The sequence below is a fragment of the Macaca fascicularis genome, chromosome 1 (genome assembly GCF_037993035.2).
Source record: "Macaca fascicularis isolate 582-1 chromosome 1, T2T-MFA8v1.1".
In the NCBI taxonomy this organism is placed as follows: Eukaryota; Metazoa; Chordata; class Mammalia; order Primates; family Cercopithecidae; genus Macaca; species Macaca fascicularis.
The window spans coordinates 232,780,783-232,894,056 of record NC_088375.1 but is presented as its reverse complement, the minus strand read 5'-3'; the positions used below and the strand labels follow the sequence as shown (position 1 = coordinate 232,894,056).

The following is a 113,274-nucleotide window of genomic DNA, read 5'->3' as shown; positions in this document are numbered from 1 at the left end:
AGTGAAAGATGCAACCATGAATGGAAACAGCATCGTCCCCTGCCTGTAGACCCAGAAGCTGTGCACAGACGGGTATGTGTGCATGTGCACATACATTCACAATCTGAGTATATATGCATGTGTGCACACATGGGAGCTGGGTATATGCACATGTGCATGCACACCCAAGCTCGGTATATGTGCATGTGAACAAACACACATGAGCTTTGTATATACATGTGCACACACAAGCTGGATATGCACACATGTACATACACGAGCTGGGTGTATACACACAAACAAGCTAGGTATACATGCATGTGGACAAACACGAGCTGGGTATACATGCATGTACATGTACACCCAGCATGGGTATATACACATGTGCATGCACCTATGAGCTGGGTATATGTGCGTGTACATGCTCATCAGCTGGTGTACATGCACGTGCACACACAAGAGCTGGGTATACCCCCATGTACATGCACACATGAATTGAGCATGTGCAAACACCCAAACTGGGTATACATGCATGTGTGCAAAAGCACTGGAGCTGGTAAATGTGCATGCACACACACGAGTTGGATATACACACATGTACATGCACACCCAAACGGTATACTCACATGTACATGCACACCAGATGGTATATGTGCATGTGTACAGACACACTCGAGTTGAGTATACATGCATGTATGCACACACACGAGCTGGGTATGCATGTACAACCAAGCTGGGTATACACACGTGGACACACTCAAAGTAGGTATACATACATATGTGCAAACACACATGAGCTGGGTATACACACGTTTGCATGCACACCAGCTAGTATACATGCATGTGCACACACATGAGCTTGGTATACACACATATGCACACACATGCGAGCTGGGTCAGTCAGGAGTCACTGTAGCAAGCGGTAGAAGCTGAAGCCGGCTTTCATGAAAAGAAACAATTGACTAGCTCAGTGAATACGAGTCATGAGTAGACAGCTGAGCCTCAGGCCTAGCTGGATCCAGGTGAGGCTGTTGGGCTCTCCCCCTGCCCACCCACCCATGGCTCTGTGTCCCCATATGGCATCTCCTCCTTTCTCTGCTGGGTAGGGCCCCACTGCCCCGTCATCCCCACCTCAGCAGTTGGGCTGCTCAGAAGACTTGGCTCTCTGGATGTTGACCCCAGGAAGACTGACAGGCTTCACTCGGATTTCCTGTGGCTCCAACGGTAGTTAGTGGCTCTCAACACAAAGGCAGGGTTGTCACCAGGGGGAGCGGAGGTTGCTGGACGTGGGGAAAATGCATAGGTGTCCCCACCTACCTCGTGGCTAAAAACCAGCAGCTGAGCAACAGCTGGGCTACTTATACCCAAAGCTTCTGTTGGTTGGTGACGTCAAGGACATTTAGATGGTTGCTTTCACCCGTGGTGAAGTCAAGGACGGTGGACAGCTGGTTTGACCCATGGTAAGGTCAAGGACATGGGACAGTTGGTTGGACCCATGCTGTAGCTCTGGCTGTAGTTTCAGGGAGCCCTGGGCCTGACCCTAGTGAGAGTGAGGGTGTGACCCGGGCAGGGTCAGCCTGGGCAGCTCTGAGACAGTGGCTCCTCAAAGTGCCCAGTCTGCCCTGGGAAGGGACAGGTGACAGAAACTCAAGCCCAGGGGCCTGGCCACCCCTCACTGAGGTCAGGCGGCCCCACCCTTGGCCTGACCCAGCCTGAACCCGAGGCTGCGGGCAGAGCCCACGGGGGTGGAGCAGGCTCAGGCCTCCACTCTCCCTCTGGCCCCACGGCGTGCTCCAGGGCATCTTCTGGGGTGGGGGTCATCGTGGGAGCACAACGCCACCATCTGCAACTCCTCTGTGACTCGGAGGGACAGTCAGGGCTCCCAACCACCCAGCCCCCAGCCCCATTTCCTGCCGGGGCTGGGCGGCCCCCTTGGCAGGAAGGCTGCAGCTGTTCTCTGGGGTCTCCTTGGCCTCCCACAGGCCACCAGCATCCTCAGGCTGAGAGTGTGGCGGGCACAATGCCCTGCACACATCCTGGTGAGATGAAGGGAGAAGGTGGCGCAGTGACCCAGAGAGACAGACAGTCAGAGCGGCTCACACCCACCCCCCAACACCTACACACAGACAAGAGAGCAAGGTGGCCTACGTAGGCATCTGAGACATGAGCAGACAGAAACGGGGACGCAAGACCCTCAGTGCCCAGAAAGTGGGGGTCTGAGAGAGGGAACCCAGTGGGCAGGGCCTGGAGGGTGAGGAGGGCCATCTTGGAGGCAGCCACCCCAGCTGGGCCTTGGGGCTCTGAACCCTCAAGACCTCTTCTGGGGGGACGGTGGCTCACGCCTGTAATCCCAGTACCTTGGGAGGCAGAGGCAGGCAGATTGCTTGAGCCCAGGAGTTTGAAACCAGCCTGGGCAATATAGTGAAACTCCATCTCTACAAAAAATGAAACCAATTTTTTTTTTTTTTTTTTTTTTTTGAGACGGAGTCTTGCTTTGTCACCCAGGCTAGAGTGCAGTGGCCGGATCTCAGCTCACTGCAAGCTCCGCCTCCCAGGTTCACGCCATTCTCCTGGCTCAGCCTCCCGCGTAGCTGGGACTACAGGCGCCCGCCACCTCACCCGGCTAGTTTTTTGTATGTTTTAGTAGAGACGGCGTTTCACCATGTTAGCCAGGATGGTCTCGATCTCCTGACCTCGTGATCCGCCCGTCTCGGCCTCCCAAAGTGCTGGGATTACAGGCTTGAGCCACCGCGCCCGGCCTTTTTTTTTTTTTTTTTTTTTTTTTTTTTTTTTGAGACTGAGTTTCATTCTTGTTGCCCAGGCTGGAATGCAGTGGTGCAATCTCAGCTCATTGCAACCTTCACCTCCCAGGTTCAAGCAATTCTCCTGCCTCAGCCTCCTGAGTAGCTGAGATTACAGGCATGTGCCACTACACCTGGCTAATTTTTGTATTTTTAGTAGAGACAGGGTTTCACCACGTTGGTCAGGCTGGTCTCGAACTCCTGACCTCAAGTAATCCACCCACCTTGGCCTCCCAAACTGCTGGGATTACAGGTGTGAGCCAGCATGCCCTGCAAACAATACAAAAATTAGCTGGGCATGGTGGCATGTGCCTGTAGTCCTAGCTACTCAGGAGGCTGAGGTGGGAGGATGGCTTGAGCCTGGGAAGTTGAGGAGTCTGCAGTGAGCTGTGGTTGAGCCACTGCACTCCAGCCTGGGTGACAGAGCCAGATCCTGTCTCAAAAAAAAAAAAAAAGGAAGACTCTTTCTTGGTCCCTCAACGTCCTCCCTGGCCTGGCCAAGCCTCCTGACCTGAGGTGTCACCCACCTGCCTAGACGTGCTTGGGGTGGGGTCCCTGGGTCTGGGGAGTGGGTGACAGCACAGGTGAGCCACACTGGCCAGTGCAGGATGATGGATGACGGAGGCTTCTACCCCATTCCAGTGCCCAGAGTGGGAGCAGAGGTGAGTGGGTGGGAACCTAGGGATCCAGGGAATTCGGGGGTTGCTGGACCAGCCCTGGCCTCCAGCTCCCTTCGCCTCCCCTGCCAGGGCCCTGCTTGAGGGAGAAGCTTAGGCTGCTCAGGGGATTCATCTTCCTAGGGCGGCACCCAGGACTGGGCTCCTCCTACACCGGCCGCAGTTCGCACCTGTGGCCTCAGCCGGTGGGTGGCTGGTCCAGCCACCAAGGTTTTCCTGAGAGCAAGGCCCCGAGAGGTGCCCGGTTAAGGGGCTGCAGGGGGGCTGCAGAGGGCAGAGCCTTCCCGAGCCCCTTGCCCACTGCCCTCTTTGGCCCTGCCAGGTAAGGGGCAGCCCAGAGATGGACCCAGAGTCCAACCTGTGTGCCCTGGAGCTGCCCTTCTGTCCCAAGGATGCAACCGGAGGTCACTGACAGGCAGACACCGGTAGGGCCCTATCCAGCAGTAGGTGGCCATGAGTAGCCTTCCCTGGAAGCAGGGGACCTGGTCAAGGCTCTCTCAGGATACAGAGGCACACAGAGGGGAAGGGCCAGGAGTCCTCCCAGGCTGGAGCTGCCCTCCCACGGTGCAGCTGCTGGCAGGGTGGAGCTCTTCCCACGCCACACCGGGCTGCACCGGGTCACCACAGTGCCTCGGGGGCCGTCCTCTCCAACAGAAGACCCCACCACACTGACCCGCCCTGTGAAGAGGTCAGGGGCTCGGTCTTTCTTTCTGGGTGCCAGGGTCCCATCTGCTGTCCCCACCCCCACCCAGCTCAGGGCCCAGAGGTCTCCACAAGGGACTTCCTCCACAAGCCTCATGCCCTTGGCAGGGACCTGGACCTGCTGACTGGCCCATTCACCAGAAGGCAGGGGCCCCAGCGGGGACTCCCGATGACCCCGGCAAGGACTCCTCCCCACGACTTGCTGGCTCCCCTACATTGGGTTCTGCCTCATGAGCTACTTTAAAAAAAAAAAAAAAAAGTGGTAAAGGCCAGGCGCGGCGGCTCACGCCTGTAATCCCAGCACTTTGGGAGGCCGAGGTGGGCGGATCACCTGAGGTCAGGAGTTTGAGACCAGCCTGGCCAACGTGGCGAAACCCCACCTGTCCTAAAAATACAAAAATGGGGGCCAGGCACAGTGACTCACCCCTGTAATCCAGAACTTTGGGAAGTCAAGGCGGGCAGATCACCTGAGGTCAGGAATTCAAGGCCAGCCTGGCCAACATGGCAAAACCCCAACTCTACTGAAAATGTAAAAATTAGCCGGGCATGATGGCACACACCTGTAGTCCCAGCTACTCAGGAGGCTGAGGCAGGAGAATCACTTGAACCTGGGAGACAGAGGTTACAGTGAGCCAAGACCGCGCCATTGCACTCCAGCCTGGGCAACAAGAACGAAACTCCGTCTAAAAATAAATAAATAAATAAATAGGCCGGGCGCGGTGGCTCAAGCCTGTAATCCCAGCACTTTGGGAGGCCAAGACGGGCGGATCACAAGGTCAGGAGATCGAGACCATCCTGGCTAACACAGTGAAACCCCGTCTCTACTAAAAAAAATACAAAAAGCTAGCCGGGCGAGGTGACGGGCGCCTGTAGTCCCAGCTACTCGGGAGGCTGAGGCAGGAGAATGGCGTGAACCCGGGAGGCGGAGCTTGCAGTGAGCTGAGATCCGGCCACTGTACTCCAGCCCAGGCGACAGAGCGAGACTCCGTCTCAAAAAAAAAAAAAAAAAAAAAGGAAAAAAAAAAAATAATAAATAATATAAAATAAATAAACAGAGACAGGGTCTCACACTGTGGTCGGATTGGAGTGCAGTGATGCAATCATGGCTTGCTGCAGCCTCAACCTCCTTGGCTCAAGTGATCCTCCTACCTCCGCCTCCCCAGTAGCTGGGAATAGAGGTGCCTGCCACCATGCCTGGCTAATTAAAACAAATTTTTTTTTTGGTAGAGATGGGGTCCCATCCTATTGCCCAGGCTGGTCTTTTAGCTATTATAAACAATGCTGTTATACACATTCTTTTTTTTTTCCGAGACAGAGTCTCACTCTATTGCCCAGGCTGGAGTGCAGTGGTGTGATCTCGGCTCACTGCAAACTCTGCCTTCTGGATTTAAGCTATTCAGCCTCCTGAATAGCCTCAGCCTCCTGAGTAGTTGGGATTACAGGCACCCGCCACCATGCCCAGCTAATTTTTGTATTTTTAGTAGAGACGGGGTTTCACCATGTTGGCCAGAGTGGTCTTGAACTCCTGACCTCAGGTGATCCGCCCACCTTGGCCTCCCAAAGTGCTTGGATTGCAGGTGTGAGAATTACAGGCGTGAGACACCACACTTGGCCATACACATTCTTTTGTTTGAACATCTGTTTTAAATTATTTGGGGTATATACCTAGGAGCAGAGTTGATGGGTAACATGGTAACTTTTTTGATTTTTTTGAGATGGAGTCTTGCTCTCTTGCCCAGGGGCTCACTGCAACCTCCACCTCCTGGGTTCAAGCGATTCTCCTGTCTCAGCCTCCCAAGTAGTTGGGATTACAGGTGTGCACCACCACATGCAGAGAATTTTTATTTTTCATTGAGATGGGGTTTTGCCATGTTGGCCAGGCTGGTCTTGAACTCCTGACCTCAGGTGATCTGCGCACCTCGACCTCCCAAAGCGCTGAGATTACAGGCGTGAGCCCCTGCCCCTGGCCTTGTAGTTTTATGGTTAAGTTACTGATGACTGTGTCCCACAGCAGCTTTGACATTTTACATTCCCCCCTGCAGTGCATGAGGTTTCCAATTTCCCCACATGCTGATCAATATTTATTTTCCTTTTTAAAAAGAAATCTATTCTTGGCCGGGCACAGTGGCTCACGCCTGTAATCCTAGTACTTTGGGAGGCTGAGGTAGGCGGATTGCCTGAGCTCAGGAGTTCGAGACCAGCCTGGGCAACATGGTAAAACCCCAACTCTACTAAAATATAAAAAATTAGCCGGGCGTGGCAGCGTGTGCCTGTAGTCCCAGCTACTCGGGAGGCTGAGGCAGGAGAATCGCTTGAACCTGGGAGGAGGTGGCAGTTGCAGTGAGCCAAGATCGCGCCACTGCACTCCAGCCTGGGCGACAGAGTGAGCCTCTGTCTCTAAAAATAAATAAAATCTCTTCCAAGTGAGTGTGAAGTGCTATCTCCTTGTGGTTTTCATCACACTTCCCTAATGCTTAACGACCTTGAGGATCTTTTCATGTGCTTATTTGCCATCGCACATCACCTTCAGAGAAATGCCTATTTGAGGATTTGCCCATTTTTTGAATAGGGTTGATCGTTGTTGTTTTAAAAAGCTATCTGGACTGGGCGCGGTGGCTCACGCCTATAATCCCAGCACTTTGGGAGGCCAAGACGGGCGGATCACGAGGTCAGGAGATTGAGACCATCCTGGCTAACATGGTGAAACTCCGTCTCTACTAAAAAATACAAAAAACTAGCCTGGCGTGGTGGCGGGTGCCTGTAGTCCCAGCTACTTGGGAAGTTGAGGCAGGAGAATGGCGTAAACCCGGGAGGCGGAGCTTGCAGCGAGCCAAGATCACCCACTGCACTCCAGCCTGGGCGACAGAGTGAGACTCCGTCTCAAAAAAATAAATAAAAATTTTAAAAGGACACTATTGGCCGGGCATGGTGGCTCACGCTTGTAATCCCAGCACTTAGGGAGGCCGAGGCGGGCGGATCACAAGGTCAGGTGATCGAGACCATCCTGGCTAACACGGTGAAATCCCGTCTCTACTAAAAATACAAAAAAAAAAAAAAATTAGCTGGGCGCGGTAGCGGCGCCTGTAGTCCCAGCTACTCGAGAGCCTGAGGCAGGAGATTGGCATGATCCCAGGAGGCGGAGCTTGCAAAAAAAAAAAAAAAAAAAAAAAAGGACACTATCAAGAGAGTGAAAAGACAGCTTATGGGAATCTTTGCAAATCATGTATCTGGTAAGAGCCTAATATCCTGAATATACAGATAGCTTCTTCTTCTTCTTTTTTTTTTTTGAGACAGAGTCTCGCTCTGTTGCCCAGGCTGGAGTGCAATGGCGTGATCTCAGGTCGCTGCAACCTCCACGTCTTGGGTGCAAGCGATTCTCCTGCCTCAGCCTCCCAAGTAGCTGGGATTACAGGTGCTTGCCACCACGCCCAGCTAATTTTTTTTTTTTTTTTAGTAGAGACAGGTTTTCACTGTGTTGGCCAGACTGGTCTCAGATTGCTGACCTCAGGTGATCCACCCGCTTCGTGACACAAACAGCTTTTTTTTTTTTTTTTTTAATGAGACGGAGTCTCACTCTGTCGCCCAGGCTGGAGTGCAGTGGCGCGATCTCCGCTCGCTGCAAGCTCTGCCTCCCGGGTTCACGCCATTCTCCTGCCTCAGCCTCCCGAGTAGCTGCGACTACAGGGGCCCGCCACGACGTCCGGCTAATTTTTTGTATTTTTAGTAGAGACAGGGTTTCAGCATGTTAGCCAGGATGGTCTCAATCTCCTGACCTTGTGATCCACTCCCCTCGGCCTCCCAAAGTGCTGGGATTACTGGCGTGAGCCACTGTGCCCTGCCATACCCGGCTAATTTTTTTTAACGTTTTGTTTGTAGACACAGCGTATCCCTATGGTGCCCAGGCTGGTCTCGAACTCCTGGGCTCAAGAGATCCTCCCACTTCGACCTCTCACCGTGATGGGATGACAAGAGTGAGCCACTGTGCCTGGCCTTGTTCTTTGTTTACAAGATTGTTCTGATTATTCAGTACCCTTGCAATTCCACATGAATGTGAGGATCAGCTTTTCCATTCCTGCCAAAAAGGCCATTAGCATTCATCACCTGCTTTTTGAAAAGAGATAAATTCCTAGGGGAGGCCACACTGTGGTGCTTGGATGTCAGGGTGGTGCCTTAGTCCTTCCGGCCTAACACGCTGACCAGTGGGGTCAGCTCACCAAGGGCAGGCAACAGCGTGATGGGAAGCAGCAGGGCTCTGAGCAGGGACATGACCCCCTCTGGTGGCTGAGAGGAGACCATCCCACAGGGCCAGGGTGACCAGAGAAGAGTGCAGATGGGCTGTGAAGGGTGGGCAGGGTCAGGTATTCCTGAGTAACAGATTTGCTGGTGGTACAGGGACAAGGACAGTGGGGGAGTCGAGGCTGACACCTGGGTGTTTATCTAAGCAACTGGGCATCAGAGCTGGGGTTGGCTGTTATGGTCAGAGGAGGGAGAGAATGTGCTGGTGTTTGGACCTTTTTAGCCTGAGATGCTTCTAAATGTTTGGGTGGAGAGGCAGGCATGGAGAGGGTGTCTCAGGGGCCTGCAGAGCCACAGGCCAGCAGGGCACACAGTGGGGACATGTGTAGCTGAGGACCGTCCTGGGGCTGCCAATATCCCCGCAGGAGGGGCTCCTGGGAGTGCTGTCCTGGGTGTGGGGAAGATGGGCAATGTCCACCCAGGCCAGCTTGGCCAGCCCTTGGGAGTGGCTAAAGCTTTCTGGGGGTGGGCGTGAGAGGCAGGGCTGCTGGTCTCAGACTGGGTGTTGCCCCCAGGCCTGGGCTCCACTAGTCCCCATCTCCAAGGCCTGGAGATAACAGGCCTTGGCCTCGGGGAATCCAGAATGTACAATGTCAGCCCAGCCCACCAGGGTAGTGGAGTCTCCCTGGGACTCATGCCTGGGACTCAAGTGCAGCCTTGACACCTTCTGAAGTGGAGGCCGGCACCACAGCATGTGCCCTGGGGCAGGAGGGGGCAGCTGTGGCCCTTGGGCAGGGCCATCCACCCAAACATTTAGAAGCATCTCAGGCCCAGGGCTCCATGCAGAACCCCCAGGGTCTCAGCCCCTTGACTCCTAGGCAGGACTCACCCCAAAGGCAAGGCCTTCTCCTGGGACTGCCCCTGGGGCCTGAGGTTGTTGTCTAGAATGTTGTCCTGAGGCTCCAGCGTGTGTCCCCTGGGAGCTGATGCAAGGTTTGCTTGAAGGAGGCAATAAGGGGTGGGGTGTGGTGTGGGGACCAGTGAGGTCCTGGAGGGGGCACAGACCAAGGCGGTGGTCTGGGAGGTCTGAGGGCATGGGCGCTGCCCACGGGTGGAAGAGGACTCCAAGCAGCAGGGATTTGGGTGGAACCAGGAGTCCTCTAGCAGGGGTGCTGCCCCTCCTGGGGCGACTGGGCCTGCAGGTGCTGGGTGTTTTGGAAATCAGCAGGTGTGGCCAGGCACGTGGCCCCTGGAGCCTGTGGCTGACGCACGTCTGAGACAGGCTGGGTGCTGCTGCATGCCTCCTGGAGCTCTGCCCAGGCCTGTAGACCTGCCCTGCAGTCCCCTGGGGGTGGGCCCAGCCTGCCCATCAGACTTTCTTTCTTTCTTTCTTTTTTTTGATGGAGTCTCCCTGTGTTGCTCGGGCTAGAGTGCAGTGGCTGGTGCGACATGGGCTCACTGCAACCTCGCCTCGCAATCATCCCAAGCAATTCTCCTTCCTCAGCCTCCCAAGTTACTGGGATTACAGGCACGTGCCACCACACCTGGCTAATTTTTGTATTTTTTTTGTAGAGTTGGGGGTGGGGAGTTCGCCATGTTGGCCAGGCTGGTCTTCAACTCCTGACCTCAAGTGATCCGCCTGCCTCTGCCTCCCAAAGTATTGGGATTACAGGAGTGAGCTACCGGGCCCGGCCCCCGTCAGACTTCGAAGGGTCTGTCTGTCCTGCCCTGCGGCCTCTCCAGCAGCCACTGGGGACCAGGTGTCAGGCCTTGGTCCAGCACTGAGCTGGGACCTCTGGGAGTGACCATGGGGAGGAAGCGCCCATCCCTGCAGAGGGTGGAGGGAGTGAGCGGCTGAGTCAACCTGACTCCTGGGGCTCTGCTAAGGCCAGATCCCTGCCCACCCGCGCCCAGGGCCTGCCCGCCTCAGCCTGGGTGTTGCCCCCAGGCCCGCACGTCCTCATTTGCGGTTCCCTCTGGGAGCTGGAAGGAGGCGGGACAGCGCGGCTGCGGGGGTGCAGGGGCTCCTGGGCCACCGGGCGCGCTGGGGCCCGGGCTGCCTGGAGGATCTGGGGCTCCTGGTACGTTTGGACAACATGACCCAGCTGCCGTCACATTCGAACGAGGCTGAAGAGGACGCGGACGGAGGAGCCCCGGAACCTGGCTGCCACTGCGCCCCGAGGTGGAGCAGGGAGCCGGGCCGGGCCCTCCGCGGCGAGGGCGGCTGCTGGCGAGGGGCCTCTCGGGAGCCGCGGTCGGGGCGCCCCGCGGGGCCGCAGCCGGCGCCTCCGTTCGTCCCCGGCGACTGTGGGAGCCCGGAAGGGAAACGCACAGGGCCGGGTGTCAACGAGGACGGATGGCGGCGCCGGGTTCGCAGCACTCGAAATCCCCACGACCGGCCTCGGACGGCGACCCCGGCCGGCCCAGCTCCCACTCCAAGCCGGGTGACCCGAGACGCCCAGGCCCCGGGACCGCCCAGACTCCGCGCGGCCTGCGAGCGCCGTCTGGTGGGAGAGCGCGGAGCTAACGACCGGGGGCGGAGCTTCCAGGTGGGGCGGGGCGGAGACAGGGCGGGGCGGGCGACAAGGCGGGCCGTGGGGTGGGGGCAACTGACGGGGCGGGGCCGGGTGACCGAGGCTCCGCCCACTTTCGCCGCCGCCTTCAGGACGCAAGGCGCTGACGAGCACAGGCTCCCACGGGCTGTGCCACGTAAACGTCAAGCAAGACGCAAGAAACGGCTGCGCGCGGTGGCTAATGCCTGTAATCCCAGCACTTTGGGAGGCCGAGGCGGGCGGATCACCAGAGGTCAGGAGTTCGAGACCAGCCTGGCCAACATGGTGAAACCCCGTCTCTACCGAAAATACAAAAATTAGCCGGGCGTGGTGGTGGGCGCCTGTAATCCCAGCTACTCGGGAGGCTGAGACAGGAGAATCGTTTGAACCCGAGAGGCAGAGCTTGCGGTGAGCTGAGATCACGCCACTGCACTCCAGCCTGGGCGACAGGCCAAGACTCTGTCTCAAAAAAAAAAAAAAAAAAAAAACCCACCGGGAAGCCTCTAGTGCAGCGCTAGGCCCCACCTCAGGGCGCGCTGGGCTTCGCTCCTCCTCCCCCACTTCGCATTGGGAAGTTGAGGCACTGCCCGGCTTTATGGAACCCGGCTGAGTACCGCGGATGGAGGGAGAAGCCCTGGCGCCGCCGCCCTCGCTGCCGGTCCAGGGCAGCTCTGTGCGCTGGTCCCGGAAGATCCCGGGCGGCAGAGGGGCGCTCCTTTGTTTCAAGACAAGCGTTCATTTTCCAAAATAATCCATGGTTTTCAGGGCTGCTAACCCGCAGCCCGTCCGCCGGCCTGCCCTCTCCCATAAACAACCACTTTCAACTCTTTGAGCTCTTTCCTCTGTTTGTTTGTTTTGTTGTTTTTGAGACAGGGTCTGGCTTTGTCACCCAGGTCGGAGTCCAGTGGCACAGTCATAGTTCACTGCAGCCTCCACCTTCCTGGCTCAAGCGATCCTCTCACCTCAGCCTCTTGAGTAGCTGGGACCACTGACCACGCCCGGCTGATTTTTTTTTTTTTTTCTTTTGAGACATAGTGTCTCTGTGTCACCCAGGCTGGAGTGCAGTGGCACGATCTGAGCTCACTGCAAGCTCCGCCTTGCGGGTTCAAGCAATTCTTCCTCAGCCTCCCAGATAGCTGGAACTACAGGCGCCGCCACCATGCCCGGCTATTTTTTTTTTTTTTTTTTTTGTATTTTTAGTAGAGAGACAGGGTTTCACCGTGTTAGCCAGGATGGTCTCGATCTCCTGACCTTGTGATCTGCTGCCTCAGCCTCCCAAAGTGCTGGGATTACAGGCGTGCGCCACTGTGCCCGGCTGTGTTTTTGTAGAGACAGGGTTTCGCTATGTTGCCCAGGCTGGTCTCCTGGGCTCAAGCCATCTTCCCACCTCAGCCTCTGGCAATGCTGGGATTGTAGGTGTGAGCCACCACACCTGGCCCTGAATGTACTTTTATAATGTGACTTTCTACTTTCTATTTATGCTTCTTTCTCCCCTCCTGTGTTCTGTTAGATTTGTTACATTTTCATCATTATTTTTCTTCTGCAGGTGTGGAGGTTATACAGTTTCAGTCGTTTTAATGGTTACCGTAGAGGTTTCACATTGCATTTTAAGCCCAGGCCATTGTCTCTAGCCATCTCCTGTGCAGTGCTGGGAGTGCAGGGCTCTGCTGTTCACATCCCCTCCTCCTTGTGTGGTCTGGGGGTCCAGAGTTTGGGCTTCACTTTGTTTTTTCACCCTTGCCCAGGCCAGGCTCCCATAAGCAGATCCTGAGACAGGGACTCAAAGGGACAGATTTTTGGGGGAATTCCAGGAAGCCACCGTGGGGGAGCTGGAGGTGATGAGGGTGGGAAGGGGCCAGCCCAGGGCTGAGCAGGTGACTGTGCAGGGGGCCACGTCTCGGGTGTTCGGTCCAATGCTTTGGCCAATGCTGTGGCCGGCCCAGTGCTCTGCCGAGGAGGCCTCAGGCAGAAGCTGCAGAGGGAAGGGAACAGCAGGAGAAGGCAGGAGCTGTGGAGTCCTCTTCCTACGGATCCCGCGCTCCAGGCCCAAGGGAGCCCTGTGGGTCCGCACCCCCCAGGTGCCATGGCAGCACCAGGCCCACTCGACTGCAGCTTGGTTCTGCTGCAGCTCTGCCCTCAGTGCCAACCTCATGCTACCAGGGCAGGTGGGGCTCGGGGAAACTAGTGTTGCCTCTGGTTTGGGTCCTTCCAGCATTGGGGGTGGGAGTGTCAGCTCTTCCTATGGAGCGGTGAGCAAACCTGCAGACGCAGAAGCTTCAGAGCAACCTTGGGATCAAACTTCAGGGGACACCCGCCTGGATGTCCCCACCAAGGCCCTGCCCGCTCTGACTTAAGTCCTGGGCTTGGGCCTCCGATTCAGTGCCTTCCCACTGCAGAGTGGAGAGCAGAGACGCTGCCTGAACCACAGAGGGCCCCCGACACTCACACTTGGGCTCACCCCTGGCTTTCAAGTGCCCCTTTCTCTCCTTCTGCCATTTGTAGTCTCGATTGGCGGCAGTTACCTGGTCCACCCCCTGCCCTTCCAACTCACCACCAGTGAGTGTAACAGGTGACTATGTGGGAGCGTGTGTCTTCGTCCCGCACTGGTGCCTGGTTGCAGCTTGGCGGCAGGGTGTCCACCGCCAACATCCCATCATGTCACAGCTTGGGTTCCCCAGAAGCTGACCCTGAGATGGAGTTTGGGCTAGGAGCTCCCTCTTAGGGGTCAGCCCCTGCGACAGGAAGGGGGGAAGCAGAACCAGATAGAAGGGGCCCCAGACCACCTGCAGGGACCATCAGAGTCCTGCCTGTGGACACAATGACCACCTTGTGTCTGTGTGGCTCAGGTGAGGTGGGTTTGCAGCCGAGGCTGCTGCCCCAGAGTGGGGCAGGGTCTCTCGGTGTCTTCCCACTGGGGACCCCCAGTGGCAGTGGTGATGTCTGCGGTGGCCCTCTGTGGCAGAAGCAGGGGGGTGTGTATATGTGTGTGTGTCTGTATGTACACATCTCTCATATACACACACAAGAGAGATGTTGAGGAGTTGGCCCGTGTGATTGCACTGTGGGCAGCCTCCAGGGTAGAGCTGACGTTGCAGCCGTCTGGAGACAGAATTCCTTCTTCCTTGGAGGACCTCAGTCTTTTCTCTTAAGGCCCTCAACGAACTGGATGAGGCCCCCCTACATTATGGAGGGTCATGTGCTTTACCCAAAGTATACTGATTTAAATCCTTTTTTTTATTTTTTGAGATGGGAGTCTCACTCTGTCGCCCAGGCTGGAGGGCAGTGGCACGATCTCGGCTCACTGCAAGCTCCGCCTCCTGGGTTTATGCCATTCTCCTGCCTCAGCCTCCTGAGTAGCTGGGACTACAGGCGCCCACCACCATGCCTGGCTAAGCTTTTTTGGTATTTTTAGTAGAGACAGGGTTTCACTGTGTTAGCCAGGATCGTCTCCATCTCCTGACCTCGTGATCTGCCCACCTCGGCCTCCTAAAGTGCGGAGATTACAGGCGTGAGCAACCATGCCTGGCCTACTGATTTAAATACTAATCACATCTATGAAACACCTTCATGCCCACCCGTGTTCATTGCAGTAGCAGTTCCAACATCCAAGAGGTAGGAGCACCTAAGTGTTCATCAGCAGATGAAACCGAGTGTGGTCCATCCCGAGAAAAACATTTCACTCAGCCTTAAAAAAGATGCCTGTTCCAGGCTGAGCACAGTGGCTCACACCTGTAATCCCAGCATTTTGGGAGGCCCAGGTGGGAGGATCATGAGGTCAGGAGATAGAGACCATCCTGGCTAACACAGTGAAACACTGTCTCTACTAAAAGTATAAAAAATTAGGCCGGGCGCGGTGGCTCACGCCTGTAATCCCAGCACTTTGGGAGGCCGAGGCGGGCGGATCACAAGGTCAGGAGATCGAGACCACGGTGAAACCACGTCTCTACTAAAAATACAAAAAATTAGCCGGGCGCGGTGGCGGGCGCCTGTAGTCCCAGCTACTCAGGAGGCTGAGGCAGGAGAATGGCGTAAACCCAGGAGGCGGAGCTTGCAGTGAGCCGAGATCGCGCCACTGCACTCCAGCCTGGGCGACAGAGCGAGACTCCGTCTCGAAAAACAAAACAAAACAAAACAAAACAAAACAAAAAAAAAAAATTAGCCAGGTGTGGTGGCACCCACCTGTAGTCCCAGCTACTCGGGAGGCTGAGGCAGGAGAATTGTGTGAACCCGGGAGGCGGAGGTTGCAGTAAGCTGAGATCATGCCATTGCACTCCAGCCTGGAGACAAAGCGAGATTCCACCTAAAAAAAAAAAAAAAAAAAAAAAAAAAAAGTAGAAGCAGCAGCCTATTCTGTCATATGCTACACCACAAATGAAGCTGGAGGACATTAATTCGGCCACAGAAACACAAACACTGGATGATTCCACTCCTAGGAGGTCTACAGAGTCAAAATCTTTTTTTTGTGTGTGTGTACGGAGTCTCACTCTGTTGCCCAGGCTGGAGTGCAGTGGTGCAATCTCGGCTCACTGCATCCTGCACCTCCTGGGTTCAAACAATTCTCTGCCTCAGCCTCCCGAGTAGCTGGGATTACAGGCACCTGCCACCACACCCAGCTAATTTTTGTATTTTTTTTTTTTAGAAGAGACAGGGTTTCACCATCTTGGCCAGGCTGGTCTTGAACTCCTGACCTCATGATCCACCTGCCTCGGCCTCCCAAAGTGCTGAGATTACAGGGGTGAGCCACCATGCCTGGCCCCTGGAGTTGAATTCTTTTTTTTTTTCTTTTTTTTTTTGGAGACAGAGTCTTGCTCTGTCGCCCAGGCTGGAGTGCAGTGGCCGGATCTCAGCTCACTGCAAGCTCCGCCTCTCGGGTTTACGCCATTCTCCTGCCTCAGCCTCCCGAGTGGCTGGGACTACAGGCGCCCGCCGCCTCGCCCGGCTAGTTTTTTGTATTTTTTAGTAGAGACGGGATTTCACCGTGTTAGCCAGGATGGTCTCGATCTCCTGACCTCGTGATCCGCCCGTCTCGGCCTCCCAAAATGCTGGATTACAGGCTTGAGCCACCGCACCCGGCCAGAGTTGAATTCTTAAAAACAGAAAGTAGAAAGCCGGGCGCGGTGGCTCAAGCCTGTAATCCAGCACTTTGGGAGGCCGAGACGGGTGGATCATGAGGTCAGGAGATCGACACCATCCTGGCTGACCCGGTGAAACCCCGTCTCTACTAAAAATATATAGAAAGAACTAGCCGGGCGAGGTGGCAGGCGCCTGTAGTCCCAGGTACTCGGGAGGCTGAGGCAGGAGAATGGCGTAAACCCGGGAGGCGGAGCTTGCAGTGAGCTGAGATCCAGCTACTGCACTCCAGCCTGGGTGACAGAGCGAGACTCCGTCTCAAAAAAAAAAAAAAAAAAAAAACAGAAAGTAGAGTAGTGATTGCCATAGGCTGGGGGAGGTGGAAGAGGGGAGCTGCTGTTTTTTTTTTTTTTTTTTTTTTGAGACGGAGTCTCGCTGTGTCTCCCAGGCTGGAGTGCAGTGGCGTGATCTCGGCTCACTGCAAGCTCCGCCTCCCGGGTTCACGCTATTCTCCCGCCTCAGCCTCCCAAGTAGCTGAGACTACAGGCGCCCGCCACCACGCCCGGCTAGTTTTTTGTATTTTTAGTAGAGACGGGGTTTCACCATGTTAGCCAGGATAGTCTCGATCTCCTGACCTCGTGATCCACCCGCCTCGGCCTCCCAAAGTGCTGGGATTACAGGCTTGAGCCACCGCGCCCGGCCGGGAGCTGCTGTTTAATGGGTGCAGAGGGTCCGTTTTGCAAGATGAAAGGTTCTAGAGATCTGCTACATAACCGGGTACAGCCATTAACACAACTGCACTTGTACCTGAACGTGGCTGAGGCAGTTTTCTAGTTGTTACAGGGTTTTTCTCTTTTTCTGTTTTCTTTTTTTTTCTTTTTGAGATGGAGTCTCACTCTGTCACCCAGGATGGAGTGCAGTGGCATGATCTCAGCACACTGCAAGCTCCGCCTCCCGGGTTCTCGCCATTCTCCTGCCTCAGCCTCCTGAGAAGCTGGGACTACAGGCGTCCGCCACCATGCCTGGCTAATTGTTTTGTATTTTTTTTTTAGTACAGTTGGGGTTTCACCGTGTTAGCCAGAATGGTCTCGATCTCCTGACCTCAGTGATCTGCCTGCCTCAGCCTCCCAAAGTGCTGGGATTACAGGCGTGAGCCACCAAGTCCAGCCTCTTTTTCTGTTTTTTTATTTTTTTGTATTATTTTTATTTTTGTTATGGAGAATACCCCTTCGGTGATCAGAAGAGACACAAGATGGAAAATAAAGATTGGATGACTCTCAGGTCTTAGGGGTACAGGTACAGGGCATGTCCAAAGGCCACACAGAGGCTGGTCAGCACGAGGAGAGTGGGACAGAGGGCAAGGACCTGGACTGCTGCTTGTACTGGGCCTGGGTATGGGTAGAAGCCTATATGGAGAGGAGAGGGGTTGACGGTGGTTGTGACCATGTTGCTCCTCCCCACCTTTGTCAGGGCCAGGGCGGGGCTGGGGGTGGGCGTGCCCTCTGCTTTAAGTCGGGCTCCAACAGCTTTGAGTTTCACTCGTAAGCCCACCAGGATGTCTGGAACCTTCAGGACTGTGGCCCAGGAATGTCAGACGCTAGAGGCCTGGGAATGGAGGAGGCAGAGCCTGCTGTCCACTGGCTGTGAGAGTTGTCGGGGTGGGGGCTTGTCCAGGGCCACGAGGCCAGTGCAGTTCTCTGTGTCTCTGTACCCAGCTGGCCAGCACCTCGGGACCCCGGACCAGAACCCAGGATGGGCCCTGGCCTGGGTGCTGTGGCTCCTGCATTCTGTGCCCCTGGGGGAAGGTGCTCAGTGCATGAATTGTCCCCTCCCCAGCCCAGGGGAAAGCTGAGGCCAGGGAGCAGCCAGGATGAAGGTCAGGTCAGGGCCTCCCTTGGCCCCACCAGACCCAGGGCTGCTTCCCTCCAGCCCCAGCCCTGTTTGGCTGGAGGTGTCCCAGGCCGTTGGCCTGCCCTCCTCAGCATCAATCTTGCAGTCTCAGCAGCTGGCCTGGGTCTCAGTGGGAGGCATCCTGTAGCTTCAGGTTTTTTGGCAGGCAGAGGGCTGGGCTGGCGGGGGACACTGAGTGCCCCACCTGCTCAGAGTCTTCATGCCGCCAAGGGGCCAGTTGGAGGGCAGATGTGAGTGTGACCCTGAGGACCCTGCCCTGCCACTGCAAACCTCACACCCCTGCCTGGGTGGGGCAGGGAGGAGCTGGACCCTGGCTTTGGGAGTCTGGTGGGTAATTAGACCCAGACAGGGAGGGGTCAGTGCGGGTCTGAGGAGGGAACACACGTGTGCAGGCGTGTGCTCCACTGTGGCGTGTTGATACTGACCAGCCTGGGCACCAGGCCCCCTCGGGAGCCAGCTTTGCTGTTCTGAGTGGAAGAGAGGTCAGGTTTCCTTGAGAAACCCCAAAATAGCCCCCAACTGTGCCCGACTTCCAGTGGGCAGCCCAGCCCCCAGGCCCTGTCTGTCTTGCCCCCTTTCCCCCTTCACCCCCAGCCCATGTCTTGCTGTCTTCTCCCTGAATGGTGGACCCTCAGCCCCTCCTGTACAAGGTGGTCAAGAGGTGCCTAATGCATTTGTTTATTCAACCTGTCCGGAGAGTTTGTGACATACTGGCACAGGGCCCATGTTGAGTCCACCAGGATGGGAGGGTGGCCAGTCTCTGAGCCACTGGGCACCAGCTGGCCAGGATGGGCCTTCAACAAGAAATCTCACTGGTAAGTGATGACAGCATGGGACCAGGGTCCCGTGAAGACCTGCTGGAGGGCCGCACCTCTGGAAAGGTAGACTCAGAGCTTGGTCCGGTGAAGAGGGAACAGCAAGGGGAACAGTGTGTGTGAGGGTCCCGCCACATCTCAGCCCTTTCCTGAGGGTCCCGCCACGTCTCAGCCCTTTCCTGAGGGCCCCGCCACGTCTCAGCCCTTTCCTGAGGGCCCCGCCACGTCTCAGCCCTTTCCTGAGGGCCCCGCCACGTCTCAGCCCTTTCCTGAGGGCCCCGCCACGTCTCAGCCCTTTCCTGGCCCCTGCACTCGGCCTTCGGTGCCCATCTTCAGGGTCGGGGGAAGCCCAGGCCAAAGCGGGCCGGGAAGGGGCCCTGTGGATAAGGCTGAGAGCCTGTCCCAAAATAGGGCCAGCAGGATTTCCCACCCATAAAAGGCTCTTGGAATCTGGACCCTGGGGACCCCAGGCAGCCAGGCCCAGCTAAAACTCAGCTGCCACCACTGCCCCAGCGTTCTGCCCACAGCAGCCCTGGTGCCACCACCCTGCAGAATCCTGTCAGATAACCACCGACATGGTAAGGCTGCTCCCTGTGCCCGATGGAGTCTCTAGCGGGCTGGTTGGGTAGGTTGAGCTGGAATCTGGAGGTGTGAGGACCTACCAGGGAGCCTGGGCAGGAAGAGGCTGAGGTGGAAGAAGTGACCAAGCCCTGCTGCCACCAACACAGCCCTTGTTCCGGGGCCAGGGTGGAGCAGCCCTTTCTGGAAGCTGGCTCCCAGATGGGCAGCAGCAGTGGTGGCAGGCAGGTGTGGCCCGGTGCTGGACTCTCCCTCCAGAATGCCACACAGGCTGGAGCCTAGGACTCCGCTTCCTGGGCTGTATCCCAATCCTGGGCTGGAAGCCCAGGCCAGGGCTGGGAACCTCCCCACCCTGCTCTCAGCTTCCTTTACCTGTCTCACCTAGTGTCCATTGCCAGACTCCAGGACTGCAGCCTGGCCCGCCTGGCCCTGCAGCTCCCGCTCTTCCCTCGAATGCTGGCCCCTGCCTGTCTGGCCTTTGCCCCTGTGAGCTGCCTGGCAGAGCCCTGCTGGCCCTGCAAACCCCTGGTGTGTGACCCCTTGTCCGGGAAGACTGCTCTGCGCTGGGGGCCTCCTCTCTTTTTTTTTTTTTTTTTTTGAGACAGAGTCTTGCTCTGCCGCTGGGGCTGGAGTGCAGTGGCCGGATCTCAGCTCACTGCAAGCTCTGCCTCCCGGGTTTACGCCATTCTCCTGCCTCAGCCTCCTGAGTAGCTGGGACTACAGGCGCCCGCCACCTCGCCCGGCTAGTTTTTTGTATTTTTAGTAGAGACGGGGTTTCACTGTGTTAGCCAGGATGGTCTTGATCTCCTGACCTCGTGATCCGCCCGTCTCAGCCTCCCAAAGTGCTGGGATTACAGGCTTGAGCCACCGCGCCCGGCGGGGCCTCCTCTCTTACCACTCACCTTGAAAGGCTGCCAACGGAGGGATGGGTGCAGGGGTATCTCCGACCCTTCCCTGGACACAGGGGCAGAAGGGACTCCTGGTCAGGCCGGTGTGGGTGTCCCTGCAGACAGAGCGCCTGTCGGCTGAGCAGATCAAGGAGTACAAGGGAGTCTTTGAGATGTTTGATGAAGAGGGCAACGGGGAGGTGAAGACGGGGGAGCTGGAGCGGCTCATGAGCCTGCTGGGTATCAACCCCACCAAGAGTGAGCTGACCTCGATGGCCAAGGACGTGGACAGAGACAGTGAGCTTGTGGCTGGAGTGGGGTGGGTAGCCTCGGGGAGCGGCCCTGGGTCAGGTCTCGGTGCCTATGGGGGAAGAGGCAGAGCCCATGGGGAGTGCTGTGCCCCCTGTCCCTTGCGCCCCAGCTGTGCTCCTTGCAGACAAAGGGTTCTTCAACTGCGATGGTTTCCTGGCACTAATGGGAGTTTACCATGAGAAGGCCCAGAACCAGGAGAGCGAGCTGAGGGCGGCATTCCGCGTCTTCGACAAAGAGGGCAAGGGCTACATTGATTGGAACACACTCAAGTAGGGCCCGGGCGGGGGGCAGGCGGTGGGCGGGCACGGGCAGGGCTGATGGAGTGGCTCAGCGCCAGGCCCCACAGGTACGTGCTCATGAATGCAGGGGAGCCCCTCAACGAGGTGGAGGCGGAGCAGATGATGAAGGAGGCTGACAAGGACGGGGACGGGACCATCGACTATGAGGGTGAGTGGGCTGGAGCCCTGGGAGCCAGTGGCTGGGCCAGGGCAAGTTGCTGACCTGCCCCTCTGTCCCCAGAGTTTGTGGCCATGATGACCGGGGAGTCCTTCAAGCTGATCCAGTAGGGCGCAGCTGCTACAGTCATGGGAGGCCTGCCCGGGAAGGCCACTGCCACTGCCCCCTGCCACCTACTCCCCCAGCTCTGTGCAAAATAAATGTTCTAGCCTGACTTGCGTGTGCCTCACTGTCCCAGCCAGGGTTGGGGGGCAACGGGCAAAGGCATGGGGCTGGAGAAGGAAAAGAGTTTTCCTGGCCCAGCCACAGAAACACAACCCCAGTCATTTCTGCCAGGACACCTGACACCACCCATTGCCCAGCTCAGGGCTAGGAATGCCAGCCTGAAGCCTGGACGGGGTACAGGCCAGGGACCATGCGCTCGCCCTGCCTGCTTGCACTGGGGGTTGGCTGCCCGAGGGTTCCTCCCATAGCCCTGGAGTCCCAGAGTCCTTCCCACATAGGCAGAGATCACTTAAATACAAACTTTATTCTCTCTCCAATAAGATGCAGACGTCACAGCTGGCCCTGAGCTCCCACCTGAGGCTCAGGCCCAAGGGGCCTCTTCCAGGCTGAGGGCCTGCTGGGACTGGGCCAGGGGCTGAGGCTGAAAGCAGCAGCCTGCCTAGGGGGTGACGCCATGGGGCTGGTGTAAAATGACACCAAGGCTGGGGCCACAGCAATGTGTGGGATGGTGGGGTGGGCTGGGGGCCCTTGGCTCCAAGTGCTAGTTCTCGAAGCTCTGGTCCATTGTCCTACCTCCTTCAAGGGGCACCAGGGCTACAAGGTGGTAGTTGGGTATTGGGCCCCGACTCCTGGGGCATTGGAGTGGTCTCTAGGCCTGAGGCCCTAAGGAGAGGACTGGGTTTCTGGGAGAGTGCTGGCCCTTCCTCTTTGGGCTTGGCCATCTTGACAGCTTCATCATAGGAGGGTGGAGGCTCCGGGGCGTACAGACTGTAGGCAGGAGGAGCCATGGAGTCCAGGTCCAGCTCCCCAAAGGGTACGGGTAACTGCATGCCCAGTGGGTACTGCACGGAGCTGTAGGCTGCAGCAAACCAGAGTGGGTTCGTGGAGGCGGGCTTGGCATTTACCCCCGCCATCTCCACCCCCAACTCGAGGGCCCCTAGGCACTCACAGGTCACAGTGCTGTGTACAGGGCTGTCGCTGTCCATAGGGATGACCGCCAGGTCGCAGGGCTGCCGTGCTGGTGGCAGATGTGGCTGGGCCTGCGCCTGCTTCCGGAGGCAGCAGAACCGGACACAGCCGGCTGTGACCCCGCACAGCAGCAACAGGAGGACCGCCAGCAGGATGAGCCTAGAAGAGCAAGGCCTTCCCACTGGACTTGACCCTCGGCCACCGGGCACCTGCACCCTGGGGAATGTCGTGGCACAACCACCGAAGACAGGTTAACAGGATAAAAAGCAGACAATGCCTCTGCACGTTGGAGACTGCCGTGGCCAAAGCCTGGCCTCCAGCTGCTGGGCCTGCCCTGGCTGTCTCTCCTGGGCTGGCCAGGGGTGGCCTTGGGCTCACTCCCAGGACTCGCTGTCCTCAGCGACTGCCCCGCTGCTGAGCGGGATCGTAGGGGCTTCCCGCGGAGGCCAGGTGGGAGGGGTGGGAGGGAAGGTCCTGCTTGCTCGAGGTCACTTCCCGCCAGCGACCGGGACTGGGTGACAGCGGAGGCGGCCCGGTGAGGTTAGGGCCGGGCAGGTCTGGCCCCGGTGACCCCCGCCCCAGAACCGTCGGACGCACGGCTCCGCCGCGGGCTCCACTTACCCCACGTGCCACAGGCTGCTCCAGCGGGCCTGGGGCAGACACCTGCGGGGACGGCGGCACCTGGAGCAGGCGGGGCATGGGCCGGCCGACCTCACCGCCCGCACCTCCCCACAGGGCGGGGCCAGGCCCCGGCTCCCTCCCCCCTGACTTACTGGTCCGAGGGGTCGCAGCTGCCGTCCGCGAAGCCCAACGCCACCTGTGGGGACAGGGGTGAGCCCGGGAGGGGCGTGGTCCGAGCACGGACCCGCCCCGCGGTGGCCAAACCGAGAACGCGGCCCGACCCACCTGCGGCAGCGGCAAGAGCGGCAGCAGCAGCCGGAGCCCGCGGGCGGCCAGCGACCCCCGGCCCATGCTCTGCGGAGGTTGGAGCAGAGCCTGGCGGCGCGGCTTTATGGAGCCCCGCCCACCACAGGACACACCCACCACATGACACGCCCACAGAACGCCCGCTCAGCGTAAACCCCGCCCACCAGGCCTCGCTCGCCGCAGGCCCCTCCCACAGGCGCACACGCCTACTGGACGCCCCACACAGGGTAAACCCCGCCCGCCGGGCACCGCCCAGTGCAAGCCCCGTTCCTCGCAGGCCCCGCCCACAGGGGCACACGCCCACAGGACGCTCCACGCAGCGTAAACCCCACCCGCAGGTCCCCGCCCGGAGCAAGCCTCTTTCGCCGCAGGCCCCGCCCACAGGAGGCCTCGCCCACGAGACGCCCCCACTCGCTGGACCTCTGCTCAATGCAAACCCCACCCACTGGCTCCACGCCCGCCATAAGCCGCGCCCACCAGACACCGCTCAACGCAATCCCCTCCCACTGGGCCAAGCCCTACGTATTCAGAGGGTTTGTCCGCACCAAGCCCTGCTTCGCAGCTCCACCTGGCCCAGAGTCGCGAGGCGATGGTGGGTCTCGCCCTCAGCCCGGGCATGGAGCCTTCACCCCGGCCGGCCGAGTGTGGCCTGCTCTGGCGCTGATCTGGGCGTGGCCCGGGAACCCTCGGGAGCTGGCCTGGAAAGTCGTGGCTGCCTTGGGTGTGGTCCCTCGGGTCCAGTCTTGCAGGCAGGCTCCGGGTGAACTGGAGGGTCACGCCACCAAGATGCTGGGCGTCCCGAACGTGGTGTTTGCACACTGATTGTGGACCTGAGCTGCAGGCGCTGCCTGGGGGCTGGCCCAGGGGGCTGGAGCCTGGCCCTGGCTCTGGGCCCTTGAGGCTCTGGGTGCAGACCACTTTTCCAAAGCACTTGGCCTTGGGGGCCATGCCCCACCTGGGGAATGCGGCCTCCATTCCTGAGGGCCACAGGGAGCCCAGCACCCTTTCCTCAGCCTGCAATGTCCGCTGCTCCCCGTGCAGGGGCAGGCGGGGGCCATTTCTTCCAGGGGGACCCCTGACCCTTATCCCTCTGGCACCAGGCCAGGGGCCCTGTTAGGCTCTTGCGGCTCTCTGCTCCCCGTGCGACCAGCAGCACACCGTCCGCCGGGCGGTCAGGCTAAGGGAGGTGGTCACACAGCAAAGGGCAGGGTCCATCTTACTGCAGGAGGAGCACACACCCCTTGCTCAGAACTGTTCCACATGTGGGCGCTGCTCAGTGTGCCCCACCCCTACAAGTGCAGTGACCCTGGAGGGCAGGGCCTCCTCTGCGTGGCTCTTCTGCCCATACCTGCCCCTTCACTGCATCACTCCTTCCATTTTCGGGCTCTGCCTGAAGTTGCCTTTCACCTCCCAGGGCCTGTGCCATGGTCCTCAAGGGCCCTTCCTGCCTGCCCAGCTCTCCGGGCCTCTGGCCATTCTTCCCGCCACGTTGACCGCGCTGGTTGTGGAGGCCCAGCACGGGAGTGGGAATGGGAGTGCATGTGCACCGCATGGCCTGAGACCACAGCCCCAAGTTCCGGAAGGTGAGGGTGCGGCCCCCACACAGGACCTGGGCAGGCCTCACCACTCAGTACCAGGGGCCTGCCAGCAGGAGAGTCGGGTCCGAGTTTAGAAGACAGGGGCCTCCTCAGGAAACAGTGCCCTCCAGGAGCACCTCCTCCTGCGGCTGGGGCCGGCTTGAACCTGGTGGAACCTGCCTTCCCCTCCCATCTGGTGTGGCGCAACCTTGAGCCATGGCGGGTCAGCCCCAGGAAGGGCAGCAAGGGACGCATTGGACAGAAATCCTGCAAAATGCCACTGCAGGGTCAATGTCACTGGCTTGAAGTTTGGGGCAATGGCAAGTTCCTAGGCACTGTGGGCCCTGGGGGGCTGGGGGTGAGGGCAGGCAGCTCAAGACCAGCGTCCCTGAGGCCTATGCCCAGGAAAGCTCCCCGAAGCACCACCTGCTCCCCCCTGCCAGGCCAGGGAAGGCTGCATACGCTCTCCTGGTGGCTGCTGGTTGGTGTGGCACAGTGGCTGTGCTGCACTGTGACAGGAGGGCCAGGCTGGGTGGGCTCTGTGGGGACAGTGTCCAACAAGCCAGACTCCAGAGGGCAGGGTTGGGGTGGAGGCACCACTCTGAGCTCCAGGAGCATCTCACGGGCTGTGAGGGGTCTTCTCTGTTGAAGGGTGGGTCAGAGCCCAGAAAGCCGAGCCCAGACTTCTCTCAGATTAAAAGTAGAGACTTAAGTGCAGGAGCTGGGCCTCACCTGGCCCCTGCTGGGCGGAGGGGAGGGCATAAGTAGGCCAGGTTCCCGCCATCTGCTCACCTTTGCTTGGGGTCATCTGGGGTCCTGGGAGTTGGGAAAAGTCTGGAGGTTCCCGGGGCCTGCCCTGGGCTTTGGAGCCCTGCCCTCCCCACCGCCCATGGCCTCTCGGCTCTGGGTCAGCCTCAGCTCCGGCTGCACCCCGGCCCTCTGGACTGCCTGCCTGCTGCTCAGGGCACCAGGCTTGGGGGCCCTCCTCGAATTTGCGTCAGGGTGGCCTCCCCACAGGTGTCCTGCAGGATGGCCCCGCTCCAGGAGGCCCTTGCCAGGCAAAGCGGGTTTCATGGCTGTGAGGGGAGGGGCTGCATCCCCAGGGCTCTATCCCCACTTCTCATTCAGTGCTCTGTCACCCACACTGCAGGCTGCAAGTGTTGGCCTACAAAAAGTTTATTGACAGGCTGTGGGGGGCTCTCCTGGGGGCTCTGAGGGGCTCTGGCTAGGACGGCTGTGGGCTGGCCTGGCCTTCTCGCTGGTTCTGAGTCTGGGATCTCAAGAGTGGGCGCTCTTGGATGTACCTGGGCTTGCTGGGTCCAGGGCAGCAGGAAGTGGCCGTGGCACCATGTGGAGGGTGGCCTATTGAAATCTGCCTGGCAGAAGATGGCCAGGTCCCAGGCCCTAGGGTAGTATGGCCTGGCCCTCAGCCTGGGGAGGGCTTTGAGGGTGGGCAGGAGGGCCTGAGGGTGCTCTGTGCAGAGGCTTAGGGGCCGGTCACCACCTGGGCTACAAAGATGACCTTGTAGGTCTCCTTCACATCCCCCCTTAGCTGCAGCAGGGCCGACACCATGAGTGGGTGGTCTGGCTGGAACAGGAGGGGAGGGGAGAAGAGGCCTTCAGCCAGTGGGCACCCGGGGGAGGTGTGCTGTCTTCCCGCTGCCCTGCCTACCTGACTCCCCTGGGTCCTCCGCGGCCACCTCCTCCCCTGGGATTGGGCAGGGGTACAGCCCACCCAGCCTTTGGCGTTCCCAGGGCTCGCTGGCCTGGAACCCGAAGGCACCTACATCAAAGTCCGCAGGCGGCACCCAGGAGATAGTGATGGTCTTCGTCTGGCCGCGCTCCACGGAGCCCCGGGAGGGCTCAATGGAGAAACCCTTGTGCTGCAGGGATGTGACACTGTCCAGGCTGAACTCAACGGTCTGTGGGGTATGGGGCTCCTGTAGGCTGGCGACCAGGCACCGCTCCCAGCAGCAGTGGGACTAGAGCTGAGGGTGCCCAGCTCCACTCACCCTCCCAGCTCTGACCAGCAGGCTGCCCACCCCACACCTGCCACAGGAAGTCCCAGACAAGCCCGGCTGTGGGGACAATCCCAGTGAGGGGCAAGGCCAGGAGGGGGGCTGCCCAGGGCAGGGGAGGCAGAGGGGGCTGCCTAATGTCCCCAGGGGCAATGCTGTGGGCACCTTCTTTGGAGATGGTTGGGTGGTCCGGATACAGCCCACCTGCAGCTCTCGGGTGGCAGGTGGGGCTGGCATGTCTGTGTCGAACTGGATGTAGTCCAGGGCCACCAGGATGGGCCTCAGCTCCTCGGCCTCTGGAGAGGGAGGGCCTGGCCGGGAGCTGGCTGGAGGGGTGTGGCCAGGGGAGCTGCTCAGGGTCAGGCTGAGGCATGGGGTGGGGCTGCAGCGGGACTCCTGAACTCTGGTTAGCAGTGGCTCTCCTGCCAGGCTCAGGGGTAGAAGACTGGGAATCCCTGCCCCACTCTGCTGGGTCTCAGGGCCCCCGTCCACAGGGTAGGGGCACCAGGAGGCCCCGTGTCTGTTCCCTCCCCGGGGAGGGGCTCACCCTCTCTGTGCTTGGGGTCAAATACGGGGATCACCGTCAGAGACTCCACAGGCACGTCCAGGGGGTCCCCGCCCTCCACGAACATCATGTGCTCACGGGCGGCCCCTTTCAGCAGGATCTGGTGGGAGATTTTCTGGGGACAAGAAGTGGAGTGGCCTTGTCCCCAAAGCTCCGCAGCAGGGGCCCTGCTGGTGAGAGCTGGGCTGGCTCAGGGAAGGAGGCAGGGACGGCCTGGGGGCCCCGTGGGGCCCTGGACTCTGGTCTCTCGACCCATGACCCTCAGTGTGGTGCTGAGTCCCCCAGCCATGGTACCCTCCGGGTCTCCAAAGTGGGGCAGTGCAGCGAAAGGCAAGGCTCTGGTTGGGGCCAGGGCCGGGCCCAGCTGAACTTGCAGAGCCAGAGCCGCACCTTTTCAAAGAGCACCACCTGGAGCCGGTCGGAGAAGTAGAGGCTCTCGTGGTCGGGGCTGAAGGTGACAGTGAAGTCCTGCGTCTTCCCGGGATCCATGACGCCCTTGACAGGGGCCACGCTGAACACGCTCTGGCCGTTGAGATTCTGCGTCCCTGCGGGTAGCGTGGGGTGCAGTTTGGCCTTCCCCACCTGCAATCACTGTTTGCCCTCCAAGCCCTGCTCCATAGAGCTTTGCACCCTGCCCACCCCCCACAGAGCCCCTGTCCTGCTGGGTGCCCCCCATGGCCTTGCACCCCCCGAACCCCCATGGATCCAAGTGCCCCCCATCTCACCACCCACCCCCCCAGCTCACCGCCCACCCCCAGCTCACCAACCACCCCCCATCTCACCACCCACCCCCCCATCTCACCGCCCACCCCCATCTCACCAACCACCCCCCAGCTCACCGCCCACCCCCCCAGCTCACCGCCCACCCCCCATCTCACCGCCCGCCCCCCCAGCTCACCGCCCGCCCCCCCAGCTCACCGCCCACCCCCCCAGCTCACCACCTACCCCCCCAGTTCTCCGACCACCCCCCATCTCACCGACCACCCCCCCATCTCACCGACCACCCCCCATCTCACCAACCGCCCACCCTCCAGCTCACCACCCACCCCCCAGTTCTCCGACCACCCCCCATCTCACCAACCACCCCCCCATCTCACCAACCACCCCCCCAGCTCACCGCCCACCCCCTCCACTCGCTGCCACTCCCCCGCTCCACCCACCCTTCACCCCGCTCACCAACCACCTCCGTCCTCTGGGAGGGAGAGCTGAGGAACTGCGGCAGCTGCTGCTGGCCCCGGCCCCGGGCGCTGGAGAGACTGTCCAGGAGCATGGAGAACTTGATGGGGAGCAGGGAGTTGTTCTGCAGCTGCAGAGAGCAGGCCGCTGTCACCGCCCGCCAGCCCCAGCCTGGCTGCCTCCTTCCTATGGTCAGTGCCCAGGACTTGGCTGCTGCTATGAGGCCACACCCAGGTGGGGACCCCGGTGGCCTGACGACGCTGGCACACGTGGCGGTTTACTGAGCTGTGTGCCAACGTCCCTTCTTCCAGCCTCTCATCAGCCTTTGCCAGGCCGGGGCTTGGCTTCCCTGCCTGGGGCGCGTGGACAGCTCTGGGGTGCCACCTGTCCTCCAGGGCACCTGAGTCTCGCTCATGGGCACATGCTGGTGCAAAGGCATGAGGGCACACGGGGCAGTGCGGCTCGCCCAGAGGGCCGCAAACCCTCGCCCCCGGGTGGCTGAGTTGAGCTCCAAAGGAGTGAGTTCAAGCAGCAGGGCAGGGGGTGGTTGGGGGAGCTCTGTGCAGGGGCTGAGGAGGAGGGACAAGGAGGACAGGGAGGTGGGGTGACCAGGGGACATCTGTAGCCTCCCCAGAAAGAGGCCCGGGTCCTGCAGGAGAGGGCGGCAGAGGTGGCAGCTGTGTAGAGGGGGCTACCTGTGTCCCCACAGGCTCCCCGACCCACGGGTCACTTTCACAGCTGGCCTGAGTCCTGCCTGGTGGAAACCCTCCTGGGAGGCTGGAGCCAGCATGTGTGCTTCACCTTGAAGCCTGAGGACACAGACTCTCCGGCGATCACATAGCCCATGTTGAGGATGCTGCCTTCAATGGAGCACGTGATCATGGACGCCACGCCAGTGCCCACGAGGGTGAGGGTGAGCGTGCCTCTCTTGGTAATGATGTCCAGTGTTTCTTGAGCCTAAAGAGACCACATCCCTCTGTCAGGAACAGATGTCTGCTGGAGCCACGAGGGGAGCTCTGCCTCAGGGGCAGTGGGTTCTCAGTGCCAGAGCTGAGACAGCGCTGGGGCTCCATCAGCTCCGCTCACTTGCCGGCTGGCGTGAGGGCCTGGGCCAGGCTGCCCACAGACCCAGGCGTGGTCAGCTCCGGGCCTGAGCACAGGCGATGCCCGCCCCGGCCAGCACCTTTGTCCTGCGGTGTGGGGAGCCTTGGGCCGCAGTGTGGCCGGGGTGGGCCTGGGACTCACCAGGATGCTCTCGTGGGGAGAGAAGGACAGCACCAGGACCTGGGTCTCACCCGCGCGTAGCAGGCTGGAGTGGTTCAGCAGGACGAAGGGGCCGTTGGGGTTCAGCAGGGAGAAGTCCAGCTGAGGGTCCATGTCAAGGAGGGGACACGGGTGTCTGCAGGCTCCACCACACCCTCCCCGTCCCCCACTCCCACCCCGCAGGCCGCCTGGGCTGGGTGGACAAGGACACAGCCAGATCCTCGGGACAGACGTTCTGGATGGAGACCTTCTTGATACTGCGGTGCCCTGAAATGGGGCAGGGAGCGTCAGGCCACAGCCCCAGCCCCAGGCCCCAGGGAGCACCCCTGTCAGGCGTGGGCCGTGGGGCTGGGGGAGGCGTGGGTGTGCCTGGGCACCAGGTGGAGGTGTGCGTGGGGCTGAGCGTCTCACCCACGGCGACGTCGCCGAAGTTAAAGATGGTCTTGCCTTTGTGGGACGTCACCACAACAGACGGCGCCACCGTCGGGCACCACAGCTCCAGGTACAGGGTGTTGTGGGGGCTGGGACGGGAAGGGCATGCTGAGGGCAGGGTGGGTGGCCCCCTGCCCGCCCAGGCCCCAGGGTTGGGCAGTAGCAGAGGACGGCGCGTTTGCGGCTGACCACGCCCCATTCTGGCCACGGCGCCTCGCACCTGAAGCTTGGCGGTTCTGGCCCTTTCCTGTCTTTGATGTCACCGCTGGCAACGACACAGGGAACTACAAATGTGTCGAACTTCGCCTGGAACGCTCTGACCAGGGTGGCTCGGGCGGCCTGGTACTCGTCGGAACTGAAAGGAAGTCGGAGGTGTGCACTCCCGCCTCCCCCCACCCACCATCGGCCTAGGCCGGACCCCTGTGGCTCTGCCTCAGGGTCCCGGGGTTCCAGGCTGTGGCTGTCGCAGTTGTGTCTGACAAGCTGGCTCCTGTGGGGGCCTTGTCACTCACTTCAGGTCCTCGTCAGCTGGTGGCTGGGGGCTGGGGTTTGGGGCAGGTGCCTTTGGGCCCTGGATAGACAGCCATGTTCCTTTCTGGGGCCACAGGCGCCCATCAGAGCTTTCCCAGGGCTCATTCTGCACCCAAGGGGGCTGAGTGGGGGGCGGTGGCTTCGCTTCCCACCCGTGGAGTGAGGCTATGGGCAGGGGTGTCAGGCCTGGGGGAATGGGGTGGGCAGGTCCCAGGAAGGCAGCACCTGGATCCAGCTGTGTCTGAAGCCGTCAGTCCTTCCAGCCACATGGGTCATTCTGGGCAGTCTGTGGGGGGAGGGGACTCTCCACAGAGGCCACAGTGGGTCCCACCAGAGGGGCCTGGAGGGAAGCAGGTGGGGCAGCCCCTCCTGGACCCACCTGGGGTTCAGCTCCCGCTTCCGCAGTTCCAGGACGTGGGGGACAGAGACTTTGAACAGCTTGTCGCGGTTCTGCATTCGAAGAGCGGAGAATGACAGTCTGTGTATGTCCTTCTTCTGGGAGGCCATATCCTTTCGGAACTGTGGGGGAAGAGACTGGCTGTGGGGCTGTGCAGGGCCCCAGAGGCACCCAGCTGCACCCTGTGGCTCCTCTGCGGCCAGTGCAGGAACCGTGGGATCCCCAGTTGGATTGAATGGGGACCAGAAAACCGAACGGCTCCCTAGGAAGACTGTAGCCCGTGCAGAGGGGCACACGGACCCCCACAGAGCTGCCTACAGACTGCAGCGTCTGCTTCACCAGAGGATAAACCGAGGCACAAAGGAGTGAGGAGGCAGCCAGAACTGGGGTCCCCCCCCGTCTTCACTGCCAAAGGCTGAAGGCAAGCGCTTCCCCTCACGTGCACGCCCAGGAGGAACCCGGGCCGGGCCAGGGAGGGCGCATCTGGAGTGTGGCGGGCAGGAGCTCTCGAGGCCGCCTCCAGGGCCGGCGCTCGCCGGGCAGATTCTGCAGGACCCTCCATGTTTCAGGTGCGCCTCTGGGGGCCTCCAAGTTGTGGGAGGGGCCCGGCATCGCATCCACCGCACCCCTGGGTCGCAGCCCCTACTGCCCCCACCTCCAGAGCCCACCCTTCCCTGCTCCCGCCTGGCAGTGCCCTCCAGAGAGGAGGGAGGGTCTCGGTGAGCAAGCGTTTTAACCTCTCAGATGCAGCAGTGCTTGGGAAAGGTCTACCCTGCGCTCCTGGCACACGGCAGGGGGCCCCCAGGGACTCGAGGGCGGTGGAGTTTGTTCCTGCGACAGGCCCTTCCCCTACCCACGCCCCTCCTTCCCAGGCCCCACGCACGGATTTGGTCTCCATTTCTTTGTTCAGGAGTGGGAGGGCTTCCTGGCGGATCAGCTTCTCAGGCAGCACGGGCCGGAAGGCCACCTGGACCAGGCACCTCTGAGGAGAGACAGGCGTGGGCACAGGGGCTGCCACTTCTCTCCGCCCCCCAGGAGCCCCTGCTGGCACTCTACCTTCCTCCGCCTGTTGACTCTTCTCAAGGTCACCTCCCCCTTGAGATTTCAGCCTGTGTGCCCCTTCGGGATGGCCCTCCCTGGCCTCTGTCCCCCAGGAAGCGGGGGCGGGCTGCAGGCGTGAGCACCAAGCCCTCTGGCCATGAAGGGTGGGGGTCCTGTGATTGGAGGTGTTGAGAGTAGAGTCCTGGGCAGGCCGGGACCCGGTCCCCTGTCCATGGGGCAGCAGTGACAGCGGAGCCTGCCCTTTCCGTCCTTGAGTTTTATGGGTGAGTCCTACATTTTTTTTTTTTTTTTTTTTTTTTTTTTTTTTTGAGACGGAGTCTCGCTCTGTCACCCAGGCTGGAGTGCAGTGGCCAGATCTCAGCTCACTGCAAGCTCCGCCTCCCGGGTTCCCGCCATTCTCCTGCCTCAGCCTCCCGAGTAGCTGGGACCACAGGCGCCGCCACCTCGCCCGGCTAATTTTTTGTGTTTTTAGTAGAGATGGGGTTTCGCCGTGTTAGCCAGGATGGTCTCGATCTCCTGACCTAGTGATCTGCCCGTCTCGGCCTCCCAAAGTGCTGGGATTACAGGCTTGAGCCACCGCGCCCGGCCGAGTCCTACATTTTGTTTTTTTTTTTTTTTTTTTTTTTTTTTTTTTTTTTTTGAGACGGAGTCTCACGCTGTTGCCCAGGCTGGAGTGCAGTGGCGCGATCTCGGCTCACTGCAAGCTCCGCCTCCCGGGTTCCCGCCATTCTCCTGCCTCAGCCTCCTGAGTAGCTGGGACTACAGGCGCCCGCCACCGCGCCCGGCTAATTTTTTTTTTTGTATTTTTAGTAGAGACGGGGTTTCACTGTGGTCTCGATCTCCTGACCTTGTGATCCGCCTGCCTCGGCCTCCCAAAGTGCTGGGATTACAGGCTTGAGCCACCGCGCCCGGCCGAGTCCTACATTTTGAATCACTGCATTCACTGCAATCCCATGTGAGCCAGCTGTCCCCCACGTGCCCTTCCTCACTTAGGCCTTCAGCAGCCCTCAGGGTCACCCGAAGGCCCTGCCAGGCCCAGAGCTTTCTGCTCTGCAGGACAGGTGGAGTGCTGGGTGGGAGTGGCCGACGCCCTCTGTCCCCCCCTGCCCTTCTGCCTGCGAGGTCTGCTGGTGCAAGGGACTACACAGCCTTCCCCAGTCTCAACCTGGGAGCCCTGGATGGGTGCCGGCCAGGCCAGCAGCCTAGGGAGCTCCTGCCTCTCGGGGTCAGGCTGGACCGAGGGTACTGTGACCGCCCGCCCGGCGTGGGGGGCCCTGGGCCCCATGCACATTGGCCATGGATCGGGGTCAGGCTGGACCGAGGGTACTGTGACCGCCCCCCCGGCGTGGGGGGCCCTGGGCCCCATGCACATTGGCCATGGAGCCTTCCTCGGTCCTGCTTGGGTCTGATGAGGGCCAGGTTGACTTGTGCCCCTGTTCTCCGGGTTGAAACCCTGTGGTTAAAGGTGGGCAAAGGCAGACACCCTGGGGACAAATGCAGGTGGCGTGGAGCCCCTGCCTCCCAGCCGGCGTGTGAGGCCCACACCCACCTTTCCTGGCCACACGGTCCCCACCGAGGGCGAGATGGTGATAGGCGAGTCTGGGGGCAGCAGGAACTCGAAAGACGTGGGCCCCACGGGAGAGGTGTCCTCTGAGCCAGTGCGGGGCTTGGAGTGGGTCCGTGAGCTCATGCTCAGGTGAGAGTTGATGACATACACTGTGGCCACGGAGGTGTCATACAGGGCTGTGGCCGCAAACTTGATCTGGTAGTGGGACAGCTCCAGGGGTGGGTGGACGCCCACAGCCCGGCAAGACAGCTTGAAGCACCTGCAAGCAGCAGCATGGGAGGCCCTCAGCCGTGCAGGGTGTCTGTGTCCCTCTGTGTCAGGTGCGGGGGCTGCTGGGTGGAGGACAAGCCCTGGGTGAGGCTCACAGGGGCATGCACGTCCCCACTGCCCGTGGGGTCACTGTGCCACTAACAGATTTCTAAAATACAGTGTATCTTTGTGCACATTTTAGGTGGGTAACTAAACATTTTGAAACATATGGGCCGGGCGCGGTGGCTCAAGCCTGTAATCCCAGCACTTTGGGAGGCCGAGACGGGCGGATCACGAGGTCAGGAGATCGAGACCATCCTGGCTAACACGGTGAAACCCCGTCTCTACTAAAAAAAATACAAAAAACTAGCCGGGCGAGGTGGCGGGCGCCTGTAGTCCCAGCTACTCGGGAGGCTGAGGCAGGAGAATGGCGTGAACCCAGGAGGCGGAGCTTGCAGTGAGCTGAGATCCGGCCACTGCACTCCAGCCTGGGCGACAGAGCGAGACTCCGTCTCAAAAACAAAAAAACAAAAAAACAAACAAAAAAAAGAAACATATGTATTCATTTATAAATAGAGATGGAGTCTCGCTCTGTTGCCCTAGGCTGGACTGCAGTGGTGGCATGACAGCTCGCTGTAGCCTCGAACTCCTGGGTTCAAGGGCTCCTCCTGCCTCAGCCTCCTGAGTAGCTGGGACTACAGATGTGTGCCACTGTGTCATGGGTAGCTAAAAATTTAATCACAAGTTTAGACAGTTGCAAAGGAAGTTGCAAAGGAAATTTCTAGCTTATTTTGTTAAATATTGATTGACATTTTAAAAACGTTTTAAAAACGGATCTCTTTCTCTAAATGTAAGCACAGGTGTCTATGAGGCCTGTTATGAACAAGTTGATTCCTGCCACCATCCATTAAAAAGAGGCCAGGACCTGGTTATTTTAACCTTTGGAAATTTCACATTTCATGTTTTCCTTGAATGTCTATTTCCGCTGTACTTTCCCCTTTGGTTTTTGTCCTAATCATATGTATTTTATGCTGTAAAGGACAATACTGCTATCACATCTGTCTGTAACAGAAAGCCTTCATTCATATGTAGTAATATTCAAATGCATATTTTTATGTCCTGTGACCACAGGCTCTAAATGTTTCAAAAAAGTCTTTAAAGGCCAGGTGTAGTGACTCACGCCTGTAATCCCAGCACTTCGGGAGGCTGAGACGGGCAGATCACGAGGTCAGGAGATTGAGACCATCCTGGCTAACATGGTGAAACCCCGTCTCTACTAAAAATACAAAAAACGCCGGGCGCGGTGGCTCATGCCTGTAATCCCAGCACTTTGGGAGGCCGAGACAGGCGGATCACGAGGTCAGGAGATCAAGACCATCCTGGCTAAAACGGTGAAACCCCGTCTCTACTAAAAATACAAAAAAATTAGCCGGGTGTAGTGGCGGGCGCCTGTAGTCCCAGCTACTTGGGAGGCTGAGGCAGGAGAATGGCGTCAACCTGGGAGGCGGAGCTTGCAGTGAGCTGAGATTGCGCCACTGCACTCCAGTCTGGGTGACAGAGCGAGACTCTATCTCCAAAAAAAAAAAAAAAAAAAAAATTAGCTGGGCGTAGTGGCGGGCGCCTATAGTCCCAGCTACTTGGGAGGCTGAGGAAGGAGAATGGTGTGAACCCGGAAGGTGGAGCTTGCAGTGAGCCGAGATCACGCCACTGCACTCCAGCCTGGGTAACAGAGCAAAGACTGTCTCTGTCTCAAAAAAAAAATTTTTTTTTCTTAAAAAAATTGGCTGGGCGCACTGGCTCATGCCTATAATCCCTATAAACCCAGCACTTTGGGAGGCCAAGGCGGGTGGATCACCTGCAGTCAGGAGTTCGAAGACCAGCAGCCTGGCCAACGTGGTGAAAGCCCATCTCTACTGAAAAAAATGCAAAAATGAGCTGGGCGTGGTGGCCAGTGCCTATAATCCCAGCTATTTGGGAGGCTGAGGCAGGAGAATCGCTTGAAACTGGGAGGCGGTAGAGGTTGCGGTGAGCCGACATTGTGCCACTGCACTCCGGTCTGGGCGACACAGTGAGACTCTGTCTCAAAAAAAAAAAAAAAAAAAAAGGAAATAAATAAAAAATTTTAAAAAATCTTTAAAAAATTAAGAAAAATTTAGGCTGAGTGTGGTGGCTCACGCCTGTAATCCCAGCAGTTTGGGAGGCCAAGGCAGGCGGATCATGAGGTCAGGAGATCAAGACCATCCTGGCTAACACGGTGAAACCCTGTCTCTACTAAAAATACAAAAAAATTAGCCAGGCGTGGTGGCGGGCGCCTATAGTCCCAGCTACTTGGGAGGCTGGGGAAGGAGAATGGCGTGAACCCGGAAGGCGGAGCTTGCAGTAAGCCGAGATCACGCCACTGCACTCCAGCCTGGGCAACAGAGCGAGACTCCGTCTCAAAAAAAAAAAAAAGAAAGGAAATAAAAATGTAGTGATGAGATGTTGCTGGTCTCAAATTCCTGCACTCAAGCGATACTTCTGTTTCAGCCTCCCAAAGTGCTGGGATTACGGCCGTGGCGCCCAGTGCTCAATAAAATTATTTTTTAGTGGATATATCATTGATTATTAATAGTAGTCGATTTTTCTCTCTTTTTTTTTTGAGAAGGAATCTCGCTCTGTTGCCCAGGCTGGAGTGCAGTGGTGCGATCTCAGCTCACTGCAACCTCCGCCTCTCAGGTTTAAGTGATTCTCCTGCCTCAGCCTCCCAAGTAACTGGGATTACAGGCACCTGCCACCATGCCTGGCTAATTTTTGTATTTTTAGTAGAGATGGGGTTTTGCCATGTTGGCCAGACTGGTCTTGAACTCTTGATCTCAAGTGATCCACCCACCTTGGCCTCCCAAAGTGCTGGGATTACAGGCGTGAGCCACCGCGCCTGGCCCGACTATTCAGATATTTCTATATTTTTTTGTGTCAGTTGTGTATTTTGAGAAATTTGTCCATTTCCTCGAAATTGTCATGTTCCCTGGTGCAAAGCTGTTCATCATGTTCTCTTCGTATCGTTTTGATATCTGTTAGGTCTGCAGTGATGTTCCCTTTCACTCCTGATACTGATGGTTTGTGTTTTCTCTTTTTATCCTGATTGGTCTTGCTAGGGGTAATGAATTTTATTAAATTGTACAAGAAAGACTTTTAGTTTGTTATTTTTCTCTGTCGACCATTTCATTTCCATTGCATTGACTTCCACTCTTAGCTTTATTAGGTCTTTTCTTCTACTCTCTTTGGGTTTAATTTCCTGTGTTCTTTTCCTAATGCTTGAAAAGGAAGCTTAGATGGTTGATTTTCAAACCCTCTTTTCTGATATCTGCATTACAACGAGAAGCTTCCCAGGAGGTGCTGCTCTGACAGCCCACAGGCCTCCAACCTAACGGGTCCCAAAGGGAACCCCTGGTGGTGTCCATGAGGCTCAGTCACAAAAATACCCAGGCTGAGGGGAAACAAGCAAAATCCAGACCAGCAGCGGGGGCCTGAGGCGCCGACCTGGGGTCCCGGTCTGTTTGGGGTTCTCCTAGCTTCAGCACTCAAAGTCCTGTGGCCTGAGAAACCCCTCAGTGCCAGGCACACCAGCGTGGTGGTCACCCTACATCTGTGCAAGGGGAGAAGCGTTTACGCTTGCAAACACGTGTGTGTGTGTGTGCATGTGTGTGTTAGGTTATAGGTACACAGGTATGGAATGAAAATGCGGCCCCTGGCATTCCCGACAGTGATGGGCTCTGGGGAGGGAGGGAGAACGAAGCCACCTCCGACTTGAGGAAGAATGTTTGTTTCTGTAACAACGAAGAGAAATCGGAGGCAAGTAGGATAAAAGTCTAAGGTCTGTATTTTGGGTGGAGGGTACACGATGCTGACTTTCTGAGTTGACTTTCTGAGTTTGTGGATTATCTGAAAATGGAAGGGAGGAAGAGAGCAGAGGACGCAGGGCTAAGAAAGTTGGGGCCTTCTATTTTTTTCAGCACGTCACACACACACGAACTGCAGGGGGTGCTCTGGAGCCATGGAGGTAGAAAAGCCTCTCTTTGCCGGGCGCGGTGGCTCACGCCTGTAATCCCAGCACTTTGGGAGGCCGAGGCGGGCGGATCACAAGGTCAGGAGATCGAGACCACGGTGAAACTCCGTCTCTACTAAAAATACAAAAAATTAGCTGGGCGCGGTTGTGGGCGCCTGTAGTCCCAGCTACTCGGGAGGCTGAGGCAGGAGAATGGCGTGAACCCGGGAGGCGGAGCTTGCAGTGAGCCGAGATTGCGCCACTGCACTCCAGCCTGGGCAACAGAGCGAGACTCCGTCTCAAAAAAAAAAAAAAAAAAAAAAAAAAAAACAAAAAAAAAAGAAAAGCCTCTCTTAGGCAGGGCGCGGTGGCTCACGCCTGTAATCCCAGCACTTTGGGAGGCTGAGGCGGGTGGATCACGACGTCAAGAGACTGAGACCATCCTGGCTAGCACAGTGAAATCCTGTCTCTACTAAAAATACAAAAATTAGCTGGGCGTGGTGGTGCACACCTATAGCCCCAGCTGCTCAGGAGGCTGAGGCAGGAGAATCACCTGAACCCGGGAGGCAAAGTTTGCAGTGAGCCGAGATCATGACACTGCACTCCAGCCTGGTGACAGAGCGAGACTCTGTCTCAAAAAAAAAAAGAAAAAAAAAAAAGCTCTCTGAACTGGGCTCCTTTTATTTTATTTTATTTTTTTATTTTTTATTTTTTTTTGAGATGGAGTCTCGCTCTGTTGCCCAGGCTGGAGTGCTGTGGCGCCATCTCGGCTCACTGCAAGCCCCACCTCCCGGGTTCACGCCATTCTCCTGCCTCAGCCTCCCAAGTAACTGGGACTACAGGTGCCAAAAGTGCTGGGATTACAGGCATGAACCACTGCACCTGGCCTGAACTGGGCTCCTTTCTGAGAGTGAGGAGGAGAGCCGGGCACAGTGGCTTACCCCTGTCATCTCAGCACATTTGGAGGCTGAAGTGGGAGGATCACTTGAGGCTATAAATTCAAGACCAGCTTGGGCAACACAGTGAGACCCCGTCTCAAATATACAAAAAATATAAAAATTAGCCAGGCATGGTGGTGTGTTCCTGTAGTCCTAGCCACACTCAGGAGGCTGAGGTGGGAGGATTGCTTGAACCGGGGAGGTGGAGGCTGCAGTGAGCCGTGATTGCACCACTGCACTCAAGCCTGGGTGACAGAGCAAGACCCTGTCTCAAAAAAAAAAAAAAAAAAAAATCAATCAATAAATAAAATGTAAACGTTCAGAAAGAAATAATTGCACTTGAAAATGAGCAGTAGAAAAAGGTCGAATCACAGGTGACATTGTTGTGAGATGAGAGAGAATGAGGAGTGGAATTTATGTAAACGGTGAAGCACGCTGTGAAGCGGCGTTGTGAAGGAATCAAACGCTGCAGCCTAATGACTCCACGTGCGCCTCAAAGAGTTCAGAAAGTGACACAGGGCTGGAAACTGCGACATCGATAGGTCAGAGTCACAGGGCCGTGATTACGGATGGAAGGTGCAAAGCACTGAACACCAAAGGCAGCTGAGGGAGAGACGACTGGGCATTAACGCACCCCGGAGAAGGAGCCAATGTGGCTTTTGAAGTGGTCTGGCTGCCTGACTAGCCCGGAGGTCCTGCTGCCAGTGAACTCGCAACACAAAACAGAGGAACACGTGAACTGACACCACGGGACAGCATCCTACCTGTGGCAACTCCACAGAACAAACCTGCCTGGCTTCTTCGATAAATACATTTCAAGGACCCACAGAGATGGAGGGAGGCCCCAACGGCCCAAGTCAGTAGGACCCAAATGTGGGTGATTGTTTGACAAAGGCACAGAGGAATTCTGGGCAGAATGGAATCTTTTTGACAACGAGGCTGGAATAATTGGAAGCCTCTGTGCAAAAAAATGAACCTCAACTCGGCTCACATCTGAAACAAAGCGATCAAATGGACTGCAGACCCAGCTGTGACTGCCCCCCAGTGTCTTGGCCTCTACCCCAGAACACATCCCTGGAGACTGATGGTCCCAGCAGCAACGAGAACCCACGCAGGACCACGGCCACTGCTTCGGGTCCAGTTTCACCTCTCCCTCTACCACCTCCTTATCCCACTCTCAGGCTCAGGGAGGTGCAGAGACTGGCTGATCGCACAAGACGTCAGAGCATGCAGGTCTTTACACCAGGTCCACCTCTGGACACAGGTCCACCCACATAGAAACACATTCACTCACATGCATGCTCACACATACACGCACTAACCTCACACACCCACATACATATGCTCACACACATACATGCTCACTCACACACACATGCTCACTCACATGTGCTCACACTCATGCAAGTTCACACACCCATGTACATGTACTCACACACTCACCCCCCATACGCTTACATACCTGCACTCACACATTCATGCAATCACATATGCTCACACACATACAATCCCACATGCTCACACACAGTCTCACACTGACAAACATGCACTCTTGCACACACCCATATGCACTCACACCTACTACAGTGATACGCCTGTATGTGCACACATGTTCATACACTCACACAGGCACACTCGCCTGTCCTCACACACACGCTCACATACATGCACACCCACGACACACACACACGCACACACGGCTGAGCGGGCCCAGAACTCAAGGCTGCCCAGGTCCCAGGCCTGTCTGCACCCAGGTTTGAGGTTCCTGCCGGACGGCAGTGCTGCCCAGCGCAGCCCTGTGGTCAGCCAGGCAGGTGGGGCCAGAGGCAGGGATGTGGTGCTGCTGGGAAGGTGGCCCCTCCCGAGCAGGTGCTCCAGGCCCACTGCGTCCCCTCTCCCTGGCAGGCTCACCGGTTGATCTCAGACTTGCAGGTCAGCTTGAAGCTGTGTTCCTCGGCCTTGGTGGGCTGGAAGATCACCTCAAACTGCAGCGTTTCCAGGGGCAGGATCGTCCCAAACCCATCGTTGGGCTGCACATCCACAAACTAGAAATGGAAGAGTGCTCTGAGGGAATGTCATGGGGAGACCACGTGGACACACGTGCAGCAGGGCTGTGAGTGTGAGAGTGAGTGTGAGAGATTAGTGTGATCGTGTGTGTAAGAGATTAGTGTGATTGTGAGCGAGTGTCAGTCTGAGTGTGACAGATTAGTGTGATTGTGTGTGAGAGTGAGATTAGTGTGATCGTGTGTGAGCGAGTGTGAGTGTAAGAGATTAATGACTGTGTGAGAGCAGATGTGAGTGTAAGAGATTAGTGTGTGTGTGAGCAAGTGTGTGTGAGTGAAACAGTGTGTGTGTGAGCAAGTGTGTGTGAGTGTAAGAGATTAGCGTGATTGTGTGTGTGAGTGTGAGTGTAAGAGATTAGTGTGATTGTGTGTGAGCGAGTGTAAGAGATTAGTGTGATTGTGTGTGAGCGAGTGTAAGAGATTAGTGTGATTGTGTGTGAGCAAGTGTGAGTGTAAGAGATTAGTGTGATCGTGTGTGAGCAAGTGTGTGTGTGAGTGAGAGATTAGTGTGATCGTGAGTGTGGCAGTGTGAATGAGTGTCGGCAAGTATGTGAGTGCGAGCACATGTGTATGAGTGCGTGAGCGATTGTGAGCATGTGCATGTGTGTGCGTGTGTGTGTGTGTGAGAGACGGGGGGAGAGTGAGGACGGTGGTGTTGGTAGCAGGGCAGCCCAGGGAAAGGTGAGGGGTGCCCAGGCTTGGGCCTCGTCCTAGCTACCTTGTGTGGCCCCAGCAGGGGAAAGTTCCAGAAGGAAGAGCAGAGAGCGGGATCTGGAGGGCAGGACGTGGATGGGACCAAGGGTAGGGGTGCAGCTGACAGGCAGAAGTTGGGCTGCACGCCCAGGGCTGGTGTGCAGGGTGGGGAGGTCTAGGCGTAGGGGTGCAGCTGAGAGACGGAAGTTGGGCCACACGCCCACGCGTGGGCACCCTGGAGCAGTGGCCACTGCATCCCATCCCCAGGGCTTCCCAGCCTCGCCCCTCTTGCCCCAGGCCTGGCCGCAGGAGGTACCTTGGGAAGCTTGACGAACCCAAACTCCTGGGGCAGGAGCGAGTGGTTGTGGAGGCGGATTTCTGTCCTGATGGCCTCGTAGATGGTGCAGTAGCCAAAATCCACCTCCGAGGGACTGAGCTCCAGGTCCGAGGTGGTGACAATGGCATGCACGGTGAATTCCACTGGCTTGTTCTGAGGCACAAAGGGCGCAGTCGCTCTCGCAGCTGCTTGGAGACTTACCAAGTGCTCCCCAAACTCTGAGGCGCGACCACTGCTGCTGCCTTGTGGCCACGGTCCACGGTTTCCAGGACACGATGAGGCCATCTTTTAATAACACTCACTTCCCGGTGACCACTCCCTGACATGGGGGGGGTGGCAGCTGAGAGCCAGCTGCAGGTGGAGTGGGGTGCATGTGTCCCTGTGTGTGGCACACATGGACGCGTAGACGTGTGCAGCTGTGTGGGCAGCCCTCATGTGTGCACATGCAGGTGAGGGTGCCTGGGACACAGCCCTACTGGCCTGGGCAGGCCTCGGAGGCCTCTCTCTGGCCCATGAGCACCCTCCCAGCAGGCAAGCCCCTCTGGCCGCTAGATGCCTCACTGGAAGGCAAGTGAGGATGGGCCCTTTTGGGGGCCCTCGCCTGGCCTCCCAGGAAAGCCACTGTTCCCCAGGAGTGCCCAGCATCCCTGGAAAGTGCCCCAACACAGACCTGGTCAGCCACCCACATGGTCATCGGGGCCACAGACCTGGTCAGCCACCCATATGGTCATCAGGGCCACAGACCTGGTCAGCCACCCACATGGTCATCGGGGCCACAGACCTGGTCAGCCACCCATATGGTCATCGGGGCTTCCAGGACTCGCGTCTCCTTGTCAAAATACCTCCCCGCATCCTCCGGGAGGGAGTGTCTGAAAGAGGCAGACGAGGCGAACGTGCTTTCCTCTTTCCATTTTGTGAAATGACGGTAAGACCCGCTGTCAGTGGTGCTTCTACATCTCTGAGAGGTACGGCACCTCTGAAACATTGGTGCTGGGATACGCCTCGTGCCGACCTCCCGCTCGCGCACAGAACCCGCAAGCGCGTGGCCCCTGTGGGCCCGCGAGGGCTCTGGCATGTCTGAGTCTAAGTAGCCAGCACTCCCAGGAGCAACACAACTGACTGTGGCTCAAAAGCTGTGTTTAAATAAACAGAAAAAAATTCAATAGCCAAGGTTCAAATTAATATGGAGTTTGCATCATAAAGGAATCTTAAAAAGCCCTTTGAAAATGCATTTTCACTTTAATCAGAGTTTGATCTCTGATTACATAAGTTAGTGTTGTTATAGAAATATCAGGAAAAGTACAAATAAGAAAGAAAAACATCAGCTTCCCTGTGACAGGTGGCCGGCAGGGGCAAGTCCAGGAAACAGTCGATTTAAAGCTCAGCTCCAACCTGTTCCCCTCCAAGTCCCGCCAGGTCGTGCCTGCTGCACCCACCTCCCTCACCAAGCTCCACTGAGCATCCTTTGTCTGGACCTCGGTCCTGGCCCGGATGCTGAGGGCAGCTCTGGGGGGCTGGGATCAGACATAGGACGTCCAGCCTCCAAAGCACAACAAACGCTGAAGTGCAGTAACCAAAGCCCACCTGGCAAAAGCAGAGACCAGGGGATGCACCCAGGAGGCCTGGAAAGAGCCTTGGATTGGAGAGGACAAGGGACGACTGGGTGACAGGCACACCCTCAAGACACAGGTGAAGGAGCAAATGTCAGGCGTGCACTGATCTCAAAACAGAACCCCAGGGAGTTATGGGAAGGGATGAAGACAGGGAAGGCAGCGTGGGAGCGCACAGACAGCAGGGCGCCCGCAACGAGCCAGAGCCGTATCCTGGGCCACCTTATCCCGGCAGGCAGCAGACCCTCAGTGGCAGTGAGAGCCGCAGGCCGTGCTTGGGGGACGCACAGCCTCCCGATCTTTTCAACGAGGCTGGAATAACTGGAAACCTCTGTACAAAAAAATGAACTTCAACTTGGCTCACATCTTAAACAAAAGCAACCAAAACGGACCACCGACCCAGCTGTGACTGGCCCCCAGTGTCATGGCCTCGGCCCCAGAACACATCCCTGCAGGGTGATGATCCTAGCAGCAGTGAGATCAGAGGAGTGGCCAGTGGAGAGGGACGCCTCGGAGCCCACGTCCTCCCACGTCCTCCTGCCCCGGCCCTGGCGTCCTGGCACCTACCGAGGCAGGAACTTGAGCTGCACGGAGTAGGATGACTGTGCCTGGATGTAGCCTGTCTCAGGCAGGAGCTCCAGGTGGGCCCTCAGCTCCTTGCACACCTCGAACTTCAGGCGCAGGGCAGCTTTCGACCTGTGGGCGCGTCGCAGGGCACCGGGTCAGGCACCACAGCCGTGACTGTGTGCGTGCTCAATGCCTGGAGTCATTAAAACATTTCTAACGCACAAGCCCCCGACAGGTGCTCAGAGCCCACCCACTCCAAGCATGCACGTGCACCTCGACAATCAGAGTCTTCAAAGCCCTGCTTTGTAAGGGCTGTTTTATCTGAAATGAAATCTGATGAGGGATTCTTAAAAATAACCACATCGAAACGGAAGCATGGTCCTAATGGGCTCTCGGGAACCGGACGCTTTCCGGGAAGAGCACCTGCCAGGCAGCCCCCGGGTGCGGGGCCCTGGAGGGGACATGAGGGGTGGAACCCCTCCCTCCAGGCCTCTGCCCGCCTCCTGCCCAGGGCATCCCCACATCCTGCAGCTCAAGCACAGGGCACGTGGGGGGCCTGGGACAGCCACAGGCCTCGGTGATGACTGCAGCCTCCAACCCAAGATGCGCCTGAGAGAGCCAATGTACCCACCAGTCACCTGGGAGGCTGCGTCTGGTCTCCATCTCCAGCTCCCTCAAGCCAACAGCCTCCTCAGGACCACCGGGAGCCGCCCTGTTCCCACAGTGAAGCAAGCCCCCCTCCCCTCCCCGTCTTTGGGCCTCTGCTGAACACGGTGGTGTGGCCGCCTCACCACCGCTGCCCTGGGCAATCCACGACGGGGGACCCGGAGGGTGTAGCAGTGAGAAATCTCTCCTTCCTCCTGTGCTTCCACGCGAGTCACCCGTGCTGTGTCAGCCCCGTCTCCGTCCAGCACAGACCTGCCTCTGACCTCTAACCACTACCCAGAGACCACCCGCAGTGCGTCTGGGCACACCGGCCTCTGCACCCCTACTGCTGGGGCCCCGTGCGAGGTGGCTGCCCGGGTGCTCAGAGACCGCGCCCTCCCTGTCCGGCAGATGCTGCTCTGTCTTCTGGTTCCCTTGTGGGGCCAGAGTCCATACAAACGAGTACACGGCTACACTGAGGTACGCACAACCACAGCCGGAGACCATCCACGGAGCTGAGCCCCGCCCAGCCCACAGTGCCTGACAGACACGCCCGGGCCCTTTCTGTCACGTTTCCAAGGCCATAGAGAAGCTGTGGTAGGATGGATGCCGGAGGTGAGCAGACTCCACCGTGGCCACGCTAACTCACGCAGCTCCTGGGTCACCGCAGACTTCACCGCAGCCACGCTAACTCACGCAGCTCCTGGGTCACCGCAGACTTCACCGCAGCCACGCTAACTCACGCAGCTGGATCCCGGGTCACGGCAGACTCCACCGTGAGCAGGGTGTGCGGATGCCGAGGCCCCAGGCACTGGCCCCAGGCACACGCACCTCCCGCCCGGTGACCTGGGTAGGAACGGCTCTCGCAGCGCCTGCCCTCCTGCGGTCCGACTCCTGTGGGCCCGGCACGGGCTGGGAATGTGCAGTGCGGTGTCTTCAGATTGGCCTGACTCTGACCCTCCTGCCTCCCCGTGACGCCTCCTGTGATGACACTGGCGCCTCCCAGATGACCCTGGATCACCCCCATCAAGGTCCCTCTCCCCAACCACGGTGCTAAGCACCCCCCTTGCCACACAGGGTGACGTTCAGGGCCTGGACAGCAGCTGTGGCAGCCCCAGCTGCCGTGTCCCCGCTGGCCACCGGGGGGCTCACTGCCTGTGCACAGGCGGGCAGGCGCTCACCGTGTGTGCAAGTCACCCTGTGTGCATGGACGGGGGGGCTTGCCATGTGTGCAAGAGTCACCCTGTGTGCGTGGACGGGCGGGGGCTCACCGTGTGTGCAAGAGTCACCCCGTGTGCGTGGACGGGGGGGGGCTCGCCGTGTGTGCAAGAGTCACCCCGTGTGCGTGGACGGGGGGGGCTCGCCGTGTGTGCAAGAGTCACCCCGTGTGCGTGGACGGGGGGGGGGGCTCACCGTGTGTGCAAGAGTCACCCCGTGTGCGTGGACGGGACAGGGCTCGCCGTGTGTGCAAGAGTCACCCCGTGTGCGTGGACGGGCGGGGGCTCACCGTGTGTGCAAGAGTCACCCCGTGTGCTTGGACGGGCGGGGGCTCGCCGTGTGTGCAAGAGTCACCCCATGTGCGTGGACGGGGGGGCTCACCGTGTGTGCACAAGCACGGAGTCCTGGTAGAGCCGGTCGTACATACAGATCTTCAGGTCCACGCTGGGCTTTGGCACCCAGACCGGCACATCGATGGCCACGCCCATGACCCTGAAATGCAGCTGGATATGGACACGTGAGCTCAGCAACAGGAGTTCTTTGGGCAAAGCAGGCGATGTTGGTGAACACTGACACAGCTCCCAGGAGGAACGTTTCATGGGCTTGAGTTTTCTAACTCTTTGGGATGGCTGTGGCACTTTTCATATCATGTCATTTAAAATGTTCTTTTCTTTGAGATGGAGTCTCACCCTGTCACCCAGGCTGGAGTGCAGTGGTGTGATCTCTGCTCACTGCAACCTCCGCCTCCCGTGTTCAAGCAATTCTCCTGCCTCAGCCTCCCGAGTAGCTGGGATTACAGGCACCCGCCACCATGCCAGGCTAATGTTTGTATTTTTAGTAAAGACGGGGTTTCGCCACATTGGCCAGGCTGGTCTAGAACTCCTGACCTCAGAGATCCACCCACCTCAGTCTCCCAAAGTGCAGGGATTAAAGGCATCAGCCACTGCATCCAGCCAAATATTCTTTTTAAATGTTCATCTATTACCAGAACAGAATACTGGATCGCCAAGTACCTACCACTCAGCTTCATACTCATTAACATTTAGGTGTTTAAAAAAACCTTTCTATGGCCAAGCACGGTGGCTCACACTTGTAATTCCAGCACTTTGGAGGCCAGGCTTGGAGGATTGCTTGAGCCCACAAGTTTGAGACCAGCCTGGGCAGCATGGTGAGACCCCCATCTCTACAAAAAATACAAAAATTAGCCAGGCGTGGTGATGTGTGCCTGTGGTCCCAACTATGTGGGAGGCTGAGGCGGGAGAATCGCTTGAACCCCAGAGGCAGAGGCTGCAGTGAGCCGAGATAGTGCTTCTCCCCATGCACTGACTCCTGGGGCCTCAGGAGGTTGGAGGGAATGAGTCAGGTTTTGGGAGGGCCTGCAAGCCCCGGGCTGGGGAAGTGCAGCAGCCCAGCACAAAGCCACCTAGGCAGTGGTACTGTCCTGGTGCTGTGGGGTGAGCCGAGGACTCTGAACACTTTGGAGGATGCGAGGAGCCACAGCCTGGGACAGGCAACCGCTCCAGCCCATGGGGGTGCAGAGGGGGTGCAGAGGAATTTTTAAGCACAGAAAGTTGTCGCCTGGGGCTGGGCGCGGTGGTTCACTCCTATAATCCCAGCACTTTGGGAGGCCGAGGTGGGTGGATCACTTGAGGTCAGGAGATCGAGACCAGCCTGGCCAACATGGCGAAACCCCATCTGTATGAAAAATACAGAAGTTAGCCAGGTGTGGTGGTGTGCAGCTGTAATCCCAGCTACTCGAGAGGCTGAGGCAAGAGGATCACTTGAGCCCAGGGATAAGAGGCTGAAGTGAGCTGTGATCCTGCCACTGCATTCCAGCCTGGGTGACAGAATGAGATCCTGACTCAAAAAAAAAAAAAGAAAAAAGAACAATGGCTCTGTGTGTGCGCGTGTGCACGGGGGCCCTGTGTGTGCGAGTGTGTACATGTATCTGCGGGGGGCTCTGCATGTGTGCGTGTGTATACATGCATGTTTTTGCATGGGCATGCGTGTGTGTCTCATAGAAGCATGTCTGCCTGTGTATGCCAGTGTGCATGTGTGTGTGTTGTAAACTGTGGTGTCACCATCTGTGCCACTAACTGGCCATCCCTGCATGGGCAAATGGCGACCTTGTGGCCAAGGGCAGCTGCTGCACAAGGCTGTGGAGGCAGGGGCCAGGGCGTGCGTGTGGCATGGCAGCAGGAATACTCACCATTGGGCACTGGGGGTTCTTAAACATGACCTTGAACCTGGCTTGGACGTTTCCTGGGACGACCGGGGTGAAGATGATGGGCACCTTGATGGAGCTGAAGGGGCCAATTTCCCCCTCTGTTATCTGCACAGGAAGAGATGCCATGGGGTCTGCCAGGCTTCATGGCTTTCAGGATCCCTTCCCAACCCTCACAATGGTGCGCTGCTGCAAGGATGGAAGGTAGCGGGACCCATGTCCCTGGGTGGCCACTTGGCCACAGATGTCCTGGGCCTAGCCCAGCCCTTGGAGGACTTACTGTTGTGGGCTCCCAGCCAGGGGAGTTGGAGGCAGCCTGAACTCCTCCACATTCTCCCCTGCTCATGAGCTCAGGGCCGTGCCCCGGCCAGGGAGGCCACGGCCAGCGTCCACCCCACGTCTCACCAGTACCCCATATCCAGGAAACAACCTGTGGGTCCTGCACAGCCCCGGCTTGTGGAGGCGGTGGCCCCACGCCAGCTGAGATTACAAGAGGCCTGGAGGCTGCAAGTGCCCGGTGGACACCGTCCGGCCCATCTCTGGTCAAAGGCAAGGGCCACCTGGCGGTGAGGGCCAGTGGGTTGGGGTGTGGCTGGGGCTGGGGGAAGGTGGGCGCTGTCTCGGATCGTGGCAGCTGTTTTAGGGCCTGAGCTGGCTGACCTCCCCCAGTGTGATCTCCGTCTGCTCTTCGCTGGAAGGTATCGCTGTGGTTAATCTCTCCGGTTCTGGAAGAAAAGGGGGATCCAGAGGTGAGGGTTGGCAGGGTGAAGGCGTGTGGCCCAGGGCCCCTCGGGACGTGGTCACCACCTCCAAACCCATATCCTGGGCTCTGTCCTTTCTGGCTGTAGTGGCCCCTTGGGGGACCCAGGCCCAGAGAGGGTGTGCAGCCAGTCCCCATGGTGCCTGGAGGGCTTTGGAAGCCCTCTCCCAAGGACCTCCATTTTCTCACAGCCCGCCAGCCCCAGGGCGAGGGTATTAGAGGCTGGAGTGGGAAGGACAGCTAAGTCCAGAAAATTCTAAAACAGTGTCATCTTTTGGGGATGGTTCTTCTCTTACCATCATATCTGGTAACCTAACTTCCCACAGATGTAGCGTTCATGTTCCCTACGGGTACCTGCTACTGGCGTGTTGGAGTTATCATGTCCCCGTGGTGAGCTCCCGGTTTCCATCTGCCGCTGGGTTCTGGGGGCACCTGCCGGCAGTTGGTCAGCAAGGCCCCAGGTAGCAGAGCTGTTTCCTTGCAAGTCCGAGCAGGACTTTTTGTTGACTTTGCACCTGAATCGATGCAATTCGAGAGGCCACGCGCAGGTTGGCGTTCTCCTTTGGCCTCTGTCGCGCTGCCGGGTGGGGTCAGAGCAGCCGCCGGCCAGGCCAGGTCACCATGGGGAGCCCCCGTGGGCTTGCCAGAGCCTGCCCTGGGCTCGGCGTCTGGACGGCAGGGCTCTTCGGGAGCCGGGTGACGACTTCAAAACACTGTGCACATTATTTCTGGGGTCTGGAGCTGTAAAGGCCGCAGGGACCCCTGTTCTTTTTTTTTTTTTTTTTTTTTGAGATGGAGTCTCGGTCTGTCATCCAGGCTGGAGTACAATGGTATGATCTTGACTCACTGCAACCTCTGCCTCCCGGGTTCACGCCATTCTCCTGCCTCAGCCTCCCGAGTAGCTGGGACTACAGGCACCTGCTACATGCCTGGCTCATTTTTGTATTTTTAGTAGAGATGGGGTTTCAGCGTACTGGCCAGGTTGGTCTCGAACTCCTGACCTTGTGATCCGCCCACCTCGGCCTCCCAAAGTGATGGGATTGCAGGCGTGAGCCACCGCGCCCGGCCAGGGGCCCCCGGTTCTGAACGTGGAAGGGGTGCAGCTGGGTCAGCTGCCCTCCACTCTGGCTGCCTCAGGATCACCACGGCAACAAGAGCTAGACCTGAGCCCAGGTGGTCAGATTCTGGGTCCAGCAGCTTTTTGGTTTTTAGAGACGAGGTCTCACTCTTTGCCCAGGGCTGGAGTGCAGTGGTGCAATCACTGCTCCCTGCAGCCTCGGCCTCCTGGTTTCAAGTGACCACAGGGGCATGCCGCCATGCTTGGCTAATTTTTATATACATATATGTGTGTGTATATATATATATTTTGGTAGAGACAGGGTCTTGTTATGTTGCCCAGGCTGATCTCAAACATCTGGGCTTAAGCGATCCTCCTGTGTTGGCCTCCCAAAGTATTGGGATTACAGGCATGAGCTACCATGGCCTGGTCTCCTTATTCTAGTCTTTTCTTTTCTTTCTTCTTTTTTTTTTTTTTTTTTTGGCAGGGTCTTACTCTGTCACCCAGGCTGCAATGCAGTGGCGTGATCACGGCTCATTGTAGCTTCACCTTCCCAGGCTCCAGCAATCCTCCCGGCTCAGCATCCTGAGTAGCTGGGACTACAGATGCATGTCACCATGCCTGGCTATTTTTCTTCTTTGTAGAGATGGAGTCTCATCATGTAGTACTTTTCAATGTATTAAGCATCCTTATTTGATCTTTGATGTCGAATAATACCCATGTCTGAACCGTGCAAGACTGCTACAATTCCTTCCTTCCTTCCTCCCTTCCTTCCTCCCTCTCTTCCTTCCTCCCTTCCTCCCTCCCTCCCTTCCTTTCTTCCTTCCTTCCTCCCTTCTTCCCTCCCACCCTCCCTCCTTTCTTTCCCTCCTTCCCTCCCTCCTTCCTTTCTTTCCCTCCCTCCCTTCTTCCCTTCTTTCTTTCTTCTCCTTTCTTTCTTTGACAGAGTCTTGCTCCTTCGCCCAGACTGGAGTGCAATGGTGCGATCTCAGCTCACCACAACCTCAGCCTCCCGGGTTCAAGCGATTCAAGTGCCTCAGCCTCTCAAGTAGCTGGGATTACAGGTGTGTGCCACCATGCCTGGCAATTTTTTTTGTATTCTTAGTAGAGATGGGGTTTTGCCATGTTGCCCAGGCTGGTCTCAAACTCCTGACCTCAAGTGATTCGCTTGGCCTCCCAAAGTGCTGGGATTACAGGTGTAAGCCACCGTGCCCAGTCAATGGCAGTACTTTCTGTTGTTTCTGTGTGATTTTTTTCTATTTTTTTTTTTTAAGGAATAAGTTGCATATAGTAAAATGGACTCTTCTTAGTGGAACTTTCTGCAAGTGCTGACAGATGCATGTGGTTGTACACTCATCACAGCAGTCAAGACACTGAACAGCCCCATCATGCCCGTGTCACCCGTGCCCCTTTCTAGTCAACCCCTTCCCCAGCAACCGGTATCTATTTTGTCTCTACAGTTTTGCCATTTTTAGCCAAAATATTCTTTTTCTAGAATGTCACAAAAATGGACTCACAGAGCTTACAGTCTTTTGTGTCTGAGTTCTTCCCCTTAGCACGATGCATTTGAGACTGGTCCACGGCACGGCCTCTGTCAAAGGTTTTGTCTGTTTGCTGCCCAGCGGCGCTGCGTGGCAGGGACCCCCACGGTTTCTCTATCCGCTCCCCAGGTGTGGGACATTAGGGTCGTAGGTTTTTGCCAATTGCAAATAAGCTCTCTACAAACATTCACACACAGGTTTTTGCGTGAATTTAAGTTTTCGCTTCTCTTGGCGGATACCTAGGAGTGGCATTGGTGGGTGTCCGGCTTTGCTGCTGAGCGTTTCGCTGGTGGCCGTGCCATTCTGCATCCCCAGGGGCAGCACTGGAGTTCCAGCTGCTCCTCACCGGCGCTTGCTATTGTCAAACTTTTTGTTTTTTGTTTATAATTCAGCTGTTCATATAGGTGTATAGTGGTGTCCCATTGTGGTTTTAATGGACATTTTCTTCATCTCATGTTTAATGATGCTGAGCATCTTTTCATGTGCTAATTTCTCATCCACATATCTTCTCTGGTGAAGCATTTGTTTAGGTCTTTTGCCCTTTTTTTTTTTTTTTTTTTTTTGAGATGGAGTTTCACTCTCGTTGCCCAGGCTGGAGTGCAATGGCGCAGTCTCGGCTCACTGCAAACTCCGCCTCCCAGGTTCAAGCGATTCTCCTGCCTCAGCCTCCCGAGTAGCTGGGACTACAGGCGCCTGCCTCCACGTCCAGCTAGTTTTTGTATTTTTAGTAGAGACGGGGTTTCGCCACGTTGGCCAGGCTGGTCTCAAACTCCTGACCTCAGGTGATCCGCCCACCCCGGCCTCCCAAAGTGCTGGGATTACAGGTGTGAGCCACCGCGCCTAGCCTTTTGCCCATTTTTTGACTGGGTTATTTTCCAGTTAAATTTTGAAAGTTACATAGTTTGAATACAAATTCTTTATCAGATTTGTGATTTGCTAATGCTTTCTGCCAGTCTGTGGCTTATCTCCGCAGTCTCTTAATAGTGTCTTTCAAACAGCAGATGTTCTTGGTTTTGGTGAAGTCCAGTTTACAATTTTTAAACCATGGGCCATAGTTTCAATGTTATGTCTACGAAGAACCTTTGCCTCACCTAGGGCCACACGTTCTCTCCTGTGTTTTTTTCGGGGGGGGAAGTTTTATATTTTTAGGCTTAACTTTTAGGTACATGATCTATTTTGAAAATTTTTTGTTTATAGTATGAGGAACGAGTTAAATTTAAATTGGAGGGGGGCGTATTAGTCTGTTTCATACTGCTATAAAGAACTGCCCGAGACTGCGTAATTTAGAAAGGAAAGAGGTTTAATTGACTCACAGTTCCACCTGGCTGACGAGGCCTCAGGAAACTTACAGTCATGGGGGCTGGAAGGGGAAGCAGGCACGTCTCACATGGTGGCAGGAGAGAGAGGGGTGAGAATGCGTTTATAACAGCATCAGATCTCGTGAGAATTCACTCACTATTATGAGAACAGCATGGGGCAATCACTCCCATAATTCAGTCACTTTCCTCTCTCCACACGTCAGGATTACAATTTGAGATGAAACCTGGGTGGGGACACAGAGCCAGACTATATGAGGGGGCTTGTGTTTATCCAATTGTTATGGCCTCACTTGTTGAAAAGACTGTTCTTTCTCCAAGCAATTACCTTTGCACCTCTGTTCAAAACCAGTCGACTATAATTGTGTGTCTATTTTTGGATTATCTTGTTCCATTGGGTCTCTGTCTGTGTCCAACACCACACTGTCTTGTTACTGTACTTTATATTAATCTTGAAATCACGTGGTGTAAGTCCTTGAAATTTGTTTTTTCAAAATTGTTTTGGTCACTTCAGGTCCTTTGGATTTCCATATGAACGTTACAATCAGCTTGTCAATTTCCATTAAAAAATCTTCCTGGAATTTTGGTTGGAACTGCATTCATCCATAGATAGTTCTGGGATAATTCACATTTTAATGAAGTGTTCCAATGGTTCGTTCCCACAGTATAGAAAATACTATACTATGCTTGATGGCCAGGCGTGGTGGCTTACGCCTGTAATCTTAGCACTTTGGGAGGCTGAGATGGGTGGGTCACTTGAGGTCAGGAGTTTGAGACCAGCCTGTGTGATGCAAACTGTCTCACGCAGACTGCAGAGAATACCGTCCAGGCTGAAAGAGTGTGGGTGAGTGGCCAATGCGCAGGCAGCCTCCCTCAGAAGAGCACAGCTTTGGCTCAGCATGCAGGGAATTCCACGAGAAACATGGCTCACTGCAACCTCCGCCTCCCGGCTTCAAGAGATTCTCCTGCCTCAGCCTCCAGAGTAGTTGAGACTACAGGCGCCTGCCACCCTTCCTGGCTCATATTTTTTTTTTTTTTTGAGACGGAGTCTTGCTCTGTCACCCAGGTTGGAGTGCAGTGGCCGGATCTCGGCTCACTGCAAGCTCTGCCTCCTGGGTTCACGCCATTCTCCTGCCTCAGCCTCCCGAGTAGCTGGGACTACAGGCACCCGCCACCTCGCCTGGCTAGTTTTTTGTAATTTTTAGTAGAGACGGGGTTTCACGGTGTTAGCCAGGATGGTCTCGATCTCCTGACCTCGGGATCCGCCCGTCTCGGCCTCCCAAAGTGCTGGGATTACAGGCTTGAGCCACCGCGCCCGGCCCCTGGCTCATATTTTGTATTTTTAGTAGAGATGGGGTTTCACCATGTTGCCCTGGGTGGTCTCGAACTCCTGAGCTGAGGCGATCCACCCGTCTTGGCCTCCCCAAGTGCTGGGATTACAGGCGTGAGCCACTGGGCCCGATCAAGGTGTTGGCAGTTCTGAGGCCAATTCAAAGGCCAGGGGTCATTGTAATGAGTAGAGAAGAAAATAAAGAGAGAGGATAAAAGGCCAGAATATAAAATAAAAAAAAAAAAAAAAGAAAAGAAAAGAAACAAAAAAGTAAGACCAATGTAAAGCACAAAATAAGATGGTAGAAATGGATCCACATGTATCAATCATCACAACACATTTAAATAGATTAAATGTTCTAAAGAAAGTCAAAGACTGTCACTGGATAAACAGACCAAAACTGTATAACATATTGATGAAAGAAAGAAAAAGAAAGAAAAGGAAGAGAGAGAGAGAGAGAGAGAGAGAGAGAGAAGAAAAAAAGAAAAGAAAAGAAAAGAAAGACCTAGTTAAATGGGGAGATAATGGTTATGAATTAAAAGACTCTTTTTTTTTTTTTTTTTTTTTTTTTGACAGGGTCTCTCTGTTGCCCAGGCTGCAGTGCAGTAGTGCAATCACAGCTCACTGCAGCCTCGACCTCCTGGGCTCAAGCCATCTTCCTGCCTTAGTCCCCCAAGTAGCTGGGACTACAGAGGCACATCACCACACCTGGCTAATTAAAAAAAAATTTATTAGAGATGGGGTCTCCCTATGTTTCCCAGGCTGGTCTCAAACTCCTGAGCTCAAGTGATCCTCCTGCCTTGGCCTCCCGAAGTGCTGGGATTACAGGTGTGAACTGCCGCGCCCAGCCTCAATACTGTTAAGATGTCAATTCTCCCCAAATTGATCTATAGATTCAATGCTATGCCAATTAGATTCATGCTATACTTTTTGGTAGAAATAAAAAAGCCGATTTTACAATTTATGTGGAAATGTAAAGGACCTAAACTATCCTGAGGCCCTAACGCAAATATTGTGAAGAAAATAACGAAGTTGGGTGACTTACACCACCTGGCTTCAAGGCTTTGTCTGAGTCCATGATAACCAAGACAATGGCTCTGGCATAAGAACAATTAAATGGATCAATTAATCAGAAAAAAGAGGGAAGAACTATATAAGCTCATGCTTGTATGGTCAATTGACTTTCTTTTTTTTTTTTTTTGAGACAGCATTTCACTCTCATAGACGAGGCTGGAGTGCAATGGCGCAATCTCGGCTCACTGCAACCTCCGCCTCCCAGGTTCAAGCAATTCTCTTGCCTCAGCCACTCAAGTAGCTGGGATTACAGGCGCCCGCCACCACGCCTGGCTAATTTTTTGTATTTTTAGTAGATGCTGGCCAGGCTGGTCTCAAACTCTTGACCTCAAGTGATCTGCCTGCCTCGGCCTCCCAAAGTACTGGGATTACAGGTGTGAGCCACTGTGCCTGGCTAGTCAATTGATTTTTGGCACGGACAATGAATGGATCGAATGGATAGCAGAGTCCACTTGTGCCGTGGAATACACGAACACACGCCGGGGAAATGAACCTCAGCCCCGACGTCCACCACAAGCAGGAGTGAATTTGAGGTGGATCGTACACCTCAACACAAAAGCGATGTCCTATGTCTTTATGACCCTGGAGGAGAAAAAATCGCCTAAAAAGCATAAAAAACAAATTCCAATAGAAACGATTGGTAAATATGCAAAGACTGGACTGAAGAACTTTGATTTGAGAAAAGACATCATAAAGGGAGAGGAAGGCCCAGCCACAGACTCGAGGCAGCACCTGCAACATTCCTCAGGGACGAGGGCTGGAATCCGGGTGCATGAAGAGCTCCTATGAATGAATGAGAAGAAGACAAACAACCCCACAGAAGAACGAGGGAAAGCCTTAAACAGAGATGCCACACCAAAGAAAATACAACTTGTAAATGGGCCCATGGAAAGACACGTAATCTCATTGGTGATCTGCGAAATCACAAAGCAACATCTCAACGGCAGACTGGTGCAGACCCTCCAGACAGGCAGCCCCGGGCTGTCTGACCTCGCCCTCCTGAGGACGTGACACAAGGCCCTCAAGTCCAGTGTGGCCCTGTAGGGCCCTCTGTGACCAGGCAGAGCTGGGCTTCCGGGCTGTCCAGTAGGGCAGCTGCTGCCCACAGGTCACTGTGGAGCATGTGAAATGTGGCCCTTGTGGAGGAGGACCTGAATTTTCACTATTATTTAATTTGGATCAATTTAAGTTTAAACAGCCAGATATGGCAGTGACAGCCACACTGAACAGCACAGTCTTGTACACTGTTGGTGGGAGTGTAAACTTACACGACCACTTTGAAAAAGAACTCGGTGGGCTGGGTGAGGTGACTCATGCCTGTAATCCAGCACTTTGGGAGGCTGAAGTGGGCAGATAGCATGAGTTCAGGAGTTCAAGATTAGCGTGGGAAACATGGTGAAACCCTGTCTCTACAAAAAATACAAAAACTAGCCAGGTGTGGTGGTGTGTGCCTGTACTCCCAGCTACTCAGGAGCTGAGGCAGGAGGACTGCTTGAGCCCAGGAAGTCGAGGCTGCGGTGAGCTGTGACTGCACCACTGCACTCCAGCCTGGGCGACAGAGTGAGACCCTGTCTCCATAGAAAAAGAACTCACTTTGATATTAGCTGATGCCAGTGAGGCTGGCTATGCCCTGTGATGCCGGCACGAACCCCAGCCCCGTGCCCTATGGGAACTCACACACAGGCCTGAGGGGAAGTGCAGAGTGGCCGCGTTTGCAACAGTGTGTACCACAAACGCTCCCAAGCGCGCGCTGGCAGGACGACGGATCTAGATCCCGAGGCTCTCTCAGGAAAGGAAACGCCACGCAGTGGTGAGGACAGGAAGTGCGGCTCACACCGGAAGTGCGGCTCACGCCGGAAGTGCGGCTCACGCCGGAAGTGCGGCTCACGCCGGAAGTGCGGCTCACGCCGGAAGTGCGGCTCACACCGGCTGTGGAGAACTGGCCTAGCTCCACCCTGCGCTGCAGGGCACGCGGAACTCGCACCACGCGAAGACAGACAGGAGGAGCCCAGAGGCTTGTGGATCTCGATGTGTATGTGGGAAAACGATCAAGAGAAGCAAGGAGGAGACGCAAGTGATTCCCGACGGCGGCGGGGTGGAGGGCCGGAGGCGTGGGGAGGGTAGGACCCGCCTGTTTTCTCGGCGCCTCTTCCCACTGGTGCAAATCTAACAACAGCCACAGCTGTGGAGCTAGACAGAAGCCCCCGCAGCCCGGCCACTCCAGGGGGCACCGCAGAGCCTCTTCCCCACCCCGTGTGGCTCGTGCTGGGCCTGCTGGGCCGATGCTGGAGGGGCCTGCAAGTCTTCTGTTAGTGTCAACGTGAGCACACCCTTCAGCGCGCTCCAAAAACAACACTCAGTGGCACATACGAGTATTTTCTTGCTTAACTGTCACTGAACATCGAAGGCCTGGGGAAATTCTCTCCTTTCCAATCCTCCCCTGGGCCCCTCAGCCCCTGGAATGCTGCCCTGGGGCCCTCGCTGCCCGCCCACCCTGCCTTGGCCTGGCAACCCGGCTCACCTGTGGGCTGCTCCTCCTCCTGCTCCTTGTCCAGCTTCTCCAGCTCCTTCCGGCTCTGCATGTCCGCCTGGGAGGACTCTGTGCCCTCTAGCTGCTGCTCAGATATGCTGGTGGCAGCTTTGTCATACAAGCTTTTATCTTCGTAGGTCAGGATGCTGCTCTGGAGAGGAGAATCAACGTCCTGGCTTGGGAGGTTTCCCACCTCCTTCCCCCAGTCAGCTGCCCAGACTCCCACGAGGACAGGCCGTGTCAGGGGCTGGGCCCCTCAGCTGCCTCCTCGGCTGCCTGCTCTCGTCTCACCCGTCCTGGTTGTGGGATCACAGCAGCAGCTCACCCAGAGGCTCAGGGTCACCCCTCAGCCTCCCTCGCTCTAGGCCGGGTGGGCATGGCTGTGCTGCCCCAGCCTGGGAGTGTGAGCTGCATCTTCCTCTTGGTCCAATCCTCCTTCCTCCTCGGCTGGCTAGAGGCTGAGCCTTCTCTCCACCTGAGCCCTGAGACACCCATACCCGGGACAGGACAAGACGTGCTCACACTTGGAACGGGTGCAGCTGCAGCCATGGAATGCGACTGTCCAGCCTTCCCACCCCCACGCCTGGGGCTTCAGAGACGTGTTGGGGGAGGCTGGGTCTCCTGGGGCGCTCAGGCCTGGAGCTGCTGGCCAGCGCCCCTGCTGCTATGTGCCTGAGAAAGGGAGTGTCCTGCTGCCGCTGCCCCTGAGACCAGGTGACCAGGTGTCCTGTGGAAGCTGGTCTCTTCTGCTTAGGCTGATTTGAGGAGGCCCCCACACTGCCCTCCTCCCAGGCCCACTGTTGACATCCTCATATGGTCACCCCTGTTCACCCACATGGGACTGGATTTGGGGAGCAGGGCCCCACACCCCCCCACGGCTGAACGGCACACTCACTAATTTCAGGATGGATTGGGAGTCGTCCGTCTCGCAGGGCTCTGAAGCTGGCAGGAACTTGAAACTCGTGCCCAAGCCCCCAGTGTTGGTCAGTGTGATGGTCCGAGACGCGGTCTCTCCCACCACGTAGCTGCCGAAGTCAATGAGCTCCTTGTCGAGGGACAGCTGCCAGAGGACACAGAGTGAACCCAGGGCCACCGTGCCAGGCCCACAGGGTGCCCAGCGCGAGGGCTGCACGTGGCTCCAGGCAGGGCTGCCGTGGGCATTTGTGCGTGTTGTGCACTGCACAAGCAGGTACACAATTCAACCCGGAAGTCAGGCGTGTATTGCTCATGACAAGGTGCGGCAGGCGAGTGTGGTTTTAGGAACATCAAGGCAGGAACCCCCTTGCCAAGGAGTAACAAGGGTTCGGTGAGAGGACGCAGGGCCTAGACAAGGAGCTGGACATGGGACTCTGGTGAGAGGACGCAGGGCCTAGACAAGGAGCCGGACATGGGACTCTGGAGCTCCTGAGTGTGGATGGCGTCATTCCTGGGCGCGGTCAGCCGGACTCTGGATGCAGGGACCCAGGGAGTGTCCTTCCAGAACGGGAGCACGCCCTCCGTGGCGGTGCCTCACCATGCCCGTCGTGGGCCACAGGCCACAGAAGCTCTGGCGCTGGCTAAGGATGCAGGCCTGGGCCACACCTCGGCTCTGCCCAGGGGCCCGTCCTCGGGAGGCTTTTCTGGGCTCTGAGTTTGGAGGCCCAGGGGCTCCCCACTCTGTGCTCCTGCTCCAGGGGCAGGACCAGGGGCTCCCCACTCTGTGCTCCTGCTCCAGGGGCAGGACCAGGGGCCGCCAACGCAAATGGACGTGGTTCACAGAGGGCGGCCGGGGTCCAGCCAGAGGAGGCCGCCTCCTTCCCCCTGCGCCGCCTGGGCCCTGCTCTCCCCTCGTTCAGACAGGGCTTTACTGGTTTTACAGTCCCCAGCCTGGACGCTCCCCTGGAAGAAGCAAGCCCCTGCTCAGGGGAGCCGAGGGCCTCGGTGCTCCTGTCACAGAGGAGCACTTGACACTGCGGAGACCAAACGCGGGAGAGGCCGGGGCAGCTCTGGCCAGGACACCCAGGGCCACGCTGGGCACGTGCTCCGTGACGCTGATCCGGAGTGGAGCCGGCCAGCACCAGACTCCTGCCGCGCTCCCAGGCTGAGCAGGAGAGAGCCAGAGCCCGGCCGTCGCTGGGGCGGGGACTTCCTGCTGCCCCAGCCCTGGTGCTCCACGTCCTGGGCCTGAGTCTTGGTTCACCAAGAACCCGCACAGCGGAGTTGCCGCCTGGACCGTGACTGCTCTGAGGAGAAGGCGGCAGCCACAGGGCAAGGAGCTGCTCAGGCGCCCTAGGACGGTGGCGGTTCCTGCATGAACCCCAGCGGGGCCACGGCTGCCAAGGCCACGGCAAGGCCACTTGAGTGCCGAGAGGAAGGGAGATTAAAGTGACTGGAACACACTAAATATGCAAACGTTGGCGAATCTACGAAGAAACTGAGAGGAAAAAACTTCTCTCCACCACCATCAGTGACTCTGATCGCAGCAGCCCCTCCCCACGGCGACACGCGGCGAAGGCGGAAGCACACGACAGAGAAAGTTACATGGTGCTCATCAAAGGTGGCTGGGGGCAGCGTGGCCTGGACCACGGGCGACCATGAGGGCGTCTGCTGATCTCGCTGGGGGTGGGGGGACGCAGCGCGGCCTCTGCCCTTCACCTGCCCCAGCTTGTTCCTCCTCTAATGCAAGGATGGGCCTCTCCCTGTCCCGCCGACGCAGGCCTGGGCCGTGGGACTTGCCTTGGCCCGTGAATTCTTAGGAGATATGATGTCCCCACCGTCCTCTGGGAGATGCTCGTGCTGCCGTAGCTGCCGCGCTGGAGTCCGGCCGGGACAGGGCCGGCCGCAGGGGGCCTCACACTCGCAGCTGAGCCAGGAGCCGCTTGCTGTGTGGCAGGTGCGGTGCGAGCTGATTACTCGGCAGGCGTGGGCGAGGGGGGGTGAACAATGGTGTGTGGGTTTCTGGTTTATTGGAGATGCATGCTGACGTTTCTGAGGGTGGAGCGTTGACATTTTACCAATGTACTTTGAAATGGATCAGCAACAGATACAGCAGTTGCTGGACCAGGCAAAGGTGTCCGAGGCCGACAATGTGGGGTCTGGGACGATGCGGGGTCCAGGATGATGCGGGGTCTGGGTTGTAGGCACGTGGAGCCTCGTTCTGCTGTTCTGTTTTCCACTATGCTTGAAATTTTTCTTAATTAAAAAGAATCAAGGGTGACCCCCCTCCAAGAGCTGTAGGAAGGACTGGAGCCTTCTCAGATGGATGTTAAGGTTTCCTCTGAGGCACGGGCCCTGCAGTCTGGGATCCACACGGAGCAGGGTTTGTCTCATTTTTCCAGTGCTGGTCCGAGTGCCCCACGTTCGAGACCCCCACCCAAGGTCCGGCTCAGGCCCACCTAAGCTGCTGTTGGAAGAAGGGGCTCGGCCCCTGGTGGAGATTGGAGCCTCCCCCTGGTCCCCGCCCTACCTGCACCCCCTCCCAGGAGATGCCGTCCCACTGGAGTTCTCAGCCAGGATGCCCCGAGAAATGCTGGCTCGGACACCTTTGAACTCACCGAACATTTCTTTGTTGAACATTTCAATGGAACTGAAAACTCGCCCGTCTGAGCCAAAAATGAGATATTTCCTTCTAGATCTTTGTTTATCTAAGAAATAAAATGACCCCAACCACCATAAACTTCTGTAACTTTTGTGTGTTTTCTTTCTTTTTTTGGACAGGGTCTGGCTCTGCTGGCCAGGCTGGGGTGCAGTGGCACCTTCTCGGTTCACCGCAACCCCCCTCCACCCACTCGCACCTGGGGTCCAAGCGATCCTCCCACCTCAGCCTCTCGACTAGCTGGGATTACAGACATGCGCCACCACACCTGGCTAACTGTATTTTTTGTAGAGATGGGGTCTCGCCATGTTGCCCAGGCTGGTCTTGAGCTTCTGGGCTCAAGCGACCCTCCCACCTCAGCCCCCCGAAGCGCTGGGATTACAGGCATCAGCCACCACTCCCGGCCCTTCTGTAACTTAAGCCCGTTACACGTGCTGTGGCTGCCTGGGCCGGGGCCACCTGCCACCCGCCCAGCTCGGGTGACCCCAGGGGAAGGAGCCCGCAGAGGGTATTTCAGGAGGGCCGCACACTGGCAGGGCTTCCTAGAACATCCCAGCCCTCCCGACTTAGACCCGAGAGTGCATGCCCTCGGCCACTAACGCAGAGGAGCTGCGCTGCGGTTCTGCCCGACATTTCAGGAATACGTCGAGTGTATTTTTGGGACTAAAACAGCAAAACGGGCCTGCGTGATCCTCACTGAGAGGCCAAGTGCATCCTTCCTCCATCACGGTCTGCACCACCATGCCCGATCACGGGCTCCACCCACTGCCACCTCTCCTTTGAGAGAGAACGACCCCTTTGACTCACCATGGGCTTGAAGGTGACAAGCACTTCGCAGGACATCCCGGCGGACAGGGGGCCCGGGGGGTCAAAGCTGCAGGACATGACCCATAGCACACTGGGGTTAGAGCTGCAGAGGGTGAACGCTCGCCTCGCCACCCGGAGCGCAGTCAGGCTGGGTCTCCCGGCCTCCTCCCCGCCCTGGCCCTGCACCTCGGCCTCCTCCCCGCCCCGGCCCTGCACCTCTGCCACCTTCACTCGGGGGAGAGCTGGGTCTGCTGTGTTCCCTGCTGACCCTGGTACCTGGCAGGCAGGGGACGCTCCAGTATGTGCGAATATTTGTGGAGTGAGGGAGTTAATCAATGAAGGCGTGAGGCAAGTCCCCAGGCCAACTGCCAGGAAGTGGGACCCCGCAGCTCGGTGAGGGCCACAGTTCCCCTGGGCACAGGTGCCAGGCCTGGGACCAGGGCTCCAGGGCTTTGATACCAATATGGGGCCAGGGGCCTGTGGGCAGGAGCCAGGAAGAGAGCTGGAACTGGGAGCCCTGAGACAGCTGGGACCCTCGACTCTCTCAGCCTCTTTCAGGGAAAGAACCAGAAAAACAGCCTCCACTGCACAGGCCCTTCGAGGGAGCTGGTCTGTCTTGGCCCAGATCAGGGTGAGGGAGCATCTCCCCAAGGAATTCCTGACGCCAGGCTGATTTCACAAAGTTGGATTTTACCTAATGTGCTTGGTTTGGAAATGCGCAAGCTACAGTTTTAGTGTAAAAGTGTGCCCCTGGCTGGCAACGTTCCTGCGGCACCAGGAGAAGCAAAACCCGAAGCTCCTCCGATTGGGAGGGAAACGCTTCGGTGCCAACAGCACAGAGCCCGGGACGGAGCCGCCGGGGAGAGCAGCGGATCCGAGGGTGGATGTGCGCGCCTCACACACACCAGCACAGCAGAGTGCGGGGCCGAGCTCCAGACGCTTCAGACGACACGAGTGTGGAGTGGAGAAGTTAGAGGACGTGTGGATAAAACGGTTAGAGACAGAAATAGAGAATTCCAGACGTGAGAAAAGAACAAGACACTGTCAAGAAATGCAGACTCATCCAAAACAGAGCTTGGCATTTTTAGAAATGAGAGACAGGGCAGCTGAGTAAGAAGCTCACTAAGCAATCTCAACCGTTGATTAGCAGCACTAAGGGGACAAGGGGTGAACCGAGCGGCACCTAGAGCACCACCCAATGTGAAAAAGAGACAAGAAATTTCCCACCCGATGGGGAGGTTTCAAAAGGAGGAGCAGGAGGGCAGAGCCAGAGAATGAATAGGGGAGGGGCAATGCCGCAGGGGCTGGGGCTGAGAAGTTCCCAAAATTGTTCATAGATCTGAATCTTCAGATTCAAGAGTACAATGAGGTCTAAGAAAAATCAGCCCACACCGACGCACAGCGGAGCTGCAGGACGTTAAGGATGAGAGAATCTCGGAGCAAGCAGGAGGAAAGCCAGGCATCCTCCAAAAACCCAGCACCTGGACCGAGGCCACCTCTCACTCCAGCAACAAGAGACAGAGGGCAGGAGACTGGTGGCCTCAGCCTGTCCATAAGAAGTTCTCATCCCAGCACGGGGAGGAGTGCCTCGGTGGCTGAGAGCACAGCAACCACCTAAACCCGCCTCTGCACGCGGCCCCCAGAAGCCACATGGATCAATAAGAGAAACAGGTGGGCCGCAGAAATCCCAGGCCTTCAGCGTGACTAGAGGACACAGAACCCCCAGACTTAAAAGTAACCATAAGGTGAAAAGCAAACACCGACCCCCAGCATGCACTCTCCACGCCCGCCCTCACAGAGCGCTACACGGATGTGAAAAACTGCAGGGAAGCGAGGAAGGAGGTGGGAACAAAGATGCTAAGGCTGACCTAAAATCAGCTCCCCAAAGAGAACGTCACAGCCTCCACGGGAAGACACCAAGTCCTAGCGAGCCAGTGCTGTTGTCAGGGAGGGGCCATCAGAGCCCATGCACCCCTCGCCCCTGGGGCAGCCTCAGGAAGACGCCTGGTGGGAGAAGAGGAGGCCCCTCCGGAACCTGGACAGCAAGGGGGGAATTAGGATCCTGCCCTTGCTGACCCTCATTTGAGAAGCTGCACTTCACAATGCTCCCAGGAGTGGAAACTCCTGAACTGGGAATCTGAAAGCCATCCTGGACCTACAAACCTGTCCACAAAGAGAAAACTGGCAGGAAACAGGAAGTAGAAGAGAAAGAACTTTCTTAAAAATAAAGTAAGTTAGGCCGGGTGCTGTGGTTCACGCCTGTAATCCCAGCACTTTGGGAGGCTGAGGTGGCTGGATCACCTGAGGTCAGGAGTTCATGACCAGCCTGGCCAACACGGTGAAACCCCGTCTCTATTAAAAACACAAAAAATTAGCCAGGCGTGGTGGTGGGCACCTGTTATCCGAGCTACTCAGGAGGCTGAGGCAGGAGAATCGCTTGAACCCGGGAGGCGGAGGTTGCAGTGAGCCAAGATCGCACCACTGCACTCCAGCCTGGGCAACAAGAGTAAAACTCCATCTCAAAAAAAAAAAAAAAAAAAAAAAAAGTAAGTTGTTAAGGAGCAGAAGGAAAGAGAAACATTGCAGAAAACACAGAAAAGGCCGTCGGAGGGAAAAATGAAGAAAAATAAAATAGAAAAGAAGAAAGCAGGCCCCACAGGTGCACACCTGTAGTCCCAGCACTTGGGGAGGCTGAGGCAGGTGGACCACTTGAGTGCAGGAGTTTGAGACCAGCCTGGGAAACACGGTGAAACCCTGTCTCTACAAAAAATAGAAAAATTAGCCAGGCATAGTGGCACACAACTGTGGTCCCAGTTACTCAGGAGGCTGATGGACGTGGGAGGATTGCTGGAGCCCGGGAAATTGAGGCTGCAGTGAACTGAGATCGTGCCACTGCACTCCAGTCTGGTTGACAGAGCAAGACCCTGTCAAAAACAAAACAAAACAAAACAAACAAACAAAACCAGAAAAGAAAAAAAAAAAAAAAAAGGAAAGAAAGAAAAGGAAAGCAGAAAGCATTAAAGGCAACCAGAAGGAAAACAGTAGACCGGAAAGACCAGCAAGGAGGATCCAACACACACCTACGAGAGGTCTGCAAGAAAGCAAATGGAAACATTATTTGAGTGAAAGCACAACCATAGTTCAAGGAAGCAGTGCTGAAATGAAGACAGCTTTCACCTTGACACTGAAAACACTGGCTGTCAGGGAAAACTTATCAGAATGGTCAACATCAAAACCTAACAATACAAAAGGAAACTCTGGCCGAGCATGGTGGCTCATGCCTGTAATCCCAGTACTTTGGGAGGCTGAGGCAGATGGATCACCTGAGGTCAGGAGTTCAAAAACAGCCTGGGCAACATGGTAAAACCCCGTCCCTACTAAAAATATAAAAATTAGTTGGGCGTAGTGGCAGGTGCCTGTAATCCCAGCTACTGGGGACGCTGAGGCAGGAGAATCTCTTGAATCCAGGAGGTAGAGGTTGCAGTGAGCCGAGACCACGCCATTGCACTCCAGCCTGGGCGATAGAACAAGACTCCATCTCGAAAAAAAAAAAAAAAAGGCAACAAAACAAAACAAAGAAAAACAAAAGGAAACTTGGGCAGCCAGGCAAAAGCTCCAGCCATTCGTGAAGGGAAATGGGCTTGGTCTCAGGTGACTTTGACACAAGAAGACAGAGGAGCCCCCTCTACAAAATCTTTGTGAAAATCGGATCTGAGGGCTTATGCCCAGACAGAGCCTGTTCCAGCCGTTCTGAACACGAAGGGAGCTATGAACCTCCTGCTGTCCCTGCATCGCGTCCCTCCCCACCTGAGCCGTCCTCTTACTCAACGTGGATGAAGTCCCGGAGGTGCTCCTCCACGCCCACCAGCTTGCAGTAGTTGATCGTGTAGGTGGTGTTTACCAACGTGATCTTTTTCTTGTACACTTTGCCAATATCAAAGTCCTGGGAAAGGTCAAGGCAGTAGCTTCAGAGCGGGTCAGAGGGGGCTGTGCTGTGAGCACCGAGGCAGCTTTGTCTCAGGGTAACCACTGGTGAGCGTTTGCCAACTAGGGAGAGGTTCCCAGGGAACAATGTCCGAGGTTTCTCCCAGAATCGAGAAGGCCCCGGGGGTGCACGAAGGACAGGGTGTGGGGCGGAACCTGTCTCATAAGAGCCTTCGCGACTTGAGGCAGGATGGGACCTTGCTGGGGCCCAGCGGGTGGGAGTGAGAGAGAACGCTCAGACACTGTGGGTTCCAAGGTGGGTCCCTGACTCCATGGATGGACCTGAACTGGGGTAAAATACCGGAGCCCACGGGCCGCTGTGTCTCGCAGAGTTTGGCGGAGGCATCCAGGCACCACCCTCAGCCTCGCATGTTCCCACCTTGTCCCTGTTACATCCCTGTCCCGAGGCTCAGGGGCCCCCTCTGCCCCAAGTGGCACAGGGCTTTTGGGGCCATGGCACTCCCATTGCTCAGGATTTGCCCTTCAGACTGGCGTCCAGCCCTCCATGGAGATGAGGCCCTCTCTCCCTCCACCTCCTTGGAGAGAAGGTCCACACCTGGGCCTGTGTCTCCTGAGGAAGCCCCAGGGTTTTCCAGCGTTAAAAAGCAAAAGGCAGGCCGGGCGCAGTGGCTCACGCCTGTAATCCCAGCACTTTGGGAGGCCGAGGCGGGTGGATCACGAGGTCAGGAGATCGAGACCATCCTGGCTAACACGGGGAAACCCCGTCTCTACTAAAAATACAAAAAATTAGCCAGGCATGGTGGCGGTGCCTGTAGTCCCAGCTACTCGGAAGCTGAGGCAGGAGAATGGCGTGAACCCGGGAGGCGGAGCTTGCAGTGAGCCGAGATTGCGCCACTGCACTCCAGCCTGGGTGACAAAGCGAGACTCTGTCTCAAAAAAATAAAAAAATAATAAAATAAAATAAAAAGCAAAAGGCAGGCCAGGTGTGGTGGCTCACGCCTGTAATCCCAGCACTTTGGGAGGCCAAGGCGGGTGGATCACGAGGTCAGGAGTTCGAGACCAGCCTGGCCAACATGGTGAAACCCCATCTCTACTAAAAATACAAAAATTAGCTGGGCGTGGTGGCAGGCACCTATAATCCCAGCTACTTGGGAGGCTGAGGCAGGAGGATCGCTTGAACCTGGGAGGCGGATGGAGGTTGCAGTGACCTGAGATTGTGCCATTACACTCCAGCCTGGGCAACAGAGTGAGAGTCTATCTCAACAAACAAACAAACAACAACAACAAAAAAGCAAAAGGCGCCAGGGGTCGGGCTGTGGCGGGGCTCCCCTGCTGTCCCGCGCTGCTGCCTGTCCCCCGCCGTCCCGCGCTGCCGCCTGTCCCCCGCCGTCCCGCGCTGCTGCCTGTCCCCTGCTCCTTCTGCCCCAGCTCGGGCTCACCTTGAAGTGCAGGAGCTCTGGTTTGCTGTTGAAGGGGCGACCTTGGAACTCACGCCCCAGCACCACCTGCTTGTGGACCACCCTGCTCCGCAGTCTCTCCACCGTTCGCGCCAGGATGTCCTTGTCCATCTTCGTCCCGCCCACGGGCTTTCGGTCCACGTCCTCCTTGGGCACCTGGGGGTCACAGAGACGGAGGCTGGGGCTGTCAGCGGCTCCACCCGGGCGGCGCTGGTGGTAGCTCAGAGGCGAGGGTAGCGGTTAGAGGAGCACGGACAGCCCAGCCCCACCAGCCTCCACCAGCCCCGGGAAGAGCCCCACGGCCCGGGAGTTGCTCTGAGTTGCTCAGAAAGACCCCGATGGACCGACTGACTTTCTGCTCCATTGACAAGGCGGGGAGCCCTCACTTCCGAAAAAGGGAAACCAGGAAACAAAGAAAAGCAGACAGCTCCGGATTCAGGTGGATTTCTGGGAAAGATGTGGAGGGAACTTTCCAGATTCGCTAAACCAGGACAAGAGGAGGGTTTCGAAAGGTTCTGCAGGAAGCAGTTTCTCGAGCGGGCAGTGTCAGCACACACTGGGCTTTCTCAAGATGAAAAGCCGCTTCCCTGGCCAACACCAGCAACTGGGAAGATCAGAACTGAAGAGCCCTGAACTGTCCCTTTGGAAGCTGCGTGGACTCTGCCTGGGTCCTGGCTCTGGGCTGCCCCTGCTGGTGCCAGTGCCCGTGCCCGGCAGCCGGGCAGCCTCCTCCCTGGCTTCCTGGGGGGTGCCACCTGGGACCCTCCTCTTGTCCAGAGGCAGCCTTCTCCCTTGGGGTTCCCCAGTGTGCGGGTGGTGGCTCCGCCTGGCCTGTCTTGTTCACCACCCTGGTCAGCCCGGCATCCTCAGAAACAGCAGAACCAAGTGGCCTTTGCCCTGACAGTAGAGGTGGCCAACGCTTACAGAAACCGGGCGGCGGGCGTTGCCCTCCCATGTGGGACAGGACCACAGCCTGAGCCACGCTGCTGCGGAGACCGTGTCTTGCTGCACCTGCTCTTTCAGAGGCGGAGGAACCCCGGCGCCAGATGGGGCGCGTTTCTTACAAAAGGCCGTCAATGAAAGTTTGCACACTTCTTCCAGAAAGACGCTTCTCCAACAGTACGTGGAGTAGCTCAGAGTCATTCCCTCAGCCTTTCAGCCTCAGAGCCCTGCCGTCCCACCCCGTTACACCACGGTGACGGAGCTGTCTGTCGTCGAGCACGTGTGGTGCCCTCCAGGCTCCGCGAAGAGGGAAAGGCATGAGTGTGGAGAGGGAGGCGGGGGGCGTCGACGAGCAGGAGGGGGTGACAGGAGATGGCGGGCACAGCCAGGAGAAGCCTCAGAGCAGCCGGTGTGGGCGGGGCAGGTGTGGGAGGTGGGGAGCCGGCGACAGAGGGCCGGGATCCATCTGCAGGCGTCTAAAGGAGCAGGAGCTGGTACCTGGTATGGCTTGTAGTCTTCGTTCCAAAGCCCAGAGATCTCGGGCTCAGCTAACGTCTCCTCCTCTGAGCTGGCCCCGGCGTCCCCCTGGATGAGCTCACTGGAGATGACGTCCACCAACCGAGAGGGCCCGGGGCCTGCAGCAGCCTCATAGTCCTGCAGTCGGGGAGAGGAACGTCATGAAGACACGCTCATGGCAGAGAACAGGGGAGAGAAACTCGGCCCAGCTCCCGCTGGTACGGCCCGCTGCCTGCCCCTGTTCTTCTGCCTCGTGTACTCTGCATAGAGACAGCGGTGCACACGGTTTTGTAACTTTTTCTACTTGAAATATAAGTATTTTGGCCGGGCGCGGTGGCTCAAGCCTGTAATCCCAGCACTTTGGGAGGCCGAGACGGGCGGATCATGAGGTCAGGAGATCGAAACCATCCTGGCTAACACAGTGAAACCCCGTCTCTATTAAGAAATACAAAAAACTAGCCGGGCGTGGTGGCGGGCGCCTGTAGTCCCAGCTACTCGGGAGGCTGAGGCAGGAGAATGGCGTAAACCCGGGAGGCGGAGCTTGCAGTGAGCTGAGGTCCGGCCACTGCACTCCAGCCTGGGCGACAGAGCGAGACTCCGTCTCAAAAAAAAAAAAAAAAAAAAAAAAAAAGAAATATAAGTATTTTAATACATTATTAAATATTTTTCTACAATGCTCGGAAGAGTCTGCAAAAAACGTCCTTTGATAGGAAAATGTTCTAATTCACGGACTGGAATCCCTGGCGCTGGTCCTCAGGCACTCATCTGTTCTCATTTTTTTTTTTTTTGAGATGCAGTCTTGCACTGTCACCTGGGCTGGAGTGCAGTGGCGTGATCTCAGTTCACTGCAACTTCCATCTCCCGGGTTCACATGATTCTCCCACCTCAGCCTCTCAAGTAGCTGGGATTGCAGGCGCCCGCCACCATACCTGGCTAATTTTTTGTATTTTTAGTAGAGACAGGGTTTCACTATGTCGGCCAGGCTGGTCTCGAACTCTTGATCTCATGATCCACTCACCCTAGCCTCCCAAAGTGCTGGGATTACAGGCGTGAGCCACCGCACCTGGCCCAGTTCTCCTTTCTGGGGATATAAGCCGTGCCCGGGAAAAGCCCCAGGCTGACCCCGGGGGGATGGCCGTGGTGGTTTCCTCAGAATGAGTCTGGGGACTGGGCCTTGCCCATCTGCTCTGGTGCTGTCCCAGGCCTGCCGGAGAAGGGAGCCCTCAGCTGGGTGGACAGGGTTCCTCTTCCTGGGGACCGTCTTATGGAGCGACAGACAGGGAGTCTGGACGGGGCAGCGCACTGCTGTCTGCTGTGACCCGCACAGTGATACAGGTGGTGCCGCAGAAAATCACGGGAGCAGCTCACGGGGGGGCTGGGGGCAGGGGAGGCTTCTCTGGAGCAAGGAGGGCGGCAGGGCGCTCCCGGCAGAGGCATCGGCAGGTGCCAAGGCCCCGGCGTGAGACGGGCAGTGAGGGGTGGATGGGGCAGAGGCTCGGCCCGAGCACTGGGAGCCTGGGGAGCAGGAAAGGACCTTCTCTGGTGCCCTGAGGGGCACCACAGAGACCCTGCAGAGGCCAAAGCTGAGGCGGCCCAAGGCTTGCTCTTTCCCAGCAGGGCACCTGTTGGAGCAATGACCTTGACCTTCAGGTTTTGGGGTACACAAGGGCAGAGACTGCAGCACTGTGCCAGACTCAGGAGAGGACCATCGTCCCTACCCCACACCTTTAGGGAAAGGTAAACTAGAAATACATTCCCCCAACTGAAGCCAGTTGCCTGCAGCAGCAGTGGACACCAAGCAGGCCCTGGATGTGAGTGAGTGAGTGAGTGAATGAGTGAATGTGTGAGTGAATGAATGAGCGAATGAGAGAGTGAATGAATGAATGAGTGAATGAGTGAATCAGTGAGTGAATGAGTGAATGAATGAGCGAGTGAATGAATGAGTAAAGGATAAGTGAATGAGTGAGTGAATGAATGACTGAATAAGTGAATGAATGAAGAATGAATGAATAAAGGATGAGTGAATGAATGACTGAGTGAATGAATGAGTGACAGGAAAGCTGTCCCCTGGGTGCTATCAGGATGGCTTTGTAGCAGGGTGATCCCAGGCATGTGGTCTGAACGGCTGTGCACATCTCCCTGGCAAGGCGGCTGACCCAGCTCTCTACAGGGCCAGGCAAGGTGGTCCCAGCCTGGTGGGCAGCAACACTGCTGGGGGTGAGGCCAGGAGGACACTGGACCCTTGCTGGGGATGCTGTGGCCATGGGCCTCTCTCATGTGGTGGGTCTGTGGTGGGTCTTGTCCCCTTGCCCCTGAGCTGAGTGGCGGCCACTCAGCGGGCTCAGCAACCCCCTGCAGGTGGCCGTGGTGCTGAGGTCCTCAGAGGATGTCTCACCACACCTGAGCCCTGAGGCCCCACCTGCCCTCCACAGGTGTGTGGCGTTTGCTCACCAGTGTGTACGTGTTGGCTGGGGCTGTGGTCTTCTCCTCGCAATAGTCGGAGATGTAGTTCCAGGTCTTGCCCCTCAGGGTCGGCCGGTGAGTGGCCTTGGTCGGGGGACGCTGTTTCTTTCTTTTTTCCTCCTCAGCCTCCTCTTTTAGAATCCGACTGACGATCTCCTGCTTTCTGAGCTTCTGCTCCTCCTCAAAGGCCCTGCGTGGAGTCACTTCTCAGACAAGTGTGAGAGGTCCCTTGCCTCCACCTTGCCCCAGGTGAGACGGCGCCCGGCAGCCCCTCCCTAGCGCCATCCTAGGGGCTCCATCCTGCCCAGCAGGGCTCTTGGGGTGGGAACTTCCTGGTCCTGGGGCTAAATACAAGCTCCAGTGGGGAGCAGATGGGCAGAGGCCAAGCCGGAGGTTCTAGGCTTAAACCCCAGCCCTGTCCAGCCCTGCCCAGCCCTGCCCAGCCCATCCCTGCCAAGCCCAGTCCTGCCCAGTCCTGCCCAGCCCTGCCCAGCCCAGCACTGCCCAGCCCTGCCTTGCAGAGCCCTGCCCTGCCCAGCTCAGCCCAGCCCTGCACAGCCCAGCCCGGCCCACCCTAGCCCATCCCTGCCAAGCTTAGTCCTGCCCAGCCCTGCCCAGCCCAGCCTTGCCCAGCTTAGCCCTGCCCTGCCCAGCCCAGCCCATCCCTTCCAAGCCCAGTCCTGTCTAGCCCTGCCAATCCCAGCCCTGCAAGCCCAGCCCTGCCTAGCCCTGCCCAGCCTGGCCCTGCCCACTTAGCAGCCCAGTCCCCCAGCAGCCTTGGCCGCCCCGAGGCTTCTTCCCAGCCCTTGTTTCTAGGCTGGCGTGGGGCTGCCACTGAGGGTAGCCCCAGGGCTGAAGATGTTCATCCACTCACTGCAGCTGCACCTCCCCGGTGCCTCCTACATGCCAGGCCTGCGCCAGGCTAAGGGATGTGTAGGCGTCGCTGCCAGGACCCCCCCACAAGGTGGGCAGGCTGATGGGTGGTGGAGAACTCTGATTGTGACTCAGGGGTGGGGAGGACGCACTCAGGGCTCTGTGGCACCCAGAGGAGGATGCCTTGCCCAGCGAGAGGGCCAGGAGCCCCCGCCCAGGCACATCCTCAGCAGTGATTGGCCAGGGCCGTGGACGGGGGGACTGGGATGGGGAGAAAGAGCCAGGCTCCCGGGATGAGGCAGCTTCGGGCAAAACCCAGGACAGGCTCCCTGGAGACTTCTGGGTGGGCCAGGAAAGAGCCCGCCAGTCCCTCCTCCTGAGAAGTCAGAACAGGAGCCGGAGGCTCTCGAGAGGGGCTGGGGTTTCAGGGTCTCAGAGGGGAGAAGGGGCCGAGGGTTGGGCATGGACTGGAGTAGGGGCAGGGCTGGGCAGGCTGAGTCAGGCCCAGGCAGGGCAAGGGTGGTGGCCTGGAGCCCCTGTTCCCGTGCCCCACAGCCGCCTGAGTGGGGGCCCTGGGAGAGAGAGCAGCTTTGCTTAATGTAAAGCTGAGCCCCCTTGGCTCTCCCTGCACCCACTGACTGGGCAGGTGGCTCCCAGTGGCACCTCTGCCACCACCCTCACCTCTTCTGGGCCTCCAGCTCCTGGCGCCGGCGCTGGTGGACAAGGTGCCTGAACGCATCCCCGCCCTGGGCCAGAATCGCCTTCTTCTCAGCCTGGACCCTCTGCTCCGCCAGCTCTGCCTTGGCATGGCCCCATGCTTGGAACTTCCGCAGTGTGTCCTTGGAAATAGAGAGCATTGAGGTGACAGCGTCAGCACACGCGGGAACACACACATGCCCACACCTGCACACATGCGCACACACCTATGCTCATACATGCAAACCTGCACACACGTGCTCACACAGGCACACTTGGACACATGTGCACACATGCTCACACGCACACACGGTCACACATGCACACACACGGTCACACATGCACACATGTGCATACACATAAGCTCATACATGCAAACCTACACACATGTGCACACACATGCTCACACACACCTGGACACGTGCACACACACGCTCACACCTGCACACACGTGCACACACACATGCTCACACACTGGGCCTTAAACTAACATTGACGTCTGCAGACCCCGCGGGAGACAGCTGGCAAATTGTCTGCACAACCCAAGCGTGGGGCTGGGGCTGTCCCTGCACGTCACCTGCCCGCCTCTGCCCCTCACCTCTGAGCCTTTGCAGATTCTGTTCCCACCCTTCCCACCATTTTCCCAGCCTGAACCCCCAACCTTGGGCCCAGGGCATGGCCTCGAGGCGCCCAGGCCCTCCATGTGTCTCTTCCAACAAGACCAGGCCCCATGGGAGCAGGGCTGGGCTGCCTGCTCCTGCCTGACTCCAGTGCCTGGCCCTGACCCACATAGAACCCGTGGGCAAATCTGTGGCACAGGCTTGGGAAGCCTCCAGGGGCCACCAAGTGTGTGGGTCAACCCTGGACACCCGAGGACACAGGCCTGGCACCCAAGGAGCAGGGGCCCAGGGACGGACCCTGGCAGGGGCTGAGGGAGAGGCTGGGTGGGGCTGTGGGGGCTTACCCGGTTCGCGGAGATGCTGCCCTTCAGCGCCACCACTGCGTCCATGCGTCGCCTCATGTGCTCCTGGCACTTCATCTCCTCCTTCTTCTCTTGCTCTCGGATTCTGAGGAAGGACATTTAAACATTTTTGAGGCTCTGTCATCCAGGCTGGCGAGCAGTGGTGCAATCACAGCTCCCAGGCCCAAGTGATCCTCCTGCCTCAGCCTCAGCCTCCCAAAGCGCTGGAATCACAGGCGTGGGCCACCACAAACGGCCACACTTTTAACCGAGGAAGTGACACAGCGATGCCGTGTGGGGTGTAATTAAAGGAACCTCGGTGCTGTCATTTCCACCAGGAACATGATTAACGGGGACAACACAAGAGGTGGGATGGGCAAATGGTGCTGGCGTAGAAGCCAGGCCACGAGGACACGGCAGGAACATGCCCCGGAGGGCCAGGCCACGAGGACACAGCGGGAACACGCCCTGGAGGGCCAGGCCACGAGGACATGGCGGGAACATGCCCTGGAGGGCCAGGTCACGAGGACACGGCGGGAACGTGCCCCGGAGGGCCAGGCCATGACGACATGGCAGGAGCACGCCCCGGAGGGCCAGGCCACGAGAACACGGCAGGAACACGCCCTGGGGGGCCAGGCCACGAGAACACAGCAGGAATGTGCCCAGCGCGTCTCACGGGCCTCTTCTGAAAAGAAACAGCACCTCACACTAAAAATACATGTTTATTGGTTTTTGATGATAAGGTGGTGATTCAATAATAAAACCAGGAGGCTGGGTGCGGTGGCTCACGCCTGTAATCCCAGCACTTTGGGAGGCTGAGGCGGGCAGATCACCTGAGGTCGGGAGTTCGAGACCAGCCTGGTCAACATGGTAAAACCCTGTCTCTACTAAAAATACAAAAATTAGCTGGGCATGGTGGCGGGCGCCTGTAGTCCCAGCTACTCAGGAGGCTAAGGCAGGAGAATCACTTGAACCTGGGAGGCAGAGCAGTGAGCCAAGATCATGCCACTGCACTCCAGCAAGCTTCCATCTTAAAAGTAAATAAATAATAAAATCAGGGAATGTCAAGACAAAAGCAAGTGACGTGTATTCTTGGGTTTCTCCCTAAGGACATCGAAGGGAGGCCCTACCTTCCCAGGGAGGCCTTCAGGAACCGCACGGCGACCTTGTGGTTCTTCCGGGCATCCTCCAGCAGCTTCTGGTGCCTGAGCCCGAGCTCCTTCTGGGTGTGCAGGGACTTCCTGTGGGGACGCGGGGCCATCAGAGGGCATCACATGTCCCACCTGCCCCCAAGCCCTGCACAGCTGGAGCTCGTGTCCCAGAGACACCGTGGGCCCTTTTGCTCAGCTCTGCCCTGCACAGCCTCCCTTGGGGAGGAGCGAGGGTCCCTGGAGAGCTGGTGCCGTGGGCCACACAGATGTCACACTCTCCACGCCACTGCGGCTCCAGTGCCAGGGAACCACCAAAGGCAAGATTCGATCCCAGCCGGGCAGGTGTCTGGGAAGAGGATGGCGCAGGCACAGCAGTGCTGTGGGGAGGAAGGAGGCATGTGCTGGGGACCTCGTGTCTGCAGCCACGGCCTGGATTCCACAGGGGTTTGTGGCCTGGGCAGCTGAAGGGAGGGAACGAGATGGGGGAGGGGATGGAGGCCAGAAGGGGGTCTCGAGGAGAGAGGCTCACGGCAGGTTGGGACAGCTGGCCTGATGGCCTGTGAAGCACTTGGGGACTGGCCTAGGAGGTTGCTGGGCCCTGGCTGAGCAGGAGACTCATGACAGGGGACGTGTGGGGAACGGGCCTGAGTGCTCCATGGCCGCGGGGGGTGGGGGCCATGGGAGGGGTGCAAAGGAGCAGCCAGAGGCGGGGACGGAGCCCAGAGAATGGCCTGGCTGGGAAGAGGATGGGGCTGCCGGAGGGAAAGGGGAGGGGCAGTCTCGCTGGAGTGCGGCTTTAGTGGCTGGCTTTAGTGGCGGTATCGTGGCTGTGGCATCTCGGGAGGGCTGGGGCTCTGGGCAGGTGCAGGGGGGCGCCTGACACTTGGGAAGGACTCAAGGGTCCAGCAGAGGAGTAAGCTGGGAGGAGGCAGGGAGGGTGGAGGTGGAGCTGGACAGATGCAGAGGGTGAGGAGACCCCTGGGGAGAGGGCGGACGGACTGACAGGAGCTGCTGGGACGGGCATGGGTGGGCCTGGGTGCCGCTTACCGGATTCTCAGCAGCCGGTTCCGCTCCATCTTCCCCAGGGCCTCCTGCTCCCTGCACAGCTGCCGGGCTGCTCGCACCTGGAGCCGCCGCCCCGCAGCCTCTGCCTCCTCACGGTCAGCTGTCCGGAAGGCCTCGAACCGCCCCTCCTGGATCTCAATGTGCCACATGGCATTCCTTCAAACAGGAGGCAAAGCAGCTGGAGACGGCCCCACGGTCATCCTGGGGGGGGGGTTTCCCAGCATCCTGAGGGGGGTTTCCCGGCATCCTGGGGGGGGTTTCCTGACAAATCCTCCAGGCGGACATCGAACACTCCCTCTTCTAGGGGCCATCTCCGCTCTGAGTTGCCCAGACACTGAGGCCCGCCCTGCCTGCCTCCAACCTCAGGAAAATCACTAGCGGTTCAATCCAACCCAGCAGAGCCTGGCCTGCACTCCCGTGTGCCACCCGCCGGCCTGAGGCCGTGTCCGTTGGCTGCGGTGGGCCTGGGGCGGGCCCTGCCCAGCCTGAGGGAGGCCTTTGGGAAGGGACAGCTGTGACTCTTTGGCTGGGCTGGAGGATCCCTGGTGTGAACTGACCAGCACCCAAGACCACCCCTCAGTCTTCAAATGTGCCTGGGGTGGGGGCTGTGGAGCAGGTTCGGCCAGCCCTGCTGGGTCCACATGTCCTAGATGACAGGGACCTGCTGTCCCCTGGTCTTGGGCGAATTTGTCCTCGACTGTGAGTGATATGGCATCTATGGTGGCCCCAGATGACACGGTGCCCCTTGGTTCTTGGCACAACTCAGGGAAATTTCCGGTGAATCTTTAGTTGGAGGAGTGTGTGTGCCGTGGGGGCTCAGGCCGGGAAAGTTCCTTCTGAGGATGTGGAGAGTGTCCTTCTAACAGCGGCCAGGTGAGAGCATGCAGCTGCTGGGGAGGTGGCCTGGCCAGAGACGCCTGGTGGAGGGATGCAAGGAGCCGCTCCTGGACACGTGCGAACGGTGCCACCCGGAGATGCGGCTCAGGCTGGGGCCGGCCACACGAGGATCGGAACCCTGGACAACGTCAGACACAGGAGTTTAGCCGGCATCCTCCCTGCATTTCTGATATTCCACGCGACGTGTGCCGCAGCTCTTTCCTAGACACCCTTGATCATGCTAATTTCCACTTCCTCTTTCATTAAAAGCTTTTCCTGTGGGGCGGAGTCCAGTCTCTCTCCCCACTGCAACGCCCGGGGCAGGGGTTCCACCGCCGTGGCCCTCTGTGAATAAAGTCTGCTTTACATCTTTTTGAAAAAAAATCATGAATATATGTTGAATTGAGATACTCAATGGTTTTCTCTTTTAACGTGTTAATGTCAAGAATTTCTAATGTTGAACCTTTTTTGGGGCTCCTAGGATCTAAACTCCAACTTGGCAAGGGAGGTGTGTGTGCGTGTCTCACACATGGCTGGATTTCAATGTTTAAGGTTTTATTTAGGGTTTTCTGATTTACCTCCTGAGATCGGGTTCTACTTTCCCTCTGTCGCATGCCCTCTTGGTGTCAACGTCGCGGTTGTGTCACTGCATTTTAGGAACTAAGCATACCATGTTATCTGTTGGGGTAATTTTAAACATTTGGCTCCTTTCCAGGGATCATGGGTCACCGGATCTCCGGCTGGCGTCCTGCCACGCGGTGCGTTCGTCGCTTCCCGACTCAGGGGGACTCTGTGGAGCTTCCACGTGTGGGGTTACTTCTATTCCTCCCTCGCATGACTCATGAAATTCTTTACTCTAAGGATTCATGCTCCCACCAGCTCTGGAAATGATGTTCTGCTGGATGTCGCGTCCCCTGCCCGGTGATCAGTGCTCCAGCGGCCACGTGAGCTAACAGCTTGCAGGGTCTCTTAGGTAAGAGGCAAGACGTTGTCTCGGACGTGGTCGTCGCCCATTCCTGCTGCTGTAGGAAAACACCCATGACTGGGTCTTCGCAAACCACAGAAATTCATTCCTCCCAGTTCTGGAGGCCGGGAAGTCCATAGTCAAGGTGCCAGCAGCCTTGACGTCCTATGAAAGCCTGTTCCTTGAAGGCGGTGCCCGTCTGTGTCCTCATGTGGCAGAGGGACAGAAGGGCTCCCTCAAGCCCTTTTTTTTTTTTTTTTTTTGAGACGGAGTCTCGCTCTGTCGCCCAGGCTGGAGTGCAGTGGTCAGATCTCAGCTCACTGCAAGCTCCGCCTCCCAGGTTTACGCCATTCTCCTGCCTCAGCCTCCCGAGTAGCTGGGACTACAGGCGCCGCCACCTCGCCCGGCTAGTTTTTTTGTATTTTTTTTAAGTAGAGACGGGGTTTCACCGTGTTAGCCAGGATGGTCTCGATCTCCTGACCTTGTGATCCACCCGCCTCGGCCTCCCAAAATGCTGGGATTACAGGCTTGAGCCACTGCGCCCAGCCCTCAAGCCCTTTTATGAGGCACTAATCGTCTCCACGAGGGCAGAGTCCCCATGGCTGAATCTCCCAGAGACCTCACCTCTTCCTGCCGTCACCTCCATTCGGTTTGGACGGATTTGGTTTGGACGTGTGTCCCCCACAGGTCTCGTGTGTCCCCCGCAGGTCTCGTGTTGAACTGGACCCCCCGGTGTTGGAGGTGGGCCTGGTGGGAGGTGTTGGGGTCCTGGGGCGGCTCCCTCATGAAGGGGTGGGCCACCTCCTTGGTGACGAGCGAGTTCATGGGAGATCTGGTTATTTGAAAGTGTGTGGCACCTCCACCCTCTTGCTTCCCCTCCCACCGTGGGAGACACGGTTCCTTCACCCTCCACCGTGATTGGAGGCTTCCTGAGGCTTCCCCAGAAGCAGATGCCATCACGTTCCCTGTACGGCCTGCAGAACCCTGACCAATCAAACCTCTTTTCTTCTTATTTTTATTTCTTTCTTTTAAGATGAGTATCACTCTGTCCACCAGGCTGCAGTGCAGTGGTGTGATGTCAGCTCACTGCAACCTTCACCTCGTGGGTTCAAGCGATTCTCCTGCCTCAGCCTCCTGAGTAGCTGGGATTACAGGCGCCCGCCACCATGCCTGGCTAGTTTTTGTATTTTTAGTACAGACGGGGCTTCACCATGTTGGTCAGGCTGGTCTCAAACTCCTGATCTCAGGTGATCCGCCCACCTCAGCCTCCCAAAGTGCTGGGATTACAGGTGTGAGCCACTGCGTCTGGCCCAAACCTCTTTTTTTTTTTTTGAGACGGAGTCTGGCTCCGTTGCCCAGGCTGGAGTGCAGTGTGCGATCTGGGCTCACTGCAAGCTCTGCCTCCCGCGTTTGCGCCATTCTCCTGCCTCAGCCTCCTGAGTAGCTGGGACTACAGGCGCCCGCCACCTCACCCGGCTAATTTTTGGTATATTTTTAGTAGAGACGGGGTTTCACCGTGTTAGCCAGGATGATCTCGATCTCCTGACCTCGTGATCCGCCCGCCTCGGCCTCCCAAAGTGCTGGGATTACAGGTGTGAACCACCGCGCCTGTCCACCTCTTTTCTTTATATGACCCAGTATCAGGCATTTCTTCACAGTGACACAAAGACTGACGAACACTAGGGTTGAGTTCCAGCACACCAATTTCAGGGGCACTGGCCTTCAGAGCAGAGCAGAGGCTGATTGGGAATGACTGGGATTTTGAGAATGGGAGCGCGGACATTTGAGGGTATCTGCACACATGTGAGTGAGCGCCCCAAACCGCCAAGCCCCTCTGCATATCCGTCCACACGGAGGCAGCTTTCCCCTCCCTCGAAGGCAGGCTCTGCTGCCTGGGGGCCCCATAACACCTCCCTGAGGGGCTGCCAGATCTCCTCATGACCCCCTTGCCATCCCCTGTGGCCCGGATGCTCCCAGGGGCAGGAACAAAGTCTGACCTGAGAGGAGAAGGATCCCAGAGGGGAAGAAAGCAGCCAATCTCCACAGCAGGACCTGGGAGAAGGTGCGTGGGAATGAATTCCAACCCTGCCAGGCCACAGAGGGAAGAGCCTGTCCGAGGCCGGCCTGGGCGTCTGATGTGGACGTGCCACCAGCTTACCCGCCCACCACAAGCAGCTCCCGTCACACACTCAGCGGGTTGAGGAAACCTGGACCCAAGAGAGACCTGCACTGTGGAAAGCTAGATGCCAGAAAGTCATGCAGAAGAAGGACTCCCAATGTTTGGAGAGACAGCCTGTTGGAAGGTTTGTTGTTGCTGTTGTTGAGATGGGGTCTCGCTCTGTCGCCCAGGCTGGAGTGCAGTGGCGCAGTCTCAGCTCACTGCAGCCTTGACCTCCTGAGCTTAATCAATCCTCCCACCTCAGCCTCTTGAGTAGCTGGGATGACAGGTGCACGCCACCACGCCCAGCTAAGTTTGGCATCTTTTGTAGAGATGGGGTTTCACCATGTTCCCAGGCTGATCTCAAACTCCTGGGCTCAAGTGATCTGCCCACCTTGGCCTCCCAAAGTGTTGGGATTACAGGCGTGAGCCGCTGCATCCAGCTATTGGCAAGTGTGATGGCGAGTGTTGACGGTGAGTGTGACGGCGAGTGTGACAGTGAGTGTGACGGCGAGTGTGACGGCGAGTGTGACAGTGAGTGTGACGGCGAGTGTGACAGTGAGTGTGACGGCGAGTGTGACAGTGAGTGTGACGGCGAGTGTGACCACATATAGAAGACATGCTCTTCGTTGCGGCTCAGTGAGGAGAGTCCAGTGCCCTTTGAAAGCACCGAGGTGCACTCTGGAATGTGCGGGGGCCCGGGCAGGGATGGTGCCTTTGAGGGGCTCCCTGTTGCCCTGGGGTACTGCTGGGCCTGGGAGGGAGTCGTGCTGGTTCCTGGGTGGGCAGCAGGGCAGTGTGTCTCAGCGTGGATGAGTGGAAGCGGTTTTGGGCAGTGGTTAATTGATTTTGGGGTCCCTAGGGCTGAAGTAGATGGGGACCCCACTCAGGTCCCAGTTTATCTGAAGATTCAGTGTGGTCAGCCGCGGAGGTAATGATGAAGGTTGGAGGCTGGAGAGGTGGGACCTGGCTGGTTTTGAAGATGGAGGAGGAACGCAGGCAGCTTTGGAGCTGGAAAAGGCGAGGACACGGATTCTCCCCGGAGGCTTCCGTGGGGAACCAGCCCTGCCTACACCTTGACTTTAGCCCAGTGGGACCCGTGTCGGGCCAATGACCTTTAGAACTGCAATCTCATAAATCCGCGTCCTGCTGAGCTGTTATGTTTGTGGATTTGTCACTGCAGTGATGCGACGTGCGTGCAGTCAGAGAAGCCTCAGAGCAGGCTGGGCCACAGCACCAGGGCCCCGCTGTGGGTCCCACGTGGCCGAGCCGGGGACACACAAAGCCTCCTCTTCGTGCTGAGCTGGGCGTGGGAAAGTGTCACGTGACGAGGCTGCGCAGAACACGCGTGTGATAACTCACGGCCTGCCTCCCACCAAAGCAGCCTCCACCAGGCAGGGCTCTGCTGCCTCATTCACGGGAGAGGCCCAAAGGCTTTGGACGGTGTCTGGCACGCAGTGGGCGCCCTCTTACCATGTGGGGAGGACGGGCGAATGAGAGAGTGTATCTAAGCCACCAGCACAGACTCAGGCACCTCGCAGTAGCCCCCCAGGCACAGGGATGGGACACGCACAGGCCCAGCACAGGTGCTAAGGACCGGGAGGTGGTGTGAGCAGGCAGGGTCGTCTCTAGGGCTTCCTTTGGCGGTTCCTGGGACCTGCTGGCCAGAAAGTGCCCGTGAGGCTAGTCCAACAGACGCTTCTGCCAGCCAGTGGCCCCCTCGCGTGCAGAGCTGCTGGACCTGGTCGAGCTGCGTGTGAGACACATGCGTGTGGCATCCCGTCTCCAAGATGACTCCAGGGACCCCTGGCTGTTCACGCCTGAAGCCCCTCCACAGGGTCTTGGGCTGGTCTGAACACCTCGAGCCCAATCCCCCGCCCAGACCACGACCCTCAGGAACCGAGACCCTCCGGAACCGAGACCCTCAGGAACCGAGACCCTCAGGCACCGAGACCCTCAGGCACCGAGACCCTCAGGCACCGAGACCCTCACGCCCGCTGCCTTAGGCGGCTAAGGGCTAGGGTGGCTTGTTCTGTGGCTGTGGATGACGCGCATGGTGTGGCAGCAGGGACGTGTGCTGGGGAAATTCAGGAGCTGTTCCCAGAACGCGGTTCGGGTCCCGAAGCAGCGGCCAGCCTCGTGCCCGCCACCTGTCCCAGAGCCACAACGGAGGACTCCCGGGGCCGACACTGGAAGCGGGGGCCGTGCTCTCCAAGCTGCCCCCCGCACACACCCGTGGCCCACAGAGCGACAGACGTGAACGCAGGATGCGGAAGGATGCCACTGCCAGAGCGACAGACATGAACGCAGGATGCGGAAGGATGCCACTGCCAGAGCGACAGACGTGAACGCAGGATGCGGAAGGATGCCACTGCCAGAGCGACAGACGTGAACGCAGGATGCGGAAGGATGCCACTGCCAGAGCGACAGACGTGAACGCAGGATGCGGAAGGATGCCACTGCCAGAGCGACAGACGTGAACGCAGGATGCGGAAGGATGCCACTGCCAGAGCGACAGACGTGAACGCAGGATGCGGAAGGATGCCACTGCCAGAGCGACAGACGTGAACGCAGGATGCGGAAGGATGCCACTGCCAGAGCGACAGACGTGAACGCAGGATGCGGAAGGATGCCACTGCCAGAGCGACAGACGTGAACGCAGGATGCGGAAGGATGCCACTGCCAGATGCGAGGCGGCCGCAGCACCCGGACAAATCCTGATGGGCCAGATCAGACCTGCCAGGGACACGGCACCCCCAGCCTACACGGCGAGCAAACACGGAGGGGGAACGCTCTCCCAACAGTGGAAAGCCAACTAATAGGAAGGGATGGTGGAACTGGAAAGTCAGCCCTTAGAAGCCATCACAGCAGGAATTAATTCTGGCAAGAAACACGGAGGGATGCTGTGCTCGTGTGAAAAGGGACATGGAGCAGGATTTCCCAGCCTCAAAGCTTCTCCCCACAAGCTACACATCAGTTTCCAAGGGAACGGCGTTGCTGCGCTGAAGAAGCGGGCGGCCCCACGGCGGGTCTGGCAGCCATTACGTGTCCCACGAGAGGACACCCAGGGGACTGGTCATCACCCCCAGAGGCATCAAGCACAGTCACAGTGCGGGACAGCCCCTGGTCTGCGATCCTCAGAACTGCAAGGTCCGCCTGTCACAGAAGTACCGAGGCTCCCCCGACTGGGGCGGGGCGAGGGGTCACCCTGGACACAACGCCCACATGGGCTCTGGGGACGGCTCCGGGCACGGCTCCGGGCACAGGGCCGCAGGGCACAGGGGGTCTTGCTGCCATTTTGCAGCTCTTCTGTAAGTTTGGAATTGTTTCAAAATAAAACTTTATTTATTTATTTATTTTCTGAGACAGAGTCTCACTCTGTGGCCCAGGCTGGAGTGAGTGGCGCGATCTCGGCTCACTGCAAGCTCCGCCTCCCGGTTCATGCCATTCTCCTGCCTCAGCCTCCCGAGAGAGGTAGCTGGGACTACCTGCGCCCGCCACCATGCCCGGCTAATATTTTGTATTTTCAGTAGAGACGGGGTTTCACTGTGTTAGCCAGGACGGTCTCGATCTCCTGACCTTGTGATCTGCCCGCCTTGGCCTCCCAAAGTGCCAGGATGACAAGAGTGAGCCACCGCGCCCGGCCCTTTTTTTTTTTTAAGACAGAGTCTTGCTCACTCTTGCCCAGGCTAGAGTGTGATGGCGCAATCTTGGCTCACTGCAACCTCTGCCTCTGGGCTCCAGCGATTCTCCTGCCTCATCCTCCCGAGTAGCTGTGATTACAGGCGCCCACCACCAAGCCCAGTTAATTTGTGTATTTTTAGTAGAGACAGGGTTTTGCCATGTTGCCCAGGCTGGTCTTGAACTCCTGACCTCAGGTGACCGACCTGCCTTGGCCTCCCAAAGTGTTGGGATTATAGGCATGAACCACTAACTGTGCCCAGACCAAAAACTTTTTTCTTTCTTTTTTTTAAAGAAGTGGACAATCACAGCAACCTAGTAAAGTGAGGCCTTCTGGGGTTCAGTAGCCCTGTGAAGCCCCCCGCCCTGGCACAGGTGCCGCTGAGCAGTGAGAGGGGCACGACACAGCCATCGTCAAAGGAGAGCCACCACGGACAGTGCTCTCCTCCACGCTCAGCTGCAGCTGGGTTCAGTGTCCTCCCCTGCAGCCCTCCTGCTGCCCTCACAGGTGGGGCCGCGGCGCAGGGCACTGGACACCAGCTTGGGTCGTGGCTATATCACAGCGAGCACGGGTCAGAGGCTGGGTCGTGACTACATCACAGCGGCCGGGCGCGGTGGCTCAAGCCTGTAATCCCAGCACTTTGGGAGGCCGAGACGGGCGGATCACGAGGTCAGGAGATCGAGAGACCATCCCAGCTAACACGGTGAAACCCCGTCTCTACTAAAAAATACAAAAAACTAGCCGGGCGAGGTGGCGGCGCCTGTAGTCCCAGCTACTCGGGAGGCTGAGGCAGGAGAACGGCGTAAACCCGGGAGGCGGAGCTTGCAGTGAGCTGAGATCCGGCCACTGCACTCCAGCCTGGGCGACAGAGCAAGATTCCGCCTCAAAAAAAAAAAAAGAAAAAAAAAGAAACTACATCACAGCGAGTGTGGGTCAGAGACTGGGTCAGAGCCCAGTGGTGTCTTCACTGGGGTGGGGCCGAGATGTTAGGTTGCACAAGGGCCGGTGGCATGAGCACTCCTGTGGGCGGGGTGGCCTGAGGCCTGCGCTCAGCCCTCTCTGTGCCCCCTGCCCTGCCCAGGCTGGAAAGCTTAGGTCATCCTGGGCACGTGCAGGGTCAGTGCTGTGGACGCCATGGACCTGGCTGCAGCTCCCGGGGCTGGGGGCCATGTGGTTCGGGAGTCCTACTTGAGGCCAGCTCAGGGTCCCCTCAGTCGCTCTGAGCAATTCGTGCACCTTCCCAAACCCCTTCTTGCCAAACTCGCCAGAGGCAACTCGACGCATCCAACCCAGCTCCACAGGAAAGCGTTTAGGACGAGGCAGCGTCTCTCTCCTGGGTTCTGAAAACCCAGCTCGCTGTTCTGTGGAAGCGCAAAGCATGAGAAACGAGGAAAGAGGAAAAATAACCTGATATTGGAGTTCCTAGGAACATAAAAAAACCCAGAGAAACGGAAAAAGGCGATGTGAAGACTGATCCTTCCAACCACTGCACTGCATTCGCCGAGTCCCCTTTCCACTTCCCGGCAGTTTCCCGGTCAGGTGTAACCCCCCGGATCTTGCTCTCCGCCCCCAGGTGGGAAGGCCCCGCTGCCAGTCCACACTGACTCACTCGCTCTCCTTCAGCACGGCCTCAGTCCTCGACTGCAGGTCTCTCTCATTCTCCAGCTCCACAAACAGGCGTCTGGACACGGCCTGGAGACGGCCCACAGTGGCCCTGCAGGGGCGAAGGCACAGGCCGGGCGTGTGTCAGGCCTCAGTCACCCAGGGGCCACCCAGGTTCACCTGGCACCCCCTGGCCTCCTCTCCCTCAGGAGGGAAATCTTGGTGCTGGGCTACCTAGCTGGTGGAGTGTGGGGCTGGTGGCAGGCTCTCCACGTGCCCACTTTCTGCTGGGCAGGCAGTGCCCACATGGCACAGCCCCAGGAGGAGTGAGGGCTTGGGGAGCCTGCCCTGGACCCTCAGTCGCCCCTGCATGAAGCCCCTGGGGGCAGCAGACGTCCAGGCCTCTGGCCTGGGAAGGACCCAGCACACGTGACAAGCCCCAGGCCCTGGCGTTGGGGCGCCCTGAGTCCCCTCCCTCCCTCCTGCTCCCCTCCTGGGCATCATCCACACAGTGCACATCCAGCACCAGCCCAGCCGCACTCCTGGAGACCACTTCCCTGGCAGTGGGCGGTTGCCCACGAGAGCGGCACAGCGTGATGCTGGCCGGAGGTCCCGGCCGTGTGGATGCAAGGGGTGGGCTTTGAGCAGCTGGCCAGGTACAGCGGTCACCCCTAGTTCCTGGGTGCCACGGTCCAGGAATGAGGCAGGTCAAAACCCCGCAGAGACCTGGGCAGCCCCGTCTGCTCCTTGACCCTCAGGCCCCCCCAGCCCACAGTGACCAGAAGCCCCTCACCCTCCAGGGCCGGGAGGACCTGCTGGTTCCCTTGCCCCTGGCTGCTGGCCCTCTGCTCCCCACGGCTGCACCAGCACCTCCAGGACGGGCACCTGCTGGGGCCTTCCCAGGGCTGGGCTGACCTCGGCAGGCCCTGCAGGCACCCGGTCCCCGGAGGGTGAGGTGAGGCTGGAGCGGCAGCCGTGGAGCCAGCTCTGGGAGTGCCTGTCGGTGAGTGTTGGCGTTTCCAGCGTCCACGGGCCCTCCCACCTGGCAGTGTGGGACCCATGTGGGCCTCTCACCTCTCACCCCGCCCTCAGCTGCTCTGCCCTGCTGCCCCAGGCAAGAGTGGCCCGAGGGGCCTTCCCCCAACTGCTGATCCACGCAGTCCTGCCTCCCAGAGATCCAGCCCTGGCGCCCTCCAGGCCCCAGCTTTGCCGACCTCACGTGCTTCTGTGTGTGTGTTGTGGCCTCACACTGGGGCTTCTCACTGGCCTGAACGCAGCAGGTGCTTCACGCCCCACTGTGGGTGAACGAATGAGCCTCTGCTCTGACCTCATGCCCAATTCCCTGCCCTCTATCGAGGGCCACCTACATGTTGCCCGCCTCTGCCTCTGTGGCGATCTCGGCTGCCACAGCCTCCTGCTGCTTGCCGATCAGGTCCCGCCTCTGCCGACAGGCGCGCAGCTCCCCTCTGGAACAGGGAAGCAAGGGTCAGATGATGGTTCCCTGAAACTCCAGCCTCCAAAGTGGCAGTGGGGCCAGGTGAGGCAGAGTCAGACCCCCAGAGGCCCCCTCGCCCAGGTCAGGGGTCTCTCTAACACCTTCCAGCCACACAAGCAGGGTCCTGTCGTCCATTTTTGGAAAACTCTGCCCAGGGGCAACTGTGTGGCTCCCACCCGAAGGTGACATGCTCTTGGGGCCGAGGACAGTGCAGGAGCGGGAGGGAACCTGAGTCCCTAAACAAGCGTGCTCCTGCCTGTGAAGGGCACGTGGTGGGAGGTCTGGGGCCACGGGAGGGGACGAGCTGGAGCTCCTCCACCATCTTCCAGAGTGTGGGCCAGGCAGGCCCAGATCACCAGCAGGGCATGGACTGGGTCAGAATCCAGTTCACACGGTAGCTCCTGGGGGAGACTCTGGCCTCAGGTACATACAGTGGAGCAAAGCCCAGAGCATGAGCTCTGGAGGTCACTTTTTTTTTCCCCCCGAGACAGAGCCTTGCTTGTCACCCGGGCTGGAGTGCAGTGGCGGGATCTCGGCTCACTGCAACCTCTGCCTCCCAGGTTCAAGTGATTCTCTTGTCTCAGCATCCCAAGTAGCTGGGATTACAGGCATGCGCCACCACGCCCGGCTAATTTTTGTATTTTTAGTAGAGATGGGGTTTCACCATGTTGGCCAGGCTGGTCTCAAACTCCTGACCTCAGGTGATCCACCTGCCTCGGCCTCCCAAAGTGCTGGGATTCCAGGCTGAGCCACCGCGCCGGCCATGAAGGTCACTTGGAAGACACACAGGTGCTGCAGGAGCCGAGGAGGGAAACCGTAGTTTCCCTAAGCGAAGTACCCAAGTCAGGTGCCCAAGTTATGCAGAAGAACATTTATCTTTTAGTTTTTTTATTTTTAGAGACAGGGTCTTGCTCTGTCGCCCAGGCTTGCTGTGGCCTTGACCTCCTGGGCTCAAGCGATCCTCTGGCCTCAGCCTCCCAAGTAACTGGGACCACAGGCGTGCGCCACCACTCTCAGCTGAATGCTTTTATTTTTTAGGAGACACTGAAATATTTAGGAGTGAAGTATCACGTCTGTAATTTGCTTTCAAATAATTTAGCAAAAAAACCCATAGATATAAAATACACACACACACGAACACAGAGAAAGAAGCTACGGTGAAAGGTTGACAGTTGGCAGCTCTGGTTGGCGTTGGGGGCGGCGGGGCCGCTTTTTACCGCCTTTTCTGTGGGAAGGGGGCTGGGAGCGCTGGGCACCAGCTCCTGAGTGGGGCTTGCAGAACTGCTCCTCCATGGAGACCCTGTGGGACCCTCCCTTGCAGGCCCTCAGGGTGATGACAGGCACAGGACCACCCCTGCTGCACCCGCGTCACAGTCCGGGGCGCGGCAAGAGGCGGAGGTGCAGTGGCCTCAGCCCCAGCTCACCTCATCTTCTCAATGAAAAGCTCCTGCTCCTCACGCATCTTATCCAGGGTGCTCAGGTTCTGTCGCAGGTGAAATGCCTGCATTCTGTCCTCAGCTGTTTTCTTCTTCAATTTGTCAGCATCAGTATCTAGTTCTTTCACTGAGCTTAGGATGAAAAGGACACCAGCTACCACCACCCTGGCCTCAGGCTCAGGACTCATTCCTCCGTGTGGCCTGCCGGGGTAGGTGCCTGACAGATCTGCTTCAGGAGGGAGCTGCGGGAGCTACAGCCTGTGGGAGGGAGGAGGCAGCCGCCCTGTTCCCTTCACCCCCCACCCTCTGAGTTACCTGCTGTGTCCTGGGTCCATGTCATCCTCAGCTTCCTGCAGAAGACATCCGATGTCAAACTCCGGATCCTCTAATTCATCTCTTTCTAGAAATCAAGGCAAGAGGTTAAAAAAAAAAAAAAAAAAGTAGATCAAACATTTGTGTCTGAAGTTTTAGGATAAATCTTGTTCTTTTTTTGGGACAGAGTGTAAGGAACCAGCCAAGAAGGCACAGGCGGAGGTAAACAGCCTGGGTGACGCAGTGGGATTGCGGCACTGGCGCCCCGAGAGAGAGAGTCAGGGACGTCCATTTTGCAGACCGATGTAGGGGAGCCCGGGCTCAGCACCGCTTGGCTCGTGCCCAGAGAAAGAGTTAAGTTGCTGACCCTGAAGTCAAGGGAGAGCCAGCCGTGCAGCTGTGTGTGTGGGAGCCACCGGACTAAGCAGCCAGGACAGGGCGGACAGTGTGAGAGAAAGCCACTGGTGAGAGCTGCTGCTGAATAAAATCCTTTTTCACCTGCCTACGGCCCCCCGAGGGTTCCCTCCGCTCATCTACCCACTCCCTTTGGACCTCAACATGACGTTCGGCGTAGTTGTGAACCTGACACGGAGTCTCTGTTGCCCAGGCTGGAGTGCGGTGGTGCGATCTTGGCTCTCCGAAGCCTTCGCCTCCCAGGTTCACGGGATCCTCCCACCTCAGCCTCCCGAGTAGCTGAGGCTACAGGAGTGTCCCACCACACCCGGCTAACTTTTATATTTTTAGTAGAGGAGGCTTTCCCCGTCATGGCCAGTCTGGTCTTGAACTCCTGACCTCAAGTGATCCACCTGCCTCGGCCTCCCCAAGTGCTGGGATGACAGGTGTGGGCCACCACACCCGGCCAGTTTTAGGATAAATCTTGACAAGCTCTAACTTGATGGTTCTCAAAGCAAAATCCAGGGAACCCTGAGAGTCCCTGTGTGTCTTTCAGGGCCTGCGAGGTGAAAACTGTCTTCATGATCACACTCGCACGACATTTGTCTCCTCACTGTCTTCGCATGAGAGGACAGTGGCGTTTTCCAGAGGCCGCGTGTGACAGGTGACGTCACAACAGACAGCTCTGAGACGCCAGCTGTCTTCTGTTAAACCGGACTCTTACGTTACCACCATAGGTTTGTTATTGCTATTTTAAGTGGCTAAGTATTAAAATGGTTTTGGCTTTAATTTTTGATACAGTAAGTATTGAAAGATACAGGCAACATAAACAAATGCTCTCTGGCTCTTCAATAATTTTTAAGAATGTAAAGCGGTTCGCAGACAAAAGAGGCTGAAGGTCACTATCTCGGAAGATTACAGTGGACTTCCGGCAAAACACGGCAAATGGAACACAGCTTTTCTTCCCTTCATTAAATCTCAGTCAAAATGACGGAAAAGGCAGAAAGCCACAGTTGCAAGCGGGGCAGGAGAAGGAGACGGTGGTGAGGGGCGGGGGGGAGAAGGCCACCCAGCGCCAGGGGACGGGCAGCTGACTCAGCACACTACAGAACCCAAAACGAGGTGGGGAGTGGGGTGGGAGTGGGAAGGAAATGCATTTCCAGATTGCGATGGCCTGCTTGTGCCCAGAACTAGAACCAAATCAACGCACGTCTCAGAAAAATTTCAGATCATCAGAGATTTTTTAAAAAAAGCTTCCAGGAAAAGAAAACAAAAATAGGTCACATTCAAAGGACTGGGATAAAAATGGCATCAGATTTCTCAATACTGATGTTGGAAACTAGAAAACTACGGTCTGCTGCCTTCAACATCTCAGCCACAATTTATCTTTCTTTCAAATAAAGACAATAATATAAGCTCCCTCTTTGAGAGAAAAATGTGAGTGTAAAAGATACCCTCTCCCACAAATAAACGGAATTAAAGGGTGACTACGAAGCGTATCGTTTGTCTTTCTTGTTGGTGAAACTTGTGCTACTGTGACAGAAGCTTTATTACCGTCTTCCAAAAGGGGGGCATCGTCCAAAAGCCCGTCCTCGGAGAGCAGGCTGCCGTCGTCCTCCATGCTGGGAGGTAGAAATCAGCTACAAAAGATGACCACAAAATATAGATCAATAAAACCGTAGATTAAAAAAACGATGAATTAACACTTTCTCTTAAAGAAGACATTAAGAAAATAAACCACAGATTAGGAAAAAATATTTGCAGCACACACATTTCTGACGTAGGTCTTACATCTGGAACACACGAAGAGCTCCTATCAACCACATAAAGTCCAAACTCCAGTTTAAAAGGTCAAAAGAGGCCAGGCGTGGTGGCTCATGCCTGTAATCCCAGCACTTCGGGAGGCCGAGGCAGGTGGATCACCTGAGGTCAGGAGTTCCAGACCAGCCCGGCCAACATGCTGAGGCCACGGTGAGCTGTGATTGCACCACTGCACTCCAGCCTGGGCAACAGAGTAAGACCCCGTCACAAAAGAAAAAAGAAACTGCCCAACAGTATTCCATAGTATCCCTTTACACTCCCACCAGCAAATACAAAATTAAAATAATTAAATACAAAATTAGCCTGGTGTGGTGGCAGGTGCCTATAATCCCAGCTACTCGGGAGGCTGAGGCAGGAGAATGGCTTGAACCCAGGAGGCAGAGGTTGCAGTGAGCTGAGATCGCGCCACTGCACTCCAGCCTGGGGACAAGAGCGAGAATCTGTCTCAAGGAAAAAAAAAAAAAAAAAGTCAAAAGATTTGGAATAGCCATAAGAAAAGAGATATACAAATGGCCAATATGCATGTGAAACTCCGTGTGACATCAGCATCTTTAGGGAAATATGAATCAAGCCATAACGAGATACTACTACATACTGATTAGAATGCCTGAGATCGGCCGGGCACGGTGGCTCACGCCTGTAATCCCAGCACTTTGGGAGGCCGAGGCGGGCGGATCACAAGGTCAGGAGATTGAGACCATCCTGGCTAACACGGTGAAACCCCGTCTCTACTAAAAAATAGAAAAAATTAGCCAGGCGTGGTGGTGGGCGCCTGGGGTCCCAGCTACTCGGGAGGCTGAGGCAGGAGAATGGCGTGAACCTGGGAGGCAGAACTTGCAGTGAGCCGAGAAGATCGCGCCACTGCACTCCAGCCTGGGCGACAGAGCGAGACTCCGTCTCAAAAAAAAAAAAAAAAAAAAAAAAGAATGCCTGAGATCAAAACGCCAACAGTAAGCACTGGCAAGGCTGTGGAGGGGCTGGCATCACCCGTGTTGCTGGTGGGAGTGTAAAGGGGTACTGGGGAATACTGTTGGGCAGTTTCTTGTTTCTTTTGTGACAGGGTCTCACTCTGTTGCCCAGGCTGTAGTGCAGCGACTCAATCATAGTTCACTGCAGCCTCAAACTTCTGGGCTCGAGCAATCTTCCTGCCTCAGCTTCACAAGTAGCTAAGACTACATGCATATACCACCATGCCCAGGTAATTTTTAAATTCGTAGTAGAGATGTGGGGGGGGGTCTCTCTTTGTTGCCCAGGCTAGTCTTGAACTCCTGGTCTCAGCCACAATTCGCCCACCTCAATCCCAAAGTGCTGAGATTACAAGCTTGAGCCACTACATCTGGCACCGAAACCAATTCTTAAATAATTTCAAAATTATCATTACACTTTGGTTATCACTTTGGGGATGTTAGGAGCTTGCTCGTGTGGAACTCTTGGTACCAAATCTTCTGTGTCGGTATGTTGGAACTAAATAATTTCACTTAAGAAACAGGCCGGGCGCAGTGGCTCCTGTCTATAATCCCAGCACTTTGGGAGGCTGAGGTGGGTGGATCACTTGAGGTCAGGAGTTTGAGACCAGCCTGGCCAACATGGTAAAACCCCGTATCTACTAAAAATACAAAAACTAGCCAGGTATGGTGGCGGGCACCTGTAGTCCCAGCTACATGGGAGGCTGAGGCAGGAGAATTGCTTGAGCCCAGGAGGTGGAGGTTGCAGTGAGCTGAGATCATGCCACTGCATTCTAACTGTCTCAGAAAAAAAGAAACAATGTTAAAATCACAAAATCACAAACTCTTTACTTATTTTTTCTGGTGAGAATCAAATTTAATGTCTAACTTTATTTTATTTTTTTGAGACAGGGTTTGACTCTGTTGCCCAGGCTGCAGTGCAGTAGTGCGATCACAGCTCACTGCAGCCTCGAACTCCTGGGCTCAACCGATCCTCCTGCTTCAACCTCCCAAGGAGCTGGGACTACAGGCACGCACCACCACACCCAGCTGATTTTTGTATTTTCTGTAGAGACAGGGTTTCGCCATGTTGCCCAGGCTGGTCTCAAACTTTTGGGATCAAGTGATCCACCTGCCTTGGCCTTCTCAAGTGTTGGAATTAGAGGCGTGAGCCATTGCGCCCAGACAGTGTCTATTTTCTATTATACCTTAAATATGTGATTGGTTTTAACACCTATTAATTACAACATGCATGTACCATGATTAATATACAAAAGAGCTAATGTCAAATGCTTACAAATCAGCGGGGCACAGTGGCTCATGCCTGTAATCCCAGCAACATGGGAGCCTGCGCTGGGAGGCTCTCTTGAAGCCAGGAGTTTGAGACCAGCCTGGGCAACACAGTAAGACCTACATCTCTAGAAAAAAAAAAAGTGCCCAGGGGCGGCGGCTCACACCTGTAATCCCAGCACTTCGGAAGGCCAAGGTGGGTGGATCACAAGGTCAGGAGATTGAGACCATCCTAGCTAACATGGTGAAACCCCATCTCTATTAAAAATACAAAAAATTAGCCCGGTGTGGTGGCGGGCGCCTGTGGTTCCAGCTACTGGGGAGGTTGAGGCAGGAGAATGGTGTGAACCCAGGAGGCGGAGCTTGCAGTGAGCTGAGATCACATCACTGCATCTTAGCAGCCTGGGCGACAGAGAGAGACTCCGTCTCAAAAAAAAAAAAGAGTAAAAAAATGTAGCCAGGCGTGGTGGTGCGTATCTGTGGTTCTACCTATTCAGTACGCTGCGGTGGGAGGATCACTTGAGCCCAGGAGGTCAAGGCTGCAGTGAGCCGTGATTGTGCCTCTGCAGCCCAGCCTGGGTGACAGAGCAAGATCCTGACTCTAAAGTTGTTTAAAAAAAAAAAAAAAAAAAAAAAAGGCTTACAAGTCAACATATCTATCATAGAGACAGACATTTTACATTGGGAATTAGCATTACTATTTCACATTGAAATGAGTAATTCCAGGTGAAATGTACATAAATGTTGACATTATGTATGAGATGCTAAAACTGTAAAATTGTAGAGGGCTGTTTTTCATTGCTTAACTTAGCAATTGCTTCAGAATAATTCACTAAAAATATTTCAGTGCCTAGCAATGTTTCTTGGATGAATTATTAATATATCAATGCCAGCAATTTTTTAAACTTACAAAGAAATAATTGCATTTTAAAGTCCTGAGAGGCAGAATTTTAAGGCATCTTGTAAAATTCCAACAATATTTTTCCCCTTGAAGGAACTGATTAACTTGCTAGTCTTTGAATGGCAGGGTTTTCAGAAGTTATTTAGAAAATGGCCAAACCTATTCAGCTCGGTGCTCGTGAATTCCCTGTGGCCTCCGTGACCTCGTTTTGCTGGACACCCAGTGGGTGACAGTCTTATAGAAGGTGTCCTTGCGCACACACAGTTCCATTTCAGATGATCACACGAAACCACATACACTGAGCATCCGTTAAAGACAGCACTTCCAACAGGCAGTCACCTCTGATCTCTCCTGAGTCCTCACTAACAACAGGGGGTAGATGTACTGTTTTCAGTACATCCATCTACCAGGGCAAGGGCCAGTGGGAGAAACAGAAGCAAAGAGAAGCGGGAGGTGGAGGGATGAGGGTGGCTGTCCCTGCAGACAGAGGCGCTGGCTGACCCTCTGCAGGGGAAGCTGAGAACAAACCCCACGTTGCCACACAGCTGTGAAAGGCTCAGGAACGGGTAGCTCCGGGTGCTCCTCCGGTGGGAGCAGTGGGATCGGGAACCGAGAGACCCAGGAAAGCGCGGAAGTTCCACCGCGGTAACGTGGCTGGCCAGTGTGCCGTCATCACACTGAAAACCATCAGAAATGCTGGATAGGACTGTACTTTAATTCTCGTAAAAATGTTGAAGAACAAACCAGGTGAGCTGGCTCACACCTATAATCCTAGCACTTTGGGAAGCCGAGGCGGGTGGATCACTTAAGGTTTGAGACCAGCCTGGCCAACATAGTGAAACCCCATCTCTACTGAAAATACAAAAATTAGCCAGGCGTGATGGCGTGTCCCTGTAATCCCAGCTACTTAGGAGGCTGAGGCAGGAGAATCATTTGAACCCGGGAGGTAGAGGTTGCAGTGAGCTGAAATCATGCCACTGCACTCCAGCCTGGGCAACAGAATGAGACTCAGTCTCAAAAAAAAAAAAAAAAAGTTGAAGAACGAACAAAATAAGAAACTTTCAGGTTAAAACCTAAGTAAAGGTAAAAATATAGATTAAATAACCAAGCTAAAGGGAAGTATATTATCAAATTGCATTAAAAACCAAGAACAGGCTGGGCACAGTGGCTCATGCCTGTAATCCCAGCACTTTGGGAGGCTGAAGCGGGCGGATCACGAGGTCAGGAGATCGAGACCATCCTGGCTAACATGGTAAAACCTCATCTCTACTAAAAATACAAAAAATTAGCCGGGCGTGGTAGCGGGTGTCTGTAGTCCCAGCTACTCAGGAGGCTAAGGCAGGAGAATGGTGTGAACCCAGGAGGCAGAGCTTGCAGCGAGCCGAGATCGTGCCACTGCACTCCAGCCTCGGGGATAGAGTGACACTTCGTCTCAAACAAACAAACAAACTAAACAACAACAACAACAAAACCAAGAACCACAAAAACAAATCAAACTAACTTTTTTTGTTTTTGTTTTTGTTTTTTGAGGCAGAGTCTCATTCTGTCACCCAGGCTGGAGGTCAGAGGTGCAATCTTGGCTCACTGCAACCTCCGCCTCCTGGGTTCAAGCAATTCTTGTGCCTCAGCCTCCTGGGCATCTGGGATTACCGGCACGGGCCACCACGCTCAGCTAATTTTTATATTTTTGGTAGAGACGGAGTTTCATCATGTTGGCCAGGCTGGTTTCAAACTCCTGACCTCGGATGATCCGCCCACCTCAGCCTTCCAAAGTGCTGGGATTACAGGTGCGAACTACTGCACCTGGCCAAACTCTCTACAATTTAAAAGAGACATCCAGGCCGGGCGTAGTGGCTCACTCCTGTAGTCCCAGCACTTTGGGAGGCCGATGCAGGAGGATCACGAGGTCAGGAGATCGAGACCATCCTGGCTAACACGGTGAAACCCCGTCTCTACTAAAAATACAAAAAATTAGCCGGGCGAGGTGGCGGGCGCCTGTAGTCCCAGCTACTCGGGAGGCTGGGGCAGGAGAATGGCGTGAACCCAGGAGGCGGAGCTTGCAGTGAGCCGAGATTGTGCCACTGCACTCCAGCCTGGGCCACAGAGCAAGACTTCGTCTCAAAAAATAAAAAAAAAAAAAGAGAGAAACAGACATCTAAAACACAAGCTTAAGAAGCATTGCATTTTAAAAGTCAGAAAGAAATGCAAGTACCATAAATAGGAAGTTACTGGAGTTGTCTAGAAACAGACAAAAAACTTAGGCAAAAAGCAGGAACAGCAGTGGGGACACATTATAATCGCATGTTCAATTCACCAGGAAGACTCAGCAGCTTCAAATCTGCATTTAATGTTGATTGATCAGATTATTCATTGATCAAATTATTCATTATGGGTGCTACTTTAAACATATGAAAAAATAGAGAAAAAAATCAAATTAAGCGTGTGATCTCATGTGGGTGTCTAAGTGGACTGGCAATAACAGAAAGAAGGGCTCCTGAAATATCGGCCGGGTACGGTGGCTCACGCCTGTAATCCCAGCACTTTTGGAGGCCAAGGCGGGTGGATCACTTGAGGTCCGGAGTTCAAGACCAGCCTGACCAACATGGTGAAACCCCGGCTCTACTAAAAATACAAAAATTAGCCGGGTGTGGTGGGGGACATCTGTAATCCCAGCTATTCAGCAGGCTGAAGCAGGAGAATTGCTGAAACTGAAACTCAGGAGGTGGAGGTTGCAGTGAGCCAAGACCATGCCACTACACTCCAGCCTGGGCAACAGAGCAAGACTTTGCCTCAAAAAAAAAAAAAAAAAAAAAAAAAGAAAGAAAGAAAGAAATAAAAGGCATAAGGAATGGAAGGGAAAAATGGTCATTATTTCAGATAAAATGACTGTATACATAGAAAATCCAAACAAATATACAGATAAGTTATTTAATTAAAACAACTTAGTAATGTTGCTAGGTACAACTTCAATAATAAAAACCAAGTATATTTCTATTTATCAGAAGAAATAATGAGAAAATAAGATTTAGAAAAGCTACCATTTACAATTACATAAAAAACCATGAAGTACTCAAGAATAAATACAACAAAAGACACACAGACCTCCACAGAGAAAATGAGGAGCCTCCTCGGGCAACATTAAAGGAGACGGACATAAAAATAAATGGAACAAATGACCCCATTTCTTCAACAAATAAATGGCCTGGGGGAAGATAAGGAAGGGGGGGGGTCTTTAAGTCAAAAGAGCCTTGAGAGACAAGTTGGCCACATGCAACCTGGGGATCTTGTTCGAATCTCCATTCAAGCAAACTAGCTGTGAAAGACATTTTTGAGACAATTCCTGAAAATGAGCACAAACTGGCATTATTTCCATTAAGAAATTATTAATGTGGGCCGGGTGTGGTGGCTCACACCTGTAATCCCAGCACTTTGGGAGGCCGAGGCGGGCAGATCACTTGAGGTCAGGAGTTCGAGACCATCCTGGCCAACATGGTGAAACCCCGTCTCTACTAAAAATGCAAAAATTAGCTGGGTGTGGTGGTGCGTGGCTGTAATCCCGGCTACTTGGGAGGCTGAGGCAGGAGAATCGCTTGAATCTGGGAGGCAGAGGTTGCAGTGACCCGAGATCACGCCATTGCACTCCAGCCTGGGTGACAGAGCGTCTCAAAACAAAAAACAAAAAACAAAAAACCAAGAACTTATTAATTGTATTGGGGTTGATGATTTTGTGGTTATGCTAAAAACAAGTTTCTATCTGTCAGAGGCATCTACAAAGGTTTTTCCAGGAGAAATGATATCACGCCTGGGATTTTCTTTGAAACACACTGGTCCAGAACTACAAGTAGGGAGGGGTACTGGGAGAGGAACGCTGTGAGGCTGACACCTGGGGCTTTTTTGACTTTGCAATTTTCCATAATAAAAGTTTTTTCTAAAAGAAAGTATAAATAGGCCGGGCGTGATGGCTCACGCCTGTAATCCCAGCACTTTCGGAGGCCGAGTTGGGTGGATCACGAGGTCAGGAGATCAAGACCATCCTGGCCAACACGGTGAAACCCCGTCTCTACTAAAAATACAAAAACAAAATGAGCCGGGTGTGGTGGCGGGCGCCTGTAGTCCCAGCTACTTGGGAGGCTGAGGCAGGAGGATCGCTTGAACCCGGGAGGTGGAGCTTGCAGTGAGCCGAGATCGCGCCACTGCACTCCACCCTGGGTGACATAGCAAGACTCCATCTCAAAAAAATAAATAAAAATAAATAAATAAATAAACAGCTGCATGTTCAAGCACTAGAAACCCAATGTTGTCAGGAAGTCAGTCCTTTCCAAAGTGCTCTGCAGATTCCCTAAAACCCCCATCCAAATCCCAACAGAAATGTGTGTGTGTGTGTCTGCATGCCAGAGAGATACTCATCTGGTGAACTATAAAATGTATATGGAAGAACAATGGAACCATAGTTTTGAAGGGGGAAGGGGTGCCCCACCAGATATCAAGATTGATTCTAAAGCTGTAAAATTAAGACAGTAGAGTGCTTTGACCAAGACAAACAGACCAAAGGAACAGATCAGAGAGGCCAGAAATCGGCCCTCAAGTACTAGCGCTATGCAGGATGGAAGCAGGGTTGCTGAGCAGTGGCCACGGAATGGACGTCCTTGTCGGCACCCACCTGAAGATCGGTCCCACGTGGATTAGAGACTCGTTTGGGAAAAATCAAATTTCTGCTACGGTGTGTGTGTTAGCGAGGAGTCAATGGGGGGTAGGAATGGAGCCTTGTTACCTCAGAATTTCTTAAATAAGACACTAAAAACATTAGGCACAAAGGGAAAAGTTGGTAGAGTTGCCCACATTTCAATTAAAAACTTTCATTCAGGGCTGGGCGCAGTGGCTCACGCCTGTAATCCCAGCACTTTGGGAGGCCGAGACGGGCGGATCACGAGGTCAGGAGATCGAGACCATCCTGGCTAACATGGTGAAACCCCGTCTCCACTAAAAAATACAAAAAAAAAAAAAAAAAACTAGCCGGGCGAAGTGGCAGCGCCTGTAGTCCCAGCTACTCAGGAGGCTGAGGCAGGAGAATGGCATGAATGCGGGAGGCGGAGCTTGCAGTGAGCTGAGATCTGGCCACTGTACTCCAGCCTGGGCGACAGAGCAAGACTCCGTCTCAAAAAAAAAAAAAAAAAAACAGGCCGGGCGCGGTGGCTCAAGCCTGTAATCCCAGCACTTTGGGAGGCCAAGACGGGCGGATCACGAGGTCAGGAGATCGAGACCATCCTGGCTAACACGGTGAAACCCCGTCTCTACTGAAAATACGAAAAACTAGCCGGGCGAGGTGGCGGGCGCCTGTAGTCCCAGCTACTCGGGAGGCTGAGGCAGGAGAATGGCGTAAACCTGGGAGGCGGAGCTTGCAGTGAGCTGCGATCCGGTCACTGCACTGTAGCCTGGGCGACAGAGCGAAACTCCATCTCAAAAAAAAAACAAAAAAAAAACCAAAAAAAAAAACCAAAAAAAAAAAACCAAAAAACAACTTTCATTCAGGCCAGGCGCAGTGGCTCACACCTGTAATCCCAGCACTTTGGGAGGCCGAGGTAGGTGGGTCACTTGAGGTCAGGAGTTCAAGACCACCTGGCCAACACGGCAAAACCTCATCTCTACAAAAATTACAAAAATTAGTCGGGCGTGGTGGTGTGCAGCTGTAACCCCAGCTACTCGGGAGGCTGAGCTAAGAGACTCCCTTGAACCTGGGAGGCGGAGGTCGCCGTGAGCCAAGATTGTGCCACTGCACTCCAGCTCAGGCGACAGAGCAAGACTCTATCTCAAACAAACAAACAAACAAACAAACAAAACCAAATCTTTTTTTCAGATGACATCCTAGGGAAAGTTAAAGAAAACCTACAAAGTAGAAGACAATCACAGCACATAACCCAGAGGTTTACTGTCAAGACCACGTAAGGAATATCCATGAATGAGTGAAGAAGACAGACAGCCCCACACCAAAATGGGCAAAAGACTTCAACAGGCACTTCACAGTCCTAGTCAAGGGCGTGCCGTGTCCCCTCACATGCTCACGGGTTCGGAGGATCAGGACGTAGGGTTTTTGGGGAAAGAGGAGCTCAGACTGCCTACGGCACCCTCTAGCTCCGCGATTCCGCTCCCAGGAGCACACCCTACAGAAAATCCCACCCGTTGTCTTGGCTTCCTGGGGTCACCATGACAAAGTACCACAACCTAGGTGGCTTCGACAGCAGAAGTTATCTCACGGTTCTAGAAGCCATCGTCTAAAACCGAGTTGCTGGCAGGGCCATGCTCCCCCTGAAGGCACGAGGCAAGGGCCTGCTTCAGGCCTGTCTTGTAGCTTCTGTTAGTTCTGTGGCTTGTGGCAGCAAAATTCCAGTCTTCATAGGACATTCTCTCCGTGTGCATGTCTATGTCCAAATTTCTCCTTTTTATAAGGACACCGGTCATACTGGATGAGGTGCTCACCCTATTCTAGTATGTCCTCCTCTTAGCTACTTACAGGCATCACCGTAAGTCCAAGTAAGGTCATATTCTCAGGTCCTGAGGCTTAGAGACAGCCCTGATGGCCGTGGTGCCACTGTGTGAATGAATCTCTCACACAACCCCGAGGAGAAAAAGAGAGAGGCACGCCTGATACTCCTCCTCTCCCCCTTCCCTTCACTGTCACAGTAGGTTCCCTGGGTGGGGCAGCTGCAGCAGGATCCACAGTGGCCCAGGCTGGGCTGTCGGAGCCTGACTGGGTGATGAGGGTGCCGGTGTGTATGACTGAGGCTCAGAGCTGTATGCGGGTGCCTGGCTGGGCGAGGAGGGTGCCGGTGTGTATGACTGAGGCTCAGAGCTGTATGCGGGCACCTGGCTGGGTGAGGAGGGTGCCGGTGTGTATGACTGAGGCTCAGAGCTGTATGCGGGCACCTGGCTGGGCGAGGAGGGTGCTGGTGTGTATGACTGAGGCTCAGAGCTGTATGCGGGCACCTGGCTGGGCGAGGAGGGTGCTGGTGTGTATGACTGAGGCTCAGAGCTGTATGCGGGCGCCTGGCCGGGTGAGGAGGGTGGGGGTGTGTGCGGCTGAGGCTCAGAGCTGGATGGCAGAGCCTGACAGGGAAGAGGGCAGCCCCAGGTGTGGTCCAGCAGAGTATATCAGAGCCCAGGCAGGGGAGGAAGGTGTCCACCGTGACAGCCTTCCTAGGCCAAGCCTGGGAGTGATGACATATTTGCATAGCTTCCGAGTACCTCCAACAAAATGCTTGTTAATTACGAAGGAAAAAAGAACTTCCCAGTGGAGATGCTGGCAGATACCACCTTGATGAAGAGCTCAAAGTGAACATCACCAGTAACGTGACAGCGTGACCACTGTGAGTCACTGACTGGATGGAATGAACAGGCTATGGCGTTACCTCTGTGACTTTCCAAGACACACAGTGGGAATCTAATCACCAGGACACAGCAGACGAAACCAAACGGAGGGACTTTCTACAAAGTAATTGGCCCATGACCTTCAAAGGTGTCAGGGTCATGACAGCCAAAGCAAGGCCAAGGAATGTTCTGGACTGAAGGGGAATAAAGAGGTATGGTGAGAATTCAGTGTGAAGTAATTCCAGGCTGGATCCTTCCACGTTGGGGGCCTGATGCAATTAACTGGCAAAGCATGTTTGACAGACTGTGGGGTAAACACAGCAACAGGCCTGTGTCCTCCTGTGTGGCTGTGTTGGAGAATGTCCTTGTTTGTGGAAAAATACACTCGACAAGGGTGGGGGGCGACAGAGCACCATGAAAGCAACTTACGGCCGGGCGCGGTGGCTCAAGCCTGTAATCCCAGCACTTTGGGAGGCCGAGACGGGCGGATCACGAGGTCAGGAGATCGAGACCATCCTGGCTAACACGGTGAAACCCCGTCTCTACTAAAAAAATACAAAAAAAACTAGCCGGGCGAGGTGGCGGGTGCCTGTAGTCCCAGCTACTCGGGAGGCTGAGGCAGGAGAATGGCGTAAACCCGGGAGGCGGAGCTTGCAGTGAGCTGAGATCCGGCCACTGCACTCCAGCCTGGGTGACAGAGCGAGACTCCGTCTCAAAAAAAAAAAAAAAAAAAAAAGAAAGCAACTTACTGTCAAATACTTTACGAGAAATTTTTTTGTGCTGAGCTTGCAACTTTTATACAAGTTTGGGATTGTTTCAAAAAATTTTAAAGAATATATGTGGTATTACATAAAGTTTATATATATTATTAAACTTATATAAACGTATATGTGGTATTACATAAACCTTATACATATATTATATAACTTTATATAATACAAGATTTATATAATACTGCATATATTCTTTAAAATTTTATATAAATAAATTTATATAAAGTTTAAAATAAGTGAAAGTTAACGGGGCATGGTGGCTTGTCGCCTGTAATCCCTGCACTTTGGGAGGCGGAGGTGGGTGGATCACTTGAGATCAGGAGTTCAAGACCAGCCTGGCCAACATGTGGAAACCCCGTCTCTACTAAAAGTACAAAAATTAGCCAGGCATGGTGGCGGGCACTCATAAGCCCAGCTACTCGGGAGGCTGAGACAGGAGAATCGCTTGAACCCAGGAAGCAGAGGTTGCAGTGAGCCAAGATCGCCCCGCTGTACTCCAACTCGGGCAACACAGTGAGACTCTGTCTCAAAAAAAAAAATTTTAAAGAATATATGTAGTTTTTTTTTTTTTTTTTTTTTTTGAGACGGAGTCTCGCTCTGTCGCCTAGGCTGGAGTGCAGTGGCCGGATCTCAGCTCACTGCAAGCTCCGCCTCCCGGGTTTACGCCATTCTCCTGCCTCAGCCTCCCGAGTAGCTGGGACTACAGGCGCCGCCACCTCGCCCGGCTAGTTTTTTGTATTTTTAGTAGAGACGGGGTTTCAACCCCGTGTTAGCCAGGATGGTATCGATCTCCTGACCTCATGATCCGCCCGTCTCGGCCTCCCAAAGTGCTGGGATTACAGGCTGGAGCCACCGCGCCCAGCCTATATGTAGTATTATATAAAGTTTAGTATATATTATGAAACTTACATAAAATTATATGTGGTTTTATATATAGTTTGTATACTACATTTATATTATATATTGTTTATATAATACCACATACATTCTTTAAAATTTTATATAAAGTTTATATAAAGTTTAAAATAAGTGAAAGTTAACTATATTTTTTAGGGACGCATGCATAGTTAAGTAAAACTAAAGAAAATTATATATTATCTTTAAAATTTTATATATATATAAAGTTTATATAGTTTAAAATAAGTGAAAGTTAACTATATTGTTTAGGGACGCATGCATAGGTAAGTAAAACTGAAGAAAAAGTCAGACATGGTCAAGAAGAGCGGGTCTGTGAACGGCAAGGGGGAGTGACTTTGGGGTGCTGATGTTCTATTTCTTAACTTGGGTAGTAGCTACTGATGTTCGCTTTATAACCAATCTCTAAGTTGAACATGCGCATTGATGCATCATCTTTACCCAGAGAATCGCTGTCAGTCCATTTCTTTCGAACTGTGGGCCCTAGAGCAGGCCTGCTGACTACCTCAATACTTGGCTTATGCAGACAAAAGGAGTATTCCTTTAGGAGAACAAAAAACTAGAGGCAAACCAGCTTCGAAAACCAGGTTATACATACTAAAACCAAACGACTTTGGGGCTATGGACCATGCTCTCCTTTTTACCTAGGCAGACACTTATGAGTCTTAACTTTTTACCAGACAGGCTGGCCCTTGATTTTTGTTTAATGTTTTTGTAAATGTGTTATAATAATACATTATTATAACATCTGCTGCAAAGTCAGGTGCGGGCCCCTCAATCGAGGCTGTGCCAGCGCCGGGGTTCCCTGAAACGAACCAGGGACTAGAAGTATTAACAGTCATTTCTCTGGCACAGCTTTCAGGGAAAGGGGTTTAATATGGGACGGAGTTCTGCCTGGGGGGCGGGGGTCAAACGCTTCCAGCTCAGCCCCAGGGTCAAACGCATCCGCCCCCACACCCACCTCTGGCTGGCCTGGGTCCCAGGTTCTCGGGGTCCGGGGGCACAGAAGCCCGGGGCTGCTCAGGGAGGCGGCGGTCCTCGGCGAAGGCCGTCCGCGGCGCCAGCGGCGTGGTTTGGAGCGCGGAGCTCCATGGTAACGGAAGACTCCATCGTGGCCGGAGGGGGAGCCTCGCCCGTGCTGCTCCCCGACTGGAGCGGGTGGCTTGGTCCGACCCACCACCCACCGCGCGGCGCGGCGCGGCGCGGGGCGGGGCCCGCTCTCCAGGCAGGAGCGGGGCGGTCGCTGGCTCCGAGGCACGGCTGAAGGGGCAGGCTACAGGCCGCGGGTGGGGGGACGTCTCCGGGGTCCCAGACGTCCAGGCCTGGCCCAGGGCCCAGCCTTGGAGGTGACAGACAGGCTTGGGGGGCCTGGAGGGGCTCAGCACCGGCGCGGTGGCTCAGAGGACCATGGTTTGGAGTCATTGTCAACCTAAAAAACTAGGAGGTTTCCCGTGAAAATGGGTATTTTTCTCTTCTCCTGAAAATGGAAGATCGGGCCGGGCAGGGTGGCTCACGCCTGTAATCCCAGCACTTTAGAAGGCCGAGGTAGACGGATCACTTGAGGTCAGGAGTTCGAGACCAGCCTGGCCAACATGGTGAAACCCCATCTTTTCTAAATATACAAAAATTAGCGGGGCGTGGTGGCAGCTGCCTGTAATCCCAGCTATTCAGGAGGCTGAGGCAGGAGAATCGCTTGAATCCAGGAGGAGGAGGTTGCAGTGAGCCAAGATCACACCACTGCACTCTAGCCTGGATGACAGAGACTCCAGCTCAAAAAAAAAAAAAAAAAAAAAAAGACTTCTGGATTTTATGTTCCAGCAAAGGCTCCAATTGAAAAATTGTAAAAGTAAATAGCAAGTCAGTGAGCTATGATGGTGCCATCACCCTCTGGCCGGAGCGAAATCAAGACCCTGTTTCAAAATCAAAAGCAGCAAAAACCCGGCTGGGTATGGTGGCTCATGCTAAGTTGGGCAGATCTCTTGAGGTCAGGAGTTCGAGACTATCCTGACCAACGTGGTGAAACCCTGTCTCTACTAAAAATACAAAAATTAGCCGGGTGTGGTGGCGCACACCTGCAGTCCCAGCTACTCCGGAGGCTGAGGCAGGAGAATCGTTTGAACCTGGGAGTTGGAGGTTGCAGTGAGTCGAGACTGTGCCACTGCACTCCAGCCTAAGCGACAGAGCGAGACTCTGTCTCAAGACAAACAAACAAACAAAAAACAAAATGAAAGATGGGCCCAACATGCCAAGCCCGTTCCGACTTTCCCCACTGCCTTCCCCACAGTCCCCACCCCCTGCTGCCCAGGCCGTCTCCATCCTGTTTACACCGGAGGCTCTTCTCGCACAGTTGGCCCGTGGGGGCCATTTGCAATGGAGATGTGGGAGTGTGAGGAAAGGGAGTGGTCTCTTTCACTGAGCCACTCTATGCCAAGAACTGGGCTCACGAGTGAATTGGACGCGCCCCCTACCCCAGCAGTCTTTCAGCCCGCCATGCGTAGGACTGGCAGGGTGGCCTGCTCGTGATGCCACAGTGAGGCCTGGGAGGTCCTTTGGTTTTTTCCTGGACCATAACCTGATCCATCAGAGGCAAGACACCTTGCAGAATACCCAGCACCCATGAGAATGGCTGTGGAAAGTAGCTGGGTGACGCCACACCACCGCTGCACTCATCCTCCTTCCGCAGTGCCAGATCGCTTTCCTTCTCAGAATCTGAGGAATAGAACCAAGCCACCATTACCAGCCCAGGTTCGCTTTTATAAGAGAGATTATACTTCTTCCTGACTCTGTGGAAATGATAGGGCTTCTTCCTTATCAGCTTTGCCTCCCTGGACCTTTCCCAGTGAACTGTTAATATACTTTCCAGGAAAGGGCTGGGCGTGGTGGCTCACGCCTATAATCCCAGCACTTTGGGAGGCCAAGGCAGGTGGATCACCTGAGGTCAGGAGTTCGAGACGAGCCTGGCCAATATGGTGAAACCCCTGTTTACTAAAATACAAAAATTAGCTGGGCGTGGTGGCGCATGCCTGGAATCCCAGCTACTCAGGAGACTGAGGCAGGAGAATCACTTGAACCCAGGAAGCAGAGGTTGTAGTGAGCCGAGATTACACTACTGCACTCCAGCCTGGGCAACAGAGCGAGACTCCAACTCTCTCTCCCTCTCTCTCTCTTTCTATATATATATATATATACACACACACACACATACTGTCTAGGAAAGAAGGAAAGGACAGTGACAGGCTGAGAACAGCCCCGTGTCCATGGAACTGTTTGGTTAAGGAAGCTGTGGAACAGCTACACGATGGAGGTCAGCTGTAAAGAAGGTCAGCTGTAAAGAAGGTCAGCTGTAAAGAAGGCATAAGGACCATTTATTTCTATGTTCTGCTGTGGAGTGACTCCAGAATACATTGTTAAGTAAAAAAAATCAAGCCAGGCATGGTGGCTTGAGCCTGTAGTCCCAGCTACTTGGGAAGCTGAGGCAGGATGGATTGCTCGAGCCCAGGAGTCTGAGGCTGCAGTGAGCTCTGATTGTAGCACTGCACTCCAACCTTGGCAACATAGTGAAACCCTATCTCAAAAAAAAAAAAAAAAAATTGAGGCCAGGCGTAGTGGCTCACGCTTCTAATCCCAGCACTTAGCGGGGCAAACAGGGAGGATTGCTTGAGTCCAGGAGTTTGAGACCAGCCTGGGCAACATGGTAAAACCCAGATGCTAAAAAAATACAAAAAAACAATTAGCTGGCCATGGTGGCACACACCTGTAGTCCCAGCTACTCAGGAGGCTGAGGTGGGAGGACCTCTTGAGCCTGGGAGGTTGATGCTGCCCTGAGCTGTGATTGTGCTACTGCCCTCCAGCTTGGGTGACAAAGTGAGATCCTGTCTCAAAAAAATAAAAAAAATCAAGATGAAGAAAAGTGTGTATAGTATTTATGTAAGAAGGAGCAGGGGCAATAAGAATATATATGTGTATTTTTTGACATTAAAAAGGTTACTATCTGGGCAGAAGGGCACAGGAATAGAAAGCAGATCTCTTTAAATGTGCTTACATTCAGCTATAGAACTGTGTAATTAGAAAACCAAAAATAAATCAAAATAGAAAAGCATCTAAAAACTGGAGACAGAATGAAACAAATGAACTTAATTGTATGGCATGTGGGGGGTTTAGCCATACAAAAAAGGATAATTTTGAGTGACTTTTTATTTTTATTTTTAGACAGAGTCTCGCTGTGTCACCCAGGCTGAAGTGCAATGGAGTGATCTTGGCTCACTGCAACTTCCGCCTCCTGGATTCAAGCAATTCTCCTGCCTCAGCCTCCCAAGTAGCTGAGATTACAGGCATGCGCCTCAATGCCTGGCTAGTTTTTTTGTATTTTTAGTAGAGCGGGGGTTTCACCATGTTGGCCAGGCTGGTCTCAAACTCCTGAGCTCAAGTGATCTGCCTGCCTTGGCCTCACGAAGTGACTTTTCTTTTTTCAAAGAGACAATGTCTTGCTCTGTTCCCCAGGCTGGAGTGCAGTGGCTCCATCATGGCTCACCACAGCCTCGACCTCCTGGGCTCAAGCCATCCCACCACCTCAGCTTCCCAAGCAGCTGGGACTACATGTGTGCACCACCATACCCAGATAATTCATTTTTATTTTATTTTATTTTATTTATTTATTTATTTTTTTGAGACGGAGTCTCGCTCTGTCGCCCAGGCTGGAGTGCAGTGGCGCTATCTCGGCTCACTGCAAGCTCCGCCTCCCGGGTTTACGACATTCTCCTGCCTCAGCCTCCCGAGTAGCTGGGACTACAGGTGCCCGCCACCTCGCCCGGCTAATTTTTTTGTATTTTTAGTAGAGACGGGGTTTCATTGTGTTAGCCAGGATGGTCTCGATCTCCTGACCTCGTGATCCGCCCGTCTCGGCCTCCCAAAGTGCTGGGATTACAGGCTTGAGCCACCGCACCTGGCCTATTTTATTTTTGAGACAGAGTCTCGCTCTGTTGCCCAGGCTGGAGTGCAGTGGCGCGATCTCGGCTCACAGCAAGCTCCGCCTCCCGGGTTCACGCTATTCCCCTGCCTCAGCCTCCCGAGTAGCTGGTCATTTTCATTTTTATTTTTGCAGAGATGAAGTCTCACTATCTTTTCCAGGCTGGTGTAGAACTCCTGGCCTCAAGTAATCCTCCTGCCTCAGCCTCCCAAAGTGCTGGGATTCCACACAGGTGTGAGCCACAGCATCCAGCTTTCAAGTGGCTTTAAAACCCAACCATTTGGCTGGGCGCGGTGGCTCACGCCTGTAATCCCAGCACTTTGGGAGGCTGAGGCAGGTGGATCACCAGGTCAAGAGATCAAGACCATCCTGGCTAACACGGTGAAACCCCGTCTCTACTAAAAATACAAAAAAATTAGCCGGGCGTGGCGGTGTGTGCCTGTAGTCCCAGCTGCTGGGCAGGTTGAGGCAGGAGAATGGCGTAAACCCGGGAGGCAAAGCTTGCAGTGAGCCGAGATCACGCCACTGCACTCCAGCCTGGGCAACAGAGCAGGACTCTATCTCAAAAAAAAAAAAAAACAAAAAACAAAAAACCCGACCGTTTGACTATGTATACCTAGTACACTATATCCCGATGACAAAAGAATTGTGAAGAAATGTTAAGTAGTTTGTAGTAATCCTGATTACAGTAATATTATTGATATTGCTGTTCTGAAATAATTCTGTAAGGAGATAAAACAAATAAGTAGACTGAACACAGTGACTCGCACCTGTAATCCCAGCACTTTGGGAGGTTGAGGCAGGCAGATGACAAGGTCAGGAGTTCGAGACCAGCCTGGCTAACATGGTGAAACCCCATCTCTACTAAAAATAGAAAAATTAGACAGGCGTGGTAGCAGGTGCCTGTAGTCCCAGGTACCCAGAAGGCCGAGGCAGGAGAATCACTTGAACCTGGGAGATGGAGATTGCAGTGAGCTGAGATTGTGCCACTACACTCCAGGCTGGGTGACAGAGTGAGACTGCGTCTCAAAAAAAAAAAAAAAAAAAAAAAATGCTGGGCCCGGTGGCTCACGCCTATAATCCCAGCACTTTGGGAGGCCGAGGCAGGCAGATCACGAGGTCAAGAGATCGAGACCATCCTGGACAACATGGTGAAATCCTGTCTCTACTAAAAATACAAAAATGGTGGCACGCACCTATATTGCCAGCTACATAGGAAGCTGAGGCAGGAGAATTGCTTGAACCCGAGAGGATGAGGTTGCAGTGAGCTGAGATCGTACCACTGCACTCCAGCCTGGTGATAGAGCGAGACTCCATCTAAAACAAAACAAAATAAAAATTAGCTGGGTGTGGTGGCAGGCGCCTGTAGTCCCAGCTACTCCAGAGGCTGAGGCAGGAGGGTCGCTTGAGCGCAGGAGGTCAAGGCTGCAGTGAGCTGTGATACTCCACTGCTTTCCAGCCTGAGCAACAGAGCGAGACCCTGCCTCTAAAAATAAAATAAAATAAAATATCCTCATTGGCCACCTTTGGAGGGTGCTAGGACACTAAGTTACCATTCTGAAATGTTGTGGCAGCCATGTAGGGGCGCCACTTCCATCTTCACTGGAGCATGGATTTGCATTTAGCTGTGAGGTGTGCAGGTAGCCTCCAGCCTTCAGCCCTGCCGCAGGGACGCACGAAAGCGTTTGAGCAGAGCACACTCTCCGGGCGGCCCCTGGCCCATGACTGAGCACGCAGGGCACTGGGCAGCCCTGGCCCCCAACACAGGACTCCTGGTGGACGCTGAGCACTCTCTGCTGCAGAGCCCTGCCGTGCCCCTCCGCTGGGGTGGCCAAAATGTTGAGAGATTTGCATCGCAGTCAGGCTCTCCCAGCCCGATTCTGTTTCCTCCCGATTTTCTTTCACAGACGTTGGACGGGTATTGTGGCCTGAAGGCTTTCTCAGCCCAGCTCCCCACTCTGCCTTGATTTTTCATGGGTGTGAGCTCCCAAAAAGTCTTTTGCATTCTTGATTTCATTGCATGGTCTGCTTACTAGAGGGCACAAAGGGGCACAGGCGGTGCCAGGAATGGTCTGAGAAGGCAGATGGCACTGTGGATCTGGAGCTGGATCACTTACTGCCCAGCTGGCAACAGGATCCCATCCTGGGTGGCACACGGATGCCCTGCATGAGGTAGAGCTCCCCCTGTAGAGCCCTGGGAGGACGGCGGCTGGTGCAGTGGTTCAGGCATTTGAGAAAGATGTGTGCTCGGGAGGGTGCCGGGGGTGGTTACAAGAACAGTAAGACGGTCCAGCCACTATTAAGAATGGGACAGTGGGCCAGGCACGGTGGCTCACGCCTGTAATCCCAGCACTTTGGGAGGCTGAGGCAGGCGGATCACGAGGTCAGGAGATCAAGACCATCCTGGCTAACACGGGGAAACCCCATCTCTACTAAAAATACAAAAACTTAGCCGGGTGTGGTGGTGGGCACCTGTAGTCCCAGCTACTCGGGAGGCTGAGGCAGGAGAATGGCGTGAACCCTGGAGGTGGAGCTTGCAGTGAGCCGAGATCGCGCCACTGCACTCCAGCCTGGGCAACAGAGCGAGACTCCGTCTCAAAAACAAAACAAAACAAACAAAAAATACATACATATATATATATATATATATATATATATATATATATATATATATATATATACACATACACACATATATGAAAAAGAAAAAGAAAATCACACCAAGATGCCCAGCAACCAAGCTGATGAAAACGAGAAAGAAAAACTCTTTACAACCACTTTGTGAGAGACACACATTTCGCAAAGTGCAGCAAAGAAACGGCAGCAAACTTCCTGTGAGAAACCCCGAAGCTGGCCGGGCGCGGTGGCTCAAGCCTGTAATCCCAGCACTTTGGGAGGCCGAGACGGGTGGATCACGAGGTCAGGAGATCGAGACCATCCTGGCTAACACGGTGAAACCCCGTCTCTACTAAAAAATACAAAAAACTAGCCGGGCGAGGTGGCGGGCGCCTGTAGTCCCAGCTATTCTGGAGGCTGAGGCAGGAGAATGGCGTGAACCCGGGAGGCGGAGCTTGCAGTGAGCTGAGATCCGGCCACTGTACTCCAGCCTGGGCGACAGAGCGAGACTCCGTCTCAAAAAAAAAAAAAAAAAAAAAAAAAAAGAGAAACCCCGAAGCCAGAAGACAAGAAGCGACTAGGAAGTGCTGAGAGAAGGGAAGGCCAGAGGAGCCCCAGCGCCAGGACCCCAGCGACTGTGCCCAGGGAGAAAACGACTTTGCAAAGTGAAGGCAAGTTTACGCTGTGTGAATCCTATCTCAGTACAGCTGGTTTTTTTTTTTTTAGACCACGTCTCGCTCTGTCATCCAGGTTGAGTGCACTGACGCGATCTCAGCTCACGGCAACCTCCGCCTCCCAGGTTCGAGCGATTCTTCTGCCTCAGCCTCCTGAGTAGCTGGCATTACAGGCATGTGCCACCATGCCCAGCTAATTTCTTCTTGTATTTTTAGTAGAGATGGGGTTTCACCATGTTGGCCAGGCTGATCTCGAACACCTGGCCTCAAGTGATCCACCCACCTCGGCCTCCCAAAGTGCTGGGATTACAGGCATGAGCCACCTCGCCTGCGCCCAGCTTAATTTAATTTAATTTAATATTTTTATTTTTTATTTTTTAATTTTTTGAGACAGAGTCTTGCTCTGTTGCCCAGTCTGGAGTGCAGTGGCCAGATCTCTGCTCACTGCAAGCTCCGCCTCCCGGGTTTATGCCATTCTCCCGCCTCAGCCTCCCGAGTAGCTGGGACTGCAGGCGCCTGCCACCTCGCCCAGCTAGTTTTTTTTTTTTTTTTTTTTTTTTTGTATTTTTTAGGAGAGATGGGGTTTCACCGTGTTAGCCAGGATGGTCTCTATCTCCTGACCTTGTGATCCACCCGTCTGGGCCTCCCAAAGTGCTGGGATTACAGGCTTGAGCCACCGTGTCCGGCCAATTTTATTTTATTTTAAAAATGAAGGCTGGGCGCGGTGGCTCAAGCCTGTAATCCCAGCACTTTGGGAGGCCGAGACGGGTGGATCACGAGGTCAGGAGATCGAGACCATCCTGGTGAACATGGTGAAACCCCGTCTCTACTAAAAAATACAAAAAACTAGCCGGGCGAGGTGGCGGCGCCTGTAGTCCCAGCTACTCGGGAGGCGGAGGCAGGAGAATGGCGTAAACCCGGGAGGCGGAGCTTGCAGTGAGCTGAGATCCGGCCACTGCACTCCAGCCTGGGTGACAGAGCGAGACTCCGTCTCAAAAAAAAAAAAAAAATGAAGGTAAGTTTCTACTTCTGGCCGAGATGGAGTAACAGGGACAGGTTTGCCGCATGCGTGAAACAACTGAAAGACTCAGCAAAATATTTGAGACAACAGCCCCCAAGTGATGGAACATCAGGGAGCCACGGGCAAGATCCTGAGAGGGGGAAATGGGTGAGGTGAGCCCACCGAGGACACCAGCTACTGCAATAGGAAGGCGTCCCTGCCGCCACACAGGAAAAGGGAGTCAGGGCGGAAAGGGATGAGGGGGGGAGCGTGGCCCATACAGAAACAGGGCCACATCGCCGGGATTGCAAACTTTGTTTCTTCAAAAGATACTGTTGTGAAAATGAATCGCAGGCCCTAGGCTGGGAGAAAGTATCTGTGCAACATATATCCAACAACAGACATGCACCTAAAATGTAGGAAAAAACTCTTTTTTTTTTTTGAGTCGGAGTCTCGCTCTGTCACCCAGCCTGGAGTGCAGTGGCCGGATCTCGGCTCACGGCAAACTCCGCCTCCAGGGTTCACGCCAAACTCCACCTCCCGGGTTCACGCCATTCTCCTGCCTCGGCCTCCCGAGTAGCTGGGACTACAGGCGCCGCCACCACGCCCGGCTAATTTTTTGTATTTTTAGTAGAGACGGGGTTTCACCGTGCTAGCCAGGATGGTCTCGATCTCCTGACCTCGTGATCTGCCCGCCTCAGCCTCCCAAAGGGCTGGATTACAGGCGTGAGTCACCATGCCCAATGAAAAAACTCTTAATAATAAGATTGATAACTTCATTT

The 113,274-nt window shown here is 55.9% G+C and overlaps 3 protein-coding genes across 17 annotated transcripts; 1 reads left to right on the top strand and 2 right to left on the bottom strand.

Annotated features, from left to right (window-relative positions):
* Positions 1–19,257: 19,257 nt before the first annotated feature.
* CALML6 (calmodulin like 6) lies at positions 19,258–21,191 on the top strand. Of its 8 annotated transcripts, XM_065531121.1 has the most exons (5): positions 19,258–19,321; positions 20,332–20,506; positions 20,646–20,790; positions 20,868–20,968; positions 21,041–21,191. In XM_065531121.1, the coding sequence occupies exons 1-5, from the start codon at positions 19,319–19,321 to the stop codon at positions 21,085–21,087; spliced, it is 471 nt and encodes a 156-aa protein (XP_065387193.1). In that variant the 5' UTR covers positions 19,258–19,318; the 3' UTR covers positions 21,088–21,191. The 8 variants fall into 8 exon arrangements, with proteins under 8 accessions (XP_065387193.1, XP_073879074.1, XP_065387189.1 ...); XM_074022973.1 differs by lacking the exon at positions 19,258–19,321 and having other exon boundaries at positions 19,901–20,506; positions 20,888–20,968; XM_065531117.2 differs by lacking the exon at positions 19,258–19,321 and having other exon boundaries at positions 19,902–20,506.
* A 296-nt stretch (positions 21,192–21,487) lies between these two features.
* TMEM52 (transmembrane protein 52) lies at positions 21,488–23,157 on the bottom strand. Of its 2 annotated transcripts, XM_015443816.3 has the most exons (5): positions 23,078–23,157; positions 22,945–22,988; positions 22,793–22,834; positions 22,152–22,330; positions 21,488–22,061 (listed from the first exon to the last, which is right to left on the bottom strand). In XM_015443816.3, exons 1-5 carry the CDS (start codon positions 23,141–23,143, stop codon positions 21,781–21,783), a joined length of 612 nt encoding a protein of 203 aa, XP_015299302.3. In that variant the 5' UTR covers positions 23,144–23,157; the 3' UTR covers positions 21,488–21,780. The 2 variants fall into 2 exon arrangements, with proteins under 2 accessions (XP_015299302.3, XP_015299305.3); XM_015443819.3 differs by lacking the exon at positions 22,793–22,834.
* A 2,676-nt stretch (positions 23,158–25,833) lies between these two features.
* CFAP74 (cilia and flagella associated protein 74) lies at positions 25,834–104,298 on the bottom strand. 7 transcript variants are annotated; one of them, XM_045382123.2, is made up of 39 exons: positions 104,198–104,298; positions 90,785–90,870; positions 88,841–88,925; positions 88,514–88,657; positions 86,962–87,060; positions 85,602–85,706; positions 76,295–76,468; positions 75,227–75,337; positions 74,100–74,202; positions 73,121–73,278; positions 71,555–71,756; positions 69,086–69,241; positions 67,628–67,801; positions 66,068–66,186; positions 62,244–62,310; positions 61,396–61,485; positions 58,758–58,922; positions 57,854–58,013; positions 48,915–48,979; positions 48,240–48,362; positions 46,412–46,533; positions 44,168–44,296; positions 42,772–42,859; positions 41,970–42,143; positions 40,809–40,942; positions 33,669–33,945; positions 31,941–32,039; positions 31,040–31,179; positions 30,350–30,484; positions 30,109–30,218; positions 29,909–29,964; positions 29,680–29,799; positions 29,236–29,391; positions 28,435–28,564; positions 27,649–27,803; positions 27,241–27,373; positions 26,859–27,019; positions 26,463–26,597; positions 25,834–26,263 (listed from the first exon to the last, which is right to left on the bottom strand). In XM_045382123.2, the coding sequence occupies exons 2-39, from the start codon at positions 90,849–90,851 to the stop codon at positions 26,162–26,164; spliced, it is 4,923 nt and encodes a 1,640-aa protein (XP_045238058.2). In that variant the 5' UTR covers positions 90,852–90,870; positions 104,198–104,298; the 3' UTR covers positions 25,834–26,161. The 7 variants fall into 7 exon arrangements, 6 of the variants coding, with proteins under 6 accessions (XP_045238058.2, XP_065387159.1, XP_073878967.1 ...); XM_045382128.3 differs by having other exon boundaries at positions 26,079–26,259; XM_065531087.1 differs by lacking the exon at positions 88,514–88,657.
* Between the last annotated feature and the right edge of the window lie 8,976 nt (positions 104,299–113,274).

Bases quoted from the DNA above. Each gene is read 5' to 3' on its own strand.
- CALML6 (XM_065531110.2), top strand. From the start codon at position 20,248: ATGGGTGCAGGGGTATCTCCGACCCTTCCCTGGACACAGGGGCAGAAG. The intron at 20,507-20,630 runs GTGAGCTTGTGG...CTTGCGCCCCAG, and splicing joins CAAGGACGTGGACAGAGACA to CTGTGCTCCTTGCAGACAAA. The intron at 20,791-20,858 runs GTAGGGCCCGGG...GCTCAGCGCCAG, and splicing joins ATTGATTGGAACACACTCAA to GCCCCACAGGTACGTGCTCA.
- TMEM52 (XM_015443816.3), bottom strand. From the start codon at position 23,143: ATGGGCCGGGGGTCGCTGGCCGCCCGCGGGCTCCGGCTGCTGCTGCCG. The intron at 22,989-23,077 runs GTGGGTCGGGCC...CTGTCCCCACAG, and splicing joins CGCTCTTGCCGCTGCCGCAG to GTGGCGTTGGGCTTCGCGGA. The intron at 22,062-22,151 runs GTGAGTGCCTAG...GGTTTGCTGCAG, and splicing joins TGTACACAGCACTGTGACCT to CCTACAGCTCCGTGCAGTAC.
- CFAP74 (XM_045382123.2), bottom strand. From the start codon at position 90,851: ATGGAGGACGACGGCAGCCTGCTCTCCGAGGACGGGCTTTTGGACGAT. The intron at 44,297-46,411 runs GTGAGCCCCCCC...ACGCGCCCACAG, and splicing joins TCCGTGCTTGTGCACACACG to GTCGAAAGCTGCCCTGCGCC. The intron at 27,374-27,648 runs GTGCGGCTCTGG...TCTTGTCCCCAG, and splicing joins AGGTGGTGCTCTTTGAAAAG to AAAATCTCCCACCAGATCCT.